The sequence below is a fragment of the Dermacentor silvarum genome, chromosome 2 (assembly GCF_013339745.2).
Source record: "Dermacentor silvarum isolate Dsil-2018 chromosome 2, BIME_Dsil_1.4, whole genome shotgun sequence".
NCBI classification, from domain to species: Eukaryota; Metazoa; Arthropoda; class Arachnida; order Ixodida; family Ixodidae; genus Dermacentor; species Dermacentor silvarum.
This window is the reverse complement of record NC_051155.1, coordinates 84349296-84493474: the sequence shown is the minus strand read 5'-3', so window position 1 is coordinate 84493474 and position 144179 is coordinate 84349296. Positions and strand designations below refer to the sequence as shown.

General features: G+C 45.5%; 2 protein-coding genes and 1 non-coding gene across 6 annotated transcripts; all 3 read left to right on the top strand.

The window, feature by feature from the left end:
* The first annotated feature begins 46097 nt into the window (after nt 1–46097).
* On the top strand, nt 46098–54010 carry LOC125943473 (tetraspanin-33-like). The gene is made up of 2 exons (XM_049662806.1): nt 46098–46114; nt 53671–54010. Exons 1-2 carry the CDS (start codon nt 46098–46100, stop codon nt 54008–54010), a joined length of 357 nt encoding a protein of 118 aa, XP_049518763.1.
* An 11569-nt stretch (nt 54011–65579) lies between these two features.
* On the top strand, nt 65580–141909 carry LOC119441585 (uncharacterized). Of its 4 annotated transcripts, XM_049661434.1 has the most exons (11): nt 88061–88193; nt 92527–92707; nt 96698–97100; nt 113427–113513; nt 117449–117497; nt 117573–117627; nt 118540–118631; nt 126336–126414; nt 134187–134254; nt 136523–136688; nt 141710–141909. In XM_049661434.1, exons 3-11 carry the CDS (start codon nt 96790–96792, stop codon nt 141820–141822), a joined length of 1020 nt encoding a protein of 339 aa, XP_049517391.1. In that variant the 5' UTR covers nt 88061–88193; nt 92527–92707; nt 96698–96789; the 3' UTR covers nt 141823–141909. The 4 variants fall into 4 exon arrangements, with proteins under 4 accessions (XP_037562122.1, XP_037562123.1, XP_049517391.1 ...); XM_037706194.2 differs by lacking the exons at nt 88061–88193; nt 92527–92707 and adding an exon at nt 65580–65848; XM_037706195.2 differs by lacking the exons at nt 88061–88193; nt 92527–92707 and adding an exon at nt 78327–78525.
* On the top strand, nt 94241–94312 carry Trnaa-cgc (transfer RNA alanine (anticodon CGC)). The gene has a single exon. It is a non-coding gene; the product is annotated as a tRNA-Ala (tRNA).
* Nucleotides 141910–144179: the final 2270 nt, after the last annotated feature.

Below are 144179 nucleotides of genomic sequence, written 5' to 3'. Positions count from 1 at the left end.
CATTCCAAGTCAATGGAAAGCAGCCCAAATCATCTTTATACCAAAGCCTGGAAAGAAACTACACCTGACAAACTTAAGGCCCATATCGCTAACATCCTGCGTCGGTAAACTCATGGAACATGTGGTTCTCACACGCCTCACGAGATACATGGATGATGGAGGACTTTACCCACATAGCATGGTTGGATTTCGACCAAAGTTATCGACGCAGGATATTATGCTCCAACTTAAACATCACATATTAGATGCGGGCGCGAAAACTCTAGACACCAAGCCGATACTAGGGCTCGATCTAACAAAGCCCTTTGACACTGTCACGCACAAGGCAGTACTGCAAAATCTCCAAGAGTTGCATGTAGGACGTACAACATACGCGTACATCAAAGACTTCTTGACGGATCGTACGGCAAAGATTACAATTGGGGGAACCAAATCGGAGGAGATCAAACTTGGTAATAGGGGTACTCCGCATGGGTCGGTCCTATCCCCCTTTCTATTCAACGTGGCAATGATTGGTCTGCCTGCGAAACTCGAAAAAATAGAAGGACTCGGACACCGCCTTTACGCGGACGACATTACCCTCTGGGTGGCGGCTGGGAGCGATGGGCACGTGGAAGAGATCCTCCAAACAGCAGTAAACACGGTCGAAAACTACATCAGAGACAAGGGACTGCGATGTTCCTCTCAAAAATCAGAACTACTGCTCTATAGACCCACATGCAGAGGTCGAAAAAGCATTAAGGAAACGCCGGACATTGTGGTCACAGTAGAAGGCACCAGGATACCGATAGTGGAGAGCCTAAGAATACTGGGACTCCGCATATCTAAAAACGGTCATAATGGGGAAACCATTAGACTACTGGATAATAGTGTTTACCAAACAATTAGACTAATAAAGCGGATATCCAACAGGAACTATGGCATGAAAGAGCACAACCTTATTCGATTAATAGAAGCATTCGTAATCAGTCGTATTGTATATGTGGTCCCTTACCTTAAGCTCTACGCTGCGGAGAAAGCCAAGATAGAATGTATCATTAGAAGGGCGTATAAGCAAGCTTTGGGACTTCCAGCAAATACGTCAAACGAGAAGTTGCTAGCACTCGGCGTGTACAACACATTAGACGAACTTATTGAGGCCCAGAGAGTGGCGCAGTATGAAAGACTTACGCAGAGTTTGACGGGCAGACACATATTAAACGACATCGGAATATCCTACGAAGCACAGCACGGACTGCGGGGAGACATCCCAAGGAAAATAAGGGAAAATCTCTCAATACTCCCAATCCCCAGAAACATGCACCCGGAGTTTCACGAAGATAGAAGAATCGCAAGAGCGAGAGCTCTCCACAAAAATTCAGTAGTGCTAGGGACGTGGTCTATGTGGACGCGGCGGAATACACAAATAGACAGAGTATGTCGATAGTTGCTACCAGTCTAGAGGGTGACTCCAGAGTTAGTGGCAGTGTAAAAACAGGAAAGGCTGAGGTGGCGGAGGAGGCTGCCTTAGCACTGGCAATAGCCTCCACGGAGGCCAACATCATAGTCAGCGACTCCAAGACCGCCGTCAAAAACTATGCCAAAGGAAGAATCTCGCCGGAAGCGCTACGAATTTTAGCCAATTATCGAGAAGATCGAAAAGTTCACATCCTATGGGCACCCGCACACTCCTCCCTTCCCGGGAACGAAATTGCGCACAACCTGGCTCGAGAACTGACGGACCGAGCAGGTAACACGCAAATACTGGGAACGGAGAGAGACCGGATGACCAGCTTTACAGAGATAACCAAACACTATAAATTGGGCAGGGCCCGTTTCCCCCCGGCACACTCCTCGCTAAGTAGACGGCAAGCGACAGCATGGCGCTTGTTGCAAACAGAAACATATCCGAACCCGGTGGCCTACCACCGCTACTATCCAGAACTTTACACCGATAGATGCAGATTCTGTCAAGAAAGGGCGGACTTGCAACATATGGTTTGGGCTTGTCCTGGGACACCCATACAGAATAGAACGCACAAGACCAGAGAGCAGTGGGAGACCGCGCTGCTCAGCTCTGCACCGGAAGACCAACTTAAGGCAATCCAGCAGGCCGAAGATGCCGCCAGAGCCCAAGGGCTCGAGGCCGTCATCTAGGTAGAGACGCCTAGGTCTCACAAATCTGCTACACAAATAAAGTTTATTCCTCCTCCTCCTCCTCTGCTATTAAGTCATTAATTTCGCCTGATAGCGCTGAACGCGTGCAGCAGGTTCTAAAATGTCTTTTTGACACAACAGAGCAGTCCACATTTACTGCAGAAGTTTTACTTGAAACAAAAATGGTTCCCCGTGGTGGACTTAAGATTGATTGATGTGTGGAGTTTAATGGCGCAAGGGCCAGCTATGGCCAAATAGCGCTATTACATATGGTAATGAATTGTTTATGTATTGGGTATGCAGTGATTAAATTCAGTTGCAAATGCAGATGTAATGTGGCTATAGAGAGGTCTAAAACGGGTCGCTGTAAACTGCGTAAAATATAATATGAATGACTCATGCCAAAAAAAGCAGCATAAAATTTGTACTACGAAAAGACGATATAATAAGGTGCATACAAGAACCAAAGCCTCCACAGGGCTCTTGAAGTAGAGAGCTCAGAGGCACATGCTATAATAACTTATGTCAGTGACATAAGTTCATATATGACCCGCCCAAATTATTTCTAAGATATAAACTTCATCTAAAAAGCCAAAAACAGTTTTTAGATGAAAAATCGGTTTGTGACTAAGAAAACGCGCTGTGCAATATGCTGGAGATATGCAGAATGTAAGTACTTTTTACGCCCAGTTTTCAGTTATCTGCACTAGACGAGAACATCGTCTCGCCACCAGGGGCGTAGCCAGGGGGGGAGGGCGGCTGGGGCTTTAGCCCCTCCCCCTCCGACATATTTTCGTGCTGGCATGCACCGTCGACCTAAACAACCACTCTGGAATCATTAAGGATTTTGTGTAAAATATCTTTTTCATGCTCGAAAAGACATTTCGGCACGACCATTGCGAACTCGAGCTAGATTTAGTGGCAACGACCTTCCACCTGGAGTCACATAACGCAAGGAGCCCCATCCGAGCACAAACTTTCAAGGGCTTTTCGATAGCGAGCGGGCGCGTTGCAGCATCTCGCAGCTGCCGCGGACTCTACGGAGCACATGGATTTCAATTCCAAAACTTTATGGGTATAATGTTCTCAAACTTTTGACGCGAAATGCGCACTGACATTTCCAAAGGCGTGCTTTAGATTTTCGAGTCTGGAACTTTAAGGGTTTATTGTTCTTATAAACTTGGGCTAACACGCGTGCACTGGAGCCCTCGTGTCCAACCCGTTCGAGAAATGGAAGCACGCGCTCGCAGTCTTCCACACACACGAAAGTACCTAAATATTACCGTCACTGTCAGCTGGCAGCTGATAATTTTCTCCAAACATTTTCAGGAAGCGCACCCAATGTTATCGATCAGCTGCACCCGGGCAGGCAAAGTAAAATAAGAGAATACAGAAGAAAGTTCACGGCCTAATATTTAGGCAGTTCATTTTTTGCGGGCGACAAGGTCTAGCTCTCCGTGGTCATAGAGACAGTGGTCCTATGGATTTAAGCAAAGGCTCCGCTGAAAATACTGGCATTTTAAGAGCGCTTCTTGGCATGCGAGCTGATTGTGGAGATACATATCTGAAGAACCATTTGGAAAGTTGCCCCAGTAATGCCTCGTATTTAAGCCCAGATGTACAAAATGAAATTATAGAAATTTGTGGAGAACTTATCAAAGAAAGCCTAGACGCAAAAGTAAACGCTGCAGGCTGCTTCTCCATACTTGCTGACGGATATTGCTGGAATCGAACAGCTTACTGTTTCTGCAAGGTACCAAAACAAGGATGCCAATGACATCGGAGTGTTTTTAGGTTGTTGCACCAGAATAGATGCCGTCTCTCATTGCGACTGCAGCTTCTATGTAAATGTGTACAAACTGCTTCAGATTCTAGTTGCCCTTCCAGTGACCACTACCAGCGCAGAGAAGAATATTTTTAACACGAGATTATAAAAAACTACTTTGCGCTCTACAATGTCTGAGGAACACATAATTAGGCTGGCGCTTCCATACGCCCACAGAGGCGTTGGCATCCAGGTCTCCGAAAGCCATTGACCGCTTCACTAAACTTCCCTGCCGAGTGAAGTTTGTCCTGTAGATAGCGAAGCAGCGAAAATCAATGAAAGTAAAAGGCGCTGTTCCTTCCGGTCCATAAACTCGTAATTATGAAAACGTATGACTGTTCATTAGCTTTTAAAACCACAGAAAGTTCCGTCGCTTATGCTAACAGTTAGCATCATATATGATCAAAATTATCATGCGAATACGAAAACTACGAGGACATCAATAAGCAATTTTGACCGACCATTGAAACTCCGGCCCACGCGGCGTTTCCCGACAAACACACTCGGTAGTTTAACTTGCCGTATCATCTGCAGCTTTCGTTTGGCCTTTTCTTTCCTTTTTAGCTACCTGCTTTTACTTCTTTTTTGAACCAAAGCAATACACTTCTTTAATTTTGGGCGCAGAATATTTGTTGCCACTCTGCAGGCAGTCAAATTACGCATTTTCGTACTGATTTCTGCATTATTCCTTTATTATTCTACTCATATTGTGCTGTGGCAACCGCCGCATAGCCCATGCACATATCACGGTTTCTGCGATCATAGTTTTGTTCGTGTCTGGATCGTCTGTCTTTCTATGCATAAAGTTTACTATCTGTGACTGTGCAACATGTTTGTTTGTCTTGTTTGACACATTACATACAGCGACGTTTGCTTAAATTTGTAGATTTATTTCAGACTTATACGTATATTTAAATATCTTGTTGCGAGGTTTTGTGTATACAAGCAGTGAATTTTGCTTCCAGCGACACATTTTTGTCCTTTATCAAGTTGTATCTTCGCATTTGCATATTCCATTCTATCTTCGAATTTCTAATGTATACTCGTATTTTGCGGAACTGTTTCTTGTATGTACACACTGTTGCGACAATAATCTCAATGTAATTAGAATACACGACCGGAACAGCTGCTCCTGTGCAATCTATTGGAACGAAGGACAGCGTCATTGAGTTTCTTCCATGGCCTTTGCATATGTAGAAGAATGTAAACAAGGTTCTTCAAAATATTTGTCAACTTGTTCATTTCATGACCTTTGCGTTTTCCATATCAGCTGCATGCACTACTTTTCTGGTTTCCAACTGATATAGTTATAATGTTCGTGTAATATTTTCGTTACTTATGAAATGGATAAAAAACGATTGAAGCATTTATATCAGTTATTTCTGCCACAATTTTCGGGACATACGAATATATTGTGTTATGAAGAAATAGAAATGGTACTTGACAGCGCGTAGCGTTCGATAATTCGCATGCCGCATCTAATATACAATGGCAATGTAGTTATTATTCCTGTATTTAATCCCTCGACAAATTCTATAAGGAGGAGGCCGCGCTGCAACGTGAGCCCCCCCCCCCCCCCCCCCGAAGAAAATTTCTGGCTACGCCACTGGTCGCCACACCTTCTACATGATGGAGTATCACTTCCTATCAATAGGTAAGAGCGGGTGCCGAAGGTATGACTTATTTTTAATCGACAAATGAGCACTTCCTTGTATCGTGCTGTTTTCTCCGATATCCAGTGCCGTAATGTAGGTTTGAATAACTGCAGTTTATTGGATACCTGGGAATCCCACTGTTTCTGCCAGTGCTTCTCCAGCTCATGTCGTAAGTATGGTCTAAGGCCTGTGGCTGGAATGGATATGCATGTGTCGGTGTCGCTAAAACCTACTCAGGTAGCGTTCTCGTCACCAGCTTCATTGCCTTTAATGCCACTGTGGCCAGGTACCCAGCTTAGGATGATGGCTTGTTTGCCCACATAAGCTGAGCATATAGCAATACATACAGTTCGTTAAATGCAGTGTTTTATCTTTCAGTAACCGCATTAGGGCTTGGACTACACTTAATGAGTCCGTGAACACAACAGTCCTAGTGAGATTTGTTTGTTTTATGTGTTTAACTGCAGAGGCGATCGCGTATGCGTGCGCCGTAAAAATACTTGTATATGGATTCAACGTACCGGATATTAAAAACGATGGTCCTAGAACTGCGCAAGCAACACCAGCAGGAGACTTTGAAACATCTGTTTAAAATACAGCACGGGAATACTTATCCTGATGTTCAATAAAACGTGAGTGTATGTGTGCTTAAAGTGCTTGTTTTGATATTTCTACGAAAGAGGCGTCACACTGGAAAGTCTGCCACTCCCAAGGCGGTGGAAGCCGAGTAGGAGCCATTAGGACATTCCCTAAAAGAGGCATGTCTGTTTCTTCTGACAGTGCTTACAGCCGGAGGAACAGAGGAGGTGTAGTGGCAGGGCGGTTCCTAAGCAGCCTGGCCGTGGACAATCGCGAATTTAGTGGCACGGATGATCTACATCTGATTTCACCTTCAAGGCGTAGGAGAAGCTCTAATATGGCCTTCGGAAGCGTGGAGACCATTCACTTCATTCAACGTATAGGCTTTGTACAGGAGTTGTCCGGAAGGTGCATGCAGCAAGGCGGATATCCAAGTGGTGGAGGGGATTTAATATTCGCAAAGCAATAGTCGTAGGGGAATTATAGATTATGGCTCCGTAGTCAAGGCGTGATCGTATTAGACTTTTTCACACGTTTACGGGACATCTCCGGTCGCTTCTCCAGGATGTGCGTGACAAGAGCTTCAACAGGTTCATAGACTTGAGGTACTTCGCTTTAAGATACTTCAGATAGGAGATAAAGGTTAGTTTATTGTCTAAGATAATATCTAACAATTGATGCTCGGAGATCAGAGATAGTCGTTCTCCATGAAAGTTTATAGCGGGGTCTAGCAGTACAGTTCTCTTGGAGAAGAGGACGCACATACTTTTTGGGGGGTTTAGTTTGAAACTATTCTCGGCCAGCCACTTAGACAGTTTTTTTAAGCCAGGCTGTACTTGTCACTCGCACATAATAAGATAACATGATCTGTAACACATGTGTATGTCATCGGCATATACAGAATAAAACATTGTACATGTTATGACAGCTTGGAGCGAGTTAATTTTGAAAATACATAAAGTGCAACTCAGCACACCAAGTTGTGGTACACCAGCCTCATGCGTAAATTGTCGAGACAGAACGTTACCAATTCTATCACGGAACGTGCGATAAGAGAGTAAGCTCTGAATCCCATTTAGTGAGTTTCCTCGGGCTCTCATTCCAGCCAGATCACGGAGAATTGCAAAACGCCAAGTTGTGTCGTATTGTCACAAAAGAGCGCGTAATCCAAGCGCGCGCCGAGTGTCACGCAAGCCAGCGAAAGAACACGCCGGCCCCGCGGCAACTTCAACAGAGGGGGAGAGCGCATACGCCTCAAGCAACAACGCTAACAACGGCGCCGAAACGTCTGGAACCTGGAAGAGACTCGACGGAGCGACGTTAACCTGAGAGAGAGAGAGAAGACACGCGCGCGCCGAGACACCTTCTCACCCGACGGGTCGAGAGAGAGATAACTACAGCGTGTAAGCGTGCGTGAACAGCATGAGTCATCACCCCCCCCCCCCCCCCCCCCTCGACGACGCGGCGGTGGTCGAAGGTACCAGAAAAGACTCGAAGTTTCCCAAGCTTTGGCCGTGCTACGGAATCACAACTCCGATCGAGTGTTCGAGAAGGACCGTCGACGGCTATATAAACGCCGTGCGAACATTGTCAGTTCGGAGTCCAGTGAGGAATTCAGGAGTTGAGTCCGCACCGTGAAGTGATGTAACGTGAAGACCAAGCGTCTGCGGAAAAAGGGGATTCCCCGGCAAGCTAGTCGACGAGTTCATCGAGCGTCTGCATTTCCGGAAGAAGTTCCTTCTTCGAGATTTGCCCCCAAGTTACGCCGAGATCGTCTGACTCCAAGACCAACCAGCACGGTGAATACGATTGGACACTTAGTGTTCCTATTTATTTTGTACTTTACGTGTTGGACTCTTGTGCTTGTCGTTATTTTCTTGTGTTTGTTAATACCCATCTGATTTGTATTGTGTGGTGTCTAGCCTAAGTGTGCAAGTGTGTGTGTAACTGCCCTGTGTGAAGAATATATTTTGTTGTGTTTTGACAACTCTGGGCTCTGACTCGGTCTTTGGACAGCAACCGGCGTTCGCTGGCGCACCAGAGGGCCCACTCTTAATTGTCCTTGCTTTCGTGGGATTATTTTCGGAAGCTGATAAGTCGGCTTTGGAATTTAGTCCGGCGTCTGCGCCTCGTTCACCGGGGTCTGTGACACGTATGCTTTCGCCATATCTAAAAATACTGACAAGAAAAACTGTTTGTGCACAGAGACACCACGGATATTTCTCTGGATGCCGATAAGGTGATCTCTTCTGGATCTACCTTCCCTCCAACCGCACTGTAAGGAATCGAGTATTTTGTTGCTTTCAAGGAAATGGATGACGAGGCGCTTAATCATTTTCTCAAAGAGTTTGATTATACAACTGTTCAGAGCTATAGGCCTCTAACTACTGGCCGAGGAAGGGCTCTTGCCCTCTCTTAAAATAGGAATTACAATTGATTCTTCACAGGCAGACGGAATGTAGCCGGCAGAGAACATGGAGTTAAGGAGTGACAGTAGTGTACTGTGGGTTTCAGGGTGTATGTATTGGATCATTACATATAGTATTCCGTCACTTCCTGGAGCGGACTTGTTACAACAATTCAGTGAACCCTCAAACTGCGCCATGCTAAATGGATGATTGTATTCATTGGCTGTGCCTTTCCGACCCAGAGGCTATCGCTCTGCTTGTCGCTGGTAGCTTAGGAATGTATCTGTGTAATGGGATGTACTGGGAGTGTGCTCCTAGGCAATCGGTCTGGTCCTCAAGAGTGTCTCTTTGTGCGCTTACTAAAGGTAGAGGATAAGTTTCGCGGCCCTTCTTGGTGGACTGAAGATTGTGAAAGGGCATATCGTCTTAGGAAAGCTGCGTGGAAGACACTTCTTCATAATCATAGCCCCCTATATTGGGATTAACTGCGAATTTTATGCTTCCTCTTCTAAGCGCACCACTGCGAAAGCTAAGGATGAAAATAACGCTAATGCAAACACTTACTTATTTGAGCAAGAAAATAGGAAAGCCCTACACCAATTCACGGAGAACAGCAAGAAACCTTTAGTCAGCCACATGTTGAACTCCGTTGTACTGACCCTAGTGGAACCTAAGACTAATCTTGATTCCATATCACGTGGCCTTGGGTTGCGATTTCCGGCACATTGCTCTGTTTGATTCAGAATGCCCTCACAGTGCAATGACTTTCAAGAGGTCAATTCGTCGGAACATCTATCCGTCGTAGCTTGCATGAGATCGGCAGTTCCGGATTATGATGATATATCCGTGAGCATGCTCAAATTCATTGGCACATAACTTTACGGGAGAGTTGCTAAACATTCTGAACATTTCCCTAGAGAAAACATGGCGACCTAACATGTGGGAGATAAGTAAAATAATCTTGCTTCTAAAGAACGCCCGAAAAGGACTTGATTTGGACAACATTCGGCCTAGCGCTGTAACTTAGAAAATGGTAAAATTAATTGAAAGATTTCTGATATTCGTCTACCGGAGCACATTTCTAAAATTATTGCCCTTAGTGCATCTGGGTGGTGCAAATTATTGCACCACCCAGATTTGATTTCGCAGTGGTTGTTCTATTAGGTCCACGCATATCGATTTAGAAAACAAAATACGGGTAGCTAAGAGAAACTTAGAAGTTTCGGCCCTTGTAAGATTAGATGATGCAAAAGCTTATCACAGCGAAGAGGATAGCATTATACGGAATAAACTTGCTGCCTTCACCCCTCTATCGCATATTATTGCTTGGATCAGGGGTTTCTTGGACGGAAGAACATTTTTTTGCACAGATGGAAAGCATCATTCTGAGTGGTTCTCCCAAAACCGAGGTGTACCTGAGGGTTCAGTGCTTTCCCCACTATTTAATATACTACTACACGATATTCTAATTATGCAGGGTGTCACGGTGTTTGTGTATGGGGATGACATTGCATTCCTTGATTCCCCTAAAGATAATCACATGATTTACCAAACAATGTAACCGCATATAATCTTCTTGTGGTCTGGCTGCATAACTTGCGCATGATCCTTAACATTACCAAAAGTACCCTTCTTGTATTCCCTTCGCGTCAATCGGTTTCTTGATCCCTTGTGTGTCAGAATCAACTGATTCCTCCAGTATGCACCATAAAGAACCTTTGAGTGATTTACGACCCTGGCCTAGATTGGCGTCCTCATATAAAGTACGTTTTGTGAAATGGTGAAATCGCTCTTGGCCGGTTGACGAGGAAATGCTAGAAGGTGTTAGGTATGCATAGGTATACTATACATTGATCGCGCTAATCTAAGACCCATTCTTGAATTTGGTTTTCTGATGACATCTGGCTCTCCAAACTATACGTTGCAACCTTTATTTATGATAGAGAGACGGGCGCTACGTCAGTTTTTGGCGTCCCTAAGTATGTTGCGAACTCTGGGCTGCATCTAGAAGCGAACATACCAGATTTAACGTCGAGATTTCAGCTGCTAACAGTGAAAACCCTTCTTAAAGCATGCGAACATGTTGCAGGGAAAGTTACCTGGCGCCGAATTCACGAAGCTTTTCGTTCTTAAGTGCTGCTTGCCTATTGACCAGCCACCTTCTCTAGTGATATGTTCAACACCACAATTGGCTGACACAAGCGGCATTTTTTTTTATTCAATGTGGCCCAGATACCGCAGAGTTTATGCAGAGTTTTTTACGCAGAGTTTTCAGCGTGTCACTTCAATAAAAACATGTAATACTTGTGTGATTACGTCTTTCGAAAGGATGCTAAATTCATAGCCAAACAGACAATAGTCGGACTCTTGAAGGATTGTCTGGAATATTTTTCCTTATACAATCTAGTGTCCACGTACGCCTCATAGAAAGATGAGAAATCGGCGATAGGCATTTGCTCTGATACACTATCATGAAGCTTCGCCATCCGGATTACGGATTATACTCCAATTTATGTGGCCGACTTCATGGCCGTATGCTTGGCCAGTATACAAAATATCGAACAATGTGTGACATAATATTGCTCGCGGACTGCCTGTCCGTTCTTATGTCACTAGAAAGCACAAATAATTCCCTCTTGCACCGGTTGCTTACTTTCTCATTCCACCCCATGTCATAGCAATTCGCTTTTTGCGGATCCCTGGACATTATAGACTAGCACTTAATAAGGTTGCAGACAGCTAAGCAAAGGAAGCGCTTGGTGGGCCAGTTGGTTTCTTCATACCCAACCTTCCTCTGCTGGCCGGTGACAGGATTCCAAAGACGAGAACGAGTCCTAGGTATAAAAACTGAGCCCCTCCTTACTGCACCGGATTATGGACATTAAGCGTTCCCCTGAAATTTCCGGTCGTGTCCCTCCCGGCAATGCGAAGTTTCGAGTGCCCTAATTACAATGCAAAATACCGCAAATAAATATGTACAGGAGCAGTTGTGCGTTCGCACCATCAAACCTCTGTGCGTCATGTGGGGATATAGAATCACTGCACCATTTCCCCGTCTATTCCTGAAAATATAATTCCGAAAGAAACACCTACTTAGACCAGCCGCTATTGCGTATGGGTCTTCCCCTCCCGTTGATTAATGTTTTAACTTTTGGTCGAGCCCGAAAGGAAGTATGTCAGATTGTGCATGAGTACTTCATTGCTAAAGGGAGACTCTCATTTATCCCATCCCTTTCCCCCTCCCCCGGTACAGGGTAGCCAACCTGAGATAACTTCTGGTTAACCTCGCTGTCTTTTCTATGCCTTTCTCTCTCTCTCTCCAATGTTAAACACCTTTTCCTCACTATTAACACTACATCGCATTATTTTCCTAATGTAGCAAATGCGACAAAATTTCCATGACTTTTCAAGAAAACAAAGGAAAAGTAATTTATAATCACTATTCTAGTACTGATATAATCACTAGTACTGATCAATAGGTTAGCAGTAAGAAAGAACTGCATAATAAGTTTCCATTTCTAACCATGCATAATCTCCCTCCCCCTCGTGGGTACGTGCCCTAAGTTGAAGGAAGAAGACGACAACGAAGAAGAAGAACAACCGAGTAGCGAAGAGCGGCTTCGCAAGGCTCATCCCGAGACTTTCGAAGGCTTTCAATTTCTCCTGCGGTGCTGAAAATTATGCAAGACGATGTGCGCCGGGAGATCGACGCAGACCATTTTCCCGACGGTGAACGCGAACACCACAGCGGCGATGAACGGGCGAAGGCCGGTGGCCTATGGTCGCCCACCGGCGGTCAAGCGTCGCCCACTGGTGGCCCAGAGTCACCCACCGGCGGCCAAGGGTCGCCTACTGGTGGCCCAGGGTCGCCCACTGGCAGCTTGTGGTCTGCCACCGGTGGACTAGGGTCTCGCACCGGCGACAAGCCCGCACAGAAAAGCGGTGAACTCTTTCACCAGGATGGCGAACCCATGCACAGCGGCGAAGGCGGCAGCGGAGTACACTCGCCCGAGGAACCCAAGAAGCCCGACGAGCCCAGAGACGTAGCCTTGGTCGCACAAGAAGCTGTCGAAGACACCATACTGCTCGACGTCAATCCCATGGTAAGCCGCTGCATAAAACTGCGCAACCATCGCACAAATCAACTCACCCTAGATAACTGTAAGGTTATCTAGGAGGTGTAGCCTAAATGGTCCAAACAAGCTGATGCGTCTCACAGGGTCGCAGATTTGAGGCCCTATAACGTAAAGCTTTTCCAATCTGTTTTTATTCTAATCTCCTGACGTCAAATTTACGTAACCGCCGACGCAAGCAACGGGCGCTGACCCGCAGCGTTGTCTGAACAGCCCAATCAAATGATCTCGTTTATAGAAGGCTACTTTTGTTTGCTTATATATAAGTGGTTCTTGAGGGAAAGGGAAAGGTTGGCGCTATCTTCTGCAGCCCTTGAGGGAGCACGGCTCAGCGCCAAAAATTTTCTTCCAAAACGAATAACATTGCTTAGACCACACCTCCTCTATTTTTCAATGCCAGCCAGATGCGGCCGATTCAACGGTTCACCACCCTCTCCGATCGCTCTTTCCTTCTCTGTTCCGATGCCTAGCGTTCGCGCCTGCTTTACGGTCGTGGGGGAGAGTACCCTCTGGGTGGTGCCTCACGACGGAAATGGGAGGAAGGAATCCTGACAGCCGCGTCAAGCGTCTACCGCCTCTCCTCCGGAACGGCAGCGGCGCGCGCTCAGTGGCTCAGACGCACGCGTGACGTAAGCAGCCGTACCTAAAGCCCCTATATAAAAAAGTAGCGACACTCTCCTCCTCCACCTTCCCTCCTCCTCGATTCTCCTCTCTTGCGCACTCGCTCCTCGACCGTGGCGCCGCCTACACCGCTCGAGCGTAGCAGACGACCTTTCGCAGAGTGAATGCGCGCTTAGCAAGGCGGTGCGTTTGAGCGTTTGCGTTTGCTTTCTAGCTTCGAGTAACTTCGTGTACAGCATAGAATTTCTGTAAGGAGGGTTATATAAATTCAGTGACGGCAGGTTTTCGTTTATTCCTGTTTTGAAAACTTCTTTTAAGTACCTAAACGAGCGCCAACGCCGTACCATGACGACCCCGAATGTATCGCGTGCGCTACAATTAGGTACGTAACATTTGTCAAGCGCGTGTCGCAAGATATTGTTGCGAATTGGTGTAAATAATAAGTTTGTGATCGAATGTGAACATCTTGGCCTCCAGCAAGCCCTCGGTAACCTAAATAATCCGCACCGTCCATACCATGTGAATTTGCGACGCGTATCAGATGACGTAAAAAGGCTGATAGAGGACACAAACAATCGCTGCTCTGAAGTTTCGATGGGGCATTACAAGCTACAAAGCTGCCTACATGCGTGCTTGCCAATCTTATAAGCACGCGCCAAGGCTCGGGGTGGGCGCTGGTCCTCTTATGTTTCTAGTGCCTCATACTCGACAGAATTTTGCGCGGTCGGTCATCCAGTCGGGACTCTGCGTACATAGAAAATGAAATCACTTTTTTAGCATTCGCTCGCGAAGCGGGAAGGCGGTAACAGCGCTTCACTCAGTCTCAAACTAGAGCATAGTGAGCTTACGTTCAGTAAATTATTTTTTCAGGTTTGTGACTTGTCACGTTAGCTCGTCCGTTCACGAAGTGACGTACTTGTCGCGAACAGAGTTGCATTAAGGTGCATGCTTTGGGAACGGTTGCGAGCGGGAGACCGCACGTTTTCTTTGCGAGTGCTCCACCGCCGCTTCTTAAAATTCACACACTTTAAAGCTCACGCGAATTAGCATGTATGTACGTCTCAAAGACCTTTGATGCTGTCATTTGGCGACGAACGCACCCTGTAACTCGATTTTGGTAGAGTACGCACGTTTTTCATCGGTGCCTTTGTATCGCTTATCAACCGCGCTACAGCCAACGACAAACACGAACGAAAGAGGCAAACAAAGCTGTTCGCTGTAAAGAGGGCTATTAAGTAACCACAATTACGATAAAGAGTTGCTTTCCTAAGCTGACTTTTTACACTCGACCCTTCAATTTTATCAAAAGGACTGCGCAGAATCTTAAAAAAAAGTTCCAGAATAAAGTTTCGGAATGACGTTCTCGCACGCAGCCTCGCGTGCCCGCGAATGCAAGCCTGTAGGCGTACAAAACGATTAAGCGCGCCGACTACACGTCCAAATACACCAAAGTACACGTACTCGCAAATTACCTCGCATAGTCGTGTGGAGAGTGTTGGTCTGAAGTTCTTCCTGCCAATTCGATGAATCCACGTCTTTCTTCTTAACCCGTCGCGCTTACCGGACGGTATCGAGAAGAGTCGCTTGCCTTTGCTAGAAGTATTTTGGCATCCAAAGGCGCAGCAAGCCATGGTTATGGAAAATGCCTTGAAGCGACGTCGCACTTGCCACAAAACTTAGTTTAACGCATTCTCAAACTTAAACAACAAGGAAGAGCAACGGTACCAACGTGCGCTCCTCGCCAGTCGGTAGACGCTTATCAAGCGAAAATGGCGACGGAGCGTGATCGTAAACAAACGCAGCCAGCGTCCGGCGGCTCGGCGGTCCACGTGATGTCATTAGGCCAATACCAACGCGGCGTCGGCCTCGGACAGGGTGTGCGAGGAGGCGGCGGCATTCTTCAAAGCGTGACGCTACTTTTTTATATAGGGGCTTTAGCCGTACCCTCTGGGTAGCGTCACATCGCGGCAACTCACTCAACTAAGGCGCACCAACGGCTCCCATTGCGGAGCGAGCGATTGCACTGGCATTGAAAAAATAGAGGTGGCGCTGCCTACACTGAGCGGTTTTATTGCGATAGCAATTATATGGACACTTCAACCGGATTTCTGCCGTCGGCGTCGCCGTCGTCGTCGCCGTCAGGTTCCCTATAGATAAAATCTTCACCGCGCGCCGTATGCCCGAGCGGAAGCGTGCGGGGACGCGCGCTATCACGGAGAGCGAACGCACTCATCTCCCACGCGCAAGCAAGGAAGCAGGAAGCCAGCGCCGGAGGGAGCGGGCGGGGGGGGGGGGGGGGGAGGGACTCTGCCAACAACTGCGCTCGTCGCTCGTCCGCCCCGTCTCTTATCTCCACACGGCTCTGACCTTTATGCGCCGTGCATTCGCCGCTCAGTTTCCGTTGAAGCGATAGACCGCACGTATACCTTCATACCCGCATATCCCCTTCGCACGCGCTGCCCACGGGAAGCGCTTCTCATCAACACCATCGTTTCACAAGCGCCTTCTCGTGGTCATCGAGTCTCTCTTCATGTCGGTCTACTTACGGCGCAGCACACCTGCTTACTTAATCAGCTCATGTTTACTACAATTCACATTGCTATCAAAGCCGCTCACCTTACTTCGTATGACATTGCTGTGTTGCTATCGCATTCATTGCTTCGCCCTTAGGGCGAAACTGTGACATTTTTAGTATCTAACTGGCTGACAAGAGGCGATGAGCACGCTCGAGTGGGGAGGGTTTCGATGGCGCCGAGCCAGCGTAGTGGAAATAGATAGCCGGATGAAGAGGGTGGTGTCGGCGTCTCCGATTGGTCCGCTTCCCCTTACTGAGGTTGCGGTGGCTGGTCGAAAATCGTGGCGACATGGAACGGAAGGTTAAGGATGCCGCTAAAACGGATCGTCAGCAAGGAAGAGTTAGCAGAGTGATGTCGTATACGTGCCGAAAGGGCTCTATAACGTTTTGCTGCGCCCCAAAAAGGTTTATTAGTCGCAAATAAATCTATGCTCACCGGCAGGTGCGAGTAGCAAGTGTCTGAGCGATCGGCAGGCCGGCCATCTTCTGTTCCTTTCGGAACGGGGCAGTCTCTGGCTATTCAGAAAAAAAAATCTGTTTTGTTCGGCATATTAATGCATCTTTAACGCGTTCACGTCACTTTGACGCGGTGAGCTTTCACGGTTTTGTGACGTCGCCTGACAAACAGGCGAAGTTGGCACAGCCCGAAAACTTTTGACCAATAGCAGAGGGCTAATGGAGAAAAGGCGTTGAATCAGAAATAATTTGTCTTCGGTTCGCTATCGTGCGTAATCAGTGTGTGCACGTCATATCAGGTGGGGAGCTATCGTGGTTTTCGTGAGGTTGAGTGACAGACAAGCGATGTTGGGGGTGGCCAGAAAGTTTTTTTGACCAATCGTGGAGGGCTGATTGCGGAATCCGAATAGAAAAGTTTGGAGTAGCTTTACGTTATAGCGCACTTGATCACATACCGTGGTGGTACTTTATCAAACGGGAGCTTGCATGCAGCCACAATCGGAGTAAAGACCATTTTTGTGGATGAAAAATATTTTTACACCCTTTGGGGTTCGCTCCGTCCGCCAACAATAATATATTTCGTACGTTTCTTTATTTACCATGCTTAGCTAGTTTTACCTTGCTGTCAGGAACCCTCAGTCATGAATACCAAAACCCGAATGCAGTTAGGGACTTGAATGTACCGAAAATCTACGCAGGATAAATTAATTTTCTTCACGAGGTGTAAGAGTGGTAGGGGTGCGAGTTGTGCTATCAAGTAATATTAAAGGAGCGAAAGAAATAAAGCTACAAAGACAAGACTGGGCGCCATCATGCGCTCACTAACAACTAACGTTTTGCACTCCTTTATTTTACTTTATAGACAGATTTTTATAGGACGGTAGCGCGAGTGTCTGCCGCGCTGCTACCGTCGACACCACGTACTGCCTCCTAGAGAGAGCTGCGGGAGCTGAAGACGGGAGAGAATGGCTTCACCTGCGGTGCGTTTGCGCATGCATAGGTGTTCTTGCCGTATCTGTTGAACGGCATGTATAAATTTTGTTCGTCTGGGCGTCACTGTGCCGTCGTTGGCTGCACCAACAATCAGCGAAAGAGGAAGCTGTTCATGCAAGAAGAGCCTTGCGACGTACACGTAGACAAAGTTTCCCTGCATGAGTTTCCCGCGGCGCGTGAGAAACACCTTTAAAAAAATGGGGGCAGCTTCACACCAGTGGTGAGAAGTCTGAGCAAACAGCTAAGCTGACGTCCTATCCTTAGGTTTAGCTTGGCTTTTCATTAGCTTTAACTTGGTTATTTTTTATTTTTAACTTGGCTCTCTCTCGAGCGTCGTCCTCCTCTTCCACAGCTGGCATGTTCCAGCGTAGAATTTCACTTCTCCTAAGTAGTGGGACGTGTAGAGCTGCTGCCGACGTCGTCCACGTTTCCCCGCGTTCGCGCCGAACGCGCCCGGTGTCCGTCACTGCAGCCGATGCCTCTGGCGGCGGCTCGGCAGGTAAACTCACCAGGCAAAGTGTCTCCGCGCCTCGGCGATGCGGAGCTATATAGTCTAGAGTGACGTCATTGCCTAGCTTCGTCCCCGCGCTGCTTTGGGGAGAATCTAGGCAGAGGTACGGCGGAGGAGCGAATTGAATTGAATAAAACTTTATTTCATTATATACAGCGTGCTCTCGCTCGTCGGCGTCAGCACTATGCGAGCGGTGCTGCTGCGGAGGTTAGGCAAGGCGTCGCTGGATGCCGCTGTGGCGGGAACTGTGCCTTGCCTAACCTAAAGCATGGGAAAGATTGATACGACCTGATCTCTTAAAATCATAAGTAGCGGCACACGGTAAATTTTGAAAAAGGAAAAACAACAATTAGAGGTATACAAAAATGGTAGATAAAGAACATGTATAGTATACCTGATTAAATCAAGCAGGCTAGGTGACTATTTGTCGCCGCCCCGTTTCAAAGGGGATGCCATTAAATCATCATCATCATCATTACGTTACGCGCTAAACGGTGGCGGGGCGAGGAGGTGGAGCTCCGTTGCTAGGCAACGCAGTGAATTATCGCTCGGCGAGGTTTTTTTTTTTTATTGAGCTAGCACACGACGCAGAGGTGCCAGAATTTTGATCAAACGTACGAACACATTTTATTGTCTTGAGTGGTGGCGGCGGTCATCGCGACGAAAGACACACACACACACACACACCACCCCACCCCCCCCCCCTCACGTGATTATCTCCTGAATCCATTAAGTTTGCTCCCCCCCATACACACACATACCCTGGAAACGATCTTCATCGGTGCTTGCCGCCCGCCGGCGCCGATTGCATTCTCGCATCTGTTCTCGCCGTCGCTCTTCGTAGGCGCCTTGCTCCTAGGGAGTGCGCGCTATGCGCGGCCTCCCCATTGCGAAGAGAGGAGTGGAATTCAAAACGGAGGAGGTTAGCTTGTCTTGCGGACAATGCACGACGCTGACGCCACCCCGGGAGAGCGGAAGGAAACTAGGTACGCACGAGCTTGGAACGACCACAAAGAGAGGGCGGTGCGAACGTAGATATGACCAACGCAGGCCGTACAGCGGTAAATCTTTGAGTAACCTTTGTTATCTACCAGACAGTCTGCTGAGCTTGAAAATAGTGCTTAATGTTAACTAAGTTACTCAAAATACAGGTCCAAGTGATGAGACGTAAAAGGTTTTGCGTACAATGAAGCGATTTTACATCTAACCTAGCCATAAACAGCTTCGCTGTAAAATAAAAAAATTGAGCTATGAAACGAGATGGCGACCTCTGCGCATTTCGATGAAGTTACAGCACATCTCCTTGATTGCTCAGCAGATCGTGGATTGCAGAGGGTTTGCCTAAACGTTAGGTGAGAAAGCCGACCTTCTAAAAGGGTTCGGCCAACTTCCCTATCTAGAATTCCACCCGCATCGCTGTCTGGGAGAAAAAAAAATCCTGCGCTTGTTTAGTTCAAACCCTGTTCAAATCCTGCGCTTATGTAGCTCCAATCCTGCTCAAGTTCGGCGCTTGTGTAGTTCAAATCCAGCGCTAATGCAGCTCCACTAACATGGTACCTGGGAAAGTGCGAAGCAGTGATGCGCCGGTGTTTCCCTTATGTTATTCTTGTGCTATTCTTGCACAAGTGAGGATAAATTGAGCGCTTGTGCGGTGTGGCGCCCTCTCTTGCGCTGCGCGGGCACCAGACTGGCGTTTCGGAAACTATTTTCACGAGTTTTTGTTATTTCCCGCATAACCGTGGCTCATACCCGCATATCCCATGCGGGTATGCGCCACACGTGATTTTATTATCGTTAATCGTGGCGTAACTGACGAGCATGTGATGGTATTGATATCATGACCTATCAGTCATGTTAGTCGTACTTTCGTACCCTTCCATTCCAATTTTGGTATATACCAAGTGAGCGAGACGCGAGTTTTCGACAGATCTTGTTTTTTTTTTTTTTGCGGGACCACGACGACATGACATCACATTAGACGCCGACAGCCCGGGCCCCTAAAGTGCTTCGGACTTAACAAAATCTGCACTACACCGCACTATGCCGAAGTGCATACTCCAAATCAGGCCGATGTACAGCGTAAGACGTCTACGCAGCGATGCCACGAGGACCAAAACGACTTGTGATGCTTGTCGAGTGAAGAACGGTGACGACAGGTGTGTGCACGAAAAGTAAGACACGTATCAAGCAACATTTAAGCATTCTGAACCTGATCGAAAAAAAGACCCTGAACCAACTAGCCAACGTTGCACACTTGTGCAATTCATTTATTCTGAACCTCTTATGTCACAGTGGCACATATTCGTTCTGGAAGATTGGCAAAGAATGGTCACCCACCCATATACAGTTACTATATATGGCTCCCGCAGGGAGCTATATACATTAACTCTAGCCCATTCCTTTGAACAACGTCGCTTCTCTCTTTCCTGTATCTCCGATTGGGCGATGATAGCGCGCGCTGTCACTTTTATATATATATATATATATATTTTTACCGCCTCAGAGCCATGTTGAAAGTCCCTCTGCGCCACCGCTGTCACCGGCGGCGGCGGCGGCGCGCGCCCTGAAAGCTTCAACGGGGGCTTTTGAGCGGCGCCACCGTCGACTTGCTTTCGCAAGCAAAAAGTAAAGAAAAAAACAAGTGTTCTAGGAGAGGAGATGGCAGAGGGGAGAGTAGGTGGCGGTGCTTTTACTATATAGGGACTTTAGGCCAGTCGACGTTCGCGCAGTACTTTAAGTTTAAAAGAATCGGTCTACTGTACGTCTGCTTTACGCGATATTCCATTAAGACGTACGGTCACCCACTCGGGCGCAGCAAACCGAATCGCGAACACAAAAAAAAATCAAATATATCACAGAACCCGTTCAATATATTGCGCTATTCCGTTAAGACGTACGTGTGTATGCTCATATTGTAGGCTTATTGAGATAACTATGAGGCTACACTATATGTGAAGGTTCCATGTAGCCGTTCACTTTTTATTGAGCAGCACAGAAGTGCGTCTGCTGGCACTACTTTGTGGGAGAGCGTACAAGGGGTATACAAGCCCGTTTGTTAGTACTACACAAGGCGCACATGTAACCTTCGTATCATCCTCATCATCATCAGCCTATGTTTATGTCCACTGTAGGACGAAGGTGTCTCCCTGCGATCTGCAATTACCCCTGTCTTGCGCTAGCTGATTCTAACTTGCACCTGCAAATTTTCTAACTTCATCACCCCGCCTAGTTTTCTGCCGTCCTCGACTGGGCTTCTCTTCTCTTGGTATCCATTTTGCAACTCTAATGGCCCACCGGTTCTCCATCCTCCGCATTACATGGCCTGCCCAGCTCCATTTCTTCCTCCTAATCTCAACCAGAATATCGGCTATGTCAGTTTGCTCTTGATTCACGCCGCTCTCTTCCGGTCTCTTAACGTTAGGCCTCACATTTTTCGTTCCATCGCTCTTTGTGCGGCCCTTAACTTGTTCTCGAGCTTCTTTGTTAACCTCCAAGTTTCTGCCCCATATGTTAGCACCGGTAGAACGCAATTATTCTAGACTTTTCTGTTCAACGACAATGGTAAGCTCCCAGTCAGAATTTGGTAATGCCTGCCGTATACACTCCAACCCAATTTTATTCTTCTGTAAATTTCTTTCTCGTGATCACGGTGAGTAATTGACTTTGATAAATGTACTCCTTTGCAATCTCTAAAGGGTGACTGGCCATGCTGAATTCTTGTTCCCCTGCCAGGCAATTAAGCATTATCTTTCTATTCTGCATAATAATCTTCAACCCCACTCTTACACTTTGTCGGTTAAGGTCCTGAATCATTTGTTAAAATTTGTCTCCATTGCTGCTGAATAGGACAATGTCATCCGCAAACTGAAGGTTGTTGAGATATTCGCCGTTGATCCTCACTCCTAAGTCTTCTCAGTCTAAGAGCTTGAATAGTTCTTCTAAGCATGCAGTGAAATAGCATTGGAGAGATTTGTCTCTTTGCCTGAATGTTTTCTTGATAGGTAACATTCTGTATTTCTTGTAGGTAGCTGTGGAGTCCTTTTAGATACTTGACAAGATATTCCCGTATGCCTCCTGTACTGCCTCATTACTCAATGCCTCTATGACTGCTGGTATCTCTACTCAAACAAATGCCTCTTCATTATCTATGAAAGCCATATAGAGAGGTTGATTGTACTCCGCAGATTTCTCGCTTACCTGATTGGTGACATGGATGTGATCCATCGCAGCATATACCTTCCTGAAGCCAGCCTGTTCTCTTGGTTGGCTGAAGTCAAGTGTTGTCCTGATTTTATTGGAAATTACCTTGGTGAATATCTTATACAATACTGAAAGCAGCGTAATGGGTCTATAAGTCTTCAATTCTTTAACGTCTCCCTTCTTATGGATTAGTATAATGTTGGCGTTCTTCCAGCTCTATGGTACATTTAAAGTCGTGAGGCATTGCATATAAAGGGCCGCAAGCTTTTCAAGCAAGGTATCTCCTCCTCCTTTGTATATATATGCCCACAAATATATCTGCCGAGATACCGACGACCCAGTAGCATCCAACATACACGCCAAACGCGGGTTGGTTGACAAAAAATGCTTCACATTAAAAATAAGGACCAGAAAGGGTTGAAATAGATGTCCCCTCTTACATGGTGTACGTATGTGACCTGATGGGCTAAGCAAAGGGCTTTAGTGTTGGGGGGACACTCGTTCGATCCCACCTTAAGATACGATAAAGTTTTTTGTTGTTGAAAACGGCCAAAATGAGGCCTGGAAGTAACCTCCTTACGGGTACCGCAATGTACCTGATAGGAGGCGAGGAATACTTGGCAGTAAAACAAATTGACAAAAGTGACAAATTTGTAAGAAGATTTCAAATATGTCGTTCGTAAGATTGACGTCTGTTTTCTATACGAAGATGCTTTTCTAAGAAAAGCGCTGTATGGATTTGGCGTGGTGTTTCAGCCAGTGCCCAATTAGCACATGCGATTTCACCATTTTATCACCACTTTAAATGAACAAGAACAACTGAGAATTTGTAGGTCCCACGTAGAAGTGTTTCAATTGCCTTTTGACAGCCTTTCGCTAAAGATTCTAAGTAAAAAGGGAAGCTGCATTCTTTGAAATACTGTGTTCGAGTACTGTCTACATTTCAGATAGGCAAGAAGTTATTGCTTCAAATGAAGCTTACTTTGGTAGAGTCACATAGTATTCTAATGCTAGTTTCCCTACTAATACTGCAGTTTTTTGATAGGTTGATTTGTACATAAGGCCTGACGTCCCAAAGCAACACTCGGGCTATGAGTGACCGGGCCCCGGATCCACCCGGTTGCTCACCACTTGTGCTATGACCAACTACAACAGCTCGTTATCCGTGCAGGTGCGTTACCCGTTGCTGGTGTTCAACCTGTTCCTGTGGTTCGTGGGAGCCCTGATGATCGCCACCTCCACGTTCCTCTACGTGACCGCCATCAACACGGCCGAAGATGCAGCCGTGCTCTCACGCCTGGACCTGATGGGGGTGCTCATCCGGCGCCTCGAGACCGTCGTGTTCCTCGGGGGCACGTCGCTCTTCCTCATCTCCTTTTGCGGCTGCGTGGGCGCACTGCGCGAGAATAGCTTCCTGCTCAAGCTCTACTCGTTCGCCCTAACCGTGCTCATCCTAATCAACATGCTGGTCGGCCTCGTCGTACTGTTCATGCCCGGTGAGTGGTTCGACTCCTTTAAAGCGAATAGCTCTCCCTGGCTATACCCTGCCGGTTCTCTTGGTGACCAGCGGCGTTTCAGCGTGGTCAAACTGAGAGAAGAGCGCCAGTTCGGGAAAGAGCACTCGCCGGCTACAGGACAGCCCTCCTCCTCTTCTACCGTCCTGTCGCGCTTTGGCGGCTGCGGAGAAAGGAGGAGGGCGGTCGCGAACCGCATTGGCGGTCGCGCCGCTAGAGACAAAACACGTTTAACGAATCGACTCCTGTAGGTTGTCCAGGCTAACGTTAGCCAAGATGTTCAACGAAACAAAGATAAACAAAGATAACGAAAGCACGGTGTTCCACGTGTTCTACGGTGGTCTGTCAAAGGTGATAATAAAATTGTATCTGGTACCGTGTTTCTTTCAAATTTGTTTTATTGCGATAGCAATTATATGGACACTTCAACCGGATTTCTGCCGGCGGCGTCGCCGTCGCCGTCAGGTTCCCTATAGATAAAATCTTCACCGCGCGCCGTATGCCCGAGCGGAAGCGTGCGGGGACGCGCGCTATCACGGAGAGCGAACGCACTCATCTCCCACGCGCAAGCAAGGCAGCAGGAAGCCAGCGCCGGAGGGAGCGGGGGGGGGGGGGGGGGGAGGGACTCTGCCAACAACTGCGCTCGTCGCTCATCCGCACCGTCTCTTATCTCCACACGGCTCTGACCTTTATGCGCCATGCATTCGCCGCTCAGTTTCCGTTGAAGCGATATACCGCACGTACCTTCGCCCGCGGCGGCGTATGCTTGCTGCCAGCGTTTTGACAGTCGTTGTCTGCAGTCATTCAGGGTGATCTATTCGTGTTTGTTTGTGCGCGCTCACACCACGCTTGTTCATTCAGTTAGTAATAGTCGGGCCACATTTTCCAACGCACGCTACACATGCAATGCTGCCCGGATCGGCAGTGCAGCGCTACAGGTGTGTCCCTTCGCACGCGCTACCCACGGGAAGCGCTTCTCATCAACACCTTCGTTTCACAAGCGCCTTCTCGTGGTCATCGAGTCTCTCTTCATGTCGGTCTACTTACGGCGCAGCACACCTGCTTACTTAATCAACTCATGTTTACTACAATTCACATTGCTACCAAAGCCGCTCACCTTACTTCGTATGACATTGCTGTGTTGCTATCGCATTCATTGCTTCGCCCTTAGGGCGAAACTGTGACATTTTTTTTCTCTCGTTGACCAGCTCGGACAGTGTAAGCTGGAACACATGGTATTTAGCCACTTGTACTACCGCTGGGATGATGAAGTTAGGAAATTTGCAGGCGCAAGTTGGAATACGCTACCGCAAGACAGGGGTAATTGGAGATCGCAGGGAGAGGCCTTCGTCCTGCAGTGGCCTTAAATTATAGGCTGATGATGATGATGACTACCACTATCATTGTGCTGGTGAACGACTCGGATCACTGCGGAATACGCAATGAAGCAATAAAAGCGACCTGGATGTCCTCACTTGATTGCTTTAATAAAGTGAATTGCTTTCTAGAAGCTTCCCCGTTTGCCTTGCCGTTCGCTTCACCGTTGACTTCACCAGCCCTTTAAAGCTTATAACAGATACCACAGATACAAAAACACCTATGCTAAGAGAACGCGCTCTGATGCAACCGAGTGGCGGGGCACGTTGATCGCCGAACGTCAACGATTATAGCTCTGTAGAATTTGGTGAGCCTGAAGGTTTGCTGCGTTGGCGCTCTCGCGAATAACTTTCCTCTTCTGTTGCCACCAACTCCGCCTGCGGCGGCTGCTGTAGAAGCGGCTGGCCGTAGAAGAAGAAGCTGCTGTAGAAGAGACTGCCATGGCGGTGCTCGCGAAGCTGGAGAAAATACACATGTGACGAATCGGCTTACTTGTATAGCCACCTCTACTATCATTACAGATGTACTAGTTAACAGCGCTGTTCCCTACGGAATTACGCATTCAAACAACAGATGCTACCTAAATATCCTCACTTCAATAAATATAGACCTTCAAGGGCATAATTTCTACCGCAAAGCGAATAGCTCTTGAGAAGCGTTCGGCTATTCGCTTTCGTTGACGATTGCATTTGACTCTAATTCCAAATTTATTTCTAATACGAAGAAATCCCTAGCTAATACAAGGCGCTTGGCGGTATATAGGTAAGTAGGTTCCCGTGTCGCCTCATTTCCTACAGCTTCAACACAAAAGAAATTCAAGTGCCCGATGGTGGAGCTAACTCCTGCCCAGCAGCCAGTTTCTCTAACCATTATGCCACACTCGCACGCATACCTCGTGTACAAAAGATAGCTATTTGCGACGTTTGGTGCACGCGTCACGCGCCGCTTTCTCTCATTCCTCCCTCGGGCATGCCGCTAGTGCTTTGAGACGCTCTGCATCTCGGCTCACATTCCACGCTCTTTTTCCTCGTAGTAGCTGACGCTACTTAGAAGCTGTGCGACGACGTACGTCTTACACGACCGTCATAGGACCTGGTGATGCAGGTTTTAACATTTCTTTGACGGAGAAGAAGTTCCATCGCCGTTTAAACATAGTTCACGAGATATTGACATAAGCACGTGCCATTTTGTAACACTTAATCGCAGAAGACGTTACAATCCGCGTTTTTCTTGCCTTCTCCTATCAAGCGCGTAAGTAGAACCCATCGATTGCAAAAGTCGTTACGAACAGTTAAAGCACACTGTCGTCATACAAATCGTTGTCGTCTTCGTGCTGTCGTCATACACACGCTCGCGTCGCACACACAGCTGCTGGCCTTAGAAAAACACGCGTGCGTTTTTGGAACACGAAACAATTTTGTAAAAACAGCTACCAGCCAAATTCCGCGCGAAACATCGATTCCCAATGTGGGTAGGGTTTGAATTATTTTTTTTTCTGGAAACTGATGCGGCACCTAGTCAGCAGGTGGCACGTGCTCTCGCATTCGCTGAGATTTTTCGGTACCTGGTGCGATGCTGTTATTGCTATTAGCATTTTTGGAAACTGCGCCCCGTTTGCTGCACCTCACTATGCATCTATACATGTCCGCATCAAACGTCTTTTCGGGCAACTTGGGTCATTAGGTAGTCCATGGACAAATGCGTAGAGCACCCGGCTGCCTTGCTGAGGGAAACCGGGTTGACATACAACTGTCGGGCCAACTTGGTTCACTGACTATTGTTTCGACCGGGGGTCCGAATATGCGAGATGTTCAGTCATCGTGAAGGAGTGAGCGAACGTGGGGCTGTACCAGCTATCACGCAGCACGATTTAAAAAAAAAGAGGAACGGCGTTACACGAAGCAAACCTAGTGCGTATTGCTTCCAGTACAGTGGAGTAGCTGTCAGTAATTTGTTCGTTACTGAACATTTACTGAAGAATTAGGTAATTGTAAATAATTATTGAACTAGAGAAGTACTGTCCTAATTATCAAAGTGTCAATGAGAAAATTGTAGAGCAACATGAAAAACTCCCGATACAACTTTCTGTTGCTCAATACGTGCTACATAAATGTGTTTTTTCGAGCGTGAAAGAAGCCCCGGAATACATGCAGAATTGCCGCCCGACTGGCCGCTCGAGGCACTTTGCGTGTATTCGCGGGCTTCTTTCACTCTCGGAAAAACACATTTATGTAGCACGTATTGCGCAACAGAAAGCCGTATCGGGAGCTTTTCATGTTGCTCTACAATCTTCTCATTGACTTTGATAATTAGGACAATACTTCTCGATTTAGATATAATTACAATTGTCTAATTAAATCTCAGTAACCATAAAATTACTGACAGCTACTCAACTGTACTGGAAACAACACGCAGTAGGCTTGCTTCGTGTAACGCCGTTCCTCTTTTTCTTTAATCGTGCTGCGTGATAGCTGGGACACCCCGCATATGGAACAAGTCGCAATGATTCACATGATTTGTGAGGATACTGAGGACCCACCATTCCAGTGGGAGCTCAAGGACCTCAGCGTTACCTGTACAAATTTTTTATAAGAAACTCTACTAAAAAGAGAATGTGCTGCCGAGAAGCCACTCGTTTTGTACCGACGTGCCCGCAAGAGCGTAAAATATCGACGTGTTTATGATCTACGCAGGAAGCGTCAAGAAGGTGATCAAGGACACGCTGTCTGAGTCACTGGTGATCCACTACCGCGACACCGTGGACACTGAAAACGTCGTAGACGCCTTGCAGCGCCAGTTGCGTTGCTGCGGAATGACCCACAGGAGCTTCCGGGACTGGGACAAGAACATGTGTGTATACCGAAGGCCATTAAAAATGCTCGGTGTGCTAAACGATCCTACGGAGTTTACCGAATAACAAAAGGACAGATGTAAAGCTGACCTTTAGGCCGTTCCTCAGTTATTCCACTCGCGCCGCAACTATAGTTCACTGACAGTTACCGACACCCGCCCGCATGTGTCGGCCTTGTGACTTTCCAACCCCAACTGCAGTCGGTGACATCATAAGGGTGTTGTGGCGGGTATGGCGCTGACTAACTAGCTCACACTTTGCATAGAAGCGTCAGCAAATTACGCCCGCTCATTTCTGTGAATGCACCGTGGAGGCGAACTTGTTGGCATAAAGTATGCTACGAAAATTACAAAAAAAAGGAATCCTAGGGCTGTGATCATTAAGCTACGATGCGAGTGATGGTGCTTTCTTTTATTTACAATACCGCTAACCCCAATGGTAGGGGTTCTTGCAGGGTGGTACAGATCATATAACAAGATTTGTTAGCGCACATCATCAGCGTGTTGCATGGTTAGTGCATGCATTTATCTAATCTTTGTACTTGCACCTTAAAACGTTCTTGAGATGTTACTGAGTTATTACGCGTTATCTTTGTACATTTCAAAGGCCTCGAAGTTTTTTCTTAACATAGCAAGGTAACGAAAAAAAATATAGGAGCTTACGTGCCAAATCAACACTGTAAAAAATTGCTTTGGTTTTACGGCAAATCTGCTGGTAATTTGTGACCGAACACTTTCCGTAAGTAAAGAACGGTCATTTCCGTAGAACGGACAACCGTAAACTAGACACCGTATTACAAGATACGAGTGCTTACATATTCAGAAAACGGAAGACTCTGTATGCTGAATCATATGGTTCGACCGTTAATGTACAGGTGCTTTCCGTATTCAGAAAACGGAAGGCGCTGTATGTTGATTCTGTAGTATACGGTCCAACCATTAAAATACAGGTGTTTTCGTATCCAGGAAACGAAAGGCTCCGTATGCTGAATTTGTACTATACGGTCCAACCGTTAAAATACAGGTGTTTCCGTATCCAGAAAACGAAAGACTCTGTATGCTAAATCTGTACTATACGGTCCAACCGTTAACATACAGGCGTTTCCGTACTCAGAAATAAAAAGGCTCCGTATGCTAAATCTGTACTATACGGTCCAATCGTTAAAATACAGGTGTTTCGTGTATTACGTTTTACAGAGCATATTAATTGTTTAGAGAATGTATTTCGGGGACAGAAGTGCCCAAAATGTGCGAATGTCGACCGAATTTTATTGGTGCACTTTCTGCTGGGATCAGCCACGCTAACATTTGCATTCGAAAAGCGGTCTGCAACGCAGATGATAGCGGCTGATAGTGCAGAGATGCAATTTGGTCGACACTCGCACGTCCTGGGCACTCTTGTCCCCGATAGTACATATCCTTTAATGCAAATGTCATGAATGCAGCTCATCGCAGAAGCAGCAGGTCGCTATGGAGAAAACTGTCTGGCCAACACATTGAAATAGCACAAAAGATCAAACACCTTGCCTTTTGTGATATGAATGAATTGCACGACACATATACAAATAAGTGCAAAATTTTATTCGTCAAGTACTTTAGATCACAGAAGCAATTTTATTTTCTTCGACCACTCGTCTTGCACTGTTTCCTGGTGAAAGCTGTTCCCACATGCCTTGCAAGGATAAACTTGCTGCTGTTAGGAGAAACAAATAATATTGGTGAATTTCCATCCTAAACAAAGTGGCAACAAAAGACAATCACAGAAGACAACAAAGCGGTAACTGAAGTATTAAAAAACCATGAACGTGGTTCAACATTGTCAGAACAAGGGATGTTGCTGTAGCCAACATTTCGACAGATACGTGTCATCAGGGCAGCAACTGTTTTCCTTGGCAGCGGTTTTGGTTGTGCATAGCTCACTCGCCCCTACCCTCATCTGGTGCATATAGTAGGTCAAGAGAAAAGAAAGTGTTAAAATAAAGGTAGGAAGGGTGTGTTTCGCAGTGATTGTGATGGAGTGTGTAGGGGCACTGCTGTAAGTTGTTACAATGAGTAGGGATGACCTAAACAGAAAACGATCTGTAAACCTAGTAGACCTATTCTTCCCAGAAATCAACATAGGAATTAAAATAAACTGTTTGGACATTTGGCAAAAAAAGCAACGAAGAATTAGGCAAAATAACAAGTGTCTGTGTGTCTGGTTAAGATCAGTGGAAATGACAAATGAAGGTACGTTATCAATAAACATTTCATCAAGATCCAATAAAGAAAAAAAGATATTGGTCAAATATTAAATAAGTAAGGACACCAATTAAACTGGGTGTGACCATAAATAGTAAAGAACAGCCTGTGAAAAAAATGGGACGGGAAATGATAACAAGGTGCAAGATAGAGAACAGTTTAGCACTGTTTACTGTATGTTCATGCCACTACTGACGACTTGAAGTTTCAGTCTTCCTGCTGAAGCTGTATTACTTGGATAAGGAAATGGGTCACTTTGCAGACAAGTCTACGTTCAGATTCTGTTCAAATCTTCAATGTAATTTTATGGAAGAAAATGGTATGGACAGTCCTACTGGATGGGCATTCATTCAGCAGTACCATCCACAGGTATTAGCTTAAAATTTATTGGTCTCACTGGACCTTAGCTCTTGGGAAATCATTAACTGTTTTTTTATCACAGATGCCTTCAAGTTATATCGGTTGGCAGGAGTGCTAGCAAACAACATTATACTTGTTGCCGCAGTCAAAAGTGATATTTGGTAACAATGAGTAAAAGAAGCAAACAGCATTCTACAATACTGATTCAAATCAACCGAAATAGCTGCTAAAATGAATGTACCCTGGCCCCCAATACACAATAATTACACATCACATTGATGCTCATTGTGTCGATCATGCTATTAGAACACTAGGCATCAAGTGAGGAGAATAAGGAGATAAGAAAAATTAAATTGTGGGGTTTTACGTCCCAAAAACATCATCTGAATATGAGGCACGCCGTAGTGGGGGATTCCGGAAACTTGGGCCACCTGGGATTCTTTAACGTCAACCTAAATCTAAGTACACGGGTGTTTTCGCATTTTGCCCCCATCGAAAATAAGGGGATCAGAGGGCACATCCTCTTTTTCGAACATTAAATGTGCTTCGCATTAATGTTGCCTTCCAACTCCGAAAGGAGCAGTTTCTGAAATGGTGACCGACACATAATAAAACTCGTGACATTCTGCGCAGCAGAACATCACGCGCAAATACACTTTTTCCTGCAAAATGGCATCTTGTAGTCAAACCTTGTGCACATGTGCCAACCTTAGAATTTGAAAAACACCACAGTGGAAAGGCACAAAGTGTTAACCTTGCAGAAGAATACTAAAATTATTTCATTATTCATTCAAGATTCGCAGACTTTGCTCTCTACAGGTGCTGTAAACAGGCACCCTGCTTTTGCAGTTGTACCAACAATGATCTGTAGAGCAGATGAGGAGCAATGGTTATGAAGTTTAGGCAGGAGTATACGCCGCAAATGACAATCCACTTCAGATTTTAATCTGGTGGAGGATGCGTACTCCAAAATAGAAGAAACTAGTGTACCTTAAAGATTGCTGTGGCCGATGCCTGTGCACTAGCAGGTACACATAACATGGCAGTTGCAATTATATTTCCACAAGCTATAGTTACTGCAAGCTACTGCCAATGTACTGGTCCACAGCTGTAATACATTTAGGGCAATTTAAAACTCTCTAATGAATTTATTTCATTGACAGAATTGGAATGCAATATCTTGCAAATAAGTGATGCTCTATGTGCCGTTCCATACAATGAAACACCTTTGAAAAACCTGAATAGCCACCTGGGCCGTGACGAGAGGTGAAGCGTATTCTGTGTAAACTAGTACAGCTTCGTAGTGTAAAGCTCTGGAGAGTGCATTTAGTAACAGCTGTGAAGCTTTTTTCTTTTTTTAAACTGCACACAGTAAACACCTCCTTGCAGTTTTGAAACTCTTTTTATTCAAAATATTTTCTGCACGCAAACAAACAAGGACGAAGAACCATTTGCTTAAGAACCCAGAGATCTGCTCAATCCAATCAACAGGACACATCAATAGCGCATATAACAACACGTGTGATAAAAATGCCACGAATCAGCGCGACCCCGTCAACATAAAAACAGCAATGCACATAAAACGAGCACTTAAGATGAAACTATGTTAAAGATAAGATGACAGGAGCGAATTCTCTTTATCTAGCAATGAAACAGAAGGATGACTGATGCATTTTTACTTTAGTTTTGCAATCCAGTGCACTTCCACAATTTCTCTCGCGGTTTGATTTAGTTGCCTAAACAATGTGCCGGTGCTTCTAAGACAAGGTGAGCACGCATGTTCTTGACAATGCATGGCCAAATGCTTACTAGGGCCACCTTTCAGACTGGACAAGTGTTCCCTTAGTCTTGTGTTAATGCATCTTGCAGTCTGCCCTACGTACACATGACCACATGTCATAGGAACCTGATACTCAACATTCTTCGCACAATCAAGAAATTGGTTCTTATGCGGATGTTTAATACTACATTCTTTCTTTGCATCACCCTTACTTTCGAACTTACTTTTTACTCTAGAACACGCATTACCTCTTTTGTTTTTAGCCGAAAACACCACTTCTACTTCGCAACTCCCAGCCACCTTTTTAAGTCTGTGTGAAAGGCCATGCACATATGGAATCACTGAAGCCTTGGAAGCTAATTCTTTCTGCCTTTGATTTTTTGTGCATAGTTCTTTATCCTGTTTAAGTTTTTTCATTAGTCTAGCGCATGACGCCAGCATCACAGCGAGCAGTTACCCGGCCTCTCTCAATTGATCAACTTGCTCAAGAAAGGCAATGTTTACAGTGCGGTAACATGACTTCAACAATGCTGACTGGCAACATGAAATTACTGTGCCATCCTTTACAACCCTGGAATTGCTTGAGGCATAGTTCATTTAGCTTGTTATGAAGAAACTGTGGCTTCTTATCTACCAGTACTTGCAAAGTAAAATTTAAGCCCTTGCCTAGAGAGTCAAAGGCTTCTACTACTAGTGAAGGCTTGACTTTTACTTCGGAAGTACCGGTAGATAACAAGCTACAGTTCCTTTATGTCAAGTTAGAAATTCTACCAGAACATGTGTGTTGGTCATTCACGCCCCGAGCTGGAAAACCGCTAATGAACTATGTCTCAAACCATTCCAGGTTTGTGAAGAATGGCATAGACATTTCATGTTGCCAGTCAGCATTGTTGAAGTCGTGTTATCGCACAGTAAACATTGCCTTTCTTGAGCAAGTTGATCGGTTGAGAGAGGCCGGGTACCTGGTCGCTGTGATGCTGGCGTCATGTGCTAGACTAATGAAAAACTTAAACAGAATAAAGAACTACGCACAAAAAATCAAAGGCAGAAATAATTAGCTTCCAAGGTATCAGTGATTCCTTATGTGCATGGCCTTTCACAGACACTTAAAAAGGTGGCTGGGAGTTACGAAGTAAAAGTGGTGCTTTCGGCTAAAAACAAGAGGTAGTGTGTGTTCTAGGATAAAAAGTAAGTTCGAAAGTAAGGGTGATGCAAAGAAAGAATGCAGTATTAAAAATCCGCGTGAGAACCAATTTCTTCATTGCGCGAAGAAAGTTGTGTATCAGGTTCCTATGACATGTGGTCATGTGTACGTAGTGCAGACTGCAAGATGCATTAACACAAGACTAAAGGAACACTTGTCCAGTCTTTAAGGTGTCCCTAGTAAACATTTGGCTATGCTTTGTCAAGAACATGCGTGCTCACCTTGACTTAGAAGCACCGGCATATTGTTTAGGCATCGAAATCAAATCGCGAGAGAAATTGTGGAAGCGCACTGGATTGCAAAACTAAAGGAAAAATGCATCAGTCATCCTTCTGTTTCACTGCTAGATTCGCTCCTGTCTTTTCATCTTAAGTGCTTGTTTTATGCACATTGCTGTTTTTATGTTGACCGGGTCGCGCTTATCTGTGGCATTTTTATCACAAGTGTTGTTATATACGCTATTGATGTGTTCTGTTGACTGGATAGCACAGATCTGTGGGTTCTTAAGTAAATGGTTCTTCGAAAATAAAACCAGTTGTTAGAACGCGATCGTGCTTGTGTTGCTCCTTTTCTTCGTCCTTGTTTGTTTATGCACAAAACATTTTCTTTTAATGAATCTGTTCCACTTAAGCCAACTCGCAGTTTTGCTTCCTTTTTTTTAAAGGTAATGATACGTATGGCTATCACATGCATGTACAGTATGACCTTCATTCTCAAACAAAGTGAACAGCACTACCTTATGCGTCAGATGCCTTGTTTCACACATTCTCCCAAACTATATTAGCGTGGGATGCTGAGGTTGGCAGGGAAACTGATTTATGGAGCAGTATAAAGTATTAAGTACTCAGCTCTTAATGTTTTCTCTGCTGTTTAAGCATTGTTGGGTCTTATAGTAAGAAAATACGGAATACAACATGCATAATTCACGACGCAACTCCTTTGGAAGTATTTAGTAGTCTGAATTATTATGGGTTGCATATTTAGATTAGAAGGATTTCATTCCGCTGCCAGAAGGGTATCATCCCAATTATTCTTGCATTTGGTGCTATATTTACTTTTATTTCAGTTGGAATGTAGATGCATCGACAGCGATATCGCTTGACATGTCTCCGATTGACTGTTTCTCCAACTTAAGCAAACTCATATTCTGAAATGACCTTGTAGATGATACCAAGAACTTGCTCAGCAGGAGTATGTCTAACATTCACGAGATCTGAGGTTCTTGAACGCATATCTAAGAAAGCCTGGGGTGCATGCTGCTCTCTCATTTAATCAGCAAGTTTCTGGAAATCATCTATAAGTTTTCTTGTGATGAATGTAAATTTGCTTGTACGGGAGAAACATGGAACTTGAACAGGTGAATTATTTAGCATAAGAATGATCTCAGCAAGAAGCAGGCATCAAAAAGCATTGTGGCTCAACACGCATAAACCACCAAAATAAAAGAATTATTGGGATGACTTAAAATTCTGGTAGTGGAATGAAATCTGTTTTCTAATCTATATCTAAACTCCTTGATTATTCAGCCTACTACCACTACCTTTGCCAGAAACATTCATAGTCATTATCCTACCTATGCAAAATTATTCCGACCAATATTCAAGCCTTCATAAGCTGTTTTTTTTCACTGCCAATTCTCTGAGGGAGAAGAGGTGTCCTATTTCTCTCTACCTATTTCTCGTTCACTGTTCACTCTCAAACTGCATTAGGCTTGAGCAGGTTCTATGCTTAAAGCTGTGATTCCCTTTCCCTCTGCCACCTTTGACCCAGCTGGTTAGCTAAGTAGGTAGAAAAACTGCAGAAGAAAGGTGGTGGCGCTGAGTTGGACTTGTGCCCCAAGTCCAACTCAGCGAAGTGACTTGTGCCACTTTGCAAAGTGCAAAGTGACTTGTGCCACTTTGCACGGTGGCTCGAGGAGCAACTGCTTGTGGCATGGAGTGGCTCAAGCTGTGATGAGTTCACTTTGTAAAACCCTGCTGGTTACTGCTGGCCCACCTTTGCCGGAACAGGAATGAACGTTGGCAGTCTGCAGTCTCGGTTTCTTCCTTGAGCGCCATGGCCAATGTAAAGAAACCTTGTCTCGACATGCTGCATAAAAAAGGATAATTTTCTGAGCTAAGTCTTTTTTCCTAAAAGAACCCATTTAAGTTGTATTTGTAACTTTGCGACACTTTCCGGGTGATGCCAGCTGTACTTCATTGCACAGTACCACAATCATGACTGAGCTGTGGCCATTCTGAATACAGCTTGCAACACGTGACAAGACCATATATACAAATGCAACCAAAATAGTAAACATTCGTTGTAGCTTCTGTATATGGCACTATTTGAATGAGACATTTGTAGCACTCTTCTCAGCTCAGTAAACTTATTTCTAGTTATTTTACTTTTCATGAGGAAATTGCCATGAGCTTCTCTTGAAAAGTAAGTAAATATTCTTGCTTCAGTTTATTCTTCAAATACTTGCATCACGAAATTCTTGCATCACGAATGGATATCAGGAACCCATTTACACCACAGGCAGAGCTCCATAAGTTTAAAAACATTATAAATCAAAGTACAATATCCCAATTTTCATAATCGTGTCATGCTAGTATTATTGGTGGCTATGGCTGCTTGAAGCAATTATTTTTCATTAAGGTGGAAACTGTTATCAAATCAAATTGTTTGCAGCAAGGGTGTACAATCCACAAAATCAATCAAAAAGATCACGTTGTGTTCACTATTCAAACGTTTAGGATAGGTTACATACAACAGCTAATAAAGAATGCAAACTTGAAAATCTCAACTGAAGAAGAAACCAGTTTTTGAATATGGAGCAAAATGCCACCAGCTCATGTGGAGTACACCCTTACTATGTACTCCAAGTGAAGAATGTTGTTACAGCAATGCTTGAACACTATATGAATGTAACAATCAACAACCTTAAGCAGAATCTTAACACCACTAAACAAATCGTGCTTCGAAGATTCCTGATCCAAAATTCTCAACAAATTGTTCTGGTGTTGTATGTGTTAAGCTTGTGCGTTCTGAAATGCAAGCTCACATCTAAAATTTCTCTAAAGGCAATATCAGCTTTCTCAAGATAGGTATGACGTGCAGATAAAGTGGATAATGCATGACATCATGAACACTCTGATGTGTTTACCAGTGTACTCAGTCTTGCAGCCGTGAAATTATGAGATGCAGACACATTTTACGTTGAAACCGGTTTTGTGGAGTACTGCATGCTTCCCAGGCTTCTCCAGTTATGAGAGCCGTCTCGGCTACACAAATGAGTGATGAGGAATAAAAAAAGAATTTCAACATGCAACAATATGTTGGTCATTTGCTAGTATCCAGCAGGCTTTTTGACTCCTAGCTTGCCTCATACAAATCTCCCATGCACAGTATTTGCTTTGCCCAAGTATCAGCCACTTTATGATGCAATGTGTACAGAGCCCTTGCCCTTCCTTTTTCTGCTTTGGAAACAGTTAACGTGTGTTCAGCTGGCGTCGAGAAAGGGGACATAAAATACTATGTGCACCACTGATCTCTACTATGTTTTGCTGGATGCTGCTTCGCTGCCCACAGAGCCAGGCGTAGATGAAGCCAGCGGAAATGCAGTGTCGTGCAGCAGCTTGTCCCAAAAGTAGGGCATACGCTGCACTTACTAGTGTGTGCCGTCGCATAATATTGCAACCATAAAAATTTTTCTTTGTGGTTTTCCACATCTAGGCGATGTCTCCACATGTCTGGTGAGAGCTTTTACGACGTTCTGAACCCGTACGTGATAAGTTTTTTCTTACAGAAAGCATTTTCTGATTCACAAGTGTTTTCAGCACGTGCACTCATGTTAGCGATGCTGTCAGTGCTGTGATGGAAAATTCTAGACGTCTTCTCGAAATACTTCTCTGTACTGCTTCGGTAGCTTACGGCACAAAGGGCAAGCATTATATCAGAAGAAATGCCGCACTCCTGTGCAGGTGAAATGCCACAGCAAAGTCGTGAAGTACCAACTTCTGGGACAAGGTTGGCTTCCGTCGAAGGCGCTCAATGCGCTATCCAGCCCTCTATAGTAGAGCTCAGTGGTGTGCAACCTTTTATACTAGCTTTGCTTTCTAGTCGGAATATTGGAAACAGCTCCCACCTTACTTTTCTCAACCTGTGACATGCGAACCTAAAGTCGCATCACTGTATTGATTCTATGGCTTTAGTTTTCTAAGCGAACTGCCTGCATATTCTAGCATGTTATTAAAAAATATAGTTGGCACATTTTTACTGTTACAAGACAAGGTAGTTGGCTGATAGAAATGTGAAACCTGTTACAAGCGCTCTGAAAGGATGCCAGAAGCAGAATCGAAATTTACTTGGCACAGGGGCTATAGCAGGCAAGTATGGTTACTGTATGCTCTAGTGTTGTTTCAAGTAAAAGTTTTTATGCTGTATTTCTACTTATTCTGAACCATCAAACTGCACAATCAAAGTTCCAAGTTTATACATTCTTGGCGTTTGATTGCCCACATGATTTATTTCCTATGAACACAGGCAGAAATACCTCTATAATAAGCAAAATGAGTTAGAAAAAGAAATGCCGTGATATTAGTCCACATTTGCCGAGGGCAGAAGTAATTAATGGCTGATAGCACTTAATTGAAGCTACATAAATATTCAGTTTTCTCACAGCTCGTTCAGCAAGTAATAAAGAGGTATGCTGCGCATCTTTGCATGACCAATGCAATCTGGTGAGAGACTATGCACTGAGTCTTCTTGGTTGTGTTCGGCAGTTTGACTTTGGTATTTTGCTATACATAATTCTTTGGGTACTCGTAGCTTACTTTGCGATAAAATGGAACTTGGAGCAGTGGTCATCTATACATAAATATTTGCACATAAATAACGCAACCACAATTACAGCATGATGAGGGGGGGGGCAATATGAGACTCTCAGAAAACGAAAAAAAAATGATATTAAGACTATAATGTGACGTGATTCCACAAGAAAACAAAGCAATGCATAGAAGCAGATGGCGCTTCCATGCCACCAAGATTATTTACTAATTAGGCAGCGCTTCAGAAGTGCCCGCGACACAATTGAACAAGGCAAAGCTGCGTTTGCTCGTGTGTGTTTGAACACGGCTCCACACGCGGTAGCGATCACAGCATTGTTGCCAAGTGGTTTAGATTGTCGCAGTTTAAAGTTCCAGAAAATGTACAGAACAACAATCTGCTTTATAGTCTTACAGAATATAACGTGAAGTACATTACAAGGCCAGAAACATTCCTAGAAAAGTTACCTTATATTTGCATAAATCGGCAAGTAGCATGGCTTGTTTTACATAGAATAAATTTTCATGATTTTAACATGCAGGGGCACCACTTGGCTAAGCAATAGGGATGTAATGTGTATGCATACAAGCATTACCCCATTCAGTTGTACCACATCGCCCATAAGAAATAAATTTTCCCGTCCAAGTCTGCCTCATGCAAGACTGGAATTAAAGCATAAGTTCATACAGTCATCCAAACAAGAACACCTCATTTTCACATATGAAATTCATATAAATAGATCTCTCTTGATGCCAGCCCCCTGGAACGCTGAACCTTGCTGCATTCTTTAGAGAAATTATAGTAGTAGCACTTTACTCAAAAGTTATTTAGGGCTGCAGGGCTGCAGTGTTGCAGAACACACCTACAAATGCCGCATTTCATGTGTAACAACTGGGTTGATTTGCTTCAACAACCTACCAAGAGGAAATTAAAATTATTTCTTCCTGTTTAGCATTTTTTCCTGCTAGACCACAATCGAATGTCATCAATATATTAACTTGGAGAAACAAATCTGGCTTATACGGGGCGTCCCAACTATTACACACAAAGGTTTGGAAGTATGCAAATGCTACGTATCTGGACACAGCCAAGGTAACGTTTGCCATCACCTGGAGAAACTTTTTTGCATTCTTCCTAATTGCATAATTAAGCGTAAATTATTTAATCAACTTCTCAAATATTATAATTACATGAAATACGTGCTACATGAAAGTTCATCCAAGCGTGAAAGAAAGCCACGAATACACGCAAAGAGCCTCAAGCGGTCATTCATGCGGCAATTTTATGTGTATTCGCGAGCTTCTTTCCCGCTCGGAAGAACACTTTTATGTAGCACTTTTTGCACAACAGGATGCTGTATCGGGAGTTGTTCATGGTGTTCTACAATTTCCTCATTTACACTTTTCATCTGATTAGAGTAATTGAGAAGTTGTTTAATTAAGACTAGTGATCTAATTAGGCGGAATGCAAAAATATTCTCAGTATCTCCAAGCAATGGCAAACGTAATAATAACTTGGTTTTGTCCAGCTACGTGGCATCTTTATTTTTAAAGATATTTATGCATCACAGTTGGGACAATCCGTATATTAACACCTTCACATATTGCCACAGCTGCGTGTTGTAACATTCAAAGGGTGCTTGTCGACTAGCACCCCAATTTCACTAACAGTGATCACCTACACAGCTAAGTGGATCGCCATGATGAAGGTTGGTAGTAAAATGCTGAGAGAAACAAATCCACTCACTTTGAAGGCAACAATATTGAAGTAACTTGAGAGACATGGCGTCATGGCAGGCAGCAGATCTCTTCTCAGCTCCAGCAGGACACCAGCAACTAGTCTTTCAGTAAAAGAAAATATTGAATCAGTAATGTTATGTTACCTTGTTCTTGCTAAGCATCAGCACAATCATCTGATTTTCATGCATATCTACTGTCTGCTTAAGCAGTTCAACTGAAGTATTTATAGAATACAGTCTATGTTGATTGCATTTGCTTCTCTGGCATGTACAATTTTTTTGCAACTGATACATTTACAGCTAGCTATACGACACGAACGCTTGGACTGCCCAGACATCATTAGAAGCAAAACGTCTTGCTGCACCACAAGGGCCGGTATTTTGTGGCGATGCATTTAAAGTAATAATGCCTTTTCGCGCTTTGTCAGTGGTCAGAGCGACGGTCCGCTCGCGTTATCAACGTTGATATCGTGAGCGGACCGTCGCTCTGACCACTGACAAGCGCGATAAGCGCGAAACGGCAATATTACTTTAAAGGCATCGCTACAAAATACCGGCCAAGCAGTTGCACCTAGGAGAGACACAGCAGAGCTAACAATTTTTTTTGGTAACTACAATGAAAATGCATGCAAGCAAGGAGGCAACTATCGCACGTATAGTGCCAGTACAAGCGTCAATACAAATTATGTGCGCAACTGAATGCACTCTTATCCTAAGTTTTTAACGCGCATGAGCAATAGGTTATACGCGCCACACGAAAAATTTCGATCGCGCTACCATGGAGATCGATGTGAAATTATATGTGATCCTTTTTCCCATTCAGGCGCCATTTTTGCCCTATGACGCTGTTTACTGGCCTTTTGAAAAAAAAAATAGTTCTGTTCGCGACGCCAGCTTACCACACATCATCTAAACAGCTACGCTATGCAAACCGAACAAATAGAATTACAACGGTACGCGTACGTGTACCGTACCGGGTTTACCGCGTATGTACGCGTACGCGCAGCGTGCCTACACTGTTGAACATCCGTTGAGGGCAGGCTATCCCGTATGCAAGCGCATACGTGCACCCGTACACAGGACTTCTTCGATGCCGCAGCGTGCAGAGTTTTGTAGACGAAGGGACACATTCCGTTCAAACATCCCCGCGCTATGACGGCACTTGACGAGCACAGAAGCGTACACCACACCGCGACAAATTCGGAAATTTGCCAGTCCTAACACGCCGAGAGTCGTACCATAGAGAAAGAAATTCAATTCCTTTCTCTATGGTCGTACAGCCGAGAGTCAAGCAGCCTATAACCATCCATCGCGTCTGTTCTTCGCTCACGATGCGTCAATCTCTGTTCCCTAGGGCCTTGCTCCACTCTTGAGTACAAATCAAGACATATTTACGGTAAACTAACAAACTGTCCAACATAATACGATAAAAGCCGGCTGGCTACACAATGCAGCTGCGTTAACCGCTCGTCTTGTTACATCCTCCGAGATCGGAAGCGACGCCCGTGGTTCCTTCTGGTGCTGGAAGCGCGGAGAATAAAACAAAATCGGTTCCGTTTTCCCATTTATGCAGTAGTTGTTGGAAGAGTAAAATGAATGCTTGACAAATAATTGAGCTCTGGAAGATGAGATCGCTTTCTCTGCCACAGGGTAGTACATTGTATACAAAGAGATAGAGAAAGCAAGGAGAGAAAACGCAGAGAAGTCAACTAGACGAGAGTCCGGTGAGCGTTGCAATGCCGTGCTAGAGTGTAATGCGATGCGTCAATAAGCTCTAGTATAATGTTAATTTTGACTGGCTAGTGCATGTAATGAACGGTCAAATAATAAGTTGTGCCATTACTTTTACCCATGGATAAAGCTCATGTAATAAATGGTGTTGCATGTTGGGTTAAAAAAGAAATAAAGGTTGAATCGTTATGCCAACTCGGGACAGGGCGTTTTTTTCTTTTTCTTTCTTTCTTTCCTTTTGACAGTACACACAGTGCTATATCCCTCATCTTCGATCACCTTCCCGTAGTTTGCACACGTCTTGGTGCCTGTTCGATGCCGCAGCGTGCAAAGTTTTGTAGCCGAGTGAAACACATTCCGCGCAAGTATACCCGCGCTATGACGGCACATGACGAGCACACAAACATACACCACACAGCGACAAATTCGGAATTTTGCTCATTCAAACATGCCGAGAGTCAAGCAGCCTAACCATCCATCGTTTCTGTTCTTCACTCACAATGCGTCCATCTGTTTTTGTACAGCATAATTCCGTACATGAAAGTGTGCGCTCGCCGGTCTTGTTTCAAGGTGAAGCGCTAAATTATACATGATGATATATATTAATGACATAGCATTAAATATTAATTCAACAGTTCGCCTTTTTGCCGATGATTGTGTGATTTACAGAGAGATAAATGGCTAGCCCTAACGACTATATAACACTGCAATCTGACCTTAATAAACTAACGGAATGGTGCTGCAAATTAACACAGAAAAGGCCCAATCACCTGAACTTCACTTCCGTTCCAAAGTCTCAAACTAATACATATATATTAAACAATAGCATAGTAAACTCGGTTACATCGGTTAAATACCTCGGTGTCTACATAAATTCTAGGTTAACATGGACTGATCATATATAAAATATATCACAACTAAAGCGCAAAAGAAACTTAGCTTTCTGAAGCGACACTTGCATCTGGCCGACAGGGACACCAGGCTTCAAGCGTACACTTTCTTCGTGCGTCCTTCCCTGGAATATGCATCAGTCATTTAGCATCCCTACCAGATCGCCCTTACCAACCCAGTGAACCATTAATGTACTATAGATGTCCATAGAACATCATGTTTGAGACATTGCACACATCCTATAGATATCTATATTTCTCCAAACAACGTTACAAATACGTACCATGGATAATCTAAGTCCCATCCAGATCACGTTGCTCTAACGTTGAAAGGATGTCGCAGCTGGACATAAGTAACCTCTAATAGATGTTCATTTTGGGGACGCAGGAGATCCATACAACATCTAGTGGATCTTTCCTGCTGACGCTATAATAAGCTGTATACCTGCGAGTGCCACAGTAGATGTACTATTGAATACAAATGAAATGCGAACAGCAGAGTGTGTGGCCAAAACGTAACTAAAAGCACAGTGTGTGGCGTCGGCCAGCGATGACTGTACCCTTATAAAAATTTTTGCTGAAAGTCTGATTAATAGCTGTATACAATTCTCATCAAACCTACCGAAATTGTGGTTACATTCTGATGCTTTTTTGTGATGAGTACTTGATAACTTTCTGCATGTATTTGGCCACCGCGTTTCTGATGCATTCTTGATTACTGTATTTATGGTGCATTCTTGATTACTGCATTTGTGGTGCATTCTTGATTACGACATATCAAAAAGGCTTAGATCACTAAACACAGTAGTTGCTGCATAAACCGATAGATGGCGCTGAAAAACAAAAAAGCAATAAAAATTTTTCTCTTTTTTTTTGAGCTTATTTTTTTTTTTTTTTTTTTAGTACGAGACAACGGAAATTGCATCACGTCACCTCAAGCATCACAATACTCCCACGTACAACTGAATCACACATCATGGCACCTCAATCATCACATACTCCACGTACAACTAAACCAACATACTCACACTGCTTGTAATGCACACGCAATGATGTCTGCTTTTGCTGTATATATACCCATGAAGTTTTCACCACCAGTCGGTGCCAGTAGGAGCGCCTCTTGTCAACGAAATTAAGCATTAAATCTCAACATAATGCTTGTAACAATAGAGTGAGCTAATAGGCATGCTAACAGCACACATACCTGTTAATATAAAACCACAATATATATACACGCATTTCAACTAGTGACCACTAATTAGCACGGGCGCGTCGATGACTTAAGCCTCTCTAACAGCTCTCGCTTCTAAGCAGTTGCGGATGGATAGCGCTTCACAAAACGACCGCTAGCGTTTGCAAAATACATACTGATGAGATTGCTCGAAAATGTTCTTGCCTAATTTCGCACAGAAATGAAAAACCGGCTGCTATGCGGCAGCGTGCGTAAACGAAGCCGTACGTGTCCGAGCCGGCTCGCGGTGTACAGGCGCGTCCACGGCAGCTTGCCGCGCGCCGTTTGTCGTTCGCGGGCCGCCGTTCGATGGCTGTTATGCTCGCGAACGGCAGAGTATGAGTCCTGAATTTCTGCGGCAGCCGTACAGCGACTTGGTCAGTCAACGACAGAAGAGCGGTCGCTGTGTCCTATCGCCGGCAGCCTTGATCACCACCACTGATCGCTCGGGGGCGCCGACATCGTCGCTAGGCCTTCTCCCCTTACCTTCGTAGCTCGAAGCTCACGGCGCTTCGCAACGAACTACCGACAGGCAGCACCTGCAATATTCTGTTACCGTTGTTGCCACTTTACCATATATGCTCACAATAATTTCACGCAAAGAAGAAAATATACGGTGATATTCGCGGCGCTGTCGAGTGCGATATCTGCATAGCTGAGCGGGTTCACCGAGCACCGTATGTCGCAGTGCACTGCAGCTGAGTTGGTCAAGTATCGGATCCTTCGTTGGTGCTCAACGTTTGACAGTAGACATCGCTTTTCATATGATGTAATGTACGCATCACTTTATCTAGCGGAAATTATTTTCCGAGCTGATGTTTGTGTCGCCGGTGGGCTAGCGCAGGCTTGTGTCGCGGTGCATCGGCGCGAGCGCGCGCTGGTTCCAAGTTGAACATGTCTCCTATCGTAGCTCCCGAAATGTTTGCATTTTCGGCGAAACTAAAAAAAAAAAATACTCGCCGTCCTGCCGTTTGGCACATATTAACCGCGATGACGCCGTGAGAACACGTGCGCAAAAAAAAAAACTGAAAAAAAAAAACAATCAAGCATCACTAATCTGCGGTCTGTTCACCACAAAAATGGCGGCAGTTGCACTTAATTGAAGCGAAAATCTGAAAGTCTGCTTTATCAAACCAATTATAAAAATCTTCGTTTTTTTATTATATTAGAACACTACATGGATGGGTTATATAGCATACATCTATATAGGATGTGTTTATACATCAGTGAACGCCGTAAAAGCCTCTGTACATTTAACTACAAAAATCATAGTGTGCATTCTCTATTTGACGGCTGCTGGAAACTTGATGCTAAATGTCTTCAGTGTTTATACATCAGGCATATAAGCTGAAAATCTGCATAAGTTTATCTGCAGAAATTGTGATGTCTATTCTGTACTGAGTGACTGCTGCCAACTTGATGCTAAATGTCTGTAGTGTTTATACATCAGGCATATAAGCTGAAAATCTGCATAGGTTTCTCTGCAGAAATTGTGATGTGTATTCTCTACTGAGTGACTGCTGACAACTTGATGTTAAATGTCTGTAGTGTTTATACATCAGGAACATAAGTTGCAAATCTGCATAGGTTTCTCTGCAGAAATTGTGATGTGTATTCTCTACTGAGTGACTGCTGCCAACTTGATGTTAAAAGTCATCAGCTGTTGAGTTTATGATAACACTCTGATGTATCATCAAAAACATATCAAGATGTAATCAGAAATTCAAGAACCATTTTTGTAAGGGTACACATGCATGTGGTTTCGATGCGGAGTGCGGGGCTGCTTGTCCTAGTGCGTATTAGGTCACCTGTATTTTGTTGGACGCTTGTATTCTCACCCCGCCATTGCAGTGCCATTCCTATCTGTGATTACTTTTAAGGTGGCTAGCACTGTTGTTGCGCATCCAATGCAATACATTTTTCGTGCTATTCAAATTACGATTAGACACTGGCAGCTTTGATGGTGGTAACAAAAGCAAAGCAATGCACGTTAGCAAGCTGGGTGCATGCCAGCTATATCACGCTACAGATGGAGCGATGGTGCTAGTCACCATAACACTGTACTGCCAGGTGGATATGGCACTGCCCGAGGAGAGATGAGAAAACCACTTTCGGACAAAATACGGGTGACGTTTATCGCAATAGGGCGAGCAGCGCTGCACTCTTCCTCGAGAACTACATCCCCACGCACGTGCAGAACGACTGGCCGACGACATGCACAGTATACCTTTAGTTATGCTTCGGCCACACACTCCGCTGTTCGCATTTAATTTGTCCTCGATGGTACATCTGCTGAGGTACACTAATGGCCCCGTTTACCCCTTTGTCGGCATGTAGCTGGTGACTTTGCTTGAAATGTTTTGTTAACGTGTAAACGTGTGAATGTGAAAATATAAACTGCAACAGTTAAGGTGAATTCCTTAGATGGCTCAATGGTCGAAAAATCCGATGTCCAGCGTCGCAGCACCAAAATTCCATGGCACCAAAATTGGGGATTGAACCTTTGACCTTTGGTGTTAATTAGGTCGAAGCGAATTAGGGCACAGTTCATTAGAATAGAGTTAATTGAGGCACTCTAACACATGGCCTTTGTTGGGAGTCGAAACCACTTGGAGATATGGGCGAACCGGCCACATCTTCAAATTATCTCCAAGTTGGATTCCAATTGACATGGTGAAGGTAGAGTCGAACCCACTACCTTGGGTGTTCATTAGAGCGAAGTTACTTAAGGCAAGTTAATAACGGCAGAGTTAATTATGGCACTCGAACTCTCGAACTTTGGTAGAAGTCGAACCCACGAGTTTTGGTGTTAACACAAAGTTAATTAAGATCCAATTAGGGCACTCAAACCCTCGACCTTTGGTGGAAGTAGAGCCCGCAACCATTGGTGTTAATTATGACGAAGTTAATTAAGGCACAGGCAATTAAGGCACTCAAGCCCACAACTTTGGTAGGAGAAAACAATAGAAGTAACAACGCATGCGAATGACAAATAATTTAATTAATGCTTCGTGAGTGCGCAGGCTTCTGCCTTCATCCTCTTCAGTGTTCGCTAAAGTGACTGTCAACTTTTATAAATAGTTCTAGCGCTGATCAAAATGCCAAAACTGTGCTAAGAAAACCGTAAATCCGCATTTTGAACATTATGCATCATTACAAATCCTGCAATGGATAAATGAAAAATAGTGAGTTCAGTAAGCACTAGGTAAAGCACACCAGTGAATCTCACAATGTCATACCAATGTTACTTTTTTATTTATACAACTGATAAAGCTTTATTACAAAAATGATCGGCCCCCAGCCACGCACATGTATGAAATTATTCATTACATGTTCTCGCTGTATACAAACAGGTTAAACGCGGATCTAAAAAAAATAACGCGTAATAAAAACAGATTCTTGAAAATTAAACTTTATTAAAACACAAGTAACGAGTAGGCACAAAATGATTAAGGAGTAGGCACAGTGCCACAATTATGATTAAAAAGAATAAAACTGATTAGTAAGAGGTAGTATCACATACTAATTAATGACCAAAAGTGCATGGCCTGCTTGCCAGCACCTGCTTCTAGGGCCACCGGAGTCAAGATAGAAAGCCAGTACTTTCTAGGCAGCTGCATTGAAAAATATATGGTAAAATAAATTCCACGCAAGAAGAATCCAGAGATGGAATGCTCATCTTGATAGGCAACTTGGTCAGGCAGCTCCTCAGATCACAAAAGTGCCAATAGCATAATGCTGCCAGAGACTTAGAGATAGGCATTACAAATGAGGAATATCCCTGACACTTGAAGAGGAACGCTGGAAACCAAGCGATACAAACATGTGCGAAAATTAACCATCAAAACATTGCCTCCAGAACATTCCCGTAAGCGTTCCGCAAGGCGAACAAACGTACCACAAATAGCAGTCAGAAGCACAGCTCTAAATTTCAGCACGCAACTGTACAGTTATGCCTAGTATATACATACTTGGGCCATGGTCAACGGCACAAAAGTCGAAAAGACACAAATAAAGCACACGCTGCTCGCGCCCGGAACATTGCTGCGCACTTGCATCGAGGCGCGTGTTGCTGAATTGATATCAGTGGCGATGCGAAGTCAAAGCTATTGCGAGTTCAAGCTTCTTTTTTTCTTTATAAACTGTCGTAATACATCACCAAGTTAAAGGTTATGTATTTTCAACAATGTACTAATAGATATAACTGAAAAATAAAGCATCTTTGTATGAGAAAGAAAATGACGTAACCGAGACCGAAAGCATAGCGAAAAAATGGCGAAAGTATTGGGATTTGCGCGCGGTGTCCGGCAGCAACGTTACTAGACCTCCAGCAGTGCGTGCAAAGGTCGTGCTAAATTGCAAAATAATTAATTTAGTGCTTTTGCTCCCCTAGCTTCCCATTGTTAGGCATTAGAGACAATTTGCTTGTATTTCTGTGGCATAGTGCGTGCATCGACTCATAACGCACAATGTACGATCAATGCACGAGAGCTTTGAATGTGCAAGAGATGTCCAAATCATAAGGACATTCGACGTCCTCTGGATGACCCTTGACTGCCACGTACTAGATGTAAACTGGACGTCGTTAAATGTCTTGGATATTTGGTCTTTTGTGGTACATCTAATGGATGTTTGTGGTTCACTGGGAATGTACTCGAAGCCGTCCAGAATAAAGCAGCGCGATTCATCATGTCATCCTACTCCCGATTTCAAAGCGTTTCCTCTTTGAAGCAAACACTCAACATGCCGCCATTCGCAATGCGCTGAAAATTCACCAGATTATGCTTTTTTCACACACTGTACCACCGCAACGCATCATTTGCCCGGTCACACATTTTACCGCCACCTCATACTTCACATCGCATCGATCATGCCTACAAAGTTAACCCTATCTTCGCCCGGACGGAAAAGTACAAGAATTCGCCGTTAACCTTATCAATAAAAGAATGGAATGAGTTACCCTCCAGAATTGCCACGATAACACAGTCTTCTTTATTTCATTCAGCATTACTAACGTATTTACAATCCTAGCACATTTAGTAACATTTTTCTCTCCCAGAGTACTTATTCGCTTTCGCTATTTTGTTCTTGATTCGTTGAGTGTGAATTGTGTAAGAATATTTACCTTGTTATTATGTTTCACGACTTGCTGTACCCCAAAGTGCTGTATTTACCACCTGCGATGCTCCTTCATTTGTGAAAATTGTGTTCTGCTTTATGTCCCCCCCCCCCCCCCCCCTATGTAATGCCCCTGTGGGCCCTTAGGGTATCTAAATAAATAAATAAATAAGAATAAATGCTTGCGATTACATCTTACCGCAAGAATTGACAACACTGTCAACACTTGAACAGCTAGTGCAGATTATGCGTAATGGGGGTGTGTCAATGAATGAAAGTTGACAGAGATGAGATATTTTGCAAATACTATGGGATGATTGAAACCAAATACTGTAGAGTTCAGTAAAACCCTTCCATTCCTGAGTTAATTCTTTCTCTCAGTCTAAAATTTCATCTAGCCGAAGTACTTGGATTTATACGCCGCCAGTTCTCTTCGAGGCCATTTCTTGTTAAATGTAAACGCAATCGTGGTCATTATACTGCGTTTCGGTACTGATTTAGAGCGCGCACAATTTTTGCATAGCGCACCAATGTAATTGCCAATGCACCAGCACCTTAACGGCGCAGGTTTGTTTACGTTGTCATGTATGGCCACCGCTCTTCGTTCACTAAAACTTATATGCCCTATATATATATATATATATATATATATATATATATATATATATATATATATATAGTGCTGACACGAAAGAAACGTCAGTACAAACCCAGGCGCCATTTGCGTTGCAATAGAAAATTTTTAGAGGAAACTTTGTGGGTACAAGCGCTCACACAGACAGCGTGTATAGTTTTCCTTGCAAAAATACGGATGATCGCATAAAAAAAACACGGAATTCTGTCTGTTTCGTACAGAACAGTGTAGTCACCGTATTATTACGGGAAAATGTCCGTAAAACTCAAAACGGGCAGCACTTTCCGTATTTTAACGGAAATTTTGCTGTATTTATGAAAATGAGATATTTTCCGTATTTTTACTGCAATTTTTCCGTGTAATGACAGAAATCCTCCGTATATTGACGGAAATTTTTTACAGTGAACCATCTGATTATGAGGCACGCCGTAGTGGGGGACTCCTGATGAATTTGGACCACCTCAGGTTCTTTAACCCTTTAACTGGTAGCTCAACAACATTGTTGACTTAACTAAAGCATCTGCAAAAACTAGGCAAATCCAAATATTTGTATGGGCCTTTCAATATAACTTTATTAGTGTACCTACTCAAGTAACTCAACAGTGGTTTTCAAAAATATGTCGAGCGTGAGCAGCAGCAGATGTATTAGTCACAAAGCCTGAAGTCTTCGTCGTTATCTTCTTAGCGCACGGGGGGGGGGGGGGGGGGGGGGGGTCCAATTCTCGCCAATGCGAATTCCCCCCCCCCCCTTTTTTTTAAGCAAGCTCTGATTTCTTAACTCCATAAAGCTGCATCTCAAGAACACATATTGACCTAGCCAAAGCAAGTGCCAGAGACCAGTTTTGGATCACACATTTACCTTTCATCACCTGTTCAACATTAATTTTGACCTACTGTATCTCGCTTAGTTTTTAGAGACACCGCTTAATATTTCAATTGACATGCATTTCAGGAAAGTAAAGAAGAACGAAAGCAATAAAACCATTCTAGGTCAAGCGTTTCCTATCTTGCCAGTTGAAGGGTTAACGCGTAACCGCTATCGCGTGTAGAGGTCACACGCTTTAAGCTGACCGCTGTTATGTACCCGTTATCAAGCTAATTTTTTAAAAGAATCAAAGGCAATAGTCTCAGGTCGTCGTGACAGTGAGGGATTAGATCGCGGCATAACAACGGCGAATCACAAAACTAACTATTTCATGGTCAAACTTGCGCTGACGAAAACAAGTTACACTTAGGCAGAAAGATACTGACGAGCACACGCGTCGATCATTGAAATCTGATCCGCAGGTGAAACACGTCGGGTATTTATACATGACTCGTTGAAGATTCCAGCGTAATTGCTGGTGCCCGCCTGCCTTCCAGAAATTGCATCACTAGTCGCGTCGCGCGTGCACTCCGATTACACAAGATTATGTGATAACAGAGACAAGATAACATTCGAGAAAACCCGCCGTGGTGGTGTAATAGCTACGGCATCGCGCTACATAGCCCGAGGGCGCGGGGGTGAATCCCGGGCGCGTCGGCCGCATTTCGATTGGGTTGAAATGCAAATACGACTGTGTACCATGGTGAAAATGAATCCGGAGTCCCTCACTACGGCGTGCCTCATAATCAAATAGTGGTTTTGACACGTAAAACCCCAGATTTCAATTTTTAATTACCATCCGAGAACGTTCCAAAGCATGCAGGCACGTCTTGTGTTGAGCGATTACCTTGAACTGTTGGCCGGGGGATAAACAGTCACCGCCAAAATAGAAGTAGGTGTGTTAATATACAAAGCCGTGGTACCAAATAGGACACAAAAGGAACGATCAGGACACACAATAATCGGCGTTCATTCGGCCCAGCACTTCGAACGTCTGTCCCCTTCTGCTCGCAAGCCTAGATGTGTGACGAATCGAAAGACGTAAGAGAGAAAACCGAATGCGCACGTGTTGGGATATATTCACCCAACTAAAACAGATAGCTTTATAGGAATGAACGCTGGTGTGACAACGAGCATCTACTGACACGTCAAGGGCACATGCCGCCATGCTCTATCGTTTTTATTAAGAGCGGATGAAATTAGTAATACTATTGTTATTAGTAACAGTAATAATATTAGTAATATCAATAGTGCTAGTAAACTAGTAATAAACCAGTAAATAGCATCTTCTTTCTTCCTGTGAACCATTGTACAGGGTGTCCCAACTATTGTGCACCAAGGTTTTAAAGTAGAGCAGTTGCGTTACTCAAACAAAAATACTGCATATTGTTTAGAGTACAGTGGATTATCAAAGCGTCAACGAGAAAATTGTAGAGCAACATGAAAAACTCCCGATACATCTTTCTGTTGCTCAGTACGTGCAACAGAAAAGTTGTTTTTCCGAGCGTGAAAGTAGCCCGCGAATACACGCAAAGTGCCTCGAGCGGCCAGTCGTGTGGCAATTTCGCGTGTATTCACAAACCTATTTCACGCTCGCAAAAACACTTTTGTGTAGCGCGTATTGAACAACAGAAAGCTGTATCAGGAGTGTTTCATGTTTCTCTAAAATTTTCTCATTGACACTTGGATAATTAGGACAGTCCTTCTCGAGTCAGATAATTAATTACAATTGCCTTATTAAATCTCACCAATAAAACATTACTGGCGGCTACTCTACTGTACTGGAAGCAATATGCACTAGGCTTTCTTCAAGTAACGAAATTGCTCTTTTTTTTAATCTTCGTGCATGATAGTTGGGACACCCTGCGTATATATTTGTGGACACGTTGTTTTGTTTCAAATTGCTTTTTATGTCACCACCTTTTTCTGTGAACCCCTTAAATATCGTAAAAGAAATTTGTAAGATGAGTTACTCGCTTGCTGACCTACACTAGTTTCTGTAGTGAAGACGCTAACATAGATAAATGATTTAGCAAGAGAACATGAAACAGAGCGTACACTTGTCACGGATGTGGGCAAAGATGCAATGACATACCTCACAATGTGCTAGATCCCGTTATTTTCCTCTGCCCTCTGCGTTGTCGCAGCATTCGCGTTAAAAAAATAAAGTCAACAAAAAAATGGGTGGTAATGTGTATCTCGAACAAAGAAACCGTAAGAGCTTTGTCGCTTGCCTGGACGCGTCGGGCTAAAGCAAACGTTGACACAGGCACGTGTCTGTTGTCGTGCAAAATGTCGTGTCATTTTCGTGGTATCTGTACTGGACGGTGTCCGCATATTTAAGTAGCAGGCTGAAATTACAGCAGTGCTTTCTGGCAAGCTGTGGTCCTCCCTCAGAGCCATCATCCACGACAAAGATGGAGTGTTTCCGCATTTTTTTAGGAGCAAAGCTCCGTAGGCTCTCACGATGTGCGTTGTCGCCGTCGTCATCGTAGGTCCCAGTCGCGCACCAAGACAGGTGTTGCGCTGCGCCGGCGCCGCTCCGAAACCCCTCTCCGAGCAAGCGCACGACGTCATGCGCAGAACCGTTCGCAGAGCGCACGCAGCGCGCATACCGAGCGCGCGCAGGTGTTAGCCGGCGCTGCTGTCGCTACACTTAGCACTGCAGTATGGAGGATCGCGAACGTAAGCGCAAACGTCGTGACTCTGATCCTACACTTCGAGAACGAGACGCGGCAGCCCCACGGCAACGCCGTGAAGCTAACCCCGAGCTACGAGCACGATAAGCAGCACACGCCGGGAACGGCAGGAATACCCCGATGCGAAAGCTCGAGCAGCAGCCCTAATCGTCCAAGGAGCTTCGCTCCATCATCAGCATTCACATCGTGGATCGGCTGCCAATTTTTTTCGGAAAGCATAAACAATTTAATTAAATTACCGTAATATCAACAGCAAGCTTGCCATCTATCAGTTCGTAACGAAACGAGGAACAAACCACGGGTTAGTGTGCTGCACATGTATACCAATATTATTTCCTTCTTTTATTTTTCTCTAATGTGTTTATTTCTTAGTTGTTGTTTTTGTGCAGTATTGTTTCTACTTTGTGAAATGCCTCTATATATTTATTTCTATCAAACCAAACTAGCTTATGGCTGCATGTATAATTAGTACTTGCAAACGCTCTACAAGCAAATGAAGCAATGAAAGACAATCAATCAGCCAATCAACCTTCGCAGCTATTTCCAGTGCAACCTGACGAATCCGAGCCAGGAGCGCTGCTCGGTGCCGTACTCGTGCTGCAAGTCCACCAGCCTAGGGCCGGTGAGCCTCAACTGTGGCCGAAACGTGCTCAACATGTCCGACTACGACGCCTGGTTCATCGTCCACATCGGCAACTGCCCGGACGCCGTGCACCGCTACGTCAAGGAGCATGTGATGGTCATCGGCGGCAGCTGCCTCATCGCAGTCATCTTGCTCGCCTTCGTCGACATGATCACGAACGCGGTGATCGACGAGATCGACATTATCTGCAGGATATACCAGCACGTCCAGATTGCCGAGCAGGACCAGTCGTAGCCATATAGAGTTCCCTACACATATGGTACAGGAGTGGCGGCCTCTCAATTCACTCGTTTTATTAGTTATTCGGCTGCGCGCGATGTTATGAACTGTATCTATATAATTAACGGTTTAGATCTCACTTTCTTGATCCTGTCACCTAGTGCTGATAGTCATGACTTTTTCGAGGCGGTGAAATATACATTGTTTTCTCGCGAGATGTGTTGCTGCTGAAGCATAGCGTCGTTTCCTTACGGCACATGCAGTTAACCTCAAGCAATATAGGCGTTGTTTCTTTTGTAAAAACAAGAAACTGTCTTTTCCTTAATATATTCGAAATTTTCACTCATTCGGCAAGCTACAGCGGCCGCAGATTGCATTGAGTCATGTAGTCGTTGTTACAATTAACTGATTATGCAGCAACATTTCCAATTACCTAACTACAAGCTAGGGGATTGCGCACGAAAACACCTGCTTTGTGGAGCAGGTTTATTAGCCTCTTCAAGAATGCTGTGGAGTGAAAAAAATATTGCTACGATATAACATCACACATATCACATGTGCAAGACAATCGCGAAGGGATAACTGAATTTTTTACAGCGTAGCCACGGCTATGTCTGCTGGTATGCCCCCTAGGTAAACGGGAATTGCGTCACGAGCGCCAGTTTCTCCCCTGGTGCTTGGTAGGCAATTCTTCTGAGAAAACACTAAAAAATTAAGCTTGCTGCCATGGTAATGGTTTTGTTGATGCGCGAGGGGGAGACGGCCATCCCGCTTGTCGTCTGCAATGTGCTCGACGAGTGTGCAATTTTCTCGGCAGATGCAAGAGGAAACTAACACTAGTTGCGTTTGCTGCTACAGTCTGCTTTGTTCGAACAGCTGTCATTTTCAGCCTCTTTCTTTTTTTTAATGGCAACTTCTTTCTGCGGGTGTGGTTCATGTAATGAATAAACACCAGCAGCGCATCTGTGTTTGCTAAAATTTTACTCTATTCTGTTATTGATACGTGAGCCAGCTGGTTATAGTGCGTGGCTATTGCGTTTCGGCAGTACAGTAACAGAAATTGAAATGTGCTTTATTTCCCAATTTTATTAGCTTTGCACGTGGAAATTCTACCAACGCAAATCGTTTGTCGCAACAGTTATCTGCGATTACTTATGCAATTATCATTAGGCAAAACTGGTTGAAAGGCTGAAGACGGCACATTTCGCATACCCAAACACAGACGAGACAGATATTTGGGGGGGGAGGTGGAGTTGTCCGTGCTGGGGCTCTGGTCTGGAAAAAATGGAAGTATTAAGCTATATGCTTACACACAATGCAATTGCAGGAATAAATTTCAGCACCTTTGTCGCAAAACAGTGCTTTCAATTCATGCTCGTCAACTCTTTCTATATTTTTTGTGAGATTTATGCTAAAAATATGGCACAAAAATTTAACAATCCAAATTCTTTTAACAGCTACGTATATTAAAATAACAGGTTTGGTCATGCTGCTTTCTCAACAGCTATATGAAAACCCTGATCACTTTCTTACAGCTAAATTATCTCTAACTTAGCCCCCACGTTCAAGCACCAAGCATTCAAGCATCTTCAGCAAGGGTAAATTATCAGTTTTTTTATTCCATAAAGCGAACAGCAGTCGCCGAGATATAACGAAACGCAATATTCATCAGCGGCTTAGCTAGCACACCCGCCTCAGGCGCTGCTCTCGATAGTTAGCTTCAGTGTCTTTACACACCGCAGAGAAATGTACCGCGTACAGAATACCCTCCCTTTCGTCTGATAGCCGTTTAGATAAGGTTAGCGGCTATTCGCTACATAACGACTGCATAAAAAGCGTGCTCACCTTTCATTCTCTTCGAAGCGGAAGAAAGGGGCCCTGCTGTCTCTTCCAATGTTGGCACACCCAGAGCCGCGCAGAACGTCTTGTGGCCTTTCTTCTGTTTTTCATGCATCACTGGAACACTGGCCGATACTGAAACAAAATATTGCAGCGCACAGTAGAAGGCAAAGGCGTGCACGTGTGTAGAGGTGCAGAGAGCGGCAGGAGCAGACAAACGGAATGGCAGCTGAAGCGATAAGAGCGAAACAATGCCCGTTGGCGCAACAAATGAAGCGACTAAATAAAGGTATAGCATGTTGAGAAAGAAAATAGCCAAAAACACATTTTATTTCTACACATAATTGCATCACTTAACTTTATTGTTATGTAGGTTGAAGAGATAGAGCCACACATGCAAAAGTTACTGTATTTTCCTTTGGTTACCAGTGTCATCGCGACGCTTTATTGCCAATACCGAAACTAGCCCCAGTGTCCACCCACTGGCGGATCTCGAGGTTCGGCTACAAATCGTTCGCAGAAACTCCGCCGAGATATGACGTAACTGCGTTGCCTAGCGACCACTTGGAACAGCTGCACCTGGCTTCGTGCGGAGCTTCGCACAGGTGTCATGACGTCACCGCTCCCACTTACGCATCGCCTCTCCTTGTCACGCCGGGCTGCGCCTAGCTCTGACGTCAATATACGTCGCCTAGCAACCACTTGGCCTGTCTGCGCTCGGCGGCGCCACACTGCACCACCGCTTCCCTAACATCGCCACGCTTCCAGAGCCGTGTAGGCGGAGAAAAAAAATCCATGACGTCACTGCGCGCATCTTCGTTCGCGGCCTTCATATAAAGCTCCGTGACGCCGCGACGGTGGTACCAGGGCTAGGTCAGCTGGTATACCCCCCGGGTAAACGATGTTTGCGTCACTAGCGCCAATTTGTCCCCTGGTGTTTGGTAGGCCAAACTGTGAAACCAATAAACAATAAAAAAATTGCTGATGCTGCTATGGCAACGCTTTTGTTGATGAGAGAGGAGGAAACGCCGAGCTGCTTGTCGTCTGTTATGCGCTCGACGAGCGCGCGACCGCTTTGTGAGCCGCAAGCGGAAAAGAGCACCGCTTGCATCTTTTTTAGATTGTGTTGCTGCTGCATATACTGTTTTCTACAGCTTTCGGTCGCTAATTTTCTCGGACGTTGAGCACGTCCACGAAACATTTGTTAGGAAATATTTCTCAGTTAAAATGCACGCGAGCTAGCAAGCTCGAAGCGTGACAATTTTGTTTGAGCAAGAAAATTGAGTAGTCGGAAAATGTGGTGTATTTCACTGATTTTATTAGCAACGTATTGCAAACGATACAACTCAATACATACCACAATAGCACAGAGCTGTGTAATTCGTACAGTAAATACAAATGTTGGCATCTGTATTGGTTACACAAACATAAGAGAAGTCTTCACAGAATTCATCGTATATAGATTATCGCTGCAGGGGTCACCACGTTCATTGGCTGTACACAGTACAATTCACCACAAACGAAGGTTCATAGTAACACGTTCGTGAATAATGAACTGATCATGCAGAGCAGGTGACGAGGACGTTGAGCCCAACATTGCCAGCTCCTTTTTCTTTTTCCATCTTCTGGAAATAAGGGGGAAATGAGCAGCATTTTAGGTCACATGTTTTAAACAAGTCTCAGCACTTTTTTCGCAAAATGGCGCTTCCAACTTATGCGGGTCAGCTTCGATTGTGTATCTTTGCATGACTTCAACTAAAAATATTCCTCTAAGAGACATTAAGCTTTGCTCAAAGTTGCATTGCTATTGTACAATTACGTAACATGTTTAGCATTGGTGTTGTCTCATTAGCTGGCTAGGAACATTGTAGCATTGCAGTTTCTTTTTTTTTAATTTACTTTCGCTTACCATTGCCTACACAGCCCACAAGAGGTAATTAAGTCAAAATAATTTAAAAGCTGCTCTGCGCCGGCACGCGCACACCTGCTCCTGTAAAATTTCTACTATACAACGAAAATTATGGAGATCGTTGCAGCGTGTACCCAAGACTTAGCTTCGTCGTATTGAATTGTGCGATTTTACGTACCACGATGCGTGCGTGAGACACGCCGTAATAACCGACTGCGAAATATTTCGACCATCGGCGGCGTGCGTTAACTTCTGCCCTATCGAAACTCAATTTATTTCTGCGACCTCGTGTTTCAAAGTGTAACGCCATGTCCGATAAGCGACAACGGCGGGCGACAGATATGCCGCTTACAGCAAGGCCAAGTGGGCTGCGTCTTCTTACGAGCGTGAATTCTGTCGTTGTGAAAAGAAGATATTCGCATCTTTCGCTGCGTCAGGAAGCTGGAAAATATTCGCAGCGTTAGCTACACCAGCAGTTTGGAACACCCTTTACCACGCATGATCATCGAATATTAAGTAAAAACGAAAAGAACGCAATTCCCTGGAGCACGCGCAACAAATTTCGCGGCGTAACGTCACACGAAGCCGTAGCAGACGACATGAAAAAAGAAAGAAAGAAGCGCTCCGTGCTGTTCACTTTTGCGCCGTATCTTGCATACTAGTTCTACACAAAGCAAGAATGCACGCCGCCTGCCTTAATGCCCAAAATCAACAAGTCGGCCTTTGCATACCTACAACCTGGACGACGCTCTTTTGGCCGGCAGGGTGGTCTTGAGCCGAACCAACCGTGGCTTCTGTGGCTTCTGCCCGGGAGGGTCCTGGAAGATAGGGTAGAAATCGGTCTCGGTTAAGGAGGTAGCGAAGGAAGGCAGTTGTACATTAAGCTGGTTGCATGAAATCCAATGTAAAGGACACACCTTGAACTCATGCTTAAATATGGAACGTGAATTATGTATCAAGCGATAAGGCGCGTGAAAACGAACTACAAATGCGCACACATTCGCAACCGCTAATAAATTGTTTTTCTTACCCTCGTCGATCGGGGACCCCACTTCCACTGCAGCAGTGGGAACAGCCGTCCACAGGAGTCGTGTTTTGGCAGGGTCGGCGTAGGCATTTTCAGCGAAGTGGTCCGAGCAGAGGCGGTAGCCGTTGTACATTTGCTCCCGTGCGAGACCCTCAAGATCTGCTCTTTGGGCGTAATTCCGCCATACGTCACACCTAGAAAATGAAACAGGTACCACCATGAATATCAATAAACAACACATAAAAGCGACACTAATATATAGAGTGCTAAAAAGCGAGAAAATATGTCACGAGTTCAAAAGTGAAGCGAAGCTCGCCCTTAGCGCAGGTAACATGAACTTCTCGTGACACGGAATGTAATCAGTCGCTCGTACGTAATTATTTTGGGGGCTTCTTTCTTAAACATTCAAATGTGGTAATGTCACCCCAAGGAACTGCTCGTAGGAATGCTCTGAAGCCGAGCCAGTTCGTCGAATAAGCGCGTTCGGCGAACATATATATACTTTGCAAGATTTCTTCGCGAAGAAAAAAAATGCAGGTCCACCACTAAAAAAACCAATACCGAAGCGAAATTTCCATTTGAGCGTCAGCTGGCATCAACCGGCTCACCAGAAACTGTCCACAAGTAGCTTTACATGCTTACAACGTTACTAAAAAATGCGCAGTGCCAGGAAAAAGAATGACTGTAAGGCAAGGGCAGAAATGTTTCGGTTCGCTCTGTGGCCGTTTTGATAAGCACAGCACATGATTCTTCGTACCGAAAAAAAGTGTGCTTACCTTTCGTCCGCTGGGAAGCGGAAAAATTTGGCTGCGCTGTTCCTTCCCGAGTTGCGGTACCAAAGAGCAGCACAACACGCCTTGTGTCCTGTGCCTAGTTTCGCCGACATTTTCAGATGTTCGCACTCACAAACACCAAAATTGTCGCTTTCCTGCAATTCTAAAAAGTTTCACACGTGGACAGCGAGAAGGGCTGGAGCAGACGAACGGAATGGCAGCAGACGAGATAAGAGCGAGAGCGCCGCCCTTCGGCGCAACGAAGGCCGAGTCTGGATAAATATATAGGGTGTTAAAAAAACGAAAATGGCCAAGGACATATTTTTTTCAACACATAATTGCATAACTTAACTTTATTCATGCGTAGGTTGGAAAGGTAGGGCCACACATGCAAAAGTTGCTGAATTTTCGCTTCCTACCAAAACAATGGCGGACGCTTTATTTCAGATACCGAAACTAGTCGAAGTGTTCGGCCCCTGGTGGTACATTACCTAGTTTCTCTGCGCTGAGCACATCTTTTGCGCCGCCTAAAAACATGGGTCGGCCGAAGAAGTACGTAACCCCCGAGGAAGAAGAGGCTCGACGGGAAGCCCGTCGCATCGCTGCTCATGAACGAATGCAACGGCTGCGATACATAGCATAATTGGTAAAAAGATTTTTACCAAAAAGACATAGAATTACATAGCAAACCTTTCTTAAAATCTTAGCATAACATAGCAATGCATAGCAAAAACTAGGTAAAATCTTAGCATATCGTAGCAATAAATAGCAAAACTCGGTAAAATCTTGGCATAACATTGTAATACATAGCAATTACTTGGCAAAACTTCGTAAACCTTGGTCGACCCCCAGCTACGCTGTTTTTTTTTCAGCCTTGCACCCTAGTGCAAGCTGTCCTCATTTTTTATACGAGCAATACAGCATGTAGTATATGCAAGCTAAAAACGAGCATTCGATCATTTCGCATATTTGAGTTTTGACAGATACATTCTGCAATCGAGAGTTCTAAGAACATGAGCAAGTACCGCGAGTCTTGGCGCCACTCACCGCTCATTTGAATTCCTTAGTGCGTCGCCACGCAGGCGATAGTGCTAATTATAGTACAGTGCGTATACTTGATAAGTTCGTAAGTTTTATTTTCATTTTCCTATAGTGGTTATTTTAGTACGACGTTCTGAAGGGCTAGTTGGTTCATAGCTTTTAGACGTTTTTATAACTGCTCGAAAAAACAAGGGCACACGACAGAAACACACACGACACCACGAGCGCAGACTGCCAACTGTTTATTTCTGGAAAAGCAAGCCAGCATATATTTCATTCAGGATCCTGAACACGTGTCCGCATTGTCACTGTCACATGTGCCGTTAAACGTTGAAATGCAAAAAATACAAAAGTTATCTGCTGGATAACAATGTAAAACAGGATTGCGACAGGCGATCACTAAAATAAGCGACAGCCGTTCTTAGTATATCATCAAACGAGGGAGAGAAAACCGCGAGCGTGTGAAGGAAACATAAATGGCATATGTCACTTAACAAATAAAAAATAGTAAACGCGTAGGATGAGGCGATAAATACGTTTGATTAAAAAAATACATAGAATCAACAAGCAATATACCAAACAGCAAATGTAGAGGCGATGATGTCAGAAAAAGGCATGAAGGATAAAGATATGGCTTAATGAAAAAAGCACCAGAAGTAAAGATGGAGTCGACGAAAACCATAAACGTGGCTATGAAGAGAGTAAAACCTGGTGAAAAACTAACGCTGAGGCGTTTCCGGCATTTTTTTTGTTCCTCTTCTATTTTCTTCGCGCAGTGTATGGTCTAGGCCGCAGCTTTAGTATAAAAGCAACGAACAAACAAAAAAGTTGTCGCAGTTTCACCTGAAAGGCGAAGCATCAATTGCGATAGCAAATTTGTAGAGAGCTATACGGAGTAATGATAGTAGCTTTATCAGCTGTATAAACTTGGACATGCAGCAGCACCGGCAACACGCAGAACTGTTGTCGACGCCATCGGCGTTTTGCCCGCGTTCGCACAAAATGCGTGCGGCGTTGGTGACTGTTGCCGGAGCCTCTGATATAAATAGGCACTTGGTACCGCAGATGATAAGTGGTTCTTGAGGGAAAGGGAAAGGTTGGCGCTATCTTCTGCAGCCCTTGAGGGAGCACGGCTCAGCGCCAAAAGTGCCGCAGCTAAACATCGCCTCCCTTCCCTCCCCCCTCCCTCACGGCCTCTCGCGCGTCCGAAGAAGGTGCGTTTGCTCTACATATATGGTGATTGTAAAGGAGGAAAGAGACGCCTACTTCTGCAGCCCTTAAGGGAGCACGGCACAGAACGCGCGTTTGTTCTCCGCCGTGCGTTCACTCCCCGTGAAAGCGCGCGTCCCTCGCGCCCTTTCACTCGCACATACAGCGTTCGGCGGCGCTGAGCCGTGCTCCCTCAAGGGCTGCAGAAGATAGCGCCAACCTTTCCCTTTCCCTCACGAACCACTTATCATCGCGCGGCGACGATTTCATCTCCATTGACGTCATACGGAACTTCACGGCGACGGCGACGGCGACGCCGACGGCAGAAATCTGCTTTGGAGTGTCCATATAATTGCTATCGCAATAAAAACTAAAAATTAGCGAAAAATTTGAACGCCAAGAAGGATTTTAAAAGGCCCATTCCAGAAAAAAATTACTTCTGCTGGTAACAACGAGACAGACGGCGTGCTGATACACTTGTCGCCAATTTTTATTTTGTAATAAGCTTCAACAATCTCCCTTTCAGTCTGGTCCCTCGATTTGAACAAGAAGGTTCTGTTTTTTTTTTAGAATTGGCTTGCAAGGTTTGTTTCTTCCGCCCTCATCTTTTCCTCTGCATCTGTTACAATGTTGGGCCAAAGTGCCTCCAGCATTGTTCTTTCCATGCCACTGGCGTTCCCGTGCCTTCCCGTTTGTCCAATATAAATGTTGTCAGAAGTCAAGGGAATCGAATACACTACCCTACAATCACACTCGGTGTAGTTCGTTTCGTGCATGGTTGAGAAATGGGGCCTACTCTTTTTCTTACCTGTCACCATAGGGCACACTCTACTAAGCTTACATGGAGCCGAAAATACGACCTTGACCCCGTAGCGGCTTGCCACTTTTTTGGTGTTGCGCGAAACTCGATGAATGCAGGGTGTGACCTGCAGTTTATCTTTCTTAATATCCTCTTTCTGTCGCTTTTTGCCTTTAAGTTTTTGCCAGAGACTTCCACAGGCACTTGTGATTAAACTCTGTGGGTAACCAGCCGAAAGGAAGCGCCTAACTTGGTGATTCAAACTGAATTCTAATTTGTGCTCGCAGGATTTTTCCAGGGCGGACTTACAAGCTAGGGTTATAATGGCTCTAATAACTAGTTTGGAATGAGCACTTTCAAACGGCAGTGGGGCCTTCTTAGTCCTCACGTTGTAATACCTACAGATGTGTTTAACGTCAAAATGGAGGCTGAGGTCCAGAAACTGAAGCACATTATCCCTGGCTAGATCGTGGGTGAAGGTGAGTCCTCCCGAAGCTGATTGAAATATATTTAATATGCGATATATGGCATCATTAAGGATATCATCTATGGACACGTCAAGTATGACTAAGTAATCATCGACATAACGGAAAATACGCAAGACATGTTCCCCGGAAATTAGTTGCTGGACTCGTTGATCAAACACCGAAAGATAGAAATCGCAAAGAGCGGGGGCAACTGCAGAACCAATACAAATTCCAGCCTTCTGCACATAGTACTTTCCATCAAATGCGACGGCCCTGGGATTCTAATAAAAGCTTAATAGTTCAGTATTTTTTGTATTTTTCGTATTTTTATGTTTATCGGCACCTGTGACAGTGACAATGCGGACACGTGTTCAGGATCCTGAATGAAATATATGCTGCCTTGCTTTCCTAGAAATAAACAGTAGGCTGTCTACGGTCGCGGTGTCGTGTGTGTTTCTTTCGTCTGTCCTCGTTTTTTCGCGCAGTTATAAAAACGTCTAAAAGCTACTGGTTAGCACTGCCGCGTGTGAAATAATTCACTAAGGTGGCATAATCAGTGTTGCATATTTACCTTCTTCACTATGTTGTCATCGCATTGCATAGGCTGTCAGCATCATGCGCAAGAAGCAAATCTTGCTCCTCACATACAGCACACAAACGTTGTCTGTAGCGCTGGCCCATGCGCAGGGCCAATTAAGGTCTCTCAGCTCGACGCGCGTTGTCAGGGTCAAATTGAATCGCATTGTGGAGAATGTATTGCGTTGGAATAATTCAGTATGACCTTTGCAATGTATTAGGGCGCGAAACAATCTTACGACCCGGAAAAAAAGAGCGAGCGTTCTTTCATTTCCAGGATATTGCATTGTCTCGCGTTCCATATTATAGCCTAATAAGTATGAACAAACTAGTCCCGTGACAAATGCAGGTGAGTAACCAGCAGTAATCCTTACGCAATAATTTTTAGATCAATAGTGATTCTCGTGAAATACGGCTTGTGTTTTTCTAAACGTGTGATTAAACGAGAAAAAGCTAGTCATACAGGAGCACCAGACTGCCATCGGCTGCCACTTCAAGCACGATTCTATTGCATTCGCAGTATGTAATTGGCGCTTGCACTACGTGGTGGGCAATCTGATCTATAAAACAAGAAGAAAAGCCGGAAGTGAAGCTGAACTCGCTGTCGTTCACGTGATAACTAGATGTGCGGAACGCGTAAGCATCTATGACGCGTTTCGAGCACGCGTTGAGCGGACACACAACGACTCACGCTCGCACACACACATGCACGCACACACTTCACTTGCGAATAGGCAACAATCGGATAGACATGTATTTATACGGTGTCCACATTCCACCACTTGTTTACCGATGTGTATAAGGAGGAAGCTTTAGCTTGGGGCCAACTCCGATTTCACTATTCAAATGCACCTAATACGCAGAAACGCATTTATGAGGTAACCGCTGGACCTATTCGAATGAAATTTGTTGCACTCGAGAAAGTTGTGTTATAGTGACTAAAGCAAGTGTAATTTCGATTTGGCATCTAAAATTTCTTACAAAAAATTTTAGAAAAGTGGGAATTAAAAAATTATGCAAGACAAAATTTACAATTTCGCAACCCTGCCGTAAAATTTAATATTGCAGTTCTTTAAATAGCAACGGTTAGAGCATCTAAAGCACAGCAATTGAATTTATGGCTTAGGCGAAACTGGAATAATGTTCACAAGGGTGTCAAGTAATTCGTACTCCCCAATTAGGGGTGTAATTCAGAGCCAAGTGCTACACGTTAATTTTTTTATTTGCCTGTAATATTAGGCGCACTTTTACAGAAATGTGATATCGTTTTTGTTGCCTGGTTAGAGTTTTAAACTTGATGCTTGATTGTTTCCTCAATTTACTGGCTACGAACAATTTTTATCAAAATATGAGGGCCGTAACTAAAATTACATTTTTACCGCCAGAAGATTTTTCTGTAGTCACTAAAAAATGAGTTCGCTGCTAGAGTACGGCGAAACTTGGCCTCTATGTTTATTGGAAAAAAGAAAAAAACCAAGGCAAGCCTTGCTCAATCTTTCCCGGAGGTGCGTGATATGCGCACGATGGAGGCAAATTGAATCCGTCCTACTAGTACTGTTTGTTTACGCCGTATGCGCATTGCTCATGCCGCTGCCGAGAAAGCACGCGCTCGGCCTCGAAAGCGTCACGAAGGCATCGTAAACGATGGAAGTTAGCCAACTCCACCGAGATAAAAAAAAGGAAATACAAAGAAAACAGTAGAAGATGCCTGCGTTTGCAAACGGGTGCACATGGTTTCGGCGTCGCGAACAGCGATTTGTTCGCGCGTGTGATAGACAAGCTATCTGCTGCCAAAACATGCTCCAGACACGCACGTATACTAGTACGCCCGCTCCCTCACGCCGCCGGCGTCAGTGTGATATCGGGTGACAAGGGGGGCGGCACCCCCCCCCCCCCCCCCTCCCCTCGCTGCCTCCGACGTCGCCGTTCATTCCTGATGCGTCCTCCGTGGCGGGTCCGCTTGGCAACGCTCTCGGCGCCGTCCGTCGTCGTGTTGTCAGATGATTGTGCGTCGGATGTTCCTTTGCCCGGAAGTTGAGCCCCGGGACGGTGATGAAACAGCGATCGGCTGCTAGTGTTCCCGCTCGAGTTACCCGTACGCAGTGAAGCGGCTTCGCTGCCACGCTTGGCCGTCGTCACACGGAGGCCGCGGGTCGCCGAAGACAAGCTCGGCTCTCGGCTTGATTCTGCGTTACGGCTTCTTGACCTTGAAGGTGCGTTCAGAATTGACCTTCTCTTGCGTGAACGAAGGAGCATATATAAGGAACCCGACAAGATGAAAGAAGGTTCTTAGTACGTTTGTTGATTAATAGGTTGTTTTTGCGTGTGTGGGCGAAAAACCACTCTTGCGTTTTGTCCTTTTTGTTTATTTGGCAATCTTGCATTGGCGCTGTTGCGAGCATGCACAACGTTCGATAGAGGCATGGCCAGTTGTTTTCTTGCAGCTACTGTGGAGTTACTAGGTAATTATTGCACTCCCATGAAAAATGTACAGCAAAAAAAAAATGGGTGTTGTGTAGCCACAAACGAAAAATATGGTGTACGTATTTTTGTGTCACTCAAATACAAGTTCAACAGGATTCGCCGAAAAATTTCAGCGCTTTGTTAAAATTCCCACCCACTCGTCGATAATCCGACGGGCATACGCGCTTGTGAACGCTCCGGCATATAAGCGCGTTGAAACCTAAATTACCTTAAAAATTAATATGCGCGACACTTGGGCATGAAGTTAGCGGCCAGCAGACTAAAGGCGACGAAGCTCCGGATTACCTGTGTGCTGACCTACATATCGCGGCAGATGCTCTAAAAATAAGAAGATTACACTCTTGCTATCGTATGTCGCAAAACTGTAATCGTCATTTGTCTTGCTTGCGGTCCCTTTCTTGAAAACTCTACATCCGCTTGTTTGCTGTCAAGAAATGAGTATGTAACGCGGAACTACCTTGCTCGAAGCGTGAAAGAAAGTAAAGGCACCCAAGGCAGATTGCGATAATTGTTTAGGGACAAGATGAAGTGCAAAGGCTGCAAGCCTTTCTTAGAATATATTCTATTCGCTGGACTTCCTCGTAACATCTTTGACGGAAGTGCGGGATGTTGACCCACGTGCAGACAGGGTGCAGAAACTCCCAATGCTTCCAATAAGAATTCAATGCCCATGGTCGCATGGCGACGCATCGCGCCAGCTGCGCTTCAACCACTGGCAGTCGCCGGGCATCCCTACTCCAAATATTTCATAAACAAAACAAAACGACGCACAAATGGCGTCATTGATGACGTATTGAATAGAACGGGAAGCAGAGCATGCTCGCAAGCTAAAAGCTAGCCACTCTCTCCCACGATATGCGAGAGTGTTGTTTGTTCGGGCAAAAGTTCATATGTGAAACATAGCAGCGATGCAGCGTCTGTAAATGGATAAGTGTCGTTGCTGTGAACGAAGCGAGAGTCGATTCCCCTTCGCTAGCGCAGCAATGGGGACCTGTTGGGTCACGTGACGGGACATCAACCGTGTTTCTCGGCTGCTCCAACGGCGATACTGGGAGCGCCTTTCGGCGCTTTCATCTGGAGTCGGGCGATCGGAACAGACCATCCAATTAGTTGGTGCACCGCTTTTCGACCATCCGAACGAGATCGGTATCTCTGCGGAATTCTTAAAGGGACACTAAAGGCAAATGTTAAGTCGAGCTAGATTGGTAGGTTAGGCTTTTGTAATGACGAATTGTTCATTGGTAACCAAAACAGATTTTGTACGCGAGGAAATGACGTAAATAGAAAATCGAAGTGGCGTCATCTGTTGTCGACTATGGCGTAAGCACTTCTGATGCACAGAGAGCAGCCGCGACCCACCACTGCGAGTGGCATCGCTTTTCTCTGTTTACAACTGCCGAGACGGCCACGTGTCGTGGCATTTGACCACCCTGCTGGCTCCGGCCGTAGAGGCTCAAGTGACGGTAACCAGTACCCTGAACCCAAGCAGAGCCCCAGAGGGACTCACGCAAGCTGAACACTTGCAGCCGCCAAGTAGTACACTTCGTATAGTCTGCAAAATACATAACAATGTTATGGAGGGTGGTCTCGTGGAGAGGACGTAAAGCCATGCGCTTTGGTGGCGGCGGTTCAAATTGAGGAGCTGCAGCGGGACCTTTGGCTGCAATTTCCAACGGAAGATATTCATACATTAACACAGAGAAAACGATGATAGACTTCTAGACGGCTACTGTGATGATCTCACTCGACTTAGTATTCTCCTTTAGTGTCCCTTTAATATATGAAAGAACATTTGTGTTACGGTCTTCGTTATAAAGAAAACACATATGCATTAGCCTACGTTTTCGCGATTTAAATACGTTGTTCGTCCGGATTTTGACTTAGAATAAACAATTTCATTAAAGAGAGATGGGGATTTTATTGCCATGATCCCCTTGGCTTGAGCCCTGATGTGCAAGCCAAGGGAGCGCGAGGGAGAAGTCTGCTTAATCGACCTCATCGTCGTCTTCCGTGAAGCTAACTGCATCCAAGCTACCACCGCGATCTCGACCAATGAGTGCTTCGTCCAACACTTCCCCAATGCTAGCGGTTTTACGATTAGTGCGTTCAGTATTGTTGTTAGTGCTTGTGCGCCAAGGTAATCGGAGAGTGTGTGATGTCTTAGGGAAACCCGCCGTGGTTGCTCAGTGGCTATGGTGTTGGGCTGCTGAGCACGAGGTCGTGGGATCAAATCCCGGCCACGGCGGCCACATTTCGATGGGGGCGAAATGCGAAAACACCCGTGTACTTATATTTAGGTGCATGTTAAAGAACCCCAGGTGGTCCAAATTTCCGGAGTCCCCCACTACGGCGTGCCTCATAATCAGATCGTGGTTTTGGCCCGTAAAACCCCATAATTTAATTTTGATGTCTTAGGGAAGGTCTCACGCTCACCGCAATGATGTGTGCTACAATTGCTCATGATGAAGCGAAGAAAGTAGTATTTCATGTTGGGCTAGGTGGGGAAATATAGTTTTTAGAAAAATTGGATTTGGTGGGCACACACAAACAAATGGAGAGACAATTAAGACAAGTGAAGGCGCTCGTCTCACCACACTTCAGATACAACCACCGAAGTAGCTGCACTGCGGGAAGCTTTTATTTACATCCTAGACCCGAGAGCTCAGTCATGGGTCATCTTCACCGACTCGAGAGCGGCCCAGGAGTTCCTGTAGTCGCCACGCACGCAAGAACAACTCGTAATAGGCATCAGACACCTATGCAATAAAGTCTGCTAACTGCATCACAGCGTTGAGCTGCAGTGGTTACCAGCCCACTGCGGAATACAAGGCAACGTCCAGGCTCACCATGCTGCCAAAGCTGGGCGCGACACATCGGGAGAAATAGTCCAGATACCTTCCCCGAGAAATGACCCGACGACACTGGCCATGCTTTGAGTTTCCACCGATCCCTCTGGACAGATGAAAGCCATCAGTACGGACCCCTACATAAAATTCATTCATCGTGTGACTTTTACATGCCTCAGTAGACAAGACGAAACATGCCTACACCGCATGACTCAACCTAGCCTTCAGGACAAACTTCAAGTGCAAGCTTCAACGCCAATGTAACGCCCCGGAAGACCTGCAACATGTTCTGTGCGACGGCTGCCGCTACGTGTCAGAGAGACAGTCGTTGGAGCCGGCAATACACCTGCAACGGGACTTAAGTGTAGAACTGCGGCACATTCTCGGCCCATGGCAAAGCACCACCTGCGCGTTACGCGCCTCGATAGCGATGCTGACGTTCCTGTGGGCCATGAGCATTAACGAAACTTTGCAAATATTTCTACAGTGTATATATGTGTGTATGTGACTGTATGTGCTGTTAAGTGCCTGTCAATGTATATATCATAATCATCAACCAGCACCTGGAGTAGCGTGTCAGGCTAACGTCTCCAGCATATCATTAACGCATGTTTCTCTCTCTCTCTCTCTCGTGTGTCCTCTGTGCACATGTATGTCAATATGAACCTTTCTTCAAAAACTAACATTGAAAGTGTTGGGTGTAGGTAAGGAAATGTACGCGCTCGATTGCTGCCTAGACGCTGCATTCCTAACTGCCGCGTTAGCTCAGTGCCTAAGGCGTGGCGCTGCTGTGCTCGAGATAGCTGCTTTGATTCCGGACACGGCGGTCGGTATACATCAGTGCGGGTGAAATGCAAATGCGCCCTGTGTACTTATATTTAGATGCACGCTGAGAAATTCCAGGTAGTCAAAGTTAATGCAGTTCCTTTTTCTTCAGCAAGTAATACAAATACACTGAATTTAACCAAATCTCGTGAAAACTTTCGAAGTTATTGAACAATTCCTCTTAATCTAATAATTGACTACGATATGGATAAATGTGGATAAATGTGCACGCTCGGAATTAGTGCCGCTAACGAAGCGTTCAATGTATTTACACCATTTTGAAATGAAAACCGGAAACCTCGGACTTGTTGAAAAAGAGGCACCAGTTTGAATGTACAAGTGGGATATAACCTGTGCTGACAACTACGGTTCTTTTTGCCCATTTGTCTCTTTAAAGCTAACACTAAAGCCAGTAATAACGATGGCTGGTTTGAAGATGCTCGCCCAATGCGAGAATAGGAGACTTTGATAGTTCCGTTCACTGTGGATTGCCTGAATCTAAAATCTAATTTTTGCTTGCGTCTGTTAGTGGGCGCGGTGATTGCAAGCTGCTTAGTCTTTATTTTTAACGCTACTACTTTTTACCTATACGTCTGCAATCAAAATCACTTAACATTTCAGCGATGATACACGCGGGCAATAAAGCTGGCACTCAGGTGAATTATTGAACGGCCATCGCCGGGTTTTGTTTGCTGTGGAACACGGAAGTTGATCGCAGGTCTAATGAAATGCACGTTTTTGATTGCATCTTTGATAGTTCCGTTCATCATATATAAAATCGTGTATCGATGTGATCTTACGCTTATCGGATCACTTGGAATTGCTTCGAACGTAAGCGAATATATATATATATATATATATATATGAGCCACATGATGTCAAACTGTTGCGCACATTTATAGACTGTGTTTAAGGCTACGCAAAATTTTCTATAATCGCTATTGGCAGATAGCAAAACTGCATTCCTGGAGCGTGATTATTTGAAGAGATCGACATTACTTTCACAAAAAATCGAAATGCATCATTAACTAACCTATAAGCGTTCAGTATTTGTTTTGAACTAATAACTTTTAGGTACATATTTCGATTTACAAATTGTCGTTGGTGAGGTTGCAAGTCGCATTCAGTTGGAACAAATAGTGAGGATGACACCCGTTACGAAATAGTTATTCTCAAAAGTATCGACGCCATATATTGGCATTACAACTAGTTTTGTGCTTCAGTTCGTCAAGAGGACATGTTATTGAATAGCAAATGGAGCGGTTAATTTTTGCCGGGAGATTGAGGTGGCTTATCGGGAAAGCGGTGCACTCTAATTCTTTCGAAGTGGCTATGCCTTAAAAGCTCCCCAGCTAAATGGCAAAAATTGTAGGGCTGGGCGAGTATTGAAATTTTGGAAAGCTAATCGAATATTAAGCACCAAACATACGTATTCGAAAAGGAACTATTCGGTATTATCGAATATTTCAAACCATTCAAATAATTCGCAACAACCGACTGGCAAAATCTGTTTACCGTTCTCGTTCTGCTCAACAAAGTATCGCTCATTATCAGAAGTGCAACAACGACAAAAGTTTTCGAAGCAATGCGAGAAAACAATAGGCTGTGCAAGCTTTGTTTTCGTTTTCGCAGCAGAAGCGTACATGACGACCTGCGAATTTTTCTTGTAGTCTGTCACTCTGTAGAACGGCGGAACCAGCCTTCAAGACGCATACACCAGGAGTGAAGTAGACGGACACACCGTCTTGAAGGCTGGTTCCATCGTTTCTACAAGTATGTACCAACAGGCCCAGCAACAGACTCTTCTGTTACTTTGTCTTGGTCTGTGTAGTCACGCATAGCAGTGCTATTTTTTACATTACAACCGGTGATGTTCCTAGCAACGAGCTCTTTTACATGTGTCCAAGGCATACAAGTTCTTCAGCAGCTTTTTAATGCAAAGATTTCTGTGTCTACTGTTCCGGGTGTCGCGTGGTGGCCTTTATGCTGGGCGCTGTTGTGTCGGTCGCAATCTCGGCTGAAAGATATATTAAACTACCCGTGGAAGTGGCTTATGCAGCCGTTGCAAGCTAAGTATGCAGATAATTGTACTAATTAATGTATTAGCTTCCTAAATAAAACCTGAACATTTCATGTCGCCTCACAGATATGTCGATAGCGCACCGATGTGGTTGCAGAATTGTCAACTATATTTCACGGACGCATTCATTTACTTTACATTCTTTGATTTAACCATCTGGTATTTGCTACAGGGGCTATGCCAGTTTTTTAGTCAAAGCCCCGAATTGATATGCCCACTGTGGCACAAGAGGTACAAATTCTGCAAAAATGCTTGATGCTTGCCATACTTTTCTGCGCATGCACCTGCCATTGTCTTTGTTCCATCGCTGCGGAATAGAATGTGAACGATGCAGTGCATAAGCTTAAAAACTGTATGAAAACAAAGTTGTGGCTTTTGTACTCGATAGACGAAAACATTTCACCACATTACTCGTGTCACAGGATGGAAATAAATAAAATTGGTGGCATCGCCGTCGTTTGTAAAGAGTTTAAGTAACCGCTTCACTAAAGCTTCGCTTCATATAGATTCCAACTTGTGCGTTAGATCTGCATATTGTTTTTTTTTTCCGCAACCTGTCATCACTTACCCATTTATTAAGTGTTTTTGGAAAGCTAGTCATACTGCAGCCAGGTGCGCTGATGACGTTCTGATCATTTGTCATGGAGGGGCATATTTTCTCGAGTTTTCGTGTGGTTTTGGCGTCAATTAACGGTCGCCAAAAACGTGGTGTCCTCACTGTGCGGCGTATAATTTCGACAAGGCGACACGCCGAATTACGGACGTCAAAAACGTCGTGGCCTCACGGGATGGCATCTCGTTTCGAGACATCGACACGCCGATTACGGACCCCGAGGTGTGCGTGGGCGTTCGCGTTGTACAGCGCCGGGGCTCGACCTTTGCCCTCGACCTTGGAGAGAGGGGAATCTACCGGCCCTCGTTCATGGTGAAAGGGGCGTGGCCAAGACCTTTGGAAGGAGTCATGAATTAATTAGGAGAACTCTGCATACCGGCAGTTCCCCTACATAGGGAACTAGGGAAAGGAGAGGCTATTTAAGCGCAGGTTTTGGGCCCTGCTATTGAGTGTAGAAGCTGAACCTATGCGCTGCTGAGAAGCCGTCGGGGGGCTAGTGCCGTCCAGTATCGCCGGGGCAGCCTAGCCGCGTCGAAACTCTAACTAGTTGGCGTACGAGACGTCAAACCAGCGTCTCCAACGAAGTTCACGGTAGTTCGCCTCAAGTTAGCTCAACCTGCTTGAGGGAAGTCGGCAGATCTAGATTCCCGGGAAATCCAGCCCAGCAATCGCATCCACCTCAACAAGATCGGCCCGCCAGCATTCTTCCAGAAATCTCTGCGCACCGTCTTCACGGTTTATAGACTTGCTGCTGCCCGGCCCCGCGTATGACATCTTTTGTTTGTTTTCAATTTCGTTTTCGTTTGAACTTTGCTTTTGTATATCTACTGCTAATTGCTCGTAGTTACTTGTCTTCATCATTGTGTTATGTTAGGTTCAGGTGTGTTAGTCTGTCTTGTGTGTTGTTATTTTATTTTATTAATTTGTGTATATTAATCAGCGGATAAATATCTAGTTTTTTTTTGTTTACTCCCGACTCTGACTCTTTGACTGTGTTCGGTCGAGTACGGAACGGCCAACCGGCTTGTATACCCTGTCGATTGACCTCGCGCCGACCACGAACGGGTGACAGCCGTGGATTCATTATAAGCCATTATCGCTATTTAACGTGTTATCCATCATAGTCGAACAATTAAGAACCGTAACCAACCGTACTCCGGCGGCGGCTGCGTATCTCCGGCCGCGCGGGCGTTATCTTGAAAGCGATCTGCGATGCGGACAGTGCGCGCCAAGTGCGTTTAGCTTCGTGTCCGCTGTGTTCTCGCCGCTTATTTCGCGTTCAAGCGGGAAGTAACACGAAGGTCAAACTGCTCGCTACGGCGGGCTCTATCTTGAAAGTGATAGTCTTACGGGACGGATGGACACGTTTTGTAGTCGGGTAGGCATAGAAATGCTCACTCATTTAATAAGGCTCTACAGATGCCGAGTTCATGCAGTTTTTTAATGATATTTAGTGATCTCAGGTTTCAAACAGATCCATTGTCGCTGATATAGTTAGCTGTTATTTATTCCCTAGCTTGTACAGGTCTCAGATTTCTCTTCTAATATATGCTTCTGCGTTTGACTATTCGATATTCAATTTGATATTCATTATCTACAATTGGTTTAAGATTCGGATAAACAAATTTATACTCGTTCACCTCTATAAAATTCACTTTTGCAGCGCGAAGTAATTTCTACAAACACCTCATTCGTAATTTTTTTCGAATTGCTGATTTACTATGCAAGTAATGTCCCTCTTGGATTAGATTTGTGTCACCTGCCAGAGGTAATTGTTGCAAATGCTCCATAGTATAACAAAAAATGAAACACCTGGTATAGCTGCACGAAAAAAGAACTAAAAAAAACATAACTTCAAATAAGCCGTTTTTGTCGCCCTACAGCAACAAAGCCTGCACATCTGATTCTAAATTCGGGCGGCAGTTTTCGTAGTCGTCTGAACGCTAGTCTACAGCGTATGATTGATCCGCGGAACACATGCGCGCGGCTTTGCGCCAGATAACAATAGTGCCTATGCAGAGCCAGGTGGGCGGCGTTTTTATTCGGTGTTTATTTTTCATCATGCGCCGCTTCCCATTGCGATTCAGGTGGATATCAAGCAGAGCTTCGGTTGCGCTTCTAAGCACGAGGTCCCTGGATCGAATCTCGGCCATGGGTGCCGCATTTCGATGGGGGCGAAATGCAAGAAAACCTGCATACTGTGCGTTGGGTGCGCCTTAAAGAACCCCAGGTCGTAAAAATTAATCCGGAGACCCCCGCTATGGCGTGACTCGTAATCACGTCGTGGTGCTGGCAAGTAAAGCCCCAGAATTTATTTATTTTAATAGCAGCATCGGTGTTCATAAATGAAACATTTTCGCAACACATGAATCGTTTGGTGTTGAGTGGTGTTTCTTGGCAGTAGCAGCAACAAAACTATTAGAATAAGTTGAAATGAGTGAGTTACCATGCTGAATTAAATTTGGATGTGCTACTCTCGAGTCCCTTCATTGGTTGTTTGTTGAGCCTCCACGGCGATGGATCTGTGGCTATGGCGTTGTCATGCTGAACACGAGGTTGGGGGCTCGATTGCAGGTCGCGGCGGCCACAGTGCGATCAGGGCGGAATGCAAAAAGCTCGAGCACCATGCCTTGCGTACACGTCAAAAAAACGCCAAAGGGTCTAACTAATTCCGGAGACCCCTCCACAAACGGTATAGATCAAAACCCACTGTCTGTGCAGATTTCGGAGTGGTATACCCCGCAATCTAATGAAATATATTTTGCGCAGCGTCGGGTAGCGTACAAAGATACAGGACTACGCATTCGGCGCTATTAAGCTGGAACGTTACATTGAAAGAAACACATTACGCGTCATAGCTTGAGTTTGTAACGCCCAAGCAATACACCGTCAATTAGTCAACAAAAACTGCTGGGTCATGTGTCATTTAAAGTACTCTGCAAACGGATTGAATGATAGTATTCGACTTCTGAAGCTAACAAATGGGCGATAGGATATGCCGCACTGGTGCGGCCTTGATTAATTCGGAGCCCCAGATTATTCGAACTGGCATGAAAAACTCGACGCCCTGGCCACGGCGGCCGCATTTCGATGGGGGCGAATTGCGAAAACACCCATGTACTTAGATTCGGGTGCATGTTATTTAACTCCCGCTGGTCAAAATTATTCCACTACGGCTTACCTCGTAATCAGATCGTGCTTTTGGCACGTAATACCCCAGAATTTAATTTAAAACTCGGCACTCGAGTCCTTTTGCGTTGGAAGGCGGCTGTCGTAGCCCGCACTGCGGCCAGCAACAAAGTGCTCAACTGAACGACGTCATAACTAATGAGCAACTATGGCAGAATAGAAATATTCTTCCTGGCAGCAATAAATTGCTCATGCTTTTTTCGGCTACCAGTGGTACTCCGCTTAGTCTACTATCTGTCTGAAGATAAGGCAGCAACAGTCGGAAAAGAAACAAAGCACGCCATCAGATTTTGTCCTCCAGAACCAGTTTAGTATGTGCGCAAGACAGTGCAGGTACAGTGATCATGGCTCCTCCTGTTTTATGAGGGGTTGCAGCCCACGGAGCTGTACTCTCACATTTGCAGCGCCATCATATCATTGCCCACGGCAATTGTCAATGCTAACATTAAAATTCAAAGGACGTCATTTCGAAGGGCAACAAAACTGGCCGCCGTGGTATCCGCTGTGTTATAACATCTGCAGAACAGCTCATGTGTTTCGAAGTTATTTTGGACAACACGAAAGCAGATCGACACTTGCTCTTGGCAGATATGTCCTCTGTCGGATAATTGATAACGCAACAGTGCTCCGTTCCACGAACCTCATTGTGAGTGACCCGATAACATCATGAGCCAAAATTTTCTACACCTAGTTTAACGTAACGCGAGAGAGCCATCTGTACTTGGTTCAAGAAAGCCATGATTGGAGTTCTGGAATGTCATTGGGGCGTAGTTTCAGAAGTTGTCTTAGATTACTTTCTGCTTCATCATGGCCACGTATTGCCAATCCCGGACATGCTAAAAACTGCAATGAAGACAATGTCGTTATCAGCGCTTTCCTTTCGTCTTCCATTTCTTTTTGCTTCCCAATTACACAATAAGTTGCTATATTCACCCCCCTTTTCCACAGCTGTGGTTCAGCTAATGGCCACACAGTGCAGTTTCGAGGCCCTATGACTTTTAAACCCTATAAGAGTTTCTTCCAATTAGAAAACCAATTTTGCACAAACGTCAAGCGAGAATCCTTATCCCTGGAAGTATTTGGGAGAAAAATGTTCATCTCACAAGAAACGCGACAGGCCTCACAAAATACCTTTTCCAATGACGCGTCATACAGAAGCGATTTGTACGCATGTTTCGAAGTTGGTTGGTAATGTTGTCCCTGTTGTGCTCTAACGTTAGGGACCGGATCCTCACCAACATTTCGCACGCGTGTGGAGGCACTGGTTACACTACCTCGTGTGCCTGTGCCGCTAAGTTGAAGGTTCCATGCCAGGTGGAATGCCTGTCTTTTCGTCATCCTCTGTGGAAGGCCTATTCTTACTGATGAGATATCTGCCCGTTGTTTTTCAAATTTTCCTCAAATAACATACCAGGAAGGTAAGACCACCAAAGAAGGGAGGGCCAAAAGCGTCTTGCCGGTATACCGGAAAAAATTGGGGGCCGATACACTCTCTAAAGGTGGAATGCCAGCGAAGCCGTCGTCGTGCTCCCAAATTCGCCCCGAGTCTATGGTGTGAACGTGGTTGGACAGCAAAGCCAAATGCGTGCACGACACAAAACACGATTGATCGGGGTGCAGTCCAAAGGAGTACACAAAACAAAATGCGTTTGCTTGAAATTTGCGATTGATCATACTTCTTACTTAATTAGCTTAATGAAACTTGGAAAGACTAGAGCTTTATCATACAAGAAAAAAACATGGGGCTGTCCGCATCCCTCCCGTAGAAAGCAGACGGAAATTCCACAACATTTATAACTTCACTGTGAACTACCTAGTAATACAATGTAAAACTCAGCGTAGGGATAGTCGTCTTAGGGGGCAATTGTCATGTAATTTTGGGGGATTGTTTTGATAAAACAGCAGTTACAACCATGTCCTGCAGAGCATTCGCGATAAAGTTGGCTTTGCCGCAAGGTGTTTTTATTCACTACGTGGACGTTAGCCAGCCCAGATACCTCCCCTGCGAGAGCACAGATGCGGCTCATTCATACTGGGGCTGGGGTAAACAGCTTCGTTATACAAGCACTAAAGTAAAAAAATGCGATCCAATCGTTTGTCCGTGTTAACAGTGTTGCAGTCTGTACGTACAACGAACAAGGAGGTTGAGTAAAGTTTAAGGTTTTTCTTTTTTCGCTTCCGTACCTACCTCGACGGGCACACTGATTTGGCGTGGGATGTGTCGCAGGCAGACTTGCAGACAATGGACAATAACATGCACCAAGCCGAGCTTCGAAGATCTCGAGCCTTCTCGAACCGTCTGTCTGCGCGCGCGCTCCGTCGTCGAGTGAGAGAGCAATAACTTTATTTTGCCCAAAATGTGGTTAGAGGAGGGGGTAATGACTAGAAGCTTCCCCCGTCCCGCCTATAGACGGAGGCCGGCAGCCCCTGAGCGGCGGCGGCCTCATCAGCCATTTGGACTACTCTTGCTTGAACATCCGAGTCCGAGCTGAGCAGCACGGTCTCCCATTGATCCTCATTTCTTATTATTAAACTTGGTTGTGTTTTTGACCAGTTATTGTTATTATATTGTTTCTTTGTGAATGCCCAGGTTATGTGTTGAAGATCTGCTCGGTTGTTACAGTGCGTCGTCGAGGTTGCCGGGAGAGGAGAGCCTGGGCTACGGTGGCCTGAGCCGTGCTCTGGGACGTGATCGCGGACGCGCGGCCCTTAGTTTGTTCTAGAAAATTCAGATTTCTCTTTTACCGGCAGGTTGCGCCGGAAACGATGCTCGTCACTGGAAAGAACACTTCGCCGCATGAAGCAAAAACGACACCACGTGACGGGGATGCTATATGCTGCCGGTTTGAGCCTGTAAGTATTCAGTCAATAGTGCTGATTTCTCACAGCCCTCGGTAATGGCCACGGAACATCGCTGCTCTGCTGGCACTCACACTTGCAGCGGTACAAGAAAAGTACACTTCGCTGTCGAAACCGCCGTCTGACAAGAGCTTCAGTGATGCCGCCGCGCTGATTAGAAGCGGCGTGCGCGCTTGAACAATTTATCTTTACCACTCGGAACGGATTTCTTTTCGTAAAGAGCAGCAAGCATCGCTCCACAAATGTGCGCCATGTCTGTGTATACACCGATAACGGTACTTGTATTACACTGCTCAAAACGGGGCTGATAGACGCTTATCTCTGCATTCGTAATCAGGTTTCCGAACAGCGCGAGAAACCGGCCGTTCCAGCGTCGCCACCACGCAATTTAATGTCATTTTTCTTCACGGGCTTATCGCCGTAGATGGCCGCACTTTACTGTTGCGTTCCTCGCTCAGAAGGTATGTGTGATGATCCCAAATCAATCTGTGGGATAGTGTGGAAGGACACGAATAAACTGACAGCTCTGGACTATTTTGGAGTGTCGTGAAATGTATAAAGCAAAAATACTTACAGGATGGTTTAAGCGTTATCTGTGGTGTGTGCTAGACGCTTTTGCTCCCGGTCTCTGAGCTCGTGGTCCACAAATCCTGCTTCCTCCATGACGTATTAGTGTAAAAGATGTTTTGCATCCCTCCTGTTGCTACTACTACGTTCGTCTCCCATACTCGAGTGCGCGCGGACTGGCTAAGCATGCCTGTCACAGCCGGAGGCAGTAAGCACGGCGATGACATGAAGAGAATGGAGAGATGAAAAGTTTATGACGACGATGACGTGATGATGACGTTACGAGAATCGGATGACGAAGCTGAAATGATGGCGACAGAATGACCAAGGTGCCATGATGACGGTATGACAACGAATGCACGACGACAACTGAATGATGACGATGGCATGACAACGGCGCAGTGCTATATTGATGATCGTAACAGCATGGTTACGATGAAATGATCAAGAAAGAAGACCGTGATGAAATGGCGAAGTTGAATTGACGATGATGACAAGATGAATATGAGATGGCGATGAGTGTTCGATGACGCTGGCGGGCACAATTGGTTGGTTTCCACCAGACGCGATACGTGGAGGGCAGCACAATCTGGTGGTGTTGCATGGAACGGTGCTTTTGCGTTACCGTGACCCAAATGTCCTCTTATTGGTGGAAGGGCAGGCAATATAGCGTGCCCTTCCACCAATGGGAGCACCTTCCTGGCGCGCTGCCAAGGTCTGCGCCTGCGAATGGTGGCAAGGCCGCGGAACTGGGCCAGGCGGCGGCGTGTGCTCTCTTTCGCTCACCTCTCTCAAAGCGGGCGGCACCAACGGTACCAACGGCGCGAAACTGCACAACGAGCTAAGAAATGCTAGCGCTTTAAAATGTTTAAACTGGCGGACATGTCCACAACGTCAGCGTATGCACTATCTCCTGGCGGGGCTGCAGAATTATCGAAAATATAGAAATGAAGGCGGAAAGGATACGCGTCAATTATATACCCGCACATCAATTTACACTGAAACTTTCATTCATTATGATAAAAATACAAATACATGCGCCATTATGAACATTACCAAGACAAAGCTTGCTGCGAGAAGCTGTGGGCAAAATTATTCTAACAGCGAAAATGGAGCTCACTATCAGCACAGAGGCGGAACGGCGTGACTTTTGTACCTATAGAGCAAGAAAAACCAAACTAGAGTGCACTAGAATGGGGGAGTGGGTCTAGCGGACGCCTTAGCAAGCGCCGAGCGTGACGCAAAAAACGCGGAAACTGTGGCGGCGCTGCCATCGTCTTATTCGGAATCTCTGGCCAATAAGCCTTGGCTCCGGCTGCTGTGGCAGCGCTCATTGGCTGATGCGAGCTCGCGGCCTGAGTAGCTGTCGTGTGCTCGACGCACCGTCGTTATTGCGTCATTTGCGTTCTTTCTGCCGCTATTTTTCCCTTTTATTTACAATAGATCGATGGGGAATAATCTGTGTTACCGCCACCGAGTATCCGCCTGTCAAAGCTCCATGCAGCTGCGGTAGGGTCTCCGACGCGACAAGCGTCCGGCCGGCGAGCGGGGCCGCTCATTGGGAAGTGACGGTGGCGCCACCTGGATTTTCAATAAAAAATGCCTCAGCGCAGAGCCCTCGTTGGACCCACTCCCCCAATCCAGTACAGTCTACCCAAACGTAGCGGACTGAATACAAGCTACCATTTGGTCTACGTATCATGGCATTGAAAAAGTGGGTAACGTTGTGTCTAGCTAGCATTCATAGAAAATCTCTCCTGCAGTCAGTACAATTCTATTTATACCAGAACTCGCTACCGACAACCTGAGGCGATTCAACAGACAGTCTGTCTCGGTGCTCCTCGAAGCGGTGGCGCCAAATCAAGTGACGGATGTCAGAGTCAACACAAGAAACAATGTCTTGGCTATTGACGTCGTACGTGAGACGGCGCGGATCACTTTGAGCAAACTCACGGAACTTGGCGGCATGAAGGTCCGCTCGTGCATTCCTCTGGACAGTGATACCACTACTGGTGTCATCAGCGACATGGACGTCTCCATCTCCAGCGCCGACTTGCCGATTTTATTTAAGCCAGCCGTTGATGGCTGCGCTATCACTTTTGTGTCTCGACTCAACACATCCCGCTGTGTGAAGGTGATTTTCAAGGGCAAATCTCTTCGCTCACATGTCAACGTGGGCCACTTTAGACACCCCGTGCGTCCATTTATCCAATTATCACTCCATTGCCGCAACTGCCTGAGGCTGGGACACGTGAGCGGTGTGTGCGAGAACACGAGGGTTTGCTCGCGCTTCGCAGAGCCCCATGCTGCGGACTCCTGTCTAGCACAGTGCTCAAATGCATTGGGTCCCATAATGCTACCTCAAAGGACTGCCCTAAAATGAGGAAAGAAGGGGCGGTCTTGAAGCAGATGGCAAGAGACCGTTCGTCTCGTCGGGAAGCTGTTGCGGCCATTAGAAAGCGACGCTCTCAACGCCGTCTGACTTCAAAGAACGAAGATTCTTCTATGAAGAGCGCGGCACATCCGACTACTCCTCCTCCTCTGCCCCTTCGGCTTGGCGGAGTCGAGTCTAACTCTGACAAGGTCGTGCCGGAGAACACTAATGCTGAAGCCTGGCCCGCGCTACCAAAGCTACAGCCGCCACCACAGCAGAAGCTACAACCGAAGCCACAGCGAATACCGCAGCCACAGCCGACGCCACAGCCGGCACCACAGTCACATCAAAGGATACAGTGCACCGCGGTAGAGTCCACAATGCCGACTCCCGATAAATTTCCCGAAGAGCGGCAAGTGGTTGTGATGCTTCGGTCCCTTCTAAATACCCTGCATATACTCTTAAGCAAGCTGCATACTCCGTCAGCGCGAAGTGCAGTGCAAGTACTGGATGCTCTTAATCAAGTGCTTGCAAGTCTCGAGTAAGCCGCATGGTTCACTTGCAGCCTCTTATTCACGCAACGACCACTGGCCCTTGGTTCATGTCAGATGTCTACAACGCATATCACCAGCTATGGGACTTGACTTTGGTGTCATGGGGCTTCGCTGCACACACAATGCTCACTCTCTTCCTCTTTTCCTCTTTTTATTCCCCCTTTCCTTTACCCCTTGTGTAGGGCAGCAAACCGGACGTTCGTCTGGTTGACCTCCCTGCCTTTCCTCTCTTCGTTTTCTCTCTCTCGCTCCTGCAAATTCCTTGCGCTCACAAATGAAGGAAATAAAAATGGGAGCCGAGGTAATTCGTCAATGTCCAAGCAACAAAAAGGCCGGCCGCCGAATGTGAAACGCGAATGCCTGCGGTGGTCCCCTATAAACATAAGGTCACCCATCCACTCAAGAAAGTTGATTGCAGGCATCCTGTTCCTTTGGCGTTTTCTGCGCCGAACAAGCTTTCAAACCTATGCTCCCGCACCTGTGGAGAGAGCAGAGGAGGATGCCAAACTCGGCATGGTGTTTCATACGTGTCGTGCGCTGTCGGCGTGGTTTATGCCATTCCACTCTCATGTGGTAAGACGTATGTTGGCCAGACAGGGCGTTGCGTCAATGAGCTAGTCGGGGAACAAGCGCAAAAAGTAAACAAAAATGCAGATAGAGGAGCGCACCTTGTTGCGCATATAAACTTTTTGCAACAATTGTGAGGCGCGACTTGATGGCACGTCGATTCCTGGCAAAAGCAAGAATGAGCCTGCGCGGCTTGCCTTAGAGGCCTACCACATAAGACAAGGCGATAATTGCATCAGTGACACATCTTTGTCCCTGCACGCATCTGAAATTTTCCTACGGTTGGGTATGCGAAGATTTGGCAGATTTCTGTAATGTAATCAGTGCGCTGCGCGGTAGTGTGGCCTTGGGTTTATATATGCATCGACGACGAAGAAATAGTCAGCGCAAGTGTGTGTCGTATCTTCCTTTTGTGGTCCGTCTTAGGTGTTTGCGCTGTAATTTTAAGTGCAGACCTAGCTTTGCACTGCCGTCAATCCGACTGTTTTTGAGCACAAGGATATAATTGCGCCCTCCTTTGAAAAAGCAGGCTGTCACCTGCTACTCTGACTTGGCGTCACACAACTGCGCCTATTTCGAGTTTCCTGAGCTGTGAATGAAACACAGAGCCTCCCGTGTTGCAGCTAGTTCTGAACCTGTCGATGTCGACTTGTGTTCCATTCGAAATAACCCGCAATTCGAAGTTGCGGGACGAGAAACATAGCCGTTGTTGAAAATCTTGTGTTCTACTCATCAGTATATGATAGCAGAGTCCCACTAAATATTGTTAATATTAGGGACGGGGTGAAGTGTTCCAGTAAAGCTCAATAAACTGATCTTTTTCGTAATTCCAACTATTTGAAGCCGCACTAGTGGCACGGCACTGCCGAGTGAGGTGTGTCAACGATGACTCGGAAGAAAATAAAATGAGATGACATCACACTGAAAGAGGCGTGTGAGACAATAGGAACTCCTTAATCAGCAGGCAGCGGGATAGTCATAGAATGTGAGCATTGTGCGACAATTCCAACATCGATGAGTCAACCCTATCGAAAAAACCGATAGCGATATATCGGCTCCACCTTTTATTCCAACACGGAAGACTGCATGCCTACTTAACTCGTTGATCGGCACGGGAAGAAGGATTGCCTTGTGTCAAAAGCATTACGAGTGAGTTGATGAGGTGTTGGTCATGGGAAATTAGGTCTGAAAGGTTAGAAATGTATTTTGTTGCACAAAAAAGTGGCTTTGTAATTATCGCTATTAGCCCAGGCGATCTTCATCAAATAAGACTTGTGCGTCTCGGCAGTCCATTTCTGCGATTTGATCAGAATAAAGTTTCTTGTCCTCCAGGTCTTCCAGGCAGACGATTCTTCAAATAGTCTTCGTCACCGTCCGGCGACACTTCGCACTCAGGGAGGCCAACTTGGGAATACATAGGTTTATTAGGCCAAAGTAGCATACATCGCTTAGTGGCGGCCGTTTATCGACTCGCTCGCTCTCCCCTTCTCATCTCTACACACTCTTTTAAATACCCTTGAGAATTTGTGTGGTAACCTTATTTTAGGTCTCCTTGCTCACATCCCCCCAATCAGTTCTTTTCAAAGTAGACGGGGCCATCAACAATCCACACTGTGGCCGCCTCCCTTCTTTAGTCGGGTTTTTGGAAAACACAGATCAACATCACTTAAACGAACGCCACATCGCCCACTTGCTCGAGGTCCACACATCTCGGTACAGCTGGCCCGCTGCACTGGGATTCGCCGCGAACACATAAATCGCCCCCTTAGCCACTATTCCCGGACATGCTGCTAAATAGTACCCGCGCACGACGTTGCCGCAAGGTGTCCAGTTACGCACACATTCTAGACGGCGTACACCGTGTATCTCCCACACCGCAACGGGAATGCCGCTACCCACGAAAATGCCCATGTTTGCGTTAGCTAAAAAGCAAGCGCCTATATGCCGTTGAACGACATGCGCGTAGTGAGGCGGGTGCTTGGCTTCTCATTGCATGTGCCTGCCCGCGAAACATCCATGTATCTTGGGCGCCGCTGTTGAAGTGCGCTATCCCCTGTGGTCCCTGTCTCGAAGAGCAGCGCCTCAACACAAATGGCTGTTGGTTGCGGAAGAATAAAAAATTGGCTGCATATCGGCTTGCTTCGCTGCAAATGACGTCGAAAGACGATAGTCTTCTGCCGCCCCTCATACGTAACACCCTCTCTTCTCCGCCCTCCCACCCCTCACGCTCTTCCCCTCCCCTCTCACTCCTCCCATGATAGATGCAATGGAGGTTTTGCTGAATTCAATTCAAATTTCCTGCTTGGCTCTGCTCTTGCGCCATCTGTCGGGACCTTTTATTAGTGTTGGCTTAAAGCCAGCGACAGAGCCGTGGCTTCAGTCGGCTTGTTTTTAACGTGTAGCGTGTCTTCGACACCCTTTTTAACGCGTTGATTTTTCATTCACTAACGTAAAAACCAGTCCAATGCGTGTTTTTAATTAAATTAACGTTGCGGATCACGGTTATGTACATAAATTTTCCCTCAAATAGGCCTGAGGTTTCCTTTGCGCTGTATAATGTGATCTGGCACGAGGTCATATAATCACCCCGTGCCACCAGTGCTAGTAGCTTGGTTGGTTTTGGCCGCGCGGTTGAATCGAGTGACAGACTAAGTTTTTCGCATTTAGGCAGCCCAAGAAAGACTATCATCTTTAAAACCTGCCTGCTTTTCATGATTGCGGCCCCGGGTTCCAAAGTGGGTGGCATTCAATGCATGCAAGGCTGATTATATCAGCCAAGTTAACTATCACTTCCTTAAACGATCAAAAACAGATCGTGTACTGTAGTGCACTGTACATGTAACGAGTGCATGTTGTTTGCTGAGCGCTATTTTTACTCTAAGGGAGATGCTTTTTCAACAGCCTCAAATGTTACAAGCATAACTCATAGCAGTGTGATGTGTGTGCTAGGCTAATAAATAGTTTATTCATTATTCCCAGTAGTGGTCATGGTCAATTTCAATACCCAGTGTCGCTACAATCTGAAAACCACCTAGGTGTCAGCAAATACATATCAAGCTTTTGCAGTAACCGAGGTATATAGACCCAATAGAGACGTTAATTCGCCACAAGTGGGAAAATATCTACCAAGAAAGGCGCCAGGCAAGGAGACACAATCTTTCTATTGCTATTAACTGAATGTTTAGAATATGTGTTCAAGCTACTAGACTGGGAACGAATTAGGAGTAAGGATCAATGGCGAATATCTCAATGCCCTTTGATTTGCAGATGATTTTGTTACATCCCCGTAACAATATTTCCCTTTTCAGCAACACTGGGGATCAATCACAAACACTGATTGAGGACCCTAACCGAGAAAGTGTAAGAGCGGGGTTGAAGATTGATATGCAGAAGAGAAGTGTAATTCTGAATAGCCTGGCAAGGGAACAAGAATTCATGATCACCAGTCAACCTCTAGTGCCTGTGCCTGTACGTTTCTTCATTATTTACAGGGTACTCTGATCATGAGCAGGGAATTAGCAGAAGAATACAAATGGGCTGGAGTGCATACGGCACGTATTACCAAATAATGACCACCTTACTTACCACTGCCTTTAAAAATGTGTACAAATTGATTAACACCGATACTGACATTTGGGGCGGAAACTTGGAGGTTAGCAAAGAAGCTTGAGAACACGTTTAGGGCCGTGCAGACGGTGATGGAACGAACAATGTTACGCGTAACGTTAAGAGACAGGAAGAGAGCGGTGTTGATCAGAGAGCAAACGGGCATAACGGATATTCTAGTTGAATAAAACTTGTTGTTGGGCTAGTTGGAACATGCTTCATACAACGAAAAGACGCAACACACCAAGGAAAAAGACCGGCGACAGGAAAGAGCGTCTCTCCAAGCTTCTGACTTCAACACTAGGGAAATCCTCTTCGCGTGCCCCCGGCAGCTCCTCACTGATCGCGGCTGCACCTTCTTGTCCCGAATTGTTGAAGACCTTCTCCGCTCCTGTTATGCCGTGCACAAGCTTTCCACTGCCTACCACCCGCCGACAAACGGACTCACGGAGATGCTCAATCGCATATTGACAGAAATGCTGTCTATGTACGTTTCTGACGACCACTGTGATTGGGACAGCACGTTAGCCTTCGTGACCTTCGCCTATAGTTCGTCCCGTCACGAGATCGATGGCTTTTCACCCATTCACCTTCTGTTCGGCAGCCACACTACTCTGCCCTTTGACACACTTCTACCTTCCTCGACGAACAATACCACTAGATACGCTCAAGACGTCTTCGCCCGGGCTCACACGAATGCGCCACATTGCCGGCTCCCGGCTCACTGAGTCTCAGGACGCACAGAAGCTCCGGTACGACAGCCGACATCGGGACGTTCGATTTCCTCCTGGCTCCGTTGTCCTATTGACACATGTAGCCGCGTCGGCTTGTCTGAAAAGCTGCTACCGCGCTACACACGGCCCTACATGATATTTTGGCGATGTGAACCACGAGATCGCTGCGCTGGACTCGCGTGTCCCCACTCACGTTGTGCATGTGTCCCGGCTGAAACCGCACTTTGCCGCGAGTTCCCCTCCTTTATAGTTAGCACCGAGACGGCGCCATTGCAGGCGGAGGTTATGTTACGGCGCAACCAAGAATGGCGCCAGTCAGAAGCAGCCGATTTGACGCATAGAGGTAGAATCGGCTCTCGCCAGCCATTTTGTTTTTGTATCAGTTGCCTCTCTTGTATATATTGTAAATACAGTCGTATATGTGACTTCCGCAACGTAACAATATTGCAAAGACTGCGGCTTAAATCATCTGACACAATTAAGGAATGGAACTATTCTTTGCCAAACTTACTGCGCTATTTATGACTCTAATATACACACAAAAAAGCTGACATGCACAAACCAAGAAACAAACAACGTTGAGTCGTAGGTGTTATATTGTATCGCTATAATGCTGTCAAGTTCCTCTGAAACACAGGGAAAATATATCCCGCTTTCCAACACAGCGCTAATGAAATGCACACAGTTGTTTGAGCGCTTGAAATAGGTCTATCAAGATAGAACAATGCGCAATCTGTTAGCCCGGATCATGTAATATAAAAATAAAGACGGTGATTGCATACATATTCAACATAGGGTCCAACAAAGAGTTAAATAGACTACGCTGTGACTCGAGTGCTGAAAATAATTCTGAGAAAAACAGCGAAGCAAAAACTCCCATTTACACTAGTTATATACACTGTAAGGAATTGCTGTATATTTAAAGAATATTTACAGGAATTTTCAGGACTGCAAAAAGTTTGTGAATGCTCTATAGCAGAAATCTGTTAAAAGAAAAAAAAGAACATAATTTTTCTTTTCATGGTCTCTTGCCTATACATGGAGTCAAAATTAAGACAACCATTCTATGTTACTATGAAGCATAAACATATAAAAAACATTTTAGTGTTTTTTCGTTTCATACACGGCGTTTTTTGCAACGTCATGTACGACGCGCTGTCTGCGGTACTGTTTTGATGCCCGCGCCATATTCAAGATGGTGGCCCTCTGAGTCAACGCATGACTGCACTGCTCTGTCTTTTCTTTCACCAATGTTAAGAGGTGAGTGGTTTTCTTTTGAACTACATTACAAAGAGTGCACGACGTATTTTCGTACCCCATACTTTGCGCATGTTCATGACATAGTACAAGTCTGCAATACCCCCAAGGAAAATTCAGGCGGACATTGACAAATTTTAGCAACTACGTGTTCCGACGTGTCTGCGTACGTTGCGCTTCGTGAAACCACGTGTCATCTGGGTCTTAAATTTAGCTTGTATTTTGTTATAGCACACGTAAGGGCTAGTCAGTGTGCATGACAAATGTCTTATTGTATATGCTCGCCTTTTCGTAATGCATTTGTTTTTGCTGCGGCTGCGAGAAAGAAAAAAGAAAAGATGTGCGTGACCTTTGAAAAAATGTCGCAGTTTCGCCCTACGGGCGAAGCAATGAATGCGATAGCAACACAGCAATGTCATACGAAGTAAGGTGAGCGGCCTTGGTAGCAATATGAATTGTAGTAAACATGAGCTGATTAAGTAAGCAGGTGTGCTGCGGCGTAAGTAGACCGACATGAAGAGAGGCTCGATGACCACGAGAAGGCGCGTGTGAAACGGTGGTGTTGATGAGAAGCGCTTCCCGCGGGCAGCGTGTGCGAAGGGACACATCTGTAGCGCTGCACTGCCGATCTGGGCAGCATTGCATGTGTAACGTGCGTTGGAAAATGTGGCCCGACTATTACTAGCTAAATGAAAAAGCGTGGTGTGAGCGCGCACAAACAAACATGAATCGATCACACTGACTGCAGACAACGACCGTCAAAACTCTGGCAGCAAGCGGATAAGCCGCAGCGGCGAAGGTACGTGCGGTCTATCGCTGCAACGGAAATTGAGCGGCGAATGCACGGCGCAAAAGGTCAGATCCGTGTGGAGATAAGAGACGGTGCGAGCGAAGGACGAGCGCGGTTGTTGGCAGTGTAGTGCGCACCCCCCCCCCCCCCCCCCCCCCCCCCGCTGCTCGCTCCGGCGCTGGCTTCCCGCTTCCTTGCTTGCGCGTGGGAGATTGAGTGCGTTCGCTCTCCGTGATAGCGCGCGTCCCCGCACGCTTCCGCTCGGGCATACGGCACGTGGCGAAGATTTTATCTATAGGGAACCTCACGGCGACGGCGACGACGACGGCGACGCCGACGGCAGAAATCCTGTCGAAGTGTCCATATAATTGCTATCGCAATAAAAAGCTTACTCAGCGAAGTAAGGTCTCAGGGGCGAACAAGTGTTTAGTTTCCTGAAGTGACCGGAAAGTGCGCCCTTTTTATCTGTTCTGTAATATTTTATTTCCTTTGTTTGGAGTGATATGCTGGCATATGAACCCCTCGGATATCAGGGCACATCGCACCCAGCGTTGACTTCATTGCTTCGTTTCCCACATTTCAATTTTTTGAGTGCGTTAATGGCGGGTAAATATTTCCCGTGGCCACCTACTACGGCATTTAATTTTGAAAATAGTGCGAACACTGGGCCGCGTGGCTTGGTGTACTATCTGCGCATTTTATTTTGGAGACGGTGCTAGTATCCATGTTGCGAAGATATGCTGCCGTAAGATCACGCTCGTGGCCGCAAATAAACGCTGGCCTGTCGTCTTCTAGCCTCGCTGCTTAACTCTAACGAAGAATATCTGAATGTACTAATGACGGACAACACAAATGAAATAAATGGGCAAACATTTCCATAAGCGGGACTGCAGCAAAACTTTGAGTGAAAGAAAGTAAGAAGGAAGCATGTGTCACTGTTGTAACTACTACTCTATAGTTAACATAATGCGTCCAACGTTTTGCATTATAAGGAGGATATTCTGCCTAGAGTGATTTTACTTGATATTGTGAGAAAAACAGGTGAAGTATCATTAGTTTGTGACGTCTGGCGCACTCGAAGGGTCGTGCAAGTGTTGTGTGTGGTAAAGGCTGGAAATATCTGGTAATCCTGTATAAATTCTGATTTTGCTTCCGTTTCTGCTGTTCAACGTTATAGTAGACGAGAGGTAGAGCATACGAGACACGATAACTCGAATTACACTGTGTTCACGATTATTATAGTATTGCTTTCATTCTCTATGCCCCTGCGCGACATTTTCAGCGCTGATAGTATAGAGGCGGTCCAGGAAACACGCTGAGAGTAAGAGATTTTGGGGTAGAATCGATCGGCTCCTCCATCCATAGGGTGAGCACGTTAGCATGTTGCCTCACTCCGCGGAACGCGTATGCACCCAGTGTGACCGCGCGCTGGGCAGGCACTGTGACTCCTGGAAGCCGGTCACGCCTTTTTTTTTTGTCGACTGCTGCATGTTTTCAGCGTACCCTAGCCTGCATTGTAGGGAAACAAACTTCACTTTCAGTCTTATGTTGAAGTTGCCGAAAAGACAGCTTCGTATTTATGCAGCGGATCTATCATGTGTTATGTGACTTTTTTGTAGTTCAAAAAATAAAAAGAGAGCATAGAGAATATAATGGAATGCGGCCTGTTGAGGTGGATTTGATGCAGAAGTGCAGTTTACTTGACCGACAATTCAGGTGGCTAATTAAATCGATCCACTGAATAACTTCCTAATTATTCGCTTTAGGGCATACGTAGCAATTCCGAAATTCAGACCCAGAACTCAAGTCACTGCTCCGTAGCATAAATGTGAAGACTATGGCCATTTTTGAGGCATCCGTGCTCAAAATCTGCTAAAAACTGCATTGGCGTTATTGGTACTCACGCTGAACAGTTTCATGTACGCATTCAGGAAGCTATAAGCTAGAAAGCCCATGAATAGCACCGCAACATTAAGGCCGCAAATCTCAATAGTCACCAAAGGCATAAGATGAGGTCATCCGGCGCAAGACAGGGGTAATGTGAGATCGCTGGGAGAGGTCTTCGTCCTGCTGTAGATATATATACGCTGATAATGATGATGATAATAATGATCGACCATCAACATCATCTCAAAAGTGGTGCTAGATTTACTATTTCCGCCAAGGCAAGCATCACTTCACTGATCGGCTTTACTTCCGCAGTTTCAATGTGCCCTAAACTGATTAATAGGACAGTTGACAGGAGTTATAAGAAAGGAAGTCATGAGATGATGGGAATCTTAGTTCTTAATATCACATTATAACTGACTGCATGGTTAACAAAAGTTTTATCTCAGTTGCACACAGTGATTGTTATTATTGTCATGAATAGGCGGAAAGCATAAAAATAAAAACAGTACAACCAAGACAGTGAGAGGGTGGTAGTTATACACCTACAGCTGAATGGGTGGAGCTCCACATAGGATCTCATGCTTTCTTTGTTTTCATTGACTGTTGGCACCTTTGAAATGAAGCAATAGCCATTCTGGATGTGTATTTTTTGAGTACTTAAGAGTAATGAAAAAAACGACGCAGAAAGTATTCTGGGAGTTGGTCACGTATGCGTAAGCATTGTGCCACTTGTCCATCTTCCCGCAGCTCGGTGCCATTATCAATGTTATGAAACTTGATCCTACCAATATAAACCCTTATAAACCCTCATTAGTCGCTATTAACCTCATCGAATATGATCTGACCCTTATCAACTCTCATCGGTCCTTATCAACCTGGATATACATCGAAGTTGTTGCAAGACCACCACTACATTTGCTGAGGGAGTATGCAGTGCTTTATTGATGGTTCGGATGCTTGTTTTGAATTCGCTCTTTACTGAAAGGTATGCTGTTCTGTGTGTTGTATGGGTTATGTCAAGGAACGTATGCACCTTTACGTATGCGTAGCAGCCTTTACGGGGGTATGAATCATTGTTTAAGTGGTATGAGTCATTGCATTCGTCTAACGTGAGCGAAAGGATTATCCTTGGGTAGGAATACATTTGCATTTAAAATGGAAATCACAGACGCCTCAATTCCCCCGACGTTCACACAGAATATAGCTTGGTGCATAGTGACAACAATAAAATCAAGCTTGTCAGTGCAATGTTCTATGTAGCCTTCTACATATTTGAAACAGACAGCGGCCACCAACATGGAGTAATGTTGGTTTGCGTACGTGTTTTGTGCATGTGCATGTGTGTGGTGGGCGTCAGGGTGCGTGCCCATTTTGTCCTATGGCGTGCGCTGTTTGTTCCACAGCGTTTACGGTGCCCACGAACTGGCCACGTATTAACACTGGAAACTAACTCGTACCGGAAAGAAATAGTCGTATGGCTGGCACAATAAAAATTATTTGAAAGTGGCTTCACACACGTAACTCAGATACGCACACACTGCGTGTTGTGGTTGACTACTCTTAGCAAAAAAGAATCTTGTGCTGGAGTGCCTCACTCAGCTTTGCATAATAATGTTGCTGCCATATGTATAATAAAGCACCACTGTTGTTTTTCAGGTCAGTCGCACCTTGAAACCTTGAGAGAAGCCAGATCTAGCGCTCAAGCAAGCAGCACGGCCTTGCACCAAAAGTTGTCTCCAGGATCAAGTGTCTTCAAGATTGAGTTTTAAAGGAAAACTGAACAATGTAATGTGGAGGCCACATGGAGTATTTCTTCAGCTCCATTGTGGTTTGATATGTAAGCTGGTTCTCAGCTTGATCTCTACGCAGCTGTACAGTAGTAAGAAGTTCGCCGATTGTTTTGGTTTCATGTGGCTCATTTAGCCATCAGTTGTTCTTCCTTTAAAATAAAACACTTCTCTATTTGCGTACGAAACCAACTATAGCCTGGCTCTTTGTAGCATCATTTTCCCCAGTATAAGTGCTGCCATCTGCTCTTTGTCACGCGTGGCTACATTAAATATCTAGTGCCTTTGTTCAAAGAAAAAAAAACGCGTGTTAACATGAAATTAGAATAAACAATTCTCAAGTGACAAAAGTTTTGCTATTTTGCCAGTGAGACACGATACACTTAGTTCAATATCTGACTTCCCACAACAGATTCTTTTTACATAAAAAAGAACATCCGATTCCATGTGAATTTTAAAAATGGACACATCTCGCCAATGTGCACTTCAAAATGTCAGCATTATTTCACATAACACACTGCACACTTAGCATGATGGATATACACAAGGTGGTAGTATAGGCGAGGTGGCCAAACGAGCGCCGCAAGCGCGTCATGGCACCTCTCGAGTTTCTACAGCGGTCGCCAGGGGTTTTATGGGCGCAAAGATTCGCATCGCAAGCTTTCGCTGTGCTGTAAAAGGTCGGTTATTATCGCAAATTTTGTGGCTTTAAAATGTAGTTATGTTTTTAATAGCTTGTAGAGGTTGTCTTCCAGCATTTCCCACAAAAATGAGAGTATCAGGCTCTATGGAGCTTAAACATTTCTAGTCGGCGCAGTTAATCTCGACATGACTGACACAGAGCTTTGATAGCAGGGGACGTGCGTGTATTTTTCTGGAAGCGTGATAAATGTTACGAGCGAGAGCACAGGTGCACAGCATAAAAAAATATATTTGGTTTTCACGTCATTGTGGATAGCATTCGGCTTATGGGCGTATTTGATTTATGATCGCATGGCTGTAACTAAACTTCACTGTTGCGCGGTCACCACTTGTTTAATTACTGTTCAGCTCTCTTCAGGCGCCGTTGAGGTGCTTGTGCCCGTAGCGTCAGATGGCGAGTGTAAGCGTCCATGCGCCCACGAAATGCTGGGTGGAGACTGCAAATGACGGGAGTAGACGCCGTTCTGTCTTGACAGAGCGGCGCCGCCGCGCCTTCGTGTTCGCGGCCGACCTTGGCCGGCCACTATGAGCAACAACCATAGTTTCTGCCACAGGCAACCTTTAGGAATTTATGAAAGTGTTCGCTGAAACACCCTGTATATATATATATATATATATATATATATATATATATATATATATATCATAAGAAGCCAACAAACAAACATTGACACCAAGAACAACATTGATGCCTTCAGGGAGCATATGTGGGTAATAACCAGTTGCCATCACCCAAAAAGATCACGTGCTCGTGACGCCTGCGGCAGAAAGGATGTTCCACATCCGCCCCTAGGCTTGTGAGTGGTGGCGCAGGCTACCACTCCCAGAGTTAGTTCTAGTTGTAAAACATAAATACCCCAGAAAGCGGATGGGAAAACGGTTCCGCGGTAGCTCAATGGTGAGAGCATCGCACGCGCAATGCGAAGACGTGGGTTCGTTCCCCACATGCGGACAGTTGTTTTTATCCGTTTTCATTTCGATTAATTATCGTTTCTTTAATTCAATTAGTATGTGCAATTAACTTCCCCTATGTTGTTGTTGGTGTCAGTGTTTGTTGGCTTATGATATGATTAATAAAAATCGGGCCCCTCGGCTCCCTTTGTTCTCGTTTATATATGTATATATATATATATATATATATATATATATATATATATATACCAGAAAAAAGCGATTCTGGGTCCGGGTACATATTCACAGTGAAGTAGACGCGCGTATGAAGCTGTGTATATTATAATAAACCGCTTCATACGCGCGTCTACTTCACTGTGTGTACATATATATATATATATATATATATATATATATATATATATATATATTATTCTGTGTGTGCGTGTGCGTATGTGCGCGCGTGCGTGCGTGCGTTCGTGTTAACACGCCACCAGTAGTTTTGGAATACAGTAAATACTGTTTCTGCACAGTCGTATATGCTAATAACGGGGTGTTTATTCATATTTTAATGAGGAAGCATAAACAAATGTACTCGATCGTGCACATATAACAAAAATATTCATTTCAAGCGTGATTCATTTGGCAATGACTCAATAGTCACTGTGCAATACACTATATGCTATTGTACGTCGCAAAATTGTCCATGCATACACGCGGTCACTAACTCACAATCATTTCACTGGCAGGTTCGGGACAGTTAAGTAAGTTGGCTGTCAGTGCCTAGTAAACACAACGACGTGCGAATTGATTTACTTCTCTTACCTTGCTGTGAAAAGGGATGTAGTTCATTCTGTTCAGCCTTCTTTACGTACACGTGTGATACTTGGCAAACGGGTGCTTATTTATAGCCTGGGAAAAACTTTTAAGCTGTTATAACAACTAGAAGAAAACTCATGTTGCTTGTTTTCTGAAACTAGCGCACATAAGCAGTTTTATAATTATTCCTGTTTTCATAGTTATCTGTCAGAGGATCTGTTGATGTAAAATACAGAAAACACCCGTGTAAATTGATTTAAGTGCACGATAAAGAATCCCAGGTGGTTAAAATTAATCCGATGTCCCCCACTACGGCGTGCCTCTTAATCAGATGGTGGTTTTGGCACGTAAAACCGCTTAATTTTTAAAATGAAAGAAAATTCATTTTCTTCTACAATGTCTCAAATTACAAATTCTTTCTTACACTCGCTTAGAGTAAATCTGCTCGCCATATTTCGCAGCAGCGCAAAGAAATAAAATTTAACTTGGAAATAAGGGACAAACACGCATGAGTGCTACATGTGACCTAAATTATTTTGCGCTACACTTAAATATTTTCAGCTTTTGCCACACGGCCTAATTTTCGTTTTGATACACTGCAGAGTGCACATTTACAGGATATTTGTTTTGTAATGTTTTTGTGAGGCACGATCGAGAACGTAGTTCATAGAAAAACTCACCTAAAAGTGATGTTGATAATGTCGGCGGCTACCAACGTTTAAACAAAGTAAGTTCTCGTCGTCAGAGCGGCAACTTCCTTCGCGAATAGAAATGCCCTTGCCAAAACCACCGTTGGCTTCAGCGACATTCCTTGTTCGCCTACTATTATCACGATAGAAAATTATCTTCACACATCAAATTTCTATACACTGGAACACAAAAAAATGAAACAGAAAAATATAAATAGAACACAGAACTTTTTTCCGACTCAAAATGGATGATTGTTGTTGCACGGGCGTTTTCTGTAAAATAAAGCAGAAAGTAGTATTTCTATAACAGAAATTTTTAAAACAGAAAACATAATGTTTTCAGTAATGCAAAACAAATAACTGTTTTTAAACACACAATTTCTGTTATTGTCAAACAGAAAATACTTGTTAAATAATATAAAAATCAAAAATAGCAAGCAGCTCAACAGAAACTTTCTGGCAACGTAGCTTCCAGAAAATAGTTTTAAGGAAATAATTTTCACAATGTACCAAGAGCGCAAACGAAGATTGCGGATGTATATATTATTCTCTTGCCGCCTTCGTCACCTACCGTGATTTGATGTCACATGGCAATGCAAATGTACATACATACATCTGTACACGCACAATGCACAATTGTACGCGTGTACGAAAGTACACCAACATACAGGGCTATTTCTAAATCTCTCATCCTACTGAGAGCTTTTCAAAAGAATATCGCTTTCTCGTTAACGGTATTTCTTCTTGTCAACGCCGTCTGCATTTTTTTTTGCCTTTGCTACCATTGCTCTTTTCTATGAAGCGGCAAGAGGTAGGCTGTGTCTCTCGTTCAGGGAAGGCAAGGCGTCAGCGATAATTTCGATTGCTCTCGAGACATTTCAGTGCAACCTGCTGAACAGCAAAGCTAACGACGCGCTGCGTCTTCTCCTTATCTCGCAGGACACTTCTCGGCTAGTACTCGGTTAGAAGGAGAGAAGCGAAGGAAACTTCGCGCGTTCGTGACACCGCTGTCTCACTGCCAGGAGCCCAGAATGATGTCGCACCTCCTCAACAGGAGCTTCCGAACACACCGTCGCACGCACAGCACACCTGCGGGAGGCACGCTGACCTCGGTGTCCGACAGGAGTCCGAGGAATACGCTGCCCGCGTCGAGGGGTGCGCTGACCGATGTTCCCGAGCACGAGGTACTGCGCAGTGGCGGCAGGAGGCACGGATCACTCGGCCTCGTGTCTACTGCGGCTACTCTGCCAGGTTCAGTTCAGGAGGCAAAGGTTTCCCTCGCGAAGTATGCGACGCTGAATGCTTCGGGAGGTGCTCTGCCAAAGAACCGTGACTGGCTCCGGTAGGTCTGCAAGAAGGATTACTTGAAATTTACGGTATTGCCAAAACCCGAATTTAAACCACCTCAAGAGCTGTATGGTGGTCTGAATTGTACTTGACGCTGGGCTAGTTGTTTGATTCAAGATTAATAACGTAAATTAAGGCACTAACGGGAACAGGCCATGGGACCTTTTATTCAAGCTTAGTTACGAGACACTGAACACAGAGAACGGCCTATTGCAGAGTAAATATGAGTGCACATAAGCATGTTGCTTGGTTAATTTTTTTTTGTAATTTAAAAGCAACGTAACACACGGACCAGAAGAGCAGGACAGGCGCCAACCCGTGTCCGTCTCGTCCGGGTCCTAGCTGGCGCTATTCTAAAACATATAGTCGCGTTTTCGGATAGTAGAAGTCTACGAACATCGCGGCACCCAACAATTCTTTGAACCGCAAAAGGGCATGAACTACCCCATGCTTTTTGCGATTGTTTTGTAGCTTGTTCAACCATTTTTCGGTGTGCACAAGGAAAACTGATATTGTGAATAGAATCCGTGTGAACCTGACCTCAAAGCTAACAACTGTGGATTCTCTCAATCTTTGCCTCCTCATGCAGGCATGCGCTATGTCGTTTTTGGCCACTGGTGGAGAATTTACACGGCACATTTCCCTTTTTATTTCCCTTTCTTAAAAAGGGAAATCAAAGTTCATTCATTCATTCATTCATTCATTCATTCATTTATTCATTCATTCATTCATTCATTCATACACGGCACATTTGTAATATGTAAGAGGAGTTTCATGTGCCAGTGGTAGCGTTGTTTATACACGGTATCCCACATAACTTTAGTCAAACTTTAAAAATGTGCATATGCCACGAAGCTAGACAGAACCAAGGTAATGCTTTTTACAGTCGTTTGAATATACTCGCGCTTCTTTCAGACCACTTTATTACATAATTAGTCTTAAATAATTATTCAACTTCTAAAATATTATCATTAGATGAAAAGTGTCCGTGAGAAAATTGTAGAGCAACATGCAAAACTCCCGATGAAGCTTTCTGTTACTCAATACGTGCAACATAAGTGTTTTTCCTAGAGTCAAAGAAGCCCGTGAATACACGCAAAGTGCCTCGAGCGGCCAGTGACGCGGCAATTTTGCGTGTTTTCAACCTAGGATGGCCTGCCTATTGTGCTGCAGTGACGGCGATCAATCCGCCCACTAACTTGGGTATCTAGGTTTACTATATATCGCACTAGAGAAAGAAAGTCAACGAGACAGGACACTCTGCGAAATCTAGCAGTGCTTACTGTTCACTTCAGACATTAGCAGACGCGAGCATCGGAAAAAGAGAATGTGAAATGGAGTTAACAATGTTTTATTTTCAATTCTTTCCCACTCAATCTAAACAATTACATATACATGAACCTATAGCTTGCGAGCTATTTTTCTTGCGTCGCCTAGCGGCAAGCCAATGAAAGGCAAGACGCACCAGATGCATGCGCCAGAGACAACACCGAAGCCAGGGTGTCCGGCCCCCAGTTTGTCGTTTTTAAAGACGATAGTCTTTTTTCGGCTAACTAACCGCGAAAAAATTTGTCCGTCACTCGATTCAACCGCCTGGCCAAAACCAAGCAAGCTACTAGCACTGGTGGCACGGGGTCATACACGTCAACATAATACAGCGCAAATGAAACCTCAGGGCTCTTTGAGGCAAAATATATGTACATAACCGTGATCCGCAACGTTAATTTAATTAATAATACACATTGTACTGGTTTTTACGTTAGTAAACGAAAAATCTACGCAATAGAAATGGTGTCCTAGAGGCGCTACGCGTTAAAAACAAGCCGACTGAAGCCGCAGCACTGTAGCCGGCTTCAAGCCAACAGTCATGAAAGGTCCCAACAGATGGCGCGAGATCAGGGCGAACGCGGGAAATTTGAATTGAATTCAACAAAATCTCCATTGCATTCATCATGGGAGGAGTGAGAGAGGAGGGGAAGAACTTGAGTTGTGGGAGGGGGAAAAAGAGATGGTGTTACGTATGAGGGGCGGCAGAAGACTATTGTCTTTGGACGTCATTTGCAGCAAAACAAGCAGATATGCGGCCAATTGTTTTAATTTAGCTTTGCTCTCATGGGATCTCGGCGCATTTTTGCGCTCCTGCTGCACTTAGACACCGCACTCCGGCGCCACGGCAGGTTGAGAAATTTTGTTTCATTGTTGGCGCTGCATTTCAAGCAACTTCGGCTTAGGACACGCTGGCCACGCCAGTCGCTGTGACGCAGTTAGCGAAAAAGCACGGCCGCTGTGGGGCAGTTGGTTTGGCATATACTGAATCTCACTCTGGAAATGTTTGTGACGCTTTCTTTGACATTCAACAGTTTGTAACTTATTTCGGTTCATTATTTGGGTACTTTTTGGGCACGCACGCCGCTACTTCCACTGTGACCCAGTTAGCGAGAAACAGCTCTGCCGTTGTGGCGCAGTTTGTTTCGCATTGACTGAAACTACCGGGGACAAGTTTTTGACGTCCCCCCCCCCCCCGCCCCTACAAGATTTACCTTATTTCAGTACTCACGCTTGTCGAAATCGCGACGAGTGATTGCCAGAAGTGAGAAAATGAGCAGTAAGGAACGGATAACGCCGAGGTGCTCACCCGAAAATTTCGTCTTCAGGACGGCTCAAAACACTCTTCGCACTCTCGCATTTTTCTTGAGTCTGCGTAGAAGACATTCCATGAGCGTCTGGCTGGGAGCCTGTGTTGTGGGCACTTCTGTATACGAGGTGCGCCATCGAGTCGGCCTGAGGCCATTATTATTATTTGATTTGAAACTTGTATACATTTGACAAGGAAGGGAAAGTGAGGAGCAGGTTGGCAACTGCCACCGGAAGGGGCACAACGCCTGCCTACTCTTCATAAAGGACACGGAAACATAGAAATGGTAGATAAGACGGAGGGGAGGAACAAGGAAAGAAAGAGCATGATCACAAATATCAAAAACAAATTAGAACACACAGTACAGGTCACACACCGTAGGGTTGGTCACTGCAGGCGACGCTTCTAAAGAATGTTAAATAGAAGATATAGCTTCTGAGTTAGAAACGTGAACCTAAGGTAGGTAATGCTAGAAAAGTAATGAGAGCGCGATGAACCTGATCGCATGGAGACGCACAACCACGGTGGTACAAATATTCGTCGAGTGTCGTACACAGCAGGCAAATGATATATTCCCTCACTGGCGACAAACGCTGCGCACTGAAAGCGGGACACTCTAATCGTAACTATCATCAGCCTAATTTTCTGTCTGCTGCAGGACGAAGGCCCCTACAATCTCCAATTACCCCTGCCTTGCGCTAGCTGATTCCAACTTGCCCCTGCAAATTTCCTGACTTCATCACCCCACCTAGTTTTGTGCTGTCCTCGACTGTGCTTCCCTTTTCTTGGTATCTATTCTGTAGCTCGAATGGTCCACCGTGTATCCATCCTACGCATTACATGGCCTGCCCAGCTCCATTTTCTCCTCCTAATGTCAACTAGATAATCGGATAACTGTCACTTAACGTTAGGCCTAACATTTTTCGTTCGATAGCTCTTTGTGCGGTCCTTAACTTGTTCTCGAGCTTCTTTGTTAACCTCCAAGTTTCTGCCCCATATGTTAGCACTGGTAGAATGCAATAATTGTTCACTTTTATTTTTAACGACAGTGGTAAGCTCCCAGTCATAATTTGGTAATGCCTGCCGTATGCACTCTAAACAAATTTTATTCGTCTGTAAATTTTTTGCGTGATCAGGGTCCCCTGTGAGTATCTGACCTAGATAAATGTGCTCCTTTGCAGACTCTACAGGCTGACTGGCGATCCTGAATTCTTGTTCCCTGGCCATGCTATTGAACATTATCTTTGTCTTTTGCATATTAATCTTCAACCCCACTCTTACAATTTCTCGGTTAAGGTCCTCAATCAATGGTTGTAATTCGTCCCCATTTTTGCTGAATAGGAGAATATCATCTGCGAACCGAAGGTTGCTGAGATATTCGCTGTTGCTCCTCACTCCTAAGCTTTCCCAGTCTAAGAGCTTGAACACTTCTTCTAAGCATGCAGTGAATAGCGTTGGAGAGATTGTCTCCTTGCCTGACCCCTTTCTTGATAGGTATCTTTCTACTTTTCTTGTGGAGAACCAAGGTTGCTGTGCAATCCTTGTAGATATTTGCCAAGATATTCACGTATGCCTCCTGTACTCCTTGATTACACAATGTCTCTGTGGCAGCTGGTATCTCTACTGAATCAAATGTCTTTTCATAGTCTATTAAAGCCATATAGAGAGGTTGATTGTACTACGCAGATTTCTCGATTACCTGATTGATGACATGGATATGATCCATGGTAGAATATCCCTTCCTGAAACCAGTTGGTTGGCTGAAGTCAAGTGTTGCACTGACTCTATTCGAAATTATCTTGGTGAATATTTTGCACAATACTGAAAGCAAGCGAATGGGCCTATATTTCTTCAATTCTTCAACGTCCCCCTTCTTATGGAGCAGTATTATGTTGACCATCTTCCAGCTCTCTGGTACACTTGCAATCGTGAGCCACTGCGTATAAGGGCCGCAAGCTTTTCAAGCGTGATATATCCTCCATCTTTGAATACATGGACTGTTATCCCATCTTATCCAGCAGCTTTCCCCTGGTCATGTCTTGCAAGGCCCTTTTAACCTCATCGCTAATTATAGAAGGAGCCTCTGTATCCTGTTCACCACTGCTTCGAATGAAAGTAGCTTGGCTGCTCTGGGGACTGTACAGTTCAGTATTGAATTCTTCCGCTGCTTTTACTATGTCATCGAAATTGCTGATATTACCTGGTTTATCTCTCTATGCATACATCTTGCCTTGTCTTATACCAAGTTTTCTTCTCACTGATTTCATGCTGCGTCCATTTTTTACGGCTTGCTTAATTTTTTGCGCGTTATAATTTCGAATATCCCTTACTTTCTTCTTGTTGATCAGTTTTGACAGTTCTGAGAATTTTATCTGGTCTCTAGAGTTTGGTACTTTCATGTCTTGTCGTTTTTTTATGACGTACTTTGTCCCTGGGCGAGCTTTATCTACTGGTTGCCTCGGTGCCTTAACTCCCACTTTAATTGCTGCTACTGAGATCAGTCTAGTTACTGTTTAATTCATTACCTCTATGCTGTCTTCAGCTTCCTGTTCTAAAGCTGCCTATTTATATGCGAGCACCAGCCTAAATTGATCTCTTACCCTTACTGCGTCTAGCTTGGCCTGTTTCTTCATGACTAATTTTATTCTTTTTCTCTTCAAGGTGAGAAAAATCCCAGACCTCACTAACCTATGGTCACTGCACTTAACCTTACCTAACACTTCTACATCCTGTACTATGCTTGGATCGGCAGAGAGTATGAAATCTATTTCATTCTTTGTTTCTCCATTGGGGCTTTTCCACGTCCACTTTCCGTTGCTGCACTTCCTGAAGAAGGTATTCATTATTCGGAGCCTATTCCTTTCCGCGAATTCTACTAACATCTCTCCTCTTGCATTCCTAGTATCGATGCCCGTAGTTGCCAATTGCTTGCTCACCAACCTGCTTTTTCCCCACGTTTACTTTTGCATTGAAGTCGCCAATGACTACAGCATACTGAGTTTGCACTATTCTCATTGCTAATTCAACAGCTTCATAAAACTGTTCGATTTCTTCGTCATCGTGGCTACAGGTTGGGACGTAGGCTTGTGCTACCTTCATTCTATCAGCTTTATTACGATGACTGCTACCCTCTCATTATTGATGTAGAATTCATCAAGGTTGCCCGCTATGTCATTATGGACTAGAAATCCTACTCCGAATTCTATCTTATCTGGAAGACCTCTGTAGCAGAGGAGGTGGCCGTTAGCCAGCACTGTATTAGCCTCGCCAACCTAACCTCACTAAGGCCAATAATATCCCAGGCAATACCTGATAATTCTCCAAATAGCCCTGCTAAACTAGCCTCACTCAATAGGGTGCGCGTGTTGAACGTTGCCAGGTTCAGTTTCCATTGACGGCCTGTCCGGACCCAGCGATTCTTAGCACCCTCTGCCGCTTAGCAGGTCTGACCGCCGCCTTGGTCAGGTGCTCCGCAGCCGCTGGGAACTGAGGGCCATGGGTAGATTGTTGGAGTCATTAGGGAGGTAGCGGCCGAATACTGCACCAGGGAGGCCAATTCCTATTCTGATGAGGGTGTGACTTTGTTGAATCTTAGTGTGCCTTCCTAATTTGGTTGCACCTGGACTAGTGTAGGCCCACTAGCTCTCGGCGATATTTTTTGCCTATGTCAGACCCCACTCCATGCCTGAAAATGTCAGATTATAGCTTACAACAATTGAGCATTGAGCTTCTATTGAGAATTTTACTAGAGCAAATGAAACATTTCCTTACTTCAACAGGCTTATTCCATGGTATGGTATGATAAACTTTATTCAGGTCCTGAAGATCAACCCTTAGGATGACGCAGGCGGCTCCCACGTCGGGACAGTAAGGTTTAACCTTACCGCCGTGTCGTGGGCCTTCTGGACGGCCTGTACTTGATCTAAAAGCACTACACTGTGAAGCACTCGCCGCCACCAGTCTCTTTCCTTGTCGCAGTCTGTGAAAGCCACAGGACATTGCCAAAGCATATGATCCAGAGTAATGATGCCATTACACTTCTCGCAATTGATTGGTACCTCTCTTTCTGGATATAGCTTGTTAATAAAGTTTGGACTAGGGTAAGTTCTTGTCTGTAACAATCTCAGAGTCACCGCTTGAGCTCTATTGAGCTTAGCATGTGGCACTGGGAATTCCCTTCTGTTCATGTAATAATGCTTCGTGACTTCATTATATGTAAGTAATCGGTCCCTGTTCTCCTCCAGCATATTATTGGGGTCCTGGTCGCGTAGTGCACGGATAGTAAGTCCTCGTGCAGCTGCGTTAGCCACCTCGTTCAAATTCCTCCGAGATGGATCGACAGACCCCATGTGTGCAGGAAACCAGCGGATTTCGATCCCTTGGCTGTCCATCTCACCGATCAGCTGGGCAGCCCTTTTGGTTACAAAGCCCTTGGTAAAATGTCTAATAGCCATCTTAGAGTCACTGTAAATTCGCGTCCACTTATTATTCCTTAAAGCCAATGCTATCGCCACTTGTTCTGCCACTGTCGCTTCTTTAGTCATGATTGTAATAGCATCCCGAGTGAGTCCATCTGCATCTACTACTACTGCCGTAAAGGCTTTCTTTCCTCTGACCCATGCAGCATCTACAAAAGCCGCATGTTCTCTGTCCTGTTCTATCTCCTGCAGGAGAGCTTTGGCCCTTGCCTTTCTTCTTTCCAGGTTGTGCACCGGGTGCATATTTCTGGGAAAAGGAGTCGTCTTGATGATCTCTCTTACGCTATATTTTAGTTCTACTGTGTCTTCCGAATTTTCTGATTCGGTTGGGTACCACCTTAGCTCTTCGAGTATTGCTCTACCTGACCTTGTTTCGGAAAGCCTCTCTCTGTGGGCAATTTGCTGAGCTTCAATTATTTCGGCTATTGTGTTGTGGAGCCCTAGTTTCATTAATTTATCATCCGGTGTGCTAACCGGCAATCCCACTGTTGTTTTGACAAGCCTTTTAATTAATCTGTTCAACTTCTTTAGTTCTGTCTGTGTCCATCTAAGCATTCCTGCTACATATGAGAAGTGACACAAGGCGAAAGCATGGACCAGCCTCATGGCGCTCTCCTCTCCCAACCCTCTGTGTCTGTTAGTGATTCTCCTTAGCAGTCTTATTACCTCCTCAGTCTTGCTTGTGATGTTTTGTATTGTTTTTCCGTTTGCCCCGTTTGCCTCCAGGAATAACCCTAAGACTCTAATTGATTCGACTTGCTTAATAGTTTTGCCTGCCTTCGTGGTTAGTACTAACCTGGGTTCTTCCTCGGGAACATATCCCCTCGGTTTTCTACCCCTTTTCCTGTTACTGAGTACTAGGAGTTCAGACTTCTCAGCAGAGCATTTCAGTCCCATGTCTTCTAAAATGGACTCTACCTCATAAATGCTCTCCTGAAGTCTGCTTTCCGCCTGTCCTATACTTCCTTCAGCGTTCCATATTGTCACATCGTCTGCATAAATGGTAAAGTTAATGCCCTCTATCCCTTTCAATCCCTTTGCCACTTTTGACATCGCCAGGTTGAAAAGCATAGGTGACAAGACCGACCCTTGTGGCGTACCTCTGTCACCGAGATCTATCTTCTTTGATTTAATGTCCCCGAATCTAAGGTGTGCTGAGCGATGGCCAAGAAAGGCTTTAACCACTTCATATAGTTTTCTGCCTAATCCCAGTTCAGAAATCACCTCAAGTATTGCTCTATGCTTAATTTTGTCAAAAGCTTTTTCGACATCCAACCCCAAGAGAGCTCTAGTGTGCTTTGGATTGGCTAAAAGCAATTTATGTTTGATTAACAACATGGCATCTTGTGTGGACAAGCCCGGTCTGAAACCAATCAGATTATACGGTACGATGTCATTGTCCTCCACATATTTCGTTAACCTGTTCAATATGACATGCTCCATTGTCTTTCCCAGACATGATGTTAACGAAATTGGCCTGAGGTTATCCAAGTTGAGTTGTTTGCCCGGCTTTGGTATTAAGATAGTACAGGCCGTCCTCCATTCTTCTGGATAGACCCCATTCTTCCATAATTCATTAATGTATGTGGTCAGATATTTTATGGAGTCGTCGTCCAAATTCTTTAGCAATCTGTTAGAGATGCCATCCGGGCCCGATGCTGACCTACTATTTAAATCATACAATGCCGTGCGTACCTCACTTTCGTTGAATTCCTGATCCATAAAGTTGCATTCTGCCCCTAAGTAATCGGGGTAACTTACTTCCTGATCCGCTGTCCTGAGAGGCAAGTATTTAGCTGCCAATCGCTGCATTATGCTCTCTGTGCTTGCAGTCTGACTTTCCTGGTGTACCAGCTTCGCCACTGCCGTACGTCTATTCGATTTAGTGCCTTTTTCATTGAGCAGATGCCTGAGCAGATTCCAATTGCCTCCACGTTTTATCCTTCCATCTATAGAGTTACACACCTCATTCCACTGTTGTTTCTGCAAATATCGGGCGTGCTCCTCGATATCCCTATTGAGCTGAGCAATTCGCTTCCTAAGTCTTCTGTTCAAGCGGTGTGATTTCCATCTTTGTAAAATCGATTGCTTAGCTTCAATCAAATGCGCCAATCTACTGTCCATTTGTGTGACCTCTTCCTCAGTTTGTATAGCCTTAGTTGCTGCATTCAAGTCCTCCCTAAGCTGAGCTACCCACTCTGGTGGTGTGATTTGCCCCATTCCTTCTTTTTCCGCTCTGTCCTTCCTGATTTTTCTAAATTGATCCCAGTCTATATAAGTGAAATGCTTTACCTCCACCCCCGTCGTTTCCACCATTATGTGTAGTATGTAATGGTCGCTCCCCAGATCCGTCCCAGAGTTGATCCAGTATGCCCTGGGTAAGTTAGAAGTGAAGGTTAAGTCCGGGGTAGTGTCCCTACACGTGGAAGTGCCACACCTAGTAGGAAAGGCTGGGTCTGTGATAAGAGAGAGGCCTAAATCCGTGGCAAGATGCCAGATTCCTTCCCCTTTCTTTGTACTCCAGTGGTAACCCCAAGATTGGTGTGGGGCGTTGAAGTCCCCGCCTATTATGAGGGGCGCATTTTTGGCTACCCCCATGGCCTTATTAAATATTGCTTTGAAGCTCTGTCTCATCTCTCTGGGACTGCTATATATGTTGAGGCAGAACAAGCTTTGCGCTTTACCTTTGTGCCTTTTTAGGACCATTTCTATAAATATATATTCAATTTTGTTCGCCCCTAATTTTAAATCATGCTCGATGTAAGAAATTTTCTTGTCAATTAGGGTGGCGATTCCCCTGCCCGGGTTTTTGCCTTTGCAGATCGAGTTAAAGCCAGACAGCCCGATCTCCTCCGCTAGAGTTTCCTGCAGCATTATTAATTTTGGCCTATTTTCAACTGTTTTGATTATCTGTGCTAATGACGCTCTTTTTTGGTGAAATCCTCTGCAATTCCACTGCCACACACTAAGTCTTTTTCTGCTATCCATTATTATTGCCGTTACCCCCCGACTTGCTACCCCCTGTCATTGTTCTCTTGACTGTGCTACCCACCGCTCCTGGAAGTGTTCTAACGCTTTCTGCTTCCGAGGGCATATATTCCTCATCATCTCCTTGGGCCTCTAATTTTTTCAGCCGTTTCTCGGCTGTTAACTTCCACTTCCATATTTTGTCCACTTTAAGGTTAACGCTGTCTACCGTGTCCTTTAGGTCCTTAATTGCATTCTTAATCTCCTCCAGAACCGAGCACATCGATTCCACCTCTGGGACTACGGCTCTCTTTTTTGGCGCCGGTGTGCCTTCTTCCTCCTGGCTGTTACTTCTACTCACCGGCTTAGCTACTGCCACATTACCGCTTTCTGCCCTTAACCCTTTGTTCATTTCCTGAATCTGCTTCTTAAGTTCTTCATTTGCTTTCTTTAGTGATATAACCTCTCTGATGAGCTGTTCTACTCTGGTATCATTGCTTTGTATCTGCGAGGCAATTGCCACATTACCTGTGGCTTTCACAGTACCTTTGACTTTATCTGCCCAGGTAGCTCCTGGCTCCTTTTTCTTGTTGATCTTCAGCTCCTGCTCCTCGAAGCGCACCTGCGCTTCCCGAGATCTCGAACGGTTTCTTCCCCTTGATGTTGAACGCTGCCTTGATCTTGAACTACTTCTTGAGCGTGAGCGCTGTCTTGATCTTGAACCACTCCTTGAGCGTGAGCGCCTCCCAGCGCCCGGAGGGGTCTCCTTTGTCGGTTGAGCCGATTCCATCTCGGTGTCCTCTTTCAAGCGTTCTCTTCTCCTTACTCTCACTACATACGGTATTTGATACCGCTGCTTGCAAGCTTTGTCACCTGTGGGGTGATCTTCACCGCAGAACTTGCATTTGGGAGAGCATATATGATCCTCCCCTGGGTTTTGCACACCGCATCCCCTGCACTGCACTACATCAGGTGTGGGACAAACGTCTGATCTGTGTCCAATTCTTCCACATGCGTAACATACGTCAAATTGTTTCCTGTACAGAAAGCACTTCACTAGGGTTGACCCATACTTGATGAAATTGGGCACCTTCAATCCGTCGAAGAGCACAATAACCGAGCCCGTAGCTTTAATACGCTGTGCTGCCAACGCCGTTGGGTTGTATTCATGCACGATCTTTTTCGTGATAACACTCTGACTGTCGTTGAGGTTCACTCTTCTAATAACCCCCTTGCACGTAGAGTGGGGGGCCGTTTCATAAGCGCTGACTTCATATTCCGCCTTCATGAGAGTAATAGACTTGAGTCGCACATACCTTTCGGCATGATCGAAGTCCGGTGTACTAACCACCACGATTTTCTGTGTGAAGTTGGGGCAGACGATGTCTCCCTTCGCTTGGTCTTCTGTAAGTCCGGCCGCCTCGACGATCGCTTCTCCAATAGCTGTAGTGCTGACCTTGTTCAGGTTGAGGCCTCCCCGAGGCCTAACGATAATTTTCCTGTGCTCCTCTGGCAGTTGCGGCATCCTTGACGCCTTCACAATCCGGCGCTTGAGCTTGTCGGCCCCATCGGCACCTTTGCTGGCGATCTCCTTTCCTTGCAACTCTTGGGTCAAATGGGCGGTTCCACCAGCTCCCCAGGTCTTTCCCGCAGATCGCGATCTTCGGTTGGTGACCACCTGCCAACCCATTCCTTCCTCGCCGTCTTCCGTCTCCGAGGAGACGTCGTCGTCCATACGTGTATCAGCCATGCCGACTTGGCGGGCTCGCTAGGCCTACGTGGCGTTAGGCCTAGCGGAGCTCCCACGTTCGATGCACACAAGCAGGCGATAAAAGTCCGAAAAAAGCTGGCCCACCTTATCCAAAGGTATCCACCGATTCGCGTTAACTTCACGAATCCAATGATGTGCTTGAAACCGTGGTCCTGCCAAAATTGCCTGCAGAATCATTCAAAAACGAGACGGAGCCGATGCGGGGCACATCCGCTCTCGTCTTCTTCTTCCTCGAGATCCAGGCTTATTCCATGTATATACTTTATAAAATCGCGCGTTGCACAGAGGACAGCTTCCACGAAGGCTTGTAGAGATAACTAGCAATAGTTTGTGTTTATTTCCCTAAATTAAAAAATCTCACAATCTCGCCCAAAACGCGAAGCATCAATTGTAATAGCATATTAATAGAGAGCTACACGGAGTAAGGATAGTAGTTTTATCGGCTGCATAAACTTGGACACATTCGCTTACTAACTGAATTACGAAGCATGGTGTCAACGCAAAACAAGCATGAATAGATCAAACTTGATGACCGCAGAATACCACTGTCAAAACGCTAGTGCGAGTAAGCGCGGAAGCAGCAGCGAGGGAATGTTCGTGCGGTCTATCGCATTAACGGAAACTGAGCGGTGAAAGCGCAGCGCATACAAAGGTTAAAGCCGTGTGGATATCGCTTTCAAGATACGGTGCGCGCGACAGCCCGCAGGCGCGCAAAGTACAAGTATGCAATTGCTTGCAGAGTAGAAGCCGTGCCCCATCCCTCCCGCGCTGCCTTCCCGCTTTCCTCCTTTTGGGTGGGAGATTTAGTCGCCAGTTCCCTTTGTGCCTGGTCGCAAGATAAGCATTTGGTGCTGCAGCTAAACGTTTTGTCGCCTTCCCTCCCTTCCTTCCATTCCCCCATGGCCTTTCGTATTTGACGTCGCGTTTTCTCTCCGCCGTGCATTCGCTCTTCGTGAAAGCGCGTGTCCCTCGCACTACAGCCTGCGGCGCACGGCGACGATTTTATCGCCCTTGCACTTTATACGGAACCTCACGGCGACGGCGACGACGACGGCATAAATCCGCTTGGAGTGTCCATATAATTGCTATCGAAATAAATACGATTCGGCACCAAAACAGCACGCGGTTGAGCAGCACAAGCAAAAACAAATGCCGCGCTGATCAGCGCAGCGGGCGTAACAAGTACTAGCCAATGCTCAAACTGCGCGCGCCCGGAACCGGAAGTGTGGTTTAGTTGTGCAAATAAGCCGCTTGGTGCGCTGCGGTCAATTTGGCTGCCATGCTTTAGGAGTGTCGCCATTGTTGAATGTTCTTTGGCAGTATTACCCAGCGCCACTCAGAGCCATGGCGGGGAGATGTGGAACACCCTTTTTTGCCCGATGGCGTCACGTTACAAGTTAAGAAAGTCGGCATTTGGCTAACAAACCCTCGTATGCTGCATAATGGCATCAAGGCTGCCAGATGCAAGACCCTCGCTGTGAATGAACGACAAGGGAAAAAGAGGAGCCAGATTTTTGTTGATCACGACCAAATGAAGCCCGCAGGCAATGAAGCCAAGGAAAGCATTGGAGTAATTTGCTGTGGTTGAAATTAAAATGTAGAAAATCAAGGAAAGGAGAAATGAAAGTGGACCGAAACGTAACTTGTCTCCAGTGGGCATGCGTAATGCGAAGCTTGTGGGTTCGGTTCCTACCAGCGATTATTGTTTATTATATTTTCTTTCTCGCTCATTTCACCTTTTCTTCGTTATTTTCAACAATTGAATTTCAACCAATGTTACTTACCCCTATTCATTTCTTGGCTCCATTGCCTTCTTGCTTTATAGATATATAGACTTAGTAAACTTGAATAAGTGCGTTACAGATGAGTCATAAGCAAGTAAACAGGCACACAAACATGGCGCTGTCACTTGTCGCTGTGTCTGTCTGTAACAGGCGATTGCATGTTTAGTATGAATTACCAACTCGCCCAAGTTCACAGCGTCTTCATCTACGGACCTATACATACGAAAACCAGGCCACTAAGTTCTCCCCGTTTTGTTCGTATGTATACTCGTATATACTTCTGAGTTGCCTGCGAGGCGGCGAAGAGCCCAGACGTCGACGTCTTCACGTGGGAGGCCTAGGCCCAGCCAACTTAACTGGTGGTTTCAATAAAAGTTTGTTGCTCCTCCTCCTCTGAGGTTCTTGAGGATGTACATCAATTTTAGTTAGAAGCCATAAAATCAGCTTATTGTGCTTGGTAAAGCAATGTTTATAGACTGCAGCAGGTTGTAATGTGCACCTGCGCTGTTGGTGGGGCGCCTATCGGTCCGCACACATGTAATAACACACAAGTGCTTCGTGATAAGCCACCCATATCTCCTACTCCACGACTGCACTCCGGTTCAAGAGGATAAGCTTACGTCAGGCGAGTGCTCTTGCGTGGAGATGTATGCAATGTAGACAGCCAACTTGAAGTTCCACAGCGTGCTTGGAAAAATGGAGTCGTTTTCGTAATTTAGACGGAAAACGAAGCATTAGTAGTTCGTCTCTGAGATAGTGTTTTTACGGACTCTATACATCATCGTCATCATCATCATAATGATATATAAGTCCCCAGCAGGACGCAGGGCTCTCCTGACTATGTTTATTTACTCCATTCTTGTGACAGCCAACCTCACATATTTAAGCTTGTAAACATATGCCTTCACTATATGCCTGCAAGTCTATTTCATCAGTTTCATCACACACCCGGAACCTCTGCCGACTCCAACGGCGTTTTTTTAATTTACATCTCATTATTCTCATAGGCTACCCGTTATCAGACTGACGCATTCCCTGAGCTGCCGAAATTCCCGTGTTCCCCTTAATTTCAATTAGCAAATCAACTACAATTGCGCGCCTGTTTGCTCTATTTATATAGTTCTTGTCTCTTCGTTGGCCCGACATATTTCGTTACATCACGATCTGCGGTGCCTAGCTTATTAAGAAGATTCTTATTCTCCACTTAATTATCTTTCTGTTTTCTGTGTAACATATGTATATGCCACTATATAAAAGATTTTTTATAGGGCGTTATAGCAGTTTGATAAAATAGTCATATTTTAAAGGTTTTATGCCACCTGTAAAATCATCGCACGGTTCGTGCCAACCAGCACTCTGCCGGACAATCTCCCTAAAAAGGTACCTTTCCTTCTGCTTTTACCCTTAACCACTAAGTGTGGAGCATTCTCATAGCATCAACGTGGATTACGTTTCCTATTTTGTGATACTGCCTGTTACCATTAACGTTAAGTCACCAAAATATGTTACCATGAGTATCAAAATAGGCATTTTGCACTGAAGGACGGCTCTTCTCCCAATATTAAAACATATGACGTGAATGCATTTCATGATTTTCCTCGTTTCTTGTGACATTACCCTATAAACTATTTCTTGCGTATATTATACAATGCGTAGTACTGACTGACACAGAAGTTAAATTTTGCAGCGGTGAGAGATGCGTTTCTTTAGTTTATTTATTTTATTCAGGCTGAAAATCGCAACTGTCATCTATTGTGTTGGCAATATGTACTTAAGCAGCATATCGCAGCATTGCGCGCAGTTTCCGCGATCGTTGTGATGCACGGAGCTCGGCATCTCCATAATGCAGGCGCCGTTCTTGGCCAATAATATTAAGCACTAGTTTCTAACAAAGCGAGCTGATCGATGACTTCAGGGTGAGTGAGGGAGTGAAATAACTTTGTTTAGGTCCAGAGAAGACGCAGGGGAGACCCCGCGCCACCCGGCTAGTCCCACGTAGCGACCGCCTAGCCGAGCTTGACGGCCCGATCGTGGGCACTCTGGACGGCCAGGATTTGGTCGTTGAGTTCGGGGCTGCCCAAAAGCGCAGCCTACCTATCCTCGCTGAAAGCGGAGCCGATGGCTTCACACTCCCATAACATATGGTTGAATGTTGCCGTTAGTCGACAGGCAGGGCAGTCCGCACTGGGATACCTTTCAGGGTATATAGCGTGAAGAACCGCAATTGGTTAGGATACGCCTGATCTTGTAAAAGTCGAAGGGTCACCGCCCGCGCCCTGCATAAGGCAGGGTGCGGGAGGGGTAATACCCGTCTTGACCGATAGTAATGCTTGGTGATCTCATTATACGCCATCATTGGTTCCCCGCGGGGTAGGGGGACTGCGGAGGCGGCGCGGTCAGTGAGTCCTCGCGCGGCCCCGTGCGCGCTCTAGTTAGGGTTAGAGGGAGAGCCCTCAGTCGACCCCAAGTGAGCGGGAAACCAAATGAGAGAATGCGGAGAGTTACTTTTCAAGCTTTGGAGAATGCGAAAGGCCTGAAGGGAGACCATGCCCGTTTAGTAGGCATGTAACTTCAGGGTTTCAGGGTTTCTTGTAAGTTTCTGTTTAACTTTACGGTGCAGAATTTTTCCCGAACGTGGTTCATAATATGCAATATGCCTGGCAGTCAAACTTCAGTTTGTTTACAGGTTACAACACACAATCCGGCGTCTATTCAAGGCCAAGGGCGTTCGCTTGGAACCCGGAGAGATGGCCGTACTCCATGAAAAAATACGGTATGTGAAACTGGTCGCACTGGCTGCACCATTTGAAACACAACATTGTTTTATTGCAACAGCACTATTTGTCCATAATAAAAGTTACGCGGATCGTACGGATCGTGGTAATCAATGTTACGCGATAGCATCACTGCCACAGCTGTCCCCGATTTGTCGTTGGCGCGAAGTCGATCTACGGGGTAGACAAGCTGGTTGGTCGTTCCGTACGCAAGCGAGCACAGTGAAAAGAGTCAGAGTCGGGAGTAAACAAAAAACAAGGTATTTATCGGCTGATAAATGTACACAAATCAATAAAATTAAATAATAAAGAAACACCAAACAGACTAACACACCTGGACTTAATATCACACAATGATGAAGACAAATAAATGCGAGTAATTAACAGTACATATACATATGAAACAGTGCGAGGATCAAATACACAAGAATACACTAAATAGTGTTTCACTAAAGCAAAGTTCAAAAGAAGTCAAAGTTCAAAGGAAAACAAATGGTGCCATACGCATTGCCGGGCAGCAGCAGCAAGTCCATAAACCGTGGAAGTCGGTGCACAAAGCTTTCCCGAAGAAGGCTGGCGGTCCGATCTTGTCGAGGTGGATGCGAATTGCTGAGCTGGGGTTCCCGGGAGTCTAGATCTGACGACTTCCCTCAAGCAGGTTGAGCTAACTTGAGGTGAACTCCCGTGAGCTTCGTTGCAGACGCTGATTTGACGCCTCGTACGTCAACAAGTTCCTCGGAGTTCCGACGTGGCCAGGCGGCCCAGGCGATACTGGACGGCACTAGCCCCCCGACGGCTTCTCAGCAGCGCATAGGTTCAGCTTCTAGACTAATCAGCAGGGCCCAAAACCTGCGCTTAAATAGCCTCTCCTTTCCATAGTTCCCTATGTAGGGAAACTGCCGGTATGTAGAGTTCTCCGAATTCAGGGCTCTTAGCTCCCAACAATCTTGGCCGCGACCCTTTCACCATGGACGAAGAACCGCAGATTCTCCTCTCTCCCAATGTCGAGGGCCAAGGTGGAACCCGGCATACCACGCAGACGTACACGCACACTTCCGGGTCCGTAATCGGCGTGTCGCGTCTGGAATCGAGATGGCAGCCCGAGCGGCCACGACGCTCTTGACGCCCGTAATTCGGCGTGTCGATGTCGAATAAATTATACGCTGCACAGTCAGGAGCCCACGTTTTTTTGACGCTCGTAATTCGGCGTGTCGTTAATCAGCGTCCAAACCATTCGAAAATATGCCACTCCGTGACAATCACAATCGTCGTGCCCTTGCATCATGCCTTGTCGACGCCGTCACCGTCGCCGACATCGTCACTGCCTTGTCACGCTATCGTAGTCATCATGTCATCTTCGTTATGTCACCGCCATCGTTATTCCATCGTCATATATCCCCATCGTCACTATCATCAAGTCGTTTTGGCCATGTCGCCATGCTGCTCCCCTTTCTTTTATACTTCGCAAACAGACACAGGACACAACCTGGTGACCCGCCGCGGTGGCACAGCTGCTGGGGTGTTGCACTGCGAAGCATGAGGTCGCGGGATGAAATCTCGGCCGCGGCTGCAGCATTTCGATAGGGACGGAATGCAAAAACGCCCGTGTCCCGTCCATTGGGCTAGACGTCAAAGATTCCTTGGTGGTCAAAATTAGTTGCCGCGTCCCCCATTACGGAGTGCCTCAGAATCAAATCGCGGTTTTGGCATGCAAGTCTCCTCCCCCTCCAAAAAAAAAAAAAGGCAAGGCCTCGTGCTTTTTAGGTGAACTACGAAAGAGGCCAAGCCGCGAATAGCTGCAATGTGGAAGGGCTCGGATTAATATTCTTATCATATTGGTGCGCAAAAACGTATATTTTCAAATATTTACAAAATAGGTGAGTAGCACAGGCGTAGCAGCAACCAACTTAGATGGCGAGGAGCAACCTCCACCTGGACCTCAATAAAGTTATTTCACTCACCCACTCAACCTCTACCTCCTCTTCTTCGGTGCCGGCCTAATGCTGACCTCTGCTTCGGTGCCGGTCTTCTTCTTCTGTCTCGCGTGAATATCAATCGATGGCGTGCGTGTGCAGTGACTGTGCGTTATTCGTCAATAATTGTTCCAGTAAGCACATAGTGCTGCAAGGTGTCTAATTTTAAGCAGTATGTTATTTAGCGTAAATGACCGGCAAAAGAAGCCAGAGAACAGAACACAATGGGCTCTAATCTATGTTGTGAATGGGGTTGCCCAGCGAAGCTGTGGTATCACCTGATCTCATAGACCAATGTGAAGTAGCAAGCTTTATAGAATTTCTGTGACGCAGCCATGAACGATTGAGCAATGCACTACATCAAATGATTCACAGCAAGACAATTAAATGCGCTCTACCAAAACTTCATTTCATTGAAACAATATTGTAACTTTTTTGTGACAACGGAGAAATCATATTTCTCAGTAACCACTGCAGCGACTTTGAGGGTATTTATTGCACTTTAACGAGACGGTTAAATTGAAACAAATGTGGCCAGCAATTTTTTTTAATTTATGCCGTTAACTAAATTATTATTGAAAGCTCCAAATTTTCAGAAGCTGAAGTATCAAATTTGCAACTCTGTAACTGAGCAATAATAACTCTATAACTGAGCAACAATATCAAAATTCTGAGAACTGCACCTAATAATTTATCTAAAGCAAATAAAATTGATATATTATACATTGCTTTGAAATATAACACTTATTCATGAATATAACTTTTGCTACAGCCTCGTAAAAAATCTAGTGAATTCGCGTGAGCTGTATATTCTTATATAGAATAGTCTACATTAGATACCTTCAGGGATGCAATTTACCGAACTTCAATATCTGTTTTTCAAGCAGGGTTACGAGTTTGTAAACTTTATGCTTCTATCTTGTCTAAAATACCGATTTTAGGAGCTTTTAGTAGTTCCAGACCATAAATCGAAATTCTGCTACAGAGTAACTACAAATTTACTTTTTCTATCAAACGCGACAATATTTTATTTAAATCGCTCCAACGGTTATCAAATCACAACCTTTCGTTCCACATGTATTTGAATAGGGAACGCAGAGTTGACTCCGAGGTAAAGCTGCCATTGCAATGGCAAGGCAACGAGCCTTTAGTAGTCAAGTTTCGAGATCCAAGAGGGGAAAAGTCTGTGGGAGCCATTACAAAAAGCTTTACTAAAGTGAAGCTGGGTCAAGCATACCAAAGCGAGCAGCTAATGAACAGACTTTCCGAATGCATCTTTTTTAAAACAAATATTTCTATTGAATAAGGTGTACGCCATCATTTTATTATGTTTTCTATATCATTTTAGCCTCGAGTAGATGCGGTCGAGGCGGGATTGTCCGTATTTCGTTTGAGTTTTGTTGATGCCAAAACGTCAAATGGCCCATTGAGCGAAAAGCGGGCGGCGTCTGTAGCAGCAAATCGCCACCTAAATTCCTTTTGGCTGCGACGCCACGCTGGTTCGTGCTTGCTGGTTCGGGGTCTCGACGGAGGAGAGCAAGCGAAAGAGAACACCTGCTGTCTCCATAGTGCGCCAGGTGTTGCTTGAGGGGAGAGGTCGTCGCCGCGGCGCCACGTCGCCCTCGCGCTGCAAGGCTGTGGTACCCGCGCGTTCCTTCTCCGCGCAAGCTTTAGCCTCCGTTTTAACTGCGACTCGCCAAGGCCGAATCAAAACGCGCCAAGCGTCTCAGCGCGCTCGCTTGCGTCCAAGCGGTTTTCAGTTGGACAATAATTCGCTTTCAGAACTCATAAGAAGTGCTTATAGGTGACCTCGGATTTTTATTGAACAAATCTTAATTCCCAACATTTCTCCGTCGGCAACATGTCGTAGTTCGTCTTTTTTTCTCATGTCCTTAGCAGAAAAGAGAGATTAAGTGGAATTATTCCAGATGTGGCTTTCCATGATTTTTTTCATACGGAAGGACGCTGGGAAGCTCAAAGGCTGGGCCTTTCCTGTTCGACTCGTTCAAGGTACGAAATTTACGGGTCATTATTCTGAAACTACGTTTCACTAATTTACTTAGCTGTTCTCTTTTGCTGTTTCAGCGGGAAATCGAACTCTGCTTTACCACTCTTCTACAAAAGCTGCAAGCTGGGCCAAGTAAGACTTCATGTTCCCAAAGGTTACCAGTCATACCGTTGCCAGTCGCTTTAAAAATTCCTGCATTCAATACATATTTGTATGGATGTGAGAATAGCAATTTTTTTAACCGAATAGAATACAAATGCGAAGCGAAGACGAATGCGAAGACGTGGGTTGGTATCCCACTTGCGGCCAGTTGCTTTTTCATCCACTTTCAGTTCCATTTTCAAATCGTTTTTTTAATTGAATTAAGAACTGCAGATAATTTCCTCTATGCTGTCCTTGTGGTCATTATTCGATGACTTCTTACGATATGACTAATATGTTCTCACTCGTTATACGTATATAAAGTTATTTAACTGGAGATTAGCAATTATTTCTTACTCAGATTGTTCTCGCGATCACGAGATCGGCCAATAGCGTTGGTGGCCCAACTACTTTCGATCAGCTTTCAATGATGACACTGCGGATGCGAGAGGAAGCGTCTGTTTACTGCTTTTGACACGACATTGTAAAGTCCCTGCAGCTTGCAGGGAAATAATATTAGCGTCACATGCTGACACGAGCCTCATTAACCGATCGGTAGCTTTTTTTATTATTGTGTTCAAAAAAGTGCTTTAGGGCTTCCATTTGACTGAACCAAACAGTGCGTGTGTGATTATCACGGATATTTGAGCGATTTGTGTGGATAAAGAGAATCTTTGTGGCTCTCCCTGACCAGTGCAGGTCGGAAGAAGCAGTAATATGCTCCAAATTTTCATGCATTACCGAAGCCGCAACGTAGACTTAGTGGTCCCATGTAATTCTCCGCGAGAATTTTTTTTTTCGCTACAGAAGAAAGTGCCGTATATATATAAAAAAGTAAACTTATTTGAGCATCCGCGCTTTTCGCCGCTGTGTGTTCTACATTTTCCCTTTCATTCGCTGCAGGAGAGAAACTGCTGCAAGTGCTGTCCTCTGAATGGGAAAACTTGTTCCGACACGTCCTGCCCACCCTTGACATGATCTTGTACGTCGTCAAGGCACGCATCTTCTAATAATCCTTATTTCGCCAGTCGCTTGCAGTGCAAGCAACCTGTTTCAATTGGGGGCGTTTAGCAAGTGTCTTGAAGGTATATACAATGAAGACAGATACTGTCAATAAGCCATTTCCCCCTCTTGAGAAAGCGCTATAAAAGGGAATTTGTTATGATAAATTCGATATGAATTAAAATGCACCTGCAGGATGACTAAATAGTTTTCGAGCGATCATCAAGGGAAAAGAAAAGGATATATACACGAGGAAAGTGTAGGAAATAATTTTTTTAAAATCAAGTCGGCTCACTGAGAACGGCCGGTGTCGTTTCTGTAACAACTATCCAAGGCAGTTGCTTCTTCTCTTAAGTGTGCGAGTCGGAAACGAAAGTGTTCGGTTTTTTATAGCTAGGTAAAACACACCAGAAATGCTTCATTTTGAATTATTTACATGAACATTTATTGCGTAGGTTTGTCGTCTGAGTGGACGTCACTGTAAGAGTGCAATATGACGTCCAGGGCGCACTGTGAGAAACACTGCGGCGGTTGTCAACATAGGACATAACGCTTTCGTTGCCACTAGAAATGTGCCTATTTTCGGTGCGATTATATTTTCACATTTTATCTCAAGATGTAGTAGTCGCAACGTATACTGCGATACATAAAATTATTGTCTTATCACTAGTGTTTTGAATGGGTGTATAGCAGTAATAATTGCTCACAAGTTTTTGAGAATTATTATGTGAAACTTCAAAGAATCATCTCAAGAAATACGAATGAAAGCAATATTTTGGTATGTTCAGTGTACGTAGTGAGAGTATAAAAAATCTGAAATAAATAGAATATGCACCTGGGCTCGTACTTCTCAACTATGAACCAGGTGCAGTCACAGCCAGTCACATCATGCAAAATAATTATGATGATCTGTTGGCGCCAAAACTAGCTATAGTCATGTACATGCTATGCGTAGTAGCTTCTCAAACAGGAAAATAGATAAGTTTTTATTCTAGGGGAGCATTTGTTCTCACTCAGTGCAGCAGGCACCTGTTTTTTTTCTTACTGCGTGATTCGAGCACGCGAAGCAATTGCTATAACTTCATGGAGCATGCAAGAGCCTCTTGATTGTGTTCGATCAGCCTTTACGTGCAAACAAGGGGGTCTAGAGTGCATTCAACTGAAGCTGGAACCTCCTCATGCTTTGTTCAGTTCTTGTACAGTGCTGTACAATCACGCGGAGTATTGCACAGCACTGTATAGTAATTAATAAGAGTACTTGCATAGGCGGTGTTCAAAATGTAAGGGATTTGACAGCCAGTCAAGCCTCGGTGTGAACTCAGTCGGAAATCGACTGTGTTCTTGTGTGGCGGAAAACGCAACAGAAGGGGAAGGATTTGCTCGTAAGAATTTGTACATACGGTGCTGAAACGCTTATGAATAAAAGCAACCCAGGGGGGGGGGGGGGGGTAAAGTTGCATTGATATCAGTAGACCGCATTTATCAAAATAACATGCACTCATGAGTATCTACCTTTGTTTGAGACATCGTTATAACAGCCTATACGCGGATGAGAAAATTGGCAACCCGAAATCTCTCCCTATGTGTTTACTACTTCTGGCATTAATAACTTGTATTGCCGAGTGGTTCAAAAGACAATATTTTTCTTTTATTGAAGAACTTCTCGGGGCACTGGAGCTAAGTTTCGATGACACCTACAGTCCAGGTTTTATTTTTCCGGACTCCCCACTCTACCAAAATCATCAAATCTGACATAGGTAAAGTTCAATCGTCATTTTAGACTGTGCGTGATGTCACTATTGGAGAATTCAAAATGAAATGTTTACCAACGCGTAGAAAAACTGTCCATCAAATTGATTGATTTATGAAGGCGGGGTAACGAAATAGTTAACACAGTGATTTTCAAAGGTATGGTTCTTGAAGCTACATTTCAAAAGAAAATGCTACACGCAGGACTGTAGAGCTTTGCGGTATGACATCTATGTCTGCGTTGCGTTGTCGCGAACCTTGCACTCGGCCGTGCAACGCTTGAAACAGCGAAGCTAGGGGATCGTAGCCCAGCATTTTCCATGTGCGCGCGAACTTTTCATCTTATTACTCATGAAGGTGATAATTTCTTTTCGCGCGCCTCGGACTTACAACCGTCATTGTGCGTTGCATAGCGCAGCTTGCAACACCGACACTGCGTTCCAGTGCCGACACCACGTTCCAGGAGACCCGCTCCGTGAATGCGTTTGTCTCTCTCTCGCTCTCAAAGAGCGCAAAACCTCTTCACCTGCAGAGCACGAGCGTACGAACGCGCCAGCTGTGGACGAAGACGACGACGCTCGAACGCGATCATATGGTTCGCATAAATGCATGTTCCGCATGCCTGGCTTTATAGCGTAGTGGTTACGACGCTCGCTTTGAGACCGGGGGTACGCGGGCTCGAATCCCGCCTCGGGAAGCAATTTTATAGTTTTTTTCTTGGTATGTTGATGCCAGCCAAAAATTACGGCTGGCTTATACACAGCTTCACTAGTAAAATATATATAATTGTTCTATTTTAGTTCCCTAGTTATAGACTCCAGAAGCCCTGCGTTGGAGTACAATTTAGCGTTCCTTTTCACAAGGCAGGCTGAAAAATTGCACATGCGGAGAGGATGCAGAAGCTACTACATTTTGCAACTTGTCTACAGCTAAAACATTTTAAAGTGACTTGAGACATTTTCAAAGCTGCGCGTTTGCGCCATTTCAATCTGCACAGACGCAAAAGTACACTTCATGCATAATGTATTTCCATCTGTTTACCTTCATTTACACCAACACTAGGAGCAACCAAGAAAATGCATTTTCAGGCCTTAAATGATGCCATAAGTACAATGCACGAATACTAGAGAAAAATAAACGTGCATTTCTAGCAATATATACTCTTCTCCCAAAAGCGATGTTTTCATCATTGTTACATTTCCTCGTGTGTTAGAAGTTTAAATTGTTAGATTGGTACTGAAAAGTACCAATCAGATTCAAATAAACCCGATTTCATGGTCGCTGTGGACATTTGCTGCTCTTAGATGACGCTCTAAAAACTTTAGGTGATCAAATTACTGGGCCAAGCTTATAACTCTACGTTCCGCTAAAGATGAATCTGCCATTCTGTAGAGAGCACGTATAAGGCTCAACAAAAGTATCGAAACCTTGTTTGCTAAATGTATCGTTTTATTTTGACGCCTTCTCACGAAGGCTTGATACGCAGTGAAAGACGGTTTCTTTTCACTATATCGCATCCCTGCGTAACCCTCGCATATTTACATACCCACAGCATTGTTGGCTTGCTGATACTTCATTTATTGATGCGAATAGTATCTTTTGCCTACTTAAAGCCTTTTGAGCCTATCTATCTCTATATCAATCTATCTATCCTTTCAGGTCAACGAAGTGGCCCAAGTTGCCTACCTGGTTGGGCAACTGGGTATGTGCTGCTTGTCGTGGTAGTTCATTGTCATCAAGCCAGTTTCGTGATATCTTACTCTCGTTAGGCCATCGTCGTCATGACTCCTACCCCGACCCACAGGCCTAAGTTTGCTAATAGCTTGGGCCAGTAAGTATATGTGCGGGGTCGTGAAGCTGTCATTGCATCGTTGTCGACCCAGCTTTGTCATCCGAATTTGGCCATACCGTCATCACACAACCGTCGTCCCGCTGTCGTTCTATCATGGGCGTCCCTTCAATAACGTCAACGTCATCATACCGCCTTCTTTTTTCTATCGACGTCAACATTTCTTCATCGCTATGTTATAACCACACTGCCGTCATTCAATCGAGATTACGCCACCCTTGCCATGCCGTCATCGTCAGACAGTCGCTATCACTTCTCCATTGTCATACCGTCGTAATGACGTCGTAGTCGTGCCATAATCCTCGCTCCAGCTACCCGCTGCGGTGGTTTAGCAGTTATGGTGTTGCGCTGCTAAGTACGAGGTCGCGAGATCAAATCCCGGCCGCGGCGGCCGTATTTCGACGAGGGCGAAATACATGAACGCCCGTGTCCCTTGCACTGGGGGCTCGTTAAAGATCCCCTGGTGGTCAAAGTTAATTCGGAGTCGTGCCTACGGCGTGCCTCGTAATCAAATCGTGGTTTTGGCACATAAAACCACAGAATTGAATTCAACTAAGTCACTCGAGCTTCGGCATCCGAATCTCGTCCCACCATCGTCGTCATGCAGGTTTCCTGGTACAGTCATCGTCACGTCATTATCATACACTCGTTTTCATTCGAATGTCCTGATTAGAGCACTGCACGGGCCGATTTTTGCGGCCCGTTTTTAGATTGGGCGGCCCGCCCGAGCCCGATCAAAACTCTTATGGCGAGACCCGGGCCCGGCCCGGGCCCGGAAATAATCTACGTTACCCGCCCGGCCCGGCCCGCCACCCCGCCACCTTAAGCCCGAGCCCGGCCCGAGCCCGGCCCGAGCCCGGCTCGAAACCGGCCCGAACCCAGCCCGAGACCGAAAAATACATGTTTTTCAGAGTTGAGAAGCCCGAGAATAACTCGCAGAAAGCCCGAGCCCGGCCCGAGCCCGTGAAAAAACTGCTCTACCCGGCCCGGGCTTTCGGGTAAGCCCGAGCCCGTGCAGTGCTCTAGTCCTGATGCCATTCTGATGCTATTCTCGTCACTGCATCCTCGTCATGCAGTCATCGTCATGCATTCGTTGTCATATAGCATCGTCGGGATGCCTTCACGGTCGTTCCATGATCATCATCATTGTAACTTCGTCATCTGACTCTCGAGCATGGCGTCATCATCCCGTTCTTGTCATCCCGCCATTCTCATGCTACCTTCATCGATCAATCGACGTTATTCCTTGTGTGTGATTCTATCCTAACCAATATGTGGCGTATAGCCGAAGCAACGAAAGCCTCATATTTACCACTACACGCGTTAAAGGTGACTTCAGGAATATGATCTGTCGTTAGATTGCTCGAATGCCATTCGCATTACCGTCGAATGCCATCGCGAGGTGAGCTCTTCCGTAATTTGCTTTATTTACACTTTGCACTCGTCGTAAACAATAAAAAGACGGCAGATACCACACCTTGTGGGAATCGATCTTATGCGAAGCAGTGTGCGGGGAGCCTATCAAGTTAACGAAACGACCAGGAGAGCACCAAGACGTAGACGGCTCTATCATGACCTACATGACACTCACGTCATCACATTCATGTCATGAGTCCTCGGGAGTTCCTTTAGCTACACCTAAGAGACACCTACACATACACCTACCTTAAGGCGAAAACCTCAGTCATGCTCATGATTATGACTTCGACCATCAACCTTTAGCCTTTTCCTTCACTTAGTACCACATCCGAACCCATTCCTTTGGTTTTTGAGTGTAAATCTCTTTTCGCCAAGTCATTGTCATTTTTGCTCAGTCATGGTCATGACTATGACTTCTACGACCATTCTTTAGTGTCTCCTTCACTTTGTACCCAAGTCCAAACCCATTTCAGTGGTTTTTGAGTGTTGATCTTTTTTCGCAGTCATTGTCATTTTTGCTCAGTCATGGTCATGACTATGACTTCTGCCATCATCCTTTAGTGATTCCTTCACTTAGTACCGACGTCAGAACCCATTTCAGTGGCATTTGAGCGTTGATCTTTTCGCTGAGTCATTGTCATGACCTACATGGCACGCATGTCCATGACATGACATATTTCCTCGTCATATACTGTTGTCATAGTATGCCAATTTTGGTACACAACAAGTTAACGAAACGACCATGAGAGCACCAAGACGCAGGCAGCTGTTTCATGACCTACATGACACGGATGTCATGACATTCATGTCATGGCATATCATATTTGTTCATCATATACTGTTGTCATAGTATGCCCATTTCGGTACATACCAAGTTAACGAAACGACCATGAGAGCACAAAGACGTAGGCGGCTACATAGATAGATAGATAGATAGATAGATAGATAGATAGATAGATAGATAGATAGATAGATACTGTCAAAGTAGCAAATGTTCGCCAAGAAATGCTTCGCATTAAAAAAAATCACCCGCCAATTTCTTGCTATCAATTTAATTACGAGAAATGTTAGTACAGACGGATATACCGTCGTAAAATCGGCCAATTTATGCGTTCAACGCGTGTTTCAATAGGAAAAGCCTGAGTGTAAGCTTTTTCGGAATAACAGTGGTGCTTTATGAGCTGCGTCCGAGTGGACTAGTTGGACTAGCTTCTAGGGCGATAGCACCGTATGGCGTATGCGGCATATTCCGGGCGCCTACGTTTCAGACTGCGGCGAAGACGCCATTGTAGCTTGTCCCACAGGATCGGCCTTAGTTTCCGCCGGATAAAAATATTTTATCCGTATTTTATAAGCTAACCTTACTTCGCCTGCGGTCCTTTCGATTGAGCTTACTTGAGTTTTGCCTACAACCTCTTCGAGAAACTTGTCTTTATACTTAAACGCGCCACTGGTGCCTGATGAAGCATAAGTAATGAAGAGAGATCGTACTGTGCGTAATGTGCCACCAAGCGCAGTAGTGTCGACACGAAGCCTGCAACTGGACGAGTGTTCTGCTATGCCACCTAAGCATCATTTCCGTCTTTTTTAAGGACAATACTATCCAAAGCGACTCGATCACACGCGCACTTGTTACTTGTTAGCAAAAAATATCGCTCATTCCTAGTTTTGCAGCGAATAGTGTGATAGGCGAATAGATTTTCGTAGTCGGCCAAACGACAGGCGCAGACTTCTACCACCGTGAGTGTCATACAAGTTGCACACTAACTGGGCGTGGCACTTCACTGTACATTTTGATATTGACAGCAGCAATGTGCCAGGAAATTAGTCATAGTGACTTACGTAGAAAAATATACATTCGTGTAGGTAATTCGGGACCTCGCAAATTATTATCATAGGTTCTAACTCAAACCCTGACGCCCGTGGGCGGTCAGCGCTATTTTTAAAGTAGCTCCCGAACTTCGGAAAATACCCACAATGAGCTTTATTAATAGTCGTGAATTTTTTCAGTACAAATACATGAAAAACGTGTGTATCGGACGCAGGAAACATTGCGGCTCGGCAACTGCGAAAGATTACATTGGATAGAGAGTCGATTTTAAACGTTGTTCCGTGCGAAAATAGAAAAGAGTGCGGAGAAACTGAGAAAATTTTCGGTATGTTTCAAAGCCTGTATTTCAAAAGTGCGTCAAAGGCTCTGCGCTGGACGCTTAGGGGATTCACAGAGCGCTCAGCTGAATGCTCTTATCTTTTGACCTTATTATATAGGAGTTCATGGCGTTGTACGTGAGCATGATAATGTGGTGCAAATGTTTCTAGAGGTGGAACATGAGTGACAACATGGGCTTGTCGGTAGTCCATGATGAACCAAAGGAATAGCGCGCCCCCAAGAAGCACAATAGAAGACACCAAGAAGCGGTGTGTGTATTATCGTGTTTTTTTGTTAGTGTTTCTTTACCCGCTTTTCGCTTGCTCATCGTGGCACCAGAGTTCTCCGTTTTCCAGGAATACATGGGGCTTCCTCTCAAGGCCACCTCCTCTTAGTGCTTGAAGTGTCACTGCGAAATTATTTTTCTATTACGCACACTGCCCGTAAGAGTTTTGTATAAAGTGAAAGTGCACCTTTTCGGCAATAACGGATTGCATGATAATTTTGCTGCTTGCTACTGTGTGTGTGCAGGGAAAAGGGTCAACAACAGTGCGACAAGCCTTCCTTGTGGTATTCCGAGACGCAGTCGTGACAAAGCTGGATCTTGAAGGTACGTAACATCATTTATTACATGTAGTTATATAATAAGGTTCAATTGATTTCTACGTTGTACTTTTTCCTTATTTAATGCTGTGAACTGTCTTCTAGCCGATCAAAAAAGCAGTTTTCCTTAGAGGCATATCACACGGTAAGAACATCATCAATCAGAAGATCAATACATTGGAATCTATAGCATCATATCTTTTGTGAGTATTGCTTTAGCAGTAAAATAAAAAAAATATATCGGGTGCAGCAATCTATTGCCCGCTAATCTCGTTTTTTTCTCCATTACACCGTATATATCCCGAGTGTAATGGAGAAAAAACCCGATTTAGTACGGTTAAAGTAATTACAAGATTACTTTTAATACTTTGGTTATTATCTAGTGTAGTATTGCAGAGAAAACTTTACAGATTCATTATTTTTAGATTGTCAACCCTGCCTTGCAAATTTAAATTGCATAGGCAAATATTTTACCCCTGCAATGCCCTGCGCATAACTCCACGTGCGGTGCTCGTAGAAGCGGTGCTCCAATTTTCATTGTTTTATTACTATTCTTCAATAAATACATTTTAATAAAAATAATCATCATCATTAGTATTCTCGCCTCACGCGAAATCACACTCGTACGTATGGTGTGTATTAAGAGCGTCAGCAGTTGTACACGAGAGCAGTTGATGCTGGCGTCGCATCTCTAGGAGAATCATCGGTATTTTTGTGCATGCTGTGACAACTGATCTGATCGAGCTAATGAAGTTATTAGTAAAAAAATTGTTCGGCAAACTGTCGTTTGCATAAGACAGCCACCGCATTATGAAAAACCACCCGGTCAGGAGATCATGAGTTCACCGGGTGATTTCTGCCGCAAATTGCTCCTTGCACCTTAACTATGCTCGGTATGGCCCAACGTTACTAGACTAGCTTCAGTTGTAAAACTCTCCGCCCGTGCGCGCTTACCGCCGCTGTCGCCACTCTTTAGACATCCGCCAGATGGCGGCGCCGTTCCATAGCGCTCCACTGCAGGGGCCTCGCGTAGCCTTGAGCTCATCTGGACGGGCAGCTTGCGCGTGTTTCACGCTCACTGGCGTTCTCCCTAAAGTCCGAATTAGTGATAGCATGCGAAAGCAGTATGCACCTACAGCAATAAGATATATCGGACTAGTTGGTTCATACTGAAAGAAGGGTAAAGTGCATGATAGGAAGAAACGCATACGACGAAGAGCAGAAGCTGCGTTTTTAAGTGTGGTGTGTTTCTTCCTGCCGCCTAAATCTTTTACGCACTTTACTTTTCCCACACAGCAGCTCGCATATTTTCTCTCGGCTTTTACTAGCTTAACGCTTTGGTCTGGGGCAGTTATACGCCTGCTATGAAGACCAAATTTATTATCCACAAAAATAACAGCACAACTTCTTGTAAACCAATGAATGCTTTATTAAAGAGAACGAAGTAAAGAACAACTGTGTGCCCCTATATATAGCAAGACTTAAAATGTCACAAGGGACATAATATGGGCAAATTATTTGGTCCTACGTGGAAACCAACTCCACCTACAGCAGCTTGACACGTTTGCTCGCTGCCTTTACTTCAAGACTGGATCCCCGCCGCTGCTCCAGGAACCTTGCCTATGAATGCATTTTTATGCAAGGTATGCGTGAATGCATGCGCGTGACTAAATAGAAATTAGCGTAGCTTGCACAAGTGGGGGAAAGCTAAAGAAACAGCGGAGCTGATCGGCACCTAGCTGGTCCTGGCCTTATACGGGTTATGCTTTTCCGGAATTTATTGATTATTGTTCGATTACCTATTGATTGGTTATCACCAGGTATTGGCCATCTATTTGGGCTAGACTAAGCACTACCAAGTAGAGCACTGCACGGGCTCGGGCCCATACCCGGCCGGGCCGGGTAGAGGAGTTTTTTCACGGGCTCAGGCCGGGCTCGGGCACGGCGTGTGCTTTTTGAACCGGGCCCGGGCCGGGCTCGGGTTTTTTGACGTGGGCCCGGGCCGGGCTCGGGCTTTCTGCGACTTATTCTCGGGCTTCTCAACTCTGAAAAACATGTATTTTTCGGTCTCGGGCCGGGTTCGGGCCGGTTTCGAGTTGGGCTCGGGCCGGGCTCGGGCTTAAGGTGGCGGGGTGGCGGGCCGGGCCGGGCGGGTAACGTAGATTATTTCCGGGCCCGGGCCGGGCCCGGGTCTCGCCATAAAAGTTTTGAGCGGGCTCGGGCGGGCCGCCCAATGTAAAAACGGGCCCGGGCCGGGCCCGGGCCGCAAAAATCGGCCCGTGCAGTGCTCTACTACCAAGTCATCCCCACCATTTTCTGGAATTTCTTGATGATTGATCGATTACCAATTAGCTATTGATAGGCTATCGCAAAGTATTGGCCACGTATTTGGGCTAGACTAAGAACTACCAAGTCATCCCCAGCATTTCCCGTAATTTATTCATTATTGATTGATTATTGATTGGCTATCGGAAGGTATTGGCCACGTATTTGGGTTAGACTAAGCACTACCAAGTCATCCCTAGCATTCGCCCGAATTTGTTTATTGATCGATTATCGATTAGCTATTGATTGGTGGTCGCAAGGTGATGCATGCGAGGCGCAGCTGTGCGCAGTGACGTCATCGCTAGGCGAGTTTTTGCGAAAACTACGCGGGGAAGCAAAAAGCTTAAGCAGCTCCTCTGTTAAAATTTTATGATGCGTGCACACAATTCCTGAAAGCGCAAGGGGCACCCAACGCGACTCAGCGTATTCCCTGACAGCTCTTCTAAGATGGCCCAGAACAGGTCACCAAACATCTCTTCGCTTGCGTTTTTTTTTTCCGCTTGGTTCGACATACACGAGGGAAGGTTCGGGAACACTTTCGGCACCGCACCCTCGGCAAATGTCCACTTGTCTCGTGGCACCGCAACCAGCTTTCCATTGATAATATGCACAAACACTTTAAGATGCCCTGCTCATGAAAGTGTAAATCACACGCCATGGATTTCGCAGACAGTTCCCGGTCTGCACGAGCAATCACTCTATTCAACGCCGAGCGAAGTGTCGCATTGCTGGGAGCACACAAGAAGTGGCGCGCCGAACTGTCGACATCGTTCGATAGCCGCTTGTTGCAGTCAGGAACGCAGCACGTCGACATCGTCTGCTAATAGCCGTAACAAACGCGGCGAAGGCTACAGTTTCGCGGATGACATGCTTCCTGAAATCCGCCGTCAACAACCAACCACAGAATACAGCAACGCTGTCCCGCGTGTTTCGTCCGGCCAGTTCGCGTAGCCGGCTACTGGGGAAGTGAAGGTGGGTGCGACGGCAGCGCCATGAAGGCGGGGGCGGGTGGCGGTTCCGCGAAACGCCGCCGAGTTTTACAACTGAAGCTAGTCTAGTAACGTTGGTTAGACCATTTTTGGACAAGTTTATAGTTACACCACTTTTTGCGTTAATGCAGGAATACTTATTACGAAAGGTCACTGTGTGCCCTGTAATAACGTAGTCAGCAAACTTCAACGTAGCATCCACAATTCCTGAGCATGGGATCAAAGTAGAGTGAATTCAATATCAGGCTTAGGCCGGAAATAAGCAGGTATGTCTTCACGTGAGGTTCGGCGAGAACACTTCATTAAAAAAAACGTATTCTGGACTTCTCGTTAGCAGTAAAACTTGAATGACTTAAAGGAAAGCGAACCCTCTCTATGCAGATTAAAAGGCAAGGTCGACCAGCCTGCAAAAAAACAAGTGCTGTTTTCGCTCCTGTACGCTGTTTGGGAAAGAAAATGCTTAAAGGCACATGGCTGGCAAAAAAGGTCGGTAACAATCTATAGCACTGAATTTCTATTCTAAAAACAGTTGGCGTGCCTCGGTAAAATTCAAATGTACTAGAAACCCAAGTTACCATCACGCCGCCAGCATACCGGGCGTTAGTAAAATATAAAGTTCAGCAAAGCCAGACAGAAGCCGACCCACTGAGTCAAAGCCTCCAAACCGTAGGGCGCAGGAGAACGTGTTCGTATGAGAAGGGAAGCGGATAACGAAGAATGTGAGGGAAACTACCTGTTACGCAAACGGCAAAAGAAAAAAATCACGGCATATCCACGAAGTGAATGATGATGAGTGGGCGAAGCACCGGGGGATCATTCGGGTAAACCACAGCTACGGACGAGAGATAAAGAGAGCGCGCGTCGGGAACGAGAGAGAAAGAGAGCGCGCGGCGAGAACGAACACCCTTGTGCACCGCAGCGCCCCTAGCTACGGACGAGAAAGAACGAGAGCGCGCGTCGGGAACGAGAGAAAGGGAACCCGCTTCAGGAACGAACGCCCTTGTGCACCGCAGCGCACCTAGCTACGGACGAGAGAGAAAAACGCCGGAAGCGTTCTCCGGAAGCCGGAAGCTGGCTTCCGGAACCGGAAGCGGAAGCGGAAGTCGGCTTCCGGTTATACTATACATATACATATATATGTATATGTGCGTATACATACATACATAGTGGTCTCCATGCCAACCAGAGCTATGGACTTCTAGTGAACACTTCATAAAAGTACATGCGGCGTCTCTTTCACGTACGGACACACAACGCCATCTATTGAGCAATTCATAAACTATAGGTGGCTACATATTACTACTACTACTATAGAGGAGGGAACGACCCACAACCTAAGGAGCTTCGTCCCTAAAAAAAAACTCTGTGCTCGAATGAGCCATTGAGCGAAAATATACGCTCGAATGATGAGCGGCAACGCAGCCAGCTGTGGAAGACGATGACGACGACGAACGCGAGAGCAGTGGCACGAGCGCGTACCCAGCGCGAGCCGAGTGCGAGCACGAGCCGCTTGCTTACCGTGACAACGAGGACGATTACGGCAGGAGACGCTGACAGCCCTGGCGCATATGGTGCTTCGCACCTAAAGCTTTCCGAGATGCTGCTGCAAAGGTTTACCAAGGACTGCCCCATATTGGTCATGTCGAGCGACTATCCATGTTACTCCACGTTAGTTCAACAATATATTCTGCTTACAAACCAAAAACAGTTCCCGCCATATTTTCGCTGGAAGACATCGGCGGCGTTTTTTCGAAATATTATTGTACTCATGGAAAATTTTCAATTCTTATAGTAGCTTCAGACAACGATTACTATCGCGAAATTCAAATAAGGTACTGCTCAACGCATCTAAAAGACACCACTTTCAAAATGGCAATCTTAATATGTGGCGCAGTATACATGTTTCTTTAAAGCTTCGGTACGAAGCACGTCGTCATATGCGGCCGAGCAAGTGGCCATTGCCTTGACCCTCCTGGACGGGAAACATGCCAACATCTTCAGCGACTCCAGGGCAGCCATCCGCGCCTTCAGCGTTGGCGCCGTGTGTAAGGAAGCCTGTCGCATCCTCGACGGCAAATGCATCGCCACCCACACTCTCACGTGGTTCCCCGCTCACATGGGATCCATCATGGAAGGCTCCACAAACCTCAACGAGCTGGCCCACCCCAAGGCGCGAGGTCTCGCTTTCGGCCTCCATGGAGAACTCCCCGGCCGGCCCGCATTGGTGGAGAACAAAGATCAACCGACAACATATAATGAAATTACGCAGCACTTTTATCTCGGCAGGGGAGACTTTCCCCTTCCTCACAAGAAGTTAAATAGAGCGCAGGCATTGACCCTCAGATTATTGCAAACAGGCTCTTATCCCAGCCCGGCTTTATTATACAAGCTTTATCCCGACACTTATGCCAGTAGTTCTTGCAGGAAGTGCAATGACTTCGCTAGCTTAGAGCATATGCTCTGGCGTTGCCCCTCGTTACGAGGCACGGAACAAATAAATGAGGACAAGTGGCTCTCCGCTATCAAGAGCCCCGATGCCGGGGCGCTACTATGGGCTGTCCAGAGGGCCCACGATGCGGCGGTCGGACATTGCGTGACTGTCCCAACGTGGGAGCGGCCCGCTGGGCGCTGAGTCGCGTACCTCAGGACTTTCATTTAAGTTTTACATCCATCCATTTAAATTAAACGTTTTGAATACGGATTAAAAACCAGAAATTAGGAATGCACATCAAGCACACACAAGCGTCTACTGTAGCATATGTGCTGTAAAGTAATTATTAAAATTTGTTCGTCCGATCACACAAGTTAAATTATCTGAGTAACTTATCTTGGAAGAAATCCCGTCTATTTGTTTTTACTTCGACTGAAGAGATTGAGTGGTGCCATGCACACATATTTTGAAATTGCAATGCAGATTGTGGCCTGCTGGAAACAACCGTCACGCGTCACAGGCTATATTAGGGACTGTGAATGAGCCGATCGGAGAACTTGGCAACGGGGTTATATTAACTGCAAAGCACGAAAACGCGAGAGTACGACACAGCTGTGGAAGCTGTGTCGTACCATTGAAAGCTTCTAGAAAATGTGCCCGTATTAAAGATACACCTGGTACAAATAGTTGCATTCTGCAGCACTTTTACACAGCCATGTTTGTGTTTTATATGCTAGGTGCAAAGAAAAAGCGTCTGTTAATCGCCGGTTCACAGACAACTATCATCAGCATTGGCTCGAGCGTCGTCTTCTTCCGCAGTTTGCTCGTTGACACCCCTCGGGTTGTGCTCGGGCTTGTAGTCGGCACGCGCTCGTGCCACTGCTCCCGTGTTCTTTGTCTTCTTCCACAGCTCTGTCGTACTCTCGCGTTTTCGTACTTTGCAGTTAATATAACCCCGTTGCCAAGTTCTCCGATCGGCTCATTCACAGTCCCTAATATAGCCTGTGACGCGTGACGGTTATTTCCAGCAGGCCACAATCTGCATTGCAATTTCAAAATATGTGTGCATGCCTTTGCCCCTTCTCCGGCTGAGCACCTAGTCGTATAAAAAAGCATATCATCTGAGATACACGAGTTAATAAATATAACGTACTTCAGTATATTGAGTTATCGGGTATTGAAGGTGTCCTGTGGTTGCGCTTGAACGGCGACACGGTCATCATCATCAGCGTATTTTTTTATGTGCACTGCAGGGCGAAGGCCTGTGCCTGCGATCTCCAATTACCCCTGTCTTGCGCTAGCTCATTCCAACTTACGCCTGCTAACTTCCCAACTCCATCACCCCACCTAGTTTTCTGCCGTCCTCGACTGCGCTTCCCTTCTCTTGGTATCCGTTCTGTAACTCTGATGGTCCACTGGTCATCCATCCTACGCATTACATAGCCTGCCCAGCTCCATTTTTATTTCTGTTAATGTCAATTAGAATATAGGCTATCCCCGTTTCCTCTCTGATCTACACCGCTCTCTTTCTGTCTCCTAACATTAGGCCTATCATTTTTCGTTCCATCTCTCTTCGTGCGGACCTTAATTTGTGCTCGAGCTTCTTCGATAACCTCCAAGTATCTCCTCCATATGTTAACACCGGTGGAATGCAATGATTGTGCAGTTTTGTTTTCAACGACAGTGGTAAGCTCCCAGTAACAATATGGCAATACCTCCCTTGTGTCTAGCTTAGATATTAGTCGCATTAGTAGTAGCTATAACGTATGTACAGCTTAGCTATGAGGCACACAGCTGATCATATTTTGATTGGCATGGCTTTAGCGGAAAAACCTTGTCATTCTTTCTTTACACGTAAACAGCACATTTGCAACATTCAACTTATTCATTTCCTAACTAGGCAGTGGCATGCATGCAGTTCCATCTTAGCTACATTGTATCACTTGGCACTGCAGTGATAACGTGATCACCGAATGCAATACTGCTTTTGACCTGCACTTTGGGAAAGCCTCACTGCCATATTTGCTTCTGCAGAGCTCATCGACAAGGAGACTCGCCACCTCGTCCCCGATGGAATCCGGCATATGCTTCTCATTCTCTACGTAAGCTCGTGCCATCTTCGTACAAAAGTTGTCGTTTATTCAAATGAAATAATGGGTAACGATGTATGGCGCATAATCTTATTGGAAATCCGCAATAAAAACATGGGGCGCAATCGTCGTCATATCAGGTTGCTAATGCGTTCTTTTCAGTCAAAGATCGTGCACCTTTTGTTCATGAACTCCGAATACTCTATATATGTAAAGGCTATATTACGGCAAAATACGTAGAGTGATGTGTTAAAACGTCGCCTTACGAGGTCTGTTAAAAAAGTATCCGACCTTATTTTTTTTTTGCGAACACCTGATAGATATGAAACAAGCGCGCTTGCTTTATCCGTTCTTCGTGCGCGTGCGCGATTTTTTTTCCCCGCCTGCCGATGGCGTTAGTCGCTGGGACGCAGCGTTTAAATGAGGCAGTTTGCAGTGCTCTCGTCGTTTTTTTTTCATTGCAAGGAAAATGATGGAGCGACTGGAGCAGCTCTACTGCATCAAATTTCGCCGGAAACTGGGTGACAGCCAAATGGAAACCATTCGGAAAATTCAGACGGCTTTCGGTGACGATGGTATGAGCAGCACACAGATTAAGGAGTGGTACAACCGGTTTAAAGACTGTCGCACATCGGTGGAGAGCGAGCCACGCTCCGGTCGGCCATCAACATGCCGAAATGACCAGCTCATTGCCGAAGTGAATGCCGTGGTGATGCGGGACCATCGTGTGACTATCCGATAAATTGCAGAAGAGGTGCACATCAGCACTTTTTGTGCAAATTCCATTACGACCAAATATTTGGCCATGAAGAGGTCAACAGGTAATTGGCACATCCATCTCGACAAAACTCCTGCACTTTCGTTGTACTTGATTCAGACTTTTTTCGCGAAAAACCTGACTTATGTCGTTGAACAGGCTCCTTACTCTCCTGATATGGTCCCCTGCAACTTCTGACTGTTTCCCAAAATCAAGAGGCCATTGAAAGGAGTGCGATTTCAGACAAGAGAGGACATTATGGCTGCAGCGACAGCTGAGCTAAACTCTATTCCGAAAGAGGCCTTTTTGGAATGCTTCCAACCATGGCAGCACCGCTGGGAGAAGTGTGTGGAGTCCCAAGGAGACTACTTTGAGGGTGATTGGGTTTCGAAACCTCCAGTTGTGCCTATTTTTTTTTCTTCGGCCAAAGGTCCGATACTTTTTCAACAGACCTCGTGTTAAAAGCGAATATGATACATTTGTATAATTTGGTGTTTTCGCTACGATATTCTACCTGCCCTTTCTACAGTTGTTCACTATGCGTAGTAAAAGTAACGCTAGTGGTATCTACCTAAAATCGGCCTTACGGCTTCCGCTGTTGCTGTTACATGAGCTAATGCATACTCTCTTAACGACGCTATAGAATGCAAATCCTACGGAACGTGGACAAAGAAAGCGTTTGTTAAGTGTAGCAAGAGTACATGTTAAAGAGCGCTAGAGTACTATGAAGCTGTTAAAAGCGTACAGAAATAGTAGAGAACCGAGTTGTTTGCCTTGTTGGTGCGGAAAGCAACTGAAGCGACAGATCAAGTAGGTGAACTGTTCAGAATACTTTGATCACAACATTCCTGGCGTTGTTGTTTCGGACAAATATGGCACAGTATTCTATGAATAACTGGGATGCTACAGGATCCCATTCAGGCGGGCTCTGTTTAAGCGCACTCTCTGATAAGCTGAGCAGTTTGGGAACATTCGTTTTCTTTCTCGTAGTTTCATTGTACTGTTTAGCAGCTTGACTTCTCGTAAGACTTCTTGTCAATAATTGCATTTCCCGCCATAAAGAGCACTCGATGCAGGCAGGGACATTATGGGATGAAAAGGGCATATAAAATTGATACATTCACACCATGGAAGTATTCGAATTGACACAACTTGAACCAACTGGAGTGCCCCACGAGTTATAGCACATGTTGCGAACAATAAGTTGTATATAAAATATTCATTTTGTTGCGCTGTGGAGAGCTGGTAATATTACAACAGTATTATAAACAATGAAGATTAAGAACGAGTTCACTGGTGAATAACTGGAAGAAAAGTGTGTGGAAGCTGGCGCTTTTATACGGACAGCGGTAGCGTTAGGAATCGCGAAATTGTGGGAAAAATGCATTAATGTTATCCCGTGTTATCGTTTAGTTGCTTTTACTGAAAGCCCTCCAGAAGCGTAGAAGATGACAGGCGACATAAAGATTCCTAACCAGCTTCAATGCTGAACCAATGTGCTTTATGGTTTAATTTCTGCGCAGAATGTCAGCGACAGTTACCCGCCAACAAAGACAAAGCTGAAGCTTGAAGGACTTCTGGCTCGGCTCCTGGTTCCCTTCTTGGGATTTCAAGGCCTCTACGAAGGCAAGCTAGAACCCGCTGTGAAATCTGCTGAGGCTGAGGTCGCCGCACGGCGGAAGTCTGCCGGTAAGCGTCTGCTTACGTTTCTGTCATGTTCTGTTGTTTACCCGCGAAGCGACACTGCAAGACATTTTTATTTGAAATACCATGGGTGAGCCTTAGGCGAGCTCGGCACTTCTTTCGCCGCTTATTTTAGTCCTAGCGAGTCATGACAGGAGAACACCTTTCAGTAAATATAAGTAACAGAGGTAGGCCGAAGTGAATAAGGTTAATTTTTTCATAGCAACTGTTATGGGTATTGGTCAAGATATATCATTAGGTTCACGGCCATTGAGGGAGCCTTCTGCCGCTTGACGAGCTGTCGTGACGAGCATGACGAAAGCATGCCAATGTATTCTACGTTCCAGATTGGTTCAAAGCCATTTGAGAGTTCGATATGTTAGTTTCAGTGGTCAGTACAAAGCTGCTCAAACGACTCGGTGAGCTATGGTGGCGCAGCCGTTTACCTGAAGATTGCTTACCAGGCAAAAATCAGCGCACATTAAATAGGACGAAAGGTGCGAACGACACATAAGCCTTCTTTCAATTTGTCCTGTCCTTTTGTGATAGGGTATAAATTTGGGCAAGTTGTAATGAATGTATACTTGAAACAAACGCGGAAAACGAAGGCAACACGAAGAAAAAGATACAGGAGGAGCGTTGCAGAGCTGCAGAACATCCATTCCAAGCGTCGATTTGTACATGTACACCATGTAAGATAGCCGACCAACCACAAATTGCCCTCTTCTTGAGACGCAAATTATTCACAGATGCAAATACACACACGCGCCCACGTGATCATACAACATACACCAGCACAGGCACAAAAAGTATTGGATTCCAGAAACAAACTAGGTTACCACAGGACCTGCGGTCGCGGAGTGCCACATTTAGCATTACTGATAATACTCACCAAGATGTGGGCGAGTTTAATTCTTTGAAATGAGCATTACCCATGGAAGAGAAGTACAATTGAAGAGCGTGGGCCAGAAGGCAAGACGGCGCAGAAACACACACAGAAACGGATGCAAAAGTTCATGCACCACCAAGCTCTCGCTCTACGGCACGTTCGTTCCAAAGTAATACACGCAGGCATGTTTCTGTGGCAGTAAAGGGTAAGCTACGGGGCCAGAGCTTCTGCACAAGTGTTACCGCGCCAAGTAGTCCGGCTGCGTTAGGCAGCACTTTTGGTTTATACGAACATACGATGATTCGACGCAGTTTCGATGTACGTTGGTTTCGCGTTTGCCTAGATGCGGAAGTAAAAAGTTCCAAAATACGCCAACTTCAACACTCAGTGGTGTATTTTGTCTTATTTAGCTGCTGTAAATGCCGCGTTTATGTTTCTCTTCCACAGCACAAACTAACGGACGCGCTCTTATTTGCGTGCTTTGCCTTCGTAGCCTTCTCTTTATTGCCACAAAAAGCTGTGCGCGAGTATAGTTGGCGTTGAGCTACAAACGCGCCCTCCTCAGTACGCAAACGGGAGAAACCAGCTAAGGAAGCAATTTGTCTTAAAATGCATGACAATGCATTAAAAGAAAGGCACCTGGTTTACCGAAGCGATGATGGGATGCAGAGCGTTAAAGTGAGGATATTTAAGTACCGCTTGTTTCGTCGCGTAATTCAGCAAAGAACCGAGTCGGCGAGGTGTTTATCTGCAACGGTAGCACAGATGGATAAAATATACGTATATGCCGACTTGATATAAGTGTGGTGTGCTATCATGAGTCATGTCGGGCTGATGACGTAGTTTCCGTTAAACGGAAGTTTCCAGGAGATCTCAAGAAAAAGTACTTCTGCGGTAAAACTAATAAAAAACGATGAAGTAAAAAAATAAAAAAGAACGTCCACTGGTTTATCTTTGTGGTAGCGGGGCGCACACCTGGGTCCCGCTTTGAAGCAAAGGCCGCACTGCCAGCAAAGCAAGTGCACAAATTTCTAGACCCCATACATGACAGAAAGCTGACGCTTTAGCACGTATAAAATCTACCAAAACGAAATCAATGGAAACAATGAATATTGTATTTCATAGCTGGCATTGTGGCTTCGACGAAACATGTCTTCAATGTGTATACTAATTTCTTGTGCGTAGACACTGTTCTAGGAAAGCATAGATTACGGTACCACGAGGAATCCTATCTTAAGCGATCCAATAACACGCAGAATCGAGGTTGAATATTTCCTATTGGTGCCTCTTAACGTGAGCGCTTTGTCTAGTCATCCCCAGCTGGCCGCGGCGGCCGAATTTCGATGGAGGCGAAATGCAACAACGCCCGTGTGCTTGCGTTCTCGTGCCCGTTAAAGTACCCCAGGTGGTCAAAATTAATCCGGAGCCCTTCACTACGGCATGCCTCATAATAAGAACTGGTGTTGGCACGCAAAACCTCAGAAAGAAGCAGTCATCCCCAGCAATAGGTGACCCGTAAAACAGTGAGGGATTCTGGGATGCGCCGTCTGCTCGCTGTTTCCGGTTGGAAGAAGCGCAGCCGCCGCCACCGCTTCGCCGTTGAAGCGTATTGATGCGCTTGCAGTCCGACTTTGTTACGTTCGAACATTACCCGGTTGTAGGCGCCTAGCAAAACCATAGTCGGCTGTTCAGCCGTTGGCTGCTCAAATTCAAGCGTTAAAGCTGAACTCGTGTAAATACTGCCTTGCAGCATACCTTGCTGAATCACCTGTGCACAAGCATCAGAGGTCTGGCTGCCACTTCCAAAACTGTAACAAGGTAGAGACCACCCATGAAGAAAAAGAAAACTAACGTATATAGTGCCACTTATCAGGCGACGATGAGCTGTGTAAGGGCCGACACGGAGTGATTCCCCAAGATATTTGTTTTTCTAACATTAACTCAAGCAACAATTATTTCAGTACTCGCATGCACGTACAGAGGTATTATGAAACATGGTTTTACAGCACACAGCGAGATACATATATAATACTCGTAACCAACTAGCCCACCTTAGTTCTTTGAACACAGATAGAGATGATGCGCAGCCGTAATATGTCGGCGATACGGTCATCTCCCTATCTTGATGATGAAAAAGCGACAACTTGTCACCACGTGCCACGTCAAATGAACCTCGAGTTTCGGCCAAGAAATGCCGTTGACAGCGCGCAGTTTCCGAATATATTCAGCACATCATTTTCTAATTAAGCTAGCTGCGCCGTTACTGACGATATCGGTTGCAGCGACGATCACAGGGCCGTATTTACCAGGCTACTAGAGCCATCGCCTCAGCACCCGATTTTCTAAGTAATGCTTCTGTACGCTTGATAAATTATCGGATAAAGATAGCTTTTTCATCTGCATGACTGACCCACAGGCAGAGCAGTCATTGACGGTGCGTCCAAGCAGCGGCAAATGTCGTAGAGCTAAACCTGGCAGAAACAAAAGGCCGCCGAAACGAAAACCAGAGTTCGTTTATGAATAAAAGCGTATTCTTGACATTCTTGGCTCGTCATCGTCGCGCCCAGAGTGAACTGAAACCTAGAAATCAGCTGCATGAATGGTAGGACATTGCTGGTCGACAAAGCGGACGGAAAGCTTCGCACGACTGACAGTTGAAACCACGTAGAAAAACACGTGCGCTCGGCATGCCGCCGATGCCGCCGCGCTGTCCGTCGAACCGGAAGCTGCTAGCCGACAATTCCCTGCGATTGCTCGTTTTACGGGTCACCTATTCCGGACAGCGCCTATATTTTACCACTTTTACACCACATCGCGTACGGGCCTTCAATATTCAAAACTTGCGTGATTACGCAGGCGGTGTACTCGACAAAAACAGAATACACATTAAAAAAAAAAAAACATTGCCGCGGCATCAGCTTTCACCAGGAATGGCGAATCTGATAACCGGCGCCCGTACGACGACCGGCTGTCCGGTTCACTGTGAATCAGTAGTTTTGGTGCAATTGATAGGCACACAACATGCTCGGTCGCGCTTCGAGAAATTGAGTGCTGAGTATCGACAGGGCGGCCCGCCCTCCTTCCCTGCTGTCATCTCCTGCCTCTTCCAACAGTCCGATCGGATTGTCGTGCGGTTTCACTGGGTGTCTTATAGAAAACCGGAACGTAATTTTACTGCTGTACTTTTCACAATCTAAAAAGCTGATTTTGAAAGAATAATGCCCGCTTGCTACATGGGGATGACGGGCGGTTCCAGGATGTACAGACGGGATCAATCACGTCTTCAATCACGGTTGTTGTCAGTTTGCGAGTCCGCTTGCACATTTGTGTGAAGGTGCCGGGTCGCGTTGTAGTAGCTGCCGGAGACATATTTTTGTCATTTTTTACACTTCGAGTACCTTTTTGGGAGGCTCGGTAAGCGACAGGAGTAAATACATAAATTCATCTGGAACGGCTGTCTGATCACCAACGGGTGTTGTAATTCGGGGCATGTTGTTGACTTTCTCTGGAAGTGATGCTCCCACAGCAATCGGCACGCCGGAAAAGAATCAAGTGCTCCACAGACTATGGTAGAATTCTACACACGCGACAACAAGCTGAGGCTGGCTTGCTGCACAAAAGCTGATCGCACTCTATGCCCCGTTCTAGAATCGTTTTCTCTTCGGGCAAAGCCAGAAGGCTCCAAAAAAGGTACTTTTGATTCTTTTCTGTGATATCAAGCCCTTCTGTAGCAATCCCATCACGCATTATGATGACAAAAAGTGAGCGTTCTGTTTATCTGGCCACTTCTTGGTCTAGCGATAGCGCATGTAAACAACATAGGCGTGGCACAGTTCCTCCATAAAGTAGTCGTTGTCGCTCCATTTTGCGACACCAGGTGGTAATACTCAACCAAAAAGTGACACAATTTGCCAGGAAAGTATAGTAGATCGAGAAATATGACCCAAATTCATCATTACAAGTGAATCAAGAAATTTAGTTCACATCATGAATTATATTTTTCTCTCGTAAAGTACATTAGGTTTCCTTCTTGTACACCTGTTGTTATACCATTGTAAGACTCGATGAATATGGCATAGTAGGGAACATAAATAAATGCCAAGGTTGAAAGCATGCCTTTTTTCTTCTTAACTTTCAGATGGTGTACCGCTGCCTAGGAAGCTGTCCCGACCGATGAGCTCCCAGCCTCGTCAGATTGAAACATTGCATGAACTTTTCCTCACAGCTCTCCGAAAGCAGCCAGACATTTAGTCGGCATAAATCTCCTGCGTCTACATTGTATATAGCGCATCGTCATTGCTGAAGACGTGAAACCTAATAAACAGGTTCCAAGGTGTACACTGTTGTTTGCTCTACGCTAAGATATGCAGCAGCGTCGCTCTCGTTTTGTTTGACGGGATCATTTCCTTAGCATGCAATCTTATGTGCGACGCGTCGTCGCCGATACCAAGATGGGATATATAAAAATGTCACAGTTTCGCCCTAAGGGCGAAGCAATGAATGCGATAGCAACACAGCAATGTCATACGAAGTAAGGTGAGCGGCTTTGGTAGCAATATGAATTGTAGTAAACATGAGCTGATTAAGTAAGCAGGTGTGCTGCGGCGTAAGTAGATCGACATGAAGAGAGACTCGATGACCACGAGAAGGCGCGTGTGAAACGGTGGTGTTGATGAGAAGCGCTTCCCGTGGGCAGCGCGTGCGAAGGGACACACCTGTAGCGCTGCACTGCCGATCCGGGCAGCATTGCATGTGTAGCGTGCGTTGGAAAATGTGGCCCGACTATTACTAACTAAATGAACAAGCGTGGTGTGAGCGCGCACAAACAAACATGAATAGATCACACTGAATTACTGCAGACAACGACTGTCAAAACGGTGGCAGCAAGCGCGTACGCCGCAGCGGCGAAGGTACGTGCGGTCTATCGCTTCAACGGAAACTGAGCGGCGAATGCACGGCGCATAAAGGTCAGAGACGTGGGGAGATAAGAGGTGCGGGGCGAGCGACCAGCGCGGTTGTTGGCAGAGTAGAAGTGCGCCCCCCCCCCCCCCCCCCCCCCCCGCTCTCTCCGGCGCTGGCTTCCCGCTTCCTTGCTTGCGCGTGGAATATTGAGTGCGTTTGCTCTCCGTGATAGCGCGCGTCCCCGCACGCTTCCGCTCGGGCATACGGCGCGCGGCGAAGATTTTATCTATAGACGAGGCAACCTAAAGTTTGCCCGCGCGGCACCAGCGCCGCCCACTCCCCTGGCGGAAAGATGGAAGTGTCGAAGGTCGCCGCCGGGCCAGCGCACGCCCGTGTTCTCTACGGCGCGAGCGACCGCGTGCGTTGTTTTGTGACGGCGAGCGCGACCTCATCAACCAGGAAAGGTGGCACGCAATACTGCTGTGTTGTTGATTGCCACAAAAGCCTCGAAAAGTCGAAAGCCGCCCGTGAAGTTCTACAGAATTCCGGAGAGATGGTACGAGGAGGACAGATGACAAGCATGGATAACTGCGGTGCGCCGAGTCAAGTAAGTCACGTACTTTCGCATTCGCGTGCAATGTTACGGCAGCTCGATAAAAACGCAATAGTAATGTTCTGCCTTTATTTAGCACAACGTTGTTTGTTTAGACGTGTCGCGTAGTTGAATCGTACACTGAAATCCGCCGTGTTAGCTTAGCGGTAAATGCATACGTGTAGCGCCGCCAAGCTCGACGACGCGAGCTCGATTCCCGGCCACGGCGGCCGCATTTCGATGGGGGCGAAATGCAAGAATACAGTTCTTGCCATGTACTTCGATTTTTGTGCACGTTAAAGAACCCCCGGTGGTCAAATTTATTCCATTACAGCGTGCCTCATAATGATATTGTGCTTTTGGCACGTAATACCTACGAATTTAATTGATTGTACTGTTCGTTCACTCGCGATCGGCAAAGACTGGCTCAAGATGATTAGATCCTTTTTCCAAACGCACAACTTAAGTTCCTAGTTGTACAGGCAACAAATAGGGCCGCACGTTAATAGTCTTTTGTGTGGTCGCAATCCGTATTTAATGCAAGCTGCGGTCATCGCATGTGTCGGTAAGCGGCAGATCGCAAAGCAGCTGCCCGAGACGCGCGCGTTATGTTTGTTGCTTGGCCATGCTTTCTGGGTTCACAATATCCAAGCATGTTTTAAAGTAATTGCCACCTTGCACATTCTTCCTGCTTCACTCTTCCCGCCAAGAATCTTCGTTTCGTGTAGTAGCCGGCCATCGGTGTGAGCTTATTTTTGCTGCGGCGGGGCATTCGCCCGACGAGAAACTAGTTTGCTTTGGTGAGGCATGTATCGGTAATTCTTGCGCTCATGCTGCTGGTCCCAAGGTAATCGCTGGTTACCGTGACCTGGGTTCATTTCGTGGAGCAGTTTGTACGAGTGATTTCCCATGACCAGTGAAATGATACCTTGCTCAATAATGCAATGAGTTGCCATGACCCTCGCATTGAATAAGGCATGATATACATTAAATATTTATACAGCATGATATAAGGCATTATGCACATATGTAGTACTTACATCGTTAATTAATTTTATTGGCTTATTGGTGCCTAATGCATGTGTTCTTTCTGTTCCGACAGTGCTGATGCCAC

Excerpts from the sequence above, each read along its gene's own strand:
- LOC119441585 (XM_037706193.2), top strand. The coding sequence starts at position 88,109 with ATGCCCGCGCCATATTCAAGATGGTGGCCCTCTGAGTCAACGCATGAC. Across the intron at positions 134,255-136,522 it reads ATATGCTTCTCATTCTCTAC|AATGTCAGCGACAGTTACCC; the intron begins GTAAGCTCGTGC and ends ATTTCTGCGCAG. Across the intron at positions 136,689-141,709 it reads CGCACGGCGGAAGTCTGCCG|ATGGTGTACCGCTGCCTAGG; the intron begins GTAAGCGTCTGC and ends CTTAACTTTCAG.